At 37.3% G+C, this 133,940-nt stretch overlaps 3 protein-coding genes across 5 annotated transcripts; all 3 read right to left on the bottom strand.

The window, feature by feature from the left end:
- Positions 1-1,761: 1,761 nt before the first annotated feature.
- On the bottom strand, positions 1,762-14,099 carry d2hgdh (D-2-hydroxyglutarate dehydrogenase). Its single transcript, XM_048163505.1, has 10 exons — positions 13,958-14,099; positions 13,109-13,447; positions 6,108-6,165; positions 5,882-6,021; positions 5,611-5,804; positions 5,324-5,492; positions 4,208-4,351; positions 2,455-2,597; positions 2,200-2,365; positions 1,762-2,120 (listed from the first exon to the last, which is right to left on the bottom strand). The coding sequence occupies exons 2-10, from the start codon at positions 13,443-13,445 to the stop codon at positions 1,858-1,860; spliced, it is 1,614 nt and encodes a 537-aa protein (XP_048019462.1). The 5' UTR covers positions 13,446-13,447; positions 13,958-14,099; the 3' UTR covers positions 1,762-1,857.
- A 123-nt stretch (positions 14,100-14,222) lies between these two features.
- On the bottom strand, positions 14,223-21,587 carry znf622 (zinc finger protein 622). Of its 2 annotated transcripts, none has more exons than XM_048163507.1 (7): positions 21,433-21,587; positions 20,155-20,709; positions 17,448-17,699; positions 17,211-17,373; positions 15,130-15,245; positions 14,746-14,889; positions 14,223-14,656 (listed from the first exon to the last, which is right to left on the bottom strand). In XM_048163507.1, exons 2-7 carry the CDS (start codon positions 20,705-20,707, stop codon positions 14,523-14,525), a joined length of 1,362 nt encoding a protein of 453 aa, XP_048019464.1. In that variant the 5' UTR covers positions 20,708-20,709; positions 21,433-21,587; the 3' UTR covers positions 14,223-14,522. The 2 variants fall into 2 exon arrangements, with proteins under 2 accessions (XP_048019464.1, XP_048019463.1); XM_048163506.1 differs by having other exon boundaries at positions 17,448-17,702.
- A 7,301-nt stretch (positions 21,588-28,888) lies between these two features.
- Positions 28,889-106,313, bottom strand: zgc:110158 (uncharacterized protein LOC553590 homolog). 2 transcript variants are annotated; one of them, XM_048162650.1, is made up of 18 exons: positions 106,091-106,313; positions 94,682-94,754; positions 91,259-91,320; positions 84,011-84,095; positions 54,322-54,411; positions 45,451-45,534; positions 42,445-42,504; positions 40,624-40,690; positions 40,481-40,548; positions 39,189-39,253; positions 38,967-39,012; positions 38,735-38,770; positions 32,965-33,019; positions 32,420-32,490; positions 31,007-31,085; positions 30,428-30,456; positions 30,230-30,331; positions 28,889-29,477 (listed from the first exon to the last, which is right to left on the bottom strand). In XM_048162650.1, the coding sequence occupies exons 1-18, from the start codon at positions 106,144-106,146 to the stop codon at positions 29,448-29,450; spliced, it is 1,158 nt and encodes a 385-aa protein (XP_048018607.1). In that variant the 5' UTR covers positions 106,147-106,313; the 3' UTR covers positions 28,889-29,447. The 2 variants fall into 2 exon arrangements, with proteins under 2 accessions (XP_048018607.1, XP_048018608.1); XM_048162651.1 differs by lacking the exon at positions 45,451-45,534.
- Between the last annotated feature and the right edge of the window lie 27,627 nt (positions 106,314-133,940).

Here is a 133,940-nt window from a genome sequence, read left to right on the forward strand (position 1 = left end):
CAGAACACAAATTAAGATATTTTTGATGAAATCCGATGGCTCAGTGAGGCCTGCATAGCCAGCAATGATATTTCCTCTCTCAAGATCCATTAATGTACTAAAAACATATTTAAATCAGTTCATGTGAGTACAGTGCTTCATATTAATATTAGAAAAAAAAAACTTTTTAACAATATCTAGTGATGGCCAATTTCAAAACACTGCTTCATGAAGCTTCGGAGCTTTACGAATCGAATCAGTGGTTTGGAGCGACAAAGTCACGTGGTTTCAGCGGTCTGATACGCGATTCGAACCTCTGATTCAACACAAAAGATTTGTAACACTCCGAAGCAGTGTTTTGAAATCTCCCATCACTAGATATTGTTGAATAAAGACGTTATTTTGTTTTTTTGGCGCACAAAAATATTCTTCTCGCTTTATATTAAGGTAGAACCACTGTAGTCACATGATCCGATTTAAATATGTTTTTAGTTGGATCTTGAGAGAGGAAGTACCATTGCCTTCTATGCAGGATTTCATCAAAAATATCTTAATTTGTGTTCTGAAGATGAATGAAGGTCTTACGGGTGTGGAACGACATGAGGGAGAGTAATTAATGACAGAAATTTCATTTTTGGGTGAACTAACCCTTTAACCCTATGGTAAGCCTATAATATATGTTTTAGAGCTGTCTGGACGGATTTCCCAGGAAACTGCATACTTTAGTCATTCCCACAAAAGCAAGGGTAATGCTGCGTTCAATACAGATCGGATTTGGGATTTTTTTCCCACCTCCTTCTAGGAAATAATGTCTGGAACGCCACTCAAAGTCGGACATTTGACGTGTGAACTCGGTACATCGACCTCAGCGAGACACGACAAACTGGAAAAGCTTATTACAGTACCCGAAATAAAACATAGTCACAATAGTTGCATTACTTCTTCGGTCTATTTTGTTAAAAATAGCCTTGCCTAGTTATAGATTCCACCGTTATTTGATATGAATAACAATCGTTTTCAGATGTCAGCGTTGCCAAACTTTTGTAACGTTATTTTAAAACTAATTTCAACAGCTTACCTGACCATGAGACACTGTTGGGCAGTTTTGATGTTGTCAGCAGTAGCAGTGTCATGATTACCTGATGAGGAGATCACCTGTGGTCATCTTCAGATTCATCCGCAGAGTCGAAGCACACCTCGCGTCATTACCAAACCAATGTTCCTCCGCAAGTAACCTGTAGTTTTATGCTTCAACCGCTAGAGGGCCAAACGTTACATAGTGTAGTTTTAAAGGGGACCTAATATAAAAAATTCATTTTATATGGTGTTTGAACACAGATGTGTGTGCAAACCAGTAATGATAAAAATCCACCCACTCCTTTTTTTTATAATCCCAATAAAATCATAAACAGTCTCTCCAAATGATTGTAACTTCTTCCTGAGTCTCTCCATCAGTGTCGACTCCGATTTGAACAATGTAAGGCTGAACACTTTCGTCATTTTGGCTGCGTGAGATTCTCCAGCTTTGTTGTTGTTGAGCTGTTAAAGCTCCGCCCTCTTCTGGAAAGCGGAGCTCATTTGCATTTAAAGGGACACACACAAAAACGGTGTGTTTTTGCTCACATCCAAATAGAGGCAAATTTGACAAGCTATAATAAATGATCTGTGGGATATTTTGAGCTGAAACTTCACAGACACATTCTGGGGACACCAGAGACTTATATTACATCTTGTGAAAGGGGCGTTATTATATTTAAAGCATCACTTCTAAAAACACAACACTGAACAAAATAAACACTCTGATTTTAATCTCTTATGGTCCATTCAACACAAAACAGTACAATAAAAATGTGGTTTTGTAATTTTCATATGAAACTATTAGTGTATGTTGTCTGGCAGTGTTTTGTAAGGGTTGAGAATGCCTTTAGGATCCAGCATGGCTTTAATGCTGCCCATGAGGGCGACTGCCTCTGAGGGTTTACTGTAGTAAATGTAGTTTCTCTTCTTCAGACCCAAGCCATGCTCTGCACTGATGCTGCCTTTCCATCGGGCCGTCCACTCGTACACGTACGGCTCAATGGCAGCCAGTAGAGCGGGGTCCTTAGAGGGGGATGTGATGTTTAGATGAAGATTTCCATCACCTGGAACAAAAAGATGCTCAAAAAAAGTCGAAGTGTATTCCAGCCACAGACTCATTGCAAGACAAAAAGATAACCATACCAACATGTCCATAACCAACAACATTCTTGGCCATGTCTCCAAGGTGCCCCCTCATGTCTTCAACTAAATCGTAGATCTTCTCCACAGGGAGGGAGATGTCATATTTGTAGGTGTAGCCTTCATGTGTCAGAGCTTCTGTGACTCGCTCCCTCAAAGACCACAATGCCTGTATAGACATAAGACCTTTAGCGCATCAAGTTCAAAAACACAGACAAATGTTGAAATCGATCCACACGAAACAAGTGAGCAGAGTGCCTTGATTTTTGTCGCCTCTGTCGCAACTGTCCCATCGGTCACCAGAGATGATGTCATGACCTCCTCAAGGAAGTTGTGTAGTTTTTCTTCATCGTGGGCTGAGCTGGATCCAGCGGTCTCGATGACAATGTAAAAGGGACATTCTGCAAGACATATCATTCTGCTTTAAAACACATTCAAGAGTGCAATAAAAACAGAAATGAAATATAGCTGCAAGCGGCAATTATCGGGTTCAAGCGCTTTAAGGTCTTTAAGCACATGGTTAAAAAGTTTAGCAAGCCTGTAACCATCTCGACCATAGATGGAAAAGACCATTTACAGCAAATACAGGCAATTTACTATAGGAAATATATGATTTTTAAAGCTTTTTAACAGTTATCGAGGTTGAGCCAAAAACATAGGACTAGTTCGCCAAAGTTGTTTTTTGAAATAATCTCCAATATTTAACGAAGGATTTGATGCACAGATGCGATCCTAGAGGCAAAGTTGCTCAGAATGAGGAGTATGAATGATGTGGGTGAGCGAAAAATTGTGTGATATACAATCCTTTTTACACACATGAAAAAGGGAAGATGCCCCCTGGTGGCCGATTTCTTTTGTATTTCTTAGAGGTCTCTAGGGTTGTGAGTCAAACAGGCCCAGCGAGTTTCGTTCTGATCGGCCTCCGTTAACCTTGTCTGATAGCTGCTCAAAATTCATTAGCCACCACTGGCCGCATTTTTCGAGATACGCGAATGTCCTCAAAGCCAGTCTTGAAACCTTGGACAAAGACACTACATGCCAATTTTCAAGTCAATCAGACTTAGGGTGGCATAGTTATAGCCATTTTTACATTTTTTCTATGTTATAGTGCCACCAAGTGGCCAGTCGCCACGTCCTTTATCACGCAACCACAGAATGAGCTCTTACATAGGTGTGCCAAGTTTGGTGAAAATGTCTCATTTCATTCATGAGTTATAGCCATTTTAGTAAAAAAAAGTATCGAAATTTATCTAAATTTTAACTTTTTTTTTTTTTTTTTATAATTATTGACAGTCAGACTCCAGAGAATCTTGCTGCACTGATCGGACCAAAAAACCTAGGATTAGTTCGCAAAATTAGTTTTTTTCAAAAAAAGTCCAAAATACCTGAAAAGGGTGGCGATTTAATACAGGAATCGAATTTTGTTGGGTTCAGGGGTTATGAGCAATTCTATACACGATTGGGGTGAGCTTTGGTGACGTTGTAGACGGTATGAGAACTACCAGTCCTCCAATTTTCAAGGCTCTATGACTCACGGTTTGGTCTGCCCGATCACTTGATGAATGATGATTCTTGGAAAATTTATCAATTACAAAAGAGTTTCAGAGCTACACTAAGTCAGCACGACGTAAAAATCCTCTCTGTTTGCTCTAAATGCATGTTATTGATGTTATTGTGAACGATTCATCCATCCATCTTCCGATGAAATAACAGACAACTTCTTTCTGGTGATGTATGGCAGACTTCTCCAATCATTTCAACCGCTTAAACCCCGCCCCCTTTTTTACAATCAGCCGCAAGCTCACATTCAAATCCTCCTCCATCCAATCAACAACTAATGTATAGAAACAGGTCCCCGCCCTACATTTTTTCCTTGTTCAATAACTTAACTCAGATGTATGTCACAATAAAACAGAATAAAAGATCTGTCACTACTTTGTGAAACAGACTGTTACGTCGTTACATCACGACTTTAAAAACAATGGTACCCAAAGCTTTAAATTGTGTTTACCTGTGATGGGGTTGGTGAGTTTCAGATGCTTCTCCAGAAGGTTCATACAGGAAGCATCTAAAAACTCAAAAGCAGACAGGATCTCTCCCAGCATCCCTCGACAACACTGAAATGTTTCCAGCAGTTGCTGAAAGCTGGAGCACCCTGCAGAACACACGAGGAACTGCAATAAGCTGAAGCGGCCAGTTTACACCAAGAATGATAACTATGAAGATAACTGAAACAATAACTACATTAGCGTTCACTCCAATGTATGATTTACTCATCTCACTTTAACAAAAACAGATTCAGTATTCCTCAAAATGATTAAAAGCAGTGAAATGTCGGGACCGATAGCCTAGTGGGCAGCATCGACATATAGCGAATTCGATTCCTAGCTCGTGGACCTTTCCCGATCCCATCCCCTTTTTTCTCTCCAACTTCACTTCCTGCCTACATACAGTCCTATTTTAATAAAAATGGCAAAAACGCCGTGAAATGCTGTGAAATGCAATCTCAGAATATTACGCAAACCTGCAATAATTAAATATGTTAAAATATACTTTATGCATTTAATCTCACTTTATTAACCAATGTCCTTGCTGCTGAACAATTCAATCATACTAATAAGCAAAAATGACTTTAGTTAAACATTACATTTGTTTCATTTTTGTTTTTACTGCTGCGCCCTCTACTGTACAGGAGTGATTTTGCATTTTCATCAGCCTGAGGCTTAATTATTTCACTTTTGCAGTGAAAGGGCCTTTAGTTTTACCAAAAGTAGAACTTTTATTTTTTGTTATTAAAAAAAAAACATGCAAGCCCAGCTCAGGTGACAAAAAGTAATCCAAAAGTAATGTAATCCATTACTTCCCATAAAAAGTAACTAAGTAACACAATTAGTTACTTTTTTAGGGAGTAACGCAATATTGTAACGCATTATTTTTAAAAGTAACTTTCCCCTGGTGTTTATTGTTCATCAGCTGTGTTGTTATCGTTACAGTTGTGGTGTGGACTTCCATATTCTCGTGGAATTACAATGATTATTAAAACTTTATAGTTATATTCATCATCCTTGTTGTGAATGGCCTGTAATATCTTTAGCATGTTTAAAATGTGCTTTTTTAGTAATTTTACCTAAAAACGCTACATTGACCGCTTTAGGCTTGCGAGGGCACAGGATGGAAACAGCAGTAATGACCCCTAATGTCCCTTCTGAGCCAATAAAAAGCTGCTTGAGGTCGTAACCAGTGTTGTCCTTGCGGAGTGTGGCCAGGCAGTTCAAAACCCGCCCATCTGCCAAAACCTGCACATGAAAGATGGGTAAGAACACAACTTAAAGCCATTTTGGGACTTTTGGATATCATATAAAAAGAGGTAGATTTCTAACTCTCTTTGATTTCTGTTAAGATGGAGGTGCTCACCACTTCCAGGCCCAGAACTGTCCCTCTAAGCGACCCGTAGCGCAGCAGTCTGAGCCCACCTGCATTAGTGGACACATTCCCTCCAATATGGCAGCTTCCCTTCGCCCCGAGATCCAGTGGCATGATGAAGTCTCTTTCCTCCAGATAGAGAGACAGGTTCTCTAACACACAGCCTGCCTGACAAGTGAGGATACCTGAAAGCCAAATGAATATATTTAACTTTTGTCACAGATGCTACAGGTAAAGTTATGATGGCATCTAGCAAGCACACCTGAGATGTTGTCAAACGTCATGACTTGGTTCATTAGAGAAGTGGAGAGGATGATCTCATCAAACACCGGGACACTTCCTCCCACCAGACCTGTGTTCCCTCCCTGTGGACACACTGCCAGATGACGCTCGTTACAGTACCTGTGGAAAAACAGTGGATGATTTAAGAAAACAAGCCTTGTAAACAAATACACACTACAAAATCAGTGTGATCATGGAAATCTGACCTGAGAATCTGAGAGACCTCCTCTGTTGTTTTGGGTCTCAGGAGTACTTCACTATTACCTACCAGGAAAAAACCAACAAGCATTAACTGATATTTAATATTACAATTCTCAAACATTATGCTTGAATAGGGCTGAGCAGTATATTGAGTTTGTATGACATATCGATATATTTTTTATAAACGATATAAAATAAGGCAATACCTACAGAAGCTTGTTTCTGCCACTAAATTACAAAATTAATTTAATTTTGACTTTTTTCACAATTCTGACTTTATAACACAATTCTGACTTTTTATCAAGCAATTCTGACTTTATATCAAGCAATTCTGACTTTATATCGAGCAATTCTGACTTTTTATCAAGCAATTCTGACTTTATATCAAGCAATTCTGACTTTATAACTCACAATTCTGACTTTTTATCAAGCAATTCTGACTTTATATCAAGCAATTCTGACTTTTTATCAAGCAATTCTGACTTATCAAGCAATTCTGACTTTATATCAAGCAATTCTGACTTTATATCACACAATTCTGACTTTTTATCAAGCAATTCTGACTTTATATCAAGCAATTCTGACTTTATATCAAGCAATTCTGACTTATCAAGCAATTCTGACTTTATATCAAGCAATTCTGACTTTATATCACGCAATTCTGACTTTTTATCAAGCAATTCTGACTTTTTATCAAGCAATTCTGACTTTATATCAAGCAATTCTGACTTTATATCAAGCAATTCTGACTTTTTATCAAGCAATTCTGACTTTATATCACGCAATTCTGACTTTATATCACGCAATTCTGACTTTATATCTTGCAATTCTGACTTTATATCAAGTAATTCTGACTTTATATCACGCAATTCTGACTTTATATCACACAATTTTGACTTTATATAAATTCTGAATTTATATCATGCAATTCTGACTTTATATCAATTCTGAATTTATATCATGCAATTCTGACTTTATATCAAGTAATTCTGACTTTATATCATGCAATTCTGACTATATAAATTCTGAATTTATATCATGCAATTCGGACTTTATATCTCGCAATTCTGACTTTATATCAAGTAATTCTGAATTTATATCATGCAATTCTGACTTTATATCAAGCGATTCTGACTTTATATCATGCAATTCTGACTTTATATCAAGCAATTCTGACTTTATATCAAGTAATTCTGACTTTATATCATGCAATTCTGACTTTATATCAAGCGATTCTGACTATATCAAGCGATTCTGACTTTATATCAAGTAATTCTGACTTTATATCACGCAATTCTGACTTTATATCAAGTAATTCTGACTTTATATCATGCAATTCTGACTTTATATCAAGCAATTCTGACTTTATATCAAGTAATTCTGACTTTATATCAAGCAATTCTGACTTTATATCAAGCAATTCTGACTTTATATCAAGTAATTCTGACTTTATATCATGCAATTCTGACTTTATATCAAGCGATTCTGACTATATCAAGCGATTCTGACTTTATATCAAGTAATTCTGACTTTATATCACGCAATTCTGACTTTATATCAAGTAATTCTGACTTTATATCACGCAATTCTGACTTTATATCACACAATTTTGACTTTATATAAATTCTGAATTTATATCATGCAATTCTGACTTTATATCAATTCTGAATTTATATCATGCAATTCTGACTTTATATCAAGTAATTCTGACTTTATATCATGCAATTCTGACTATATCAATTCTGAATTTATATCATGCAATTCGGACTTTATATCTCGCAATTCTGACTTTATATCAAGTAATTCTGAATTTATATCATGCAATTCTGACTTTATATCAAGCGATTCTGACTTTATATCATGCAATTCTGACTTTATATCAAGCAATTCTGACTTTATATCAAGCAATTCTGACTTTATATCAAGTAATTCTGACTTTATATCATGCAATTCTGACTTTATATCAAGCGATTCTGACTATATCAAGCGATTCTGACTTTATATCAAGTAATTCTGACTTTATATCACGCAATTCTGACTTTATATCAAGTAATTCTGACTTTATATCACGCAATTCTGACTTTATATCACACAATTTTGACTTTATATAAATTCTGAATTTATATCATGCAATTCTGACTTTATATCAAGTAATTCTGACTTTATATCATGCAATTCTGACTTTATATCAATTCTGAATTTATATCATGCAATTCTGACTTTATATCTCGCAATTCTGACTTTATATCAAGTAATTCTGAATTTATATCATGCAATTCTGACTTTACATCATGCAATTCTGACTTTATATCAAGTAATTCTGACTTTATATCTCGCAATTCTGACTTTATATCTCGCAATTCTGAATTTATATCAAGTAATTCTGACTTTATATCAAGTAATTCTGAATTTATATCATGCAATTCTGACTTTATATCATGCAATTCTGACTTTATATCAAGTAATTCTGACTTTATATCTCGCAATTCTGACTTTATATCTCGCAATTCTGAATTTATATCAAGTAATTCTGAATTTATATCATGCAATTCTGACTTTGTATCATGCAATTCTGACTTTATATCAAGTAATTCTGACTTTATATCACAAGATTCTGACTTTATAACTCGCAATTCTGACTTTATATCACAAGATTCTGACTTTATATCACGCAATTCTGACTTTATATCAAGTAATTCTGACTTTATATCATGCAATTCTGACTTTATATCAAGCAATTCTGACTATATCAAGCAATTCTGACTTTATATCAAGTAATTCTGACTTTATATCATGCAATTCGGACTTTATATCTCGCAATTCTGACTTTATATCAAGTAATTCTGAATTTATATCATGCAATTCTGACTTTATATCAAGCGATTCTGACTTTATATCATGCAATTCTGACTTTATATCAAGCAATTCTGACTTTATATCAAGCAATTCTGACTTTATATCAAGTAATTCTGACTTTATATCATGCAATTCTGACTTTATATCAAGCGATTCTGACTATATCAAGCGATTCTGACTTTATATCAAGTAATTCTGACTTTATATCACGCAATTCTGACTTTATATCAAGTAATTCTGACTTTATATCACGCAATTCTGACTTTATATCACACAATTTTGACTTTATATAAATTCTGAATTTATATCATGCAATTCTGACTTTATATCAATTCTGAATTTATATCATGCAATTCTGACTTTATATCAAGTAATTCTGACTTTATATCATGCAATTCTGACTTTATATCAAGCAATTCTGACTTTATATCAAGCAATTCTGACTTTATATCAAGTAATTCTGACTTTATATCATGCAATTCTGACTTTATATCAAGCGATTCTGACTATATCAAGCGATTCTGACTTTATATCAAGTAATTCTGACTTTATATCACGCAATTCTGACTTTATATCAAGTAATTCTGACTTTATATCACGCAATTCTGACTTTATATCACACAATTTTGACTTTATATAAATTCTGAATTTATATCATGCAATTCTGACTTTATATCAAGTAATTCTGACTTTATATCATGCAATTCTGACTTTATATCAATTCTGAATTTATATCATGCAATTCTGACTTTATATCTCGCAATTCTGACTTTATATCAAGTAATTCTGAATTTATATCATGCAATTCTGACTTTACATCATGCAATTCTGACTTTATATCAAGTAATTCTGACTTTATATCTCGCAATTCTGACTTTATATCTCGCAATTCTGAATTTATATCAAGTAATTCTGACTTTATATCAAGTAATTCTGAATTTATATCATGCAATTCTGACTTTATATCATGCAATTCTGACTTTATATCAAGTAATTCTGACTTTATATCTCGCAATTCTGACTTTATATCTCGCAATTCTGAATTTATATCAAGTAATTCTGAATTTATATCATGCAATTCTGACTTTGTATCATGCAATTCTGACTTTATATCAAGTAATTCTGACTTTATATCACAAGATTCTGACTTTATAACTCGCAATTCTGACTTTATATCACAAGATTCTGACTTTATATCACGCAATTCTGACTTTATATCAAGTAATTCTGACTTTATATCATGCAATTCTGACTTTATATCAAGCAATTCTGACTATATCAAGCATTTCTGACTTTATATCAAGTAATTCTGACTTTATATCATGCAATTCTGACTTTATATCAAGCGATTCTGACTATATCAAGCGATTCTGACTTTATATCAAGTAATTCTGACTTTATATCACGCAATTCTGACTTTATATCAAGTAATTCTGACTTTATATCACGCAATTCTGACTTTATATCACACAATTTTGACTTTATATAAATTCTGAATTTATATCATGCAATTCTGACTTTATATCAAGTAATTCTGACTTTATATCATGCAATTCTGACTTTATATCAATTCTGAATTTATATCATGCAATTCTGACTTTATATCTCGCAATTCTGACTTTATATCAAGTAATTCTGAATTTATATCATGCAATTCTGACTTTACATCATGCAATTCTGACTTTATATCAAGTAATTCTGACTTTATATCTCGCAATTCTGACTTTATATCTCGCAATTCTGAATTTATATCAAGTAATTCTGACTTTATATCAAGTAATTCTGAATTTATATCATGCAATTCTGACTTTATATCATGCAATTCTGACTTTATATCAAGTAATTCTGACTTTATATCTCGCAATTCTGACTTTATATCTCGCAATTCTGAATTTATATCAAGTAATTCTGAATTTATATCATGCAATTCTGACTTTGTATCATGCAATTCTGACTTTATATCAAGTAATTCTGACTTTATATCACAAGATTCTGACTTTATAACTCGCAATTCTGACTTTATATCACAAGATTCTGACTTTATATCACGCAATTCTGACTTTATATCAAGTAATTCTGACTTTATATCATGCAATTCTGACTTTATATCAAGCAATTCTGACTATATCAAGCAATTCTGACTTTATATCAAGTAATTCTGACTTTATATCATGCAATTCGGACTTTATATCTCGCAATTCTGACTTTATATCAAGTAATTCTGAATTTATATCATGCAATTCTGACTTTATATCAAGCGATTCTGACTTTATATCATGCAATTCTGACTTTATATCAAGCAATTCTGACTTTATATCAAGCAATTCTGACTTTATATCAAGTAATTCTGACTTTATATCATGCAATTCTGACTTTATATCAAGCGATTCTGACTATATCAAGCGATTCTGACTTTATATCAAGTAATTCTGACTTTATATCACGCAATTCTGACTTTATATCAAGTAATTCTGACTTTATATCACGCAATTCTGACTTTATATCACACAATTTTGACTTTATATAAATTCTGAATTTATATCATGCAATTCTGACTTTATATCAATTCTGAATTTATATCATGCAATTCTGACTTTATATCAAGTAATTCTGACTTTATATCATGCAATTCTGACTTTATATCAAGCAATTCTGACTTTATATCAAGCAATTCTGACTTTATATCAAGTAATTCTGACTTTATATCATGCAATTCTGACTTTATATCAAGCGATTCTGACTATATCAAGCGATTCTGACTTTATATCAAGTAATTCTGACTTTATATCACGCAATTCTGACTTTATATCAAGTAATTCTGACTTTATATCACGCAATTCTGACTTTATATCACACAATTTTGACTTTATATAAATTCTGAATTTATATCATGCAATTCTGACTTTATATCAAGTAATTCTGACTTTATATCATGCAATTCTGACTTTATATCAATTCTGAATTTATATCATGCAATTCTGACTTTATATCTCGCAATTCTGACTTTATATCAAGTAATTCTGAATTTATATCATGCAATTCTGACTTTACATCATGCAATTCTGACTTTATATCAAGTAATTCTGACTTTATATCTCGCAATTCTGACTTTATATCTCGCAATTCTGAATTTATATCAAGTAATTCTGACTTTATATCAAGTAATTCTGAATTTATATCATGCAATTCTGACTTTATATCATGCAATTCTGACTTTATATCAAGTAATTCTGACTTTATATCTCGCAATTCTGACTTTATATCTCGCAATTCTGAATTTATATCAAGTAATTCTGAATTTATATCATGCAATTCTGACTTTGTATCATGCAATTCTGACTTTATATCAAGTAATTCTGACTTTATATCACAAGATTCTGACTTTATAACTCGCAATTCTGACTTTATATCACAAGATTCTGACTTTATATCAAGCAATTCTGACTTTATATCAAGTAATTCTGACTTTATATCATGCAATTCTGACTTTATATCAAGCGATTCTGACTATATCAAGCGATTCTGACTTTATATCACAAGATTCTGACTTTATAACTCGCAATTCTGACTTTATATCTCGCAATTCTGACTTTATAACTCGCAATTCTGACTTTATATCTCGCAATTCTGACTTTATAACTTGCAATTCTGACTTTATAACTCGAGTTATAAAGTAAGAATTGCAAGATATAAAGTCAGAAACGTCCAGTTTCATTCTAAAAGTTGTAACTTCTTCCTGAGTCTCTCCATCAGTGTCGACTCCGGTTTGAACAATGTAAGGCTGAACACCGTTACTGACAATCCTCATTTTGGCTGCGTGAGATTCTCCAGCTTTGTTGTTGTTGAGCTGTTAAAGCTCCACCCTCTTCTGTAAAGGGGGCAGGGAGCAGCAGCTCATTTGCATTTAAAGGGACACACACAAAAACGGTGTGTTTTTGCTCACACCCAAATAGTGGCAAATTTGACAAGCTATAATAAATGATCTGTGGGGTATTTTTGGGGGGGTCTAGTTTTCTTTTACATCACGTGAACAAAAAATCGTAAAAAATCTTACTGGCCACAAACTTTTGAAGTAAAATGCGACTCGCTTATATTGATAGAACATGCCTAAAACTTTCAAACTACTCTTTAGGATATGCAAATAGTTCACCTTCCACTGTCTTAAGCCAGTCTACATTGCTGGACTTCAGCAGGTCTGGATCAGTGATGGTTCTTCCAGGCAGCAGCGTTCTGAAGAAGGCCAGGTCGTCCTGTGTGACCCTGGAGAAGGGTAACCGTGGAGGAGCAGCACCAGGGTTTGATGGGCTCGCTCCCAACCCTCCGCGGTGAACACAGCGATGCTGAGTCAGCTGACTCGAGGTCACTATCAGAGCTCTGTCAGAGGTCACTCGGCCCACCGCAGCGAGAGCAGAGCTGTGCCGTGACCAGAGTGACCAAATACACATGGACTTCAGAGGACGTCCTGCGAGCCTCTGAAAGATCCCCATATCTGTAGTGGAGGGAGGGGAATTACACAAATATTGCAAGTTTTGTACATAATTTACCATTCTTACATGGACAGATATTATTACAAGAATGAGATACAGATTAACAATTGCACAGGGATAAATGATTAACCAACACATTTATTACAGTGATCACAGTACACAATCATATTCCAAAACACAAAATCTGGAAATCTATTCTAAACTTAATACTATATCATAATATGAACATTATATATTATATTCTGTTACATTATGACTATATTTGTATATATACTAGATAGATATAAATTGCATACTTCTACATTTGTTACAAGCTCATAAAGACAAAATATATTATTCACCCAAACAACTACAAATTGCAAAGAAATGCATGTGTCACATCTGCTGTATTACATTAAATGGTAGCTTTAATACACTCGATTTAAATACATGCTATTGCTTTGATCGTTTAGTTCATTAACATTCGCTATATTTAAAATCTTGTTACAGAAAATATCGGGTAGGAAACCTACTGTGTCAGAGGAGAAGGGAGTTTCAGCAGATTTCACATTATATCACAAAAGTACTGAATCTTCCTACAAGGACTGTTATGATTAACTTCCTCTTGAGTGTTTACAGCAGGATTATAAGGTGAAACAGCGCCATCTGTTGGCCAGGAGAACTAGGACAAGCTTTTAGCTCCTGTATTATTTGTACCTTTTTATTATTTACATCATATAAGACGATTTCATACAATAATTATCTTTATTTTCTGAAAGAAATGCCAAACATCAAGACTGACATTGCTTATTTTATTGATAATTTATACAGTATTATAATTCAGAAGTTGCACATACAATGTGTTTTTGTCTATAAGCAGTAATAAGATTAATATAAACGATATTATGAATACTTCACAAAACCAAAAGAAGCAATCGTGCATTGATGCCGGATGATTTGGATCTCCAGATATCCTCATCCACTTTAATCATGTGTGACTTTCCACCTTTATTCATGTCATTCTGATTTAACATTAGCAGCAGTTCACATCTCAGCTGGATCTACACACAGTCTCATTTAGCCTGTTATTACTCTGATTTAGAACATGATTTGAGCTCTGAAATGGGTCTGTTTGTTGGTGTTATTGCCCATGCCAATCTTCAGCATCCACTTGGACTTCATCCTCCGTACGTACTGCATGTCCTTCTGCTGCTGGCTCACGAAGCCCTTCCCTGCAAGAGAAGCCACGTTTAAACAGTCAGTGCTGCAGAAATAAAGTTAACCGCCGGTAAAAACCTGCACACCATCCACAGTGACGTACCGAAGTCTCCCGCCCAGCCGAGAGCTCTGTACTGTTTAAGGACTCGACCTACGGCCTTCTGGTTGTGTGCTGGAACCAGCGCCCTCTGGACACCGAACCGCTGCTTATAGTACCTCATCAGGGAGCGATGGCCGATCTTAGCCCCTGTGACACACGGCAAAAACAGAGTTTGGTCCTATATGCATTTTACAGGATTCAGAAATAAATGTCAGGAGGAAACGGGTTTGTTTAAAACGGGTGATTCCCTGCAGGTTGCTCCATGTCAGCCTTTCTTATGATGGGTTGATTGATGAAGTATTGCCTCATTATTTAAATTAGTTCATTTTGATATCTTGATAATGCTTGCACACAAAAGGTGTTGTGAGTACAGCTGTCAATCAGTACCTGAGGGCAGAGTGAGCTCCAGAGTCTCGTCATCAAACTCCACAGTCTTTTCCTCAGGCAGTTCACCATCCTTCATCTCCACATCATCTCCGTCTTTAGCATCAGGATAACTGCTCCTGTGTATTCAGAAGGACAAGAATTATCACAATATTCTCTTTTAATAGTCTTTTTTTTATTACTCCAAATGGGTCTGATGATGTTTGTACTTAAACTCAGAAACTCAGTAATAATTTTGGGAACCAAGTTGGTACTGAAATTTAAACAAAAGTGACGATACCAGCATTATAAGTGCTGTTGAGCGGATTCTTAAACACCTCTGATTGGCCATTGGGTTCACACGCTCAACAGATATGTCTCTGATTGGCCATTGGGTTCACACGCTCAACAGATATGTCTCTGATTGGCCATTGGGTTCACACGCTCAACAGATATGTCTCTGATTGACCATTGGGTTCACACGCTCAATAGATACGTCTCTGATTGGCCATTGAGTTCACACGCTCAACAGATACGTCTCTGATTGGCCATTGGGTTCACACGCTCAACAGATACGTCTCTGATTGGCCATTGGGTTCACACGCTCAACAGATATGTCTGTGATTGGCCATTGAGTTCACACGCTCAACAGATATGTCTGTGATTGGCCATTGAGTTCACACGCTCAACAGATGTCTCTGATTGGCCATTGGGTTCACACGCTCAACAGATATGTCTCTGATTGACCATTGAGTTCACACGCTCAACAGATGTCTCTGATTGGCCATTGGGTTCACACGCTCAACAGATATGTCTCTGATTGGCCATTGAGTTCACACGCTCAACAGATATGTCTCTGATTGGCCACTGGGTTCACACGCTCAACAGATACGTCTCTGATTGGCCATTGAGTCCACATGTTCAACAGATATGTCTCTGATTGACCATTGAGTTCACACGCTCAACAGATGTCTCTGATTGGCCATTGGGTTCACACGCTCAACAGATATGTCTCTGATTGGCCATTGAGTTCACACGCTCAACAGATGTCTCTGATTGGCCACTGGGTTCACACGCTCAACAGATACGTCTCTGATTGGCCATTGAGTCCACATGTTCAACAGATACGTCTCTGATTGGCCATTGAGTCCACATGTTCAACAGATACGTCTCTGATTGGCCATTGAGTTCACACGCTCAACAGATATGTCTCTGATTGGCCATTGGGTTCACACGCTCAACAGATACGTCTCTGATTGGCCATTGAGTTCACATGCTCAACAGAGATGTCTCTGATTGGCCATTGGGTTCACACGCTCAACAGATACGTCTCTGATTGGCCATTGGGTTCACACGCTCAACAGATACGTCTCTGATTGGCCATTGGGTTCACACGCTCAACAGATACGTCTCTGATTGGCCTTTGAGTTCACATGCTCAACAGATACGTCTCTGATTGGCCATTGAGTTCACACGCTCAACAGATATGTCTCTGATTGGCCATTGGGTTCACACGCTCAACAGATACGTCTCTGATTGGCCTTTGAGTTCACATGCTCAACAGATACGTCTCTGATTGGCCTTTGAGTTCACACGCTCAACAGATATGTCTCTGATTGGCCATTGAGTTCACACGCTCAACAGATACGTCTCTGATTGACCATTGGGTTCACACGCTCAACAGATATGTCTCTGATTGGCCATTGGGTTCACACGCTCAACAGATACGTCTCTGATTGGCCATTGGGTTCACACGCTCAACAGATACGTCTCTGATTGGCCTTTGAGTTCACATGCTCAACAGATACGTCTCTGATTGGCCATTGGGTTCACACGCTCAACAGATATGTCTCTGATTGGCCATTGAGTTCACATGCTCAACAGATACGTCTCTGATTGGCCATTGGGTTCACACGCTCAACAGATATGCCTCTAGATCAGGAACTTCTATCCATTGGTCATTGATTAAAAACTATAAAAACTAAAATAACACTGGAACCCAAAGTAAATTTATACAACTTGAAATGTTGAAAACATCGTCTGACACTGATATGGTGGCCGATATATTGTGCATCTTCAGAGGATATTAACAAACGTCGGTGTACCTGAAGTCGTAGAAGTCAGCGAACTCGAGCGCCGCGTCTCCGTCTGTGAGGAGTTTGCAGTGGCTCTTGTCGGTCATGTGTGCCTGAACTGCTTCTGTAGAGTAGAAGGACTTGCCTTTCTCGTTACACCATAAGCACACCTTCCCGACGCCAACCTTCTCTCCTGCAGAACAACACACAGATTAATGGAAGAAGACCGACTCCACCTCCATAACTCCGGCTCTCTCTCTGGCTCACCCAGGTATGAAATGAGTCCTCTCAGGTCCACCAGAAACTCGATGTCTGGGAGGAAGAAGCTGTGCGTTTTGGTCATGTGTGCCATGTTTCGGGAGAGTGAGCGGGAATGATGTCCGCAGAACAGACAGTCGGTCACTGGGATTGTACCGGGGGCCAGAGCTGCTGCCGCAGATGCGGAGTCCTCCTCCATCTCCTCCTCTTCATCATCATCATCATCATCACCATCCATATCCTCATCAACGTCCTCCCATCCTTCAGAGAAAAACAAAGTTATATTATTATGTAGTCTATATGACAGACTTGCGCTGTACTGAACTGTATTTTCCTTTTTGAAGTGATTTCAATCATATTTCAAGCAATTCAAAATCATAATGGAGGACAGTGAGCATCTGAAGTGTCTCAGATATATCGGCAAAATGTTCTTATCGTGCCGATAATGATAACATTAACCCTTGTGCGGTCTTCGTTTGGGTCTTTGGGGTCTCCAGGCAACATAATGTAATTTTGTAACAAAATAACTTTTTTTTTTAACACAAATGTAATTTTACTCTGTTTATTAATGTTTTTACCCCACATTTGTGCAGTTTTTGGAGGATTTATCATATCTTTTACATTTATATGAATAAATAAATATTTTGTTGAATAGGTTTTTATACAAAAACAGCTTTTTATGTAAAATTCACTTTATAAAAACCCACATTTCTAACTTTCATTCATGGGGATAACATGGATAATTTGACATGGTTTAGTGTGAGATTTTTGCCCATCTTTTGGAAAATGCAGTTTTAAAAGTAAAAAATGATCAATTTTTCCAGCAGATGCTGCAGAGCTCCACTATTTGCTGTTTGACTGACTGAAAGACATCTTTACACAAGTATTTTCAGCTGATTCATATCTAAATATTATCAAATCACAATTAGAACATTAAAAATTACATTTAGTCAAAGTTTAGCATTTTTTTGTACTGAAAAAATATAAGTTTTTCAATAATGTTGATTTTAAGGATGAATTTTGTCCATTTTCTAAGCGGGGTCTCATCATAATGTAATAATATTGATTTCTTTCAGTACAAAAAAATGCTAAACTTTTACAAAAAGTAATTTTTATTGTTATAATTGTGATTTCATAATATTAGATATGAATCCAGCTGAAAATTAGTCTGGCTATCACCAGACCAAGCTCAATTTAAAATTGAACATTGGTCTGGGGAGTTTGCTATGTATTTCCTACTGCACAAGAGGCGTGATCAACGAGCATTAGTCACGCAATTGGATAGTCCTTCAACCAATCAGATCAACGATCCGGGTGACGTACTTTGCAGAGCGATGCGAAAACTCCAGACAGGTTTACCGTGTGTCTCAATCAGCTCCCTAGTTCAGTAGTCAGGGCACTGATCAGGGAATCAGCCACATTCACTTTCATGATATACTGATTCACGACCTAGGGAACTAGGGAGCTGATTGAGACGCAGGCTAACTAAAGAAGTCATTCAGCATCGTCGAGAGGTTAAAAGGCGACTCTGATACTGTTCTGGTTCAGTGTAAATGAACGCGGAATATAGCCGCCCTAAACTACGTCATTGTCATGACAACCAAAAAGAATCCCAGTCAGCTCAGGCGGCGCGAGATTCAAGAAGCAGGAGACGAAACATATAGAGCAAATAATAAAAATATTGTCTACCATCAAGGGGCATTGAAGTAAAAGAGTCCTGTACTCACATCGTGAAGCAAACCACCAAAATAACAGCAGAGAATCATCGTGTGTCATTAATCGCCGTTTGTAATCTTCCTATGAAGAGACTGTCGGATCAACGCTCTGCTACATTTCTCTCAGATAAGGTAAATGCTTAACACAATCAGCGTCACTGTGATTGTGCATTGTTATATTGAAGAGACGGGTAGATCAGATAGAGTTTGAAAGCTGCTTGCCGTCGCTTCTCTATCGTCATCGTGTTATACCCGCCAATAGCGATCAAGGTGGATAAGCCAGTCTGTGATTGGTTCCTGCAAAAGTGTAACAGCGCAGCAGAAATGAATGTACGGGTTTCCAGACTGAGTTGCCGAGCGAAATCAAATCGCCGGCAGATCAGGCTGCGTTTACCCAGACTAGCTGAAAACACTTGTGTAAAGATGTCTTTCAGTCAGTCAAACAGCAAATAGTGGAGCTCTGCAGCATCTGCTGGATAAAGTGATCATTTTTTACTTTTAAAACTGCATTTTCCAAAAGATGGGCAAAAATCTCACACTAAACCATGTCAAATTATCAATGTTATCCCCATGAATGAAAGTTAGAAATGTGGGTCTTTATAAAGTGAATTTGACAAAAAAAAGCTGTTTTTGTATAAAAACCTAATATTGTTTAATTTATTTATATAAATTTAAAAGATATGATAAATCCTCCAAAAACTGCACAAATATGAAAAAAAAAAAAAATTATTTTGTTACAAAATTACATTTTGTTTCCTGGAGTCCCCAAAGACCCTGAGTGTGACTTTATTTCTACACTAACAAAAACAAGATATCGCTCCAATTTTTTTAATTATTTGTAGATATAGAAAGTGTTAACACCTGTACAAAGTTTCATGTCATTTGGACAAAGATAACTTTTTTTTTTTATTTTAGCAAACGTCGTTTGGGGTCTAAAAGCCCCTATAAGGGTTAAAAATGATCATATGGTGTCCGATATCTCGTGCATCCCTAATTCTTACCCTCCTCCTCCTCTTCTTCACCCTCCTCATCTGTGATCTTCTTGGCCTGCTGCTCGAACCACTGCAGCCGAGGCGGTTTGTCCGGCCGCTGTCGGACCCGTTTCTCTGTGGGCGTGGCTTCAGAAGGGGCGTGTCTCTGCTGCTCCCTGAGAGCTTTCTGAAGCGCCTCATTCTGTGCATCTTTGTCTAGCTCCGCCCCTTTCTCCAGATTCTTCTCGTTCATTCGCTGGACAGTCTCCTGGGCGGCGGCCAGGGCTTTCCTCTCGGCCTGCTGGTGCTTGTTGGACTGAATATGATTGGTGTAGGCGTTGTCAGTGGAGAACTTCTTGTTGCAGGTGGCGCAGTAGGCCGAGCCGTGTCCGGCGACCTGGCTCTCCTGCTCGGCCGCTGCCCGCTGCGCCAGCACTCGCTCCTGGAAGTTTTCTGCGGTGACCGGAGGCATGTCTGCAACCTTCCTCTTCAGATTGTAGCGGTGCCAGTCTGTCTTATAATGCGCCCGCTGGACCTCGCCGTCAGAGAACTGCACACGGCAGCTGATGCACGTGTACGACATGCCTGCAGGAAACACAAACTCATTCTTTAATCCTGGAGGTCAAAACTGACTGAAGACAATAATGAAATTAATACACTGTATTTTAGTTAAATGATATTTTTGTGTTTGTGTGTGTGCATGAGTGTCTATTTATACATGGAAACATCTTTTTTTATTATGTGATTAATAAACTGTGTGGAATAAAAACACATGCAAAAAAGCATTGTTTACCCATCATCTACAGCAAAAATACTATGATATTGGAATTTGAGGATGCACCAGTAAGGATAAAATTAATATTTTAAACAATTATTATAATTCAGCACAGTAACTTCGTGTTTTCCATACCAAACCACTGCTACACCAAATATAAATAGATAAATAAATAAAAACATTTGAGGAATTGTACTTTTTGACATGTAGCTCTCGTATGTAACCAGTGTGACAACTAGCCCCGGTCTGTTCTTCAATACATAAACAAACGTAGATAGAACACTCACACGACACGTGACGTTTTAACATATAAAAGAATATAAAATTAATTAAAACTCAGTCCAGTAGTCATATAAGATCATAAGTCATATTATGCTCTAGTCTAGATCAACATAAGACTGTACCAAATCAATAAACCTCGTAAAATTCGAGTAATGTTATAATCATAACAATAACTAACGTTAGGCTATGGGGAAGATTTCCATTGAATGAAGTCATTATAGTCATAGATCTGAAAGAAAGTATGCTCTTACTTGGTTTATTTGATCCTCGCTAGTGGAAGTTCACAGCTCTGACAACACGAGGATGGAAACAAAACAACCTTTGAACTCGAGCAGCAGTGATCTTACAGACACAGCGCCACCCTGCGGTGTGGAGGACACACCCCTCGCCTGTGGCTTCTTCAGATAAACTCTTCAAATCGCCCTCATTAACTATTCCTTACAACTAATGTAGTGTACTTGAAGGAGTGAATTCAGACACTGAGAGACGCTTTTGCTGTTTAATATTCATTTAAAAACTGGCAGCTCCAGTAGTATCTATGAAAATATTTATCTTGAACTCGGTCTTGAAAACTAGCATTTATAAACCTTGTTAAAATGTTTAATAATCAATTAAAAAGGAATGTACACCTGTTAAAGTGTTAGTTCACCCAAAATAATGTCATTAATTACTCACCCTCATGTCGTTCCACACCTGTAAGACCTTCGTTCATCTTCAGAACACAAATTAAGATAATTTTGATGAAATCCGATGGCTCAGTGAGGCCTGCATAGCCAGCAATGACATTTCCTCTCTCAAGATCCATTAATGTACTAAACATATTTAAATCAGTTCATGTGAGTACAGTGGTTCAATATTAATATTAGAAAGCGACAGGAATATTTTTTGTGCGGGAAAAAAAACAACTTTTCAACAATATCTAGTGATGGGCGATTTCAAAACAGTGCTTCAGAGCTTTACGAATCAAATCAGTGATTCATAAGAACACATGATTTCAGCAGTTTAGCCATTTGATAGGAGATCTGAATCACTGATTCGTTTCGTTAAGCTCCAAAAAACGGCATGAGGATGAGTAATAATCAATTAAAAAGGAATGTATACATGTTAAAGAGTTAGTTCACCCAAAAATAAAAATAATGCCATTAATTACTCACCCCCATGTTGTTCTAAGACTTTCGTTCATCTTTAGAACAAAAATTAAGATATTTTTGATGAAATCAAAAATAGCCAGCAATGCCATTCAAACTCTCAAGATCCATTAATGTACTAAAAACATATTTAAATCAGTTCATGTGAGTACAGTGGTTCAATATTAATATTATAAAGTGAAGAGAATATTTTTTGTGCGCCAAAAAAAAATACAAAATAACGACTTTTCAACAATATCTAGTGATGGCTGATTTCAAAACAGTGCTTCGGAGCTTTACGAATCGAATCAGTGATTCTGCCAAAGTCACATGATTTCAGCAGTTTAGCCATTTGATAGGAGATCCGAATCACTGATTTGATTCGTAAAGCTCCGAAGAACAACATGAGGGTGAGTAATGAATGACATTATTTTCATTTTTGGGTGAACTAACCCTTTCAGCTGTAGCCACATGGACAAGGGGTTTGGAATAAAGATGGATGGATGATTCAGTTGCGGGCGCCATCTTCTGGCGAGACGTGGCTATTCATTCGACGCGACCCTCAGAGTCAGTGTTGCCAAGTCCAAGGGTTTCCCGCAAAATCGGGCTACACTGTTGCCGGGGGTTGTTTTTCATGTACGCTAGTTGAAGTGACCCCAAATAACATGATGTTTATCTCCTGGAACGCCAAAAAGCGGATTTTACCCCCGTAATGCGATTTTTACCGGGGGATCCCCCTTGAAACGTGATTGAGCTAGTTTTGTGTAGCAATTGGATGGGTTTTGTTGTGAACACCTAGCAACCCTGCTCACAGTGCATTATGGGTATTCTCTATTCGTTGGCTGCATTCGAAAACGTAGGAAGCTGACTTGTTGCCTCGCTGCCCTATCAGGCAATGACTCACGAAACTGATTTCAGGCAGACTTCTGAGGCAGCGTAAGTTTGATCTACCTCAAAATAATGTGAGCAAATATTATTAGATCGAGCGTGTTCATCGTTTGAGCACTTAAAGGGATAGTTCACCCAAAAATGACAATTCTGTCATCATTTTACTCTCCTTCAAGTTGTTCCAAACCTGTAGAGATTTCTTTGTTCTGCTGAACACAAAGGAAGATATTTTGAAGAATGTTTGTAACTGAGCAGATCTCGCCCTCCATTTACAATCATAGTATTTTTTTTCCTACTATGGTAGTCAATGGGGGGCGAGATCTGCTTGGTTACAAACATTCTTCCAAATATCTTCCTTCGTGTTCAGTAGAACAAAGAAATCTCTAAAGGGTTGGAACAACATGAGGATGAGTAAATGATGACTGAAGCAGTAGGTCATCTGGCAACTTTTTCTGTGAAAATTCCACCAAGGATGTGCAATAAAAAGATCAAAAACATGGTAGATAATATCAATGCTACTTGTATTTAATTAATGCAGGTGAACCGTAATAAGCTTTAGAATAGGCTTATAAGTATAATTTAAAAAGAAAATCCAAACACATTGATAATACTGATAATATAATGTTCTTTTTAAGTAACTGCGCAAAGTGTCACAGCCTCTTTCATGCTTCCTGAAGGCTGAAGCTTTTAGTAAAACGGTAATTTAGGAGATGATTATTCTTCATTTAAAATTGTTGTTAACAACTATTGTGACCTTGTGTAGCGCACTTTAACATGATTCAGAGCTCATGGACATCTGATGAATTAAGTCAAAGCACTTTTTTAATAAAGAATTGTAAGCCACTGCAGTGTCTCCCGTATTGTCTGACACTGGTAAATCTGCATGGAGGCGACGTTTCAATCAGCACGAGAATAAGCCGGCAGTTGAAATGTTTCTATACCTCAGGGACATCACAACCTTGGAGACTTCATAGCATTAATGCTGTTTGTATGACTTCTCGCTGTCACCGCTCAACTGAAATTAATTGTGGCCCAAGGGTCACTGTTCCACTGTATTAATTAATATTCACACGCTGCCCAAAGAGAAAACAGTGGCAATTTATTTATAATGGCTCAGAGAGGGGAGACTGACGTTGATGCCGTAGAGAGAGAGGATGAAACTACAAACCTGTGACAGAAGAGACCTCACCTCACATAACACACACCATGACAATGATTCTGTGTTATAACTTCTGCATACATTAACTGATTTTGATGAAACTTCAGCTTTGTGTTCGTTGTAGGAGGCCGATCACATGGTCATAGAAGTGTGTCACTTTCAAAATGCTTATTTTTTATTTTTACCTGATTTGCTTCAGTCTTCGTTAGAATAATGTCAAGACACCGCAGATGCACACCTGTGAAAGGATTCTTGATATCTTGAATACTGTTGTCATGGCAACACTTAAAACTTTTATAATATTCTTGGGTGTTTTTGAGGCTCTTAGCATGCTTCAAATTGCATGAAACGTAAAAGTTGTCGGCCAGTAGGCATGGGAAAATCCTTAGAAATGGGCGGGGAGGAGGGGCTCTATAGCGCCACCTTTTGACAAAAGTTGAGGGGTTAGTCTTACTTGCAGTCACCAAACTCTGTAAATTTATTGTTCACATCAAGCTGGACAACTTTATAATTTATAGTCATTAGCTCCAACCCACAGGAAGTCAGATATTTTGGTTTGAATGTGGATTTTTTTAATAATCAGGCTCTGAGTTAAGTACTCCTCATAGGAGATTCATGCAATCGCCACCAAACTCGGTCAACACGAATCAAAGACACTGAATGAAACAAAGACTGTAAATTGCGAACAATTATAGGATATCTGGAACAGTGTTGCCATGGTGAGGAATTAAAGTAATGAAAAACATGGAAACAGGAAGTGTCTCATATCGTGTAAAATTATTGTTTGCTTTAACTTAAATTAAGATTGTATGTTGCCCGCCATATACAGGTTTCCTTAAGCCACCGGGGTGGCTATGGCGCTAAGGTTTGGGCCCATCATCGCTGCTTGCAGCTATATTTTGAATTTAATTTTATTTTAATTTTACATTGAGACAATGCAAAAGTCTTTAGCGACAGAGATTAATTATATATGTATAAAATTGTATTGATCCCAAACTTTTGAATGGTAATATATATTGCTAGAAAAATACAAAAATGTCTCTAAGTATTTAATGTACACTACCAATATTTAATGTTTTACTACTTTTATTTAGCAAGAATGCATTAAATTGATCAAAATTGGCAGTAAATGAATTTATATTGTTATAGAAGAGTCCTGAAAAAACAAACATTTCCACAAAATCTGAAGCAGCACAACTGTTTTAAATATTGATTATTATAATCAGAAATGTTTCTTGAGAATCAAATCATCATATTAGAATGATTTCTGAAGGATCATGTGACACTGAAGGCTGGAGTAATGATGCTGAAAATTCAGCTTTGACCAATTTTTGAAATATATTCAATATTTACAATTTTTGATCACCTAAATTCAGCTTTTGTGAGACTTCTGAACGGAAGTGTGTATTGAAGCAGGTGCAGTGAACAGAACATAAAAACAACACACATTTCAAAATAAATAGTTTTAATAAATTAAGAGCTGGGAGAGCAGGAAGTCTTGGTAAAAGGGGTTATGTTATTTTATTAGTCTTAAATTTGTATCTACAACGAAGGGACAAGCAAAAAAATAAGCAACAACTCCATGAAAAAAAAGAAAAGAAAAGAAATCAAAGATAGAGAGAGAAAAAAAATACATTATTGAAGCACTTTTTCCATCCTTTTTTTTTCTTTTTAATAAGCAACTTTTAAATCTAAAAGTAACTTTACAATATAAAGAAACATACAAAGAACATCTTAATTTACTACACGAGACAGAAAGAGTCCAAACTACCCTAAACATGAAATACAAAGCAAACCCAGGAGACAGACTGCTTCATACTCAATACTGCTCTCGGCCCTCGTCTCCTCGCTAATGTTACAGTATCGTACAGCGTCACAAGAGAATCACAGAGACGTGAGTGGTTTACATACAGAGGACTGGCCGAGGAGAAGAGAGACTGCAACCTAGAAAACACTAGAGAACGGGAAGGACACTTCCCTCCATTTTAGTACTTTTTTTTTTTAAATCCTCACTCTTTTTTTGTTCGTTTTTTAAAATTTAAATAGATAAAAATCCTTCATAGTAAAGTTTGCAATGCGTGGTCCCTTTTGCACATAAAGAGACGACTTCCCGTGTTCGTGTATGTCCATATAGGCGATGTGTTAAAAGGTGGGCTGCTGTCTGGAAAGTGCAAAGTGAGGACACGTCCGAGAGAGAGCGCTCCACGAGCGTCTACGAGGAGCCAACGGTACTGTTCTCCTAAAACATGAGCGCTCGTTTACTAAGTAGAGGCTGACAAAATCTTTACATTTGCATGATTTAGTACATCTGTACAGAGTCAAGGACAGAGAATGGCGACTCTTTACATTTCTTTTTTTTCTACCCCCAAGATCTCGTAGTATTCATTGGTAGTGACTGAAATATCAAAAACATGTTGATGATATCAAAATGCACTTTACAGTATTTACAAACAAAGAAAGTAATAAAATAAGATAAACGCTGTATAAATGTGTGTTTCTTGTTGTCGTTGCGCTGTGGAGAACTTACAGGTGATTAATGTGTGTGTGGACATCGTCAGCAGGAGGATTTACCGCTTCCTTCTGACCCCTAATGACCATTTCACTGAGATTTCCAAAAACACATTTTGTTTAAAGGACACAAGACAAAACGAGACAAACAAACGGGCTGTCGGGCACACTGAGCTCAAATATCCCTCATTCAGTAGTCCCTAGACGACGTCATATTACTGACCCTTCATTTTAGCTCAGGAAAGGTCTGGATGTGGCTGACATCTCATGTTTTTGCAGGTTATATTAGGTGTAATCATAGACTGTAAAAAAAAAAAAAAAGTGTGTCCACTTCCTTCCACTGTAGAAAAAATGAAGCCAAAATAGCCCAGAAATGGCCGCTGACATCATGCTCCAATTATGTATTTTGGAGGTGGAGTCTGAGCAGCACAGCTGTCAATCATGACGTCACATCCCATTTCTACAGCATCAAATGACTAAAAACATACTCTTGAACAAACATCAGCGTGATGAGAACTACTTAAAATGACAGAAACCATCTTAGGGATGCACAATATATATCGGCCACCATATCGATATCGGTCAAAATATGTTAATTTTTAATGTTATTGTTATCGGCCTGATAAGAACATTTGGCCGATATATTAAAGCCGATAAATAATGGATTATTTTTCTAATCAGAATCTCAAAAATTAAATAATTTAGATTTAGATTTATCGGCCAATATATCGGTTATCGGCTTTCAAATATAAATAATTATCGGTTATCGGTATCTGCCAAAATTTGAGACTTTTGTTTTTGTAATCAGGCTCTAAAAACTTGCATAAAAATTTGGATTTAGATTTATCGGCCAATATATCGGTTATCGGCCTTCAAATATAAAATAATTATCGGTTATCGGTATCGGCCAAAATTTGAGACCTTTTTTTGTAATCAGGCTCTCAAAAATTATATAAAAATTTATATTTAGATTTATCGGCCAATATATTGGTTATCGGCTTTCAAATATAAATAATTATTGGTTATCGGTATCGGCCAAAATTTGAGACTTTTGTTTTTGTAATCAGGCTCTAAAAACTTGCATAAAAATTTGGATTTAGATTTATCGGCCAATATATCGGTTATCGGCTTTCAAAAATAAAGAATTATCGGTATCGGACAAATTTTCATATCGGTGTAGCCCTAAAAAAAAATACTTGAAGTGTAATTGGATATTTGAGTTTGGCTCGCGTCCCTTTTGATTACATTGAGAGGGCGGGGTTTATGACCTATACTGCAGCCAGCCACCAGGGGGCGGTGGAAATGCTTTTGCTTCACTTTTCAGGACACGAGTGAAATTAAGGAACACATAATTAACAAAATGTGTGTGAGGAGGAGGATTTCGTTCCACAGCTGACAAAGTATCCAGTATGATGAGCACCGAGCCAACAGGAACTTCATAATGTCACGTGACCTGTTCAGATTCATGCAAAAAAGAAAGCACGTGGGTCTCCGGCGAGGGACAGAACGATACAAATCTTCAGGAGGTATCTTAGACTGGCATATTTACATGTGTACAATATGTCCTGACGGGTCGCATGCGAGACGTGTGCGCCATAAATCAACAAAAACAACAAATAAATACGTTATGAATCACGGTGTCGTGTGTTTGAGTCACCGGTTACTAGTATAACTGCATGTGTTCGGCTCTGGTATGACATCACTTCCTCTCTACAGACGTGGCTGGTCTGAGAGGTTAAAGTCACTGCTGGTTCGGTCGTTCACTCAACAGGGACGATGAAACCTGTACACTAGAGACGTAGAAGAAAAGGTACGGCTACCCTTTCAATCTGCGGGAGGTAAGATTTCACAGCAAACACAAAACGTGGCGTGGACTTACTGAAAAAGTCGCGACACGTTGTTGTGCATTATGGATGTGTGCTTTTTCTGTCAAATTCATGGTTTACATACAATGTGCCCCTTTAAAAAACAAAACTAATCAATAACCATCATTACAATATTAATAAAAATAAAATCAACAATTGATAATAATACAATACATACACAGAATAATGAAAACGTCCATCGGCGAACCCGTCGTGACGAGATCCCTCTTGCATTTACACAATAAAACGGAGGAAAAAGGTGCAGATATTTTCCACTGTAAAAACGACTGCATCCATTCAAGATTTTAAAAAGAAAGAATCAAAAAAAAAGTGGAGTGAGTTCGTAAAGATCATAACGTGAGCAGCCCGTGAAGCTCCTCACACACACACACACACACACACACACACACCTGCCTTCAGCCTCGCTAGTGTCCTGAACCAGAGAGGAAGTCCGGGAGGCAGGGAGATTCAGTCAACAAGCTCTTCCTGTGGCTCTGGGGCTGCTTCCTGTTTCCGCTGGCCATTTTGCACAAGCTGGGATGGGCCACTTTCATGTGAGTCCTCTGCTCGTGGGGCATCCCAGAAGGCTGTGCAGAAAAAGCCAGGGTGCCGGGGGTCGGTCGACGTGACGAGGGGACGGGGTCGAGAAGGAACGGAGGGGGTTTGAAAACGAAAACAAAAGAAGAAAACCCCAAATAAAATGATAAAACACGAAGAAATCACACACTCATCGTCATGTTGGGTGAATACTGGAGAGAGAGAAAGGGGAAGGGGGGATATACAGCGGAGGTGAGATCATGAGAACTGAGCAAAATACAAGATGGTTATGACATCACCATCCCAAAATACAGCAAGAAAATGCATGATTTTGTCGACAAAGCAGGAACCAGAGGACAGAAGAAGCTGTCCAGGAAACTGCTGGTCTTTTATAACGAAAGCCTTTTCCAGCACTCACTCTGAATCAGAAACGCTTCAAATCATTCTGTATCTCTGTCTTCTTAAAATATTTGCCATTGATTTGATATTCTGTTCTGAGTCACATGGTCAGTGAGTGCCTGCTGGGCGGAGCTACACCAACGTTCAGAAGTTTGGGGTCGGTAAGATCACCAACACTGCATTTATTTGATCAAAAATACAGTAAAAATTGTGAAATATTTTTACAATGTAAAACAAAATGTTTCTATGTGAATATACAGTAAAATATAATTTATTCCTGTGATCAAAGCTGAATTTTCAGCATCATTACTCCAGTCTTCAGTGTCACATGATCCTTCAGAAATCATTCTGATATGATGATTTGATGCTCAAGAAACATGTATGATTATTGTCAATTTGTAACAATGTAACTGTCACTTTGGATCACTTTAATGTGTCTTTGCTAAACAAAAGCATTAATTTTTTTCGAAACATCTTACCGACCCCAAATGTTTGAACGGAAGTGCACATGACTGGCAGGTGAGGGGAGCGGCAGGTCTTTGGGTTTGGGTCTGAATCTACTCACACTTTCACTTTGGAATGGGTTGAGGAAGTTGCCTCCCATTTCTCCGTCATCCCGCGGTGTGCCCGGTGGGTTGTTCATGCCCGCCATGTTGTTGGGGGAGTTCTGCAGCAAAACCGGTGTTTGACAAAGACAGTCGAGAATGAGATGTGAAAACACTGGGGGGGGAAATACTGACTGGCAAACTAAAACATTCCTTACCTTTGGCAACCCATCCATGTCACCAGAGCCTGAAATAAACAAACACAATATATGCTTATATACTACACTTATTTATATACACTGTGGCTAGTGGTTTCCCAAAGTTAATATCGTCTCAGCATTTTCACTGGCAACAATTTTGACATGTATACCAAGGGGAAAAACTGCTGTGTAGATATTTATAATATAATCTAATAATTTGTCAGCAGGTTTATTAGGCTGCTGTCACTTTAAGAGCTGACGCACGGATCCAATATACTGTTACACATGTTTTCTTTCTCAACTGTTTACATTCACTTCAAACATAACTGACTGTGTACATGTGAATACTCTCCAAGACCGGCATTTTGACATTATTTTGTGTGTATTTAACTGTTTAAGAGCAATAAGCAGTGAAAAAGAACTCAATTCAGTGCTGAGAGGAGGATTTATGTGGCGCACTTTGGGTGTGAGAACAAAATCTGTGGGAATGAGTAAAATTATGCACAATACACACAATCCCACATCGAAATTCAAGCACTATAACACCAACAATATTCATCCGGAGCAAGTTTTGATGCATTAAATCTTAATGCTTACCTAACGACCCGTTCATATGATGCGGCTCCATGCCGCCCATGCCGCCCATTGGGCCATCTGGACCGGGACCCATGGGGAACTGAGAAACACAGAGAAACAATCACATTCAACCAACCATCCACATCCAGCGCCCCGAGTACAACAAGACTGCCTTATTGAATATGAGACATCAACATTCATTTGAAAAGGATGAACAGGTCCCCTTTGATTTCTCTGAAAGCATTTTTATGAAAACAATGATCATAATGTGACATTTAGGATTAATATAAGTCAGGAGCTCATGATTACAAATAAATCCAGACAGCTCTTAAATCACACTGACGGGATTTACGATGACCGACTGGCATTATGAAGCTTATTACATGACTGCATGAGTAAATAAATAAATAAATAACTGTACATTAAATATCAATTTGAGCTGAATTATAGTATAATGTAAGAAGAAAGAGACTGGAGTGTTATGAGCACTAGCACAACTACAGCTTCACAGTCATGATGACACAAGTATTTGACTGCTGATGAATGCTATAACGGACCAATCAGAATGTGTATTATAATTAGTATTATTAAAACTATTGTTGTTGTTACATTTAATTTATTGTCACACCTTAATATGTAAATCATATTATCAGAAAACTAAACACATTCAGCTTATTTATTTGTGCGTAATGGATAGAGCTGCACACTTGGGTTTATGGCTGCTATACATTTTACCTGCCACAAGATGGCACTGTTTTCAACTTATAATCTTTTCCCAAAACTATCAGAGAAAATCTTATCACACTTGCCTAATTTGCCAATAAACCAGTTTAATTGATTGCAATAAAATCGAAGCTAATGGGAACGTTTGAATAAGAAACGCGGTGTCTGTAATTAGACATTTCTCCAGCACTTCAAATGTTATTTTTAATGTGATGACCACAAATATTATTTGTTCATCCTTCTGAGACTGTAAAACCGAATGTTTCGAGATGTAGGAAATCCAACATTTGATAGAAAACACTTTTATTTAGAAATAAAAAAGACATTAATTATAACCAGCAGAGGACCATTTATTATTTATGCATATATCAGCCATTTCCTGTAATAGTTTTTCACTCAGTTTCGCTTTTGAATAAATATTAAACATTAAATAATCACTAGGTTTAAAATACATTTAGTCAAGGTGAAATTATGAAGTACTCACAAAATCTCATGAAAAACAATAACTTTTCTTGTGAATGAATGACACAGAAAGCGAGCGCCGCGCTCAAGATCAACGATTTTAGCTGTTTTAAATAGCGAACATTGCTGTTTTACTGCATTTTTTATCAATTAAATTCATCCTCGGTGAACATAAGAGACGAGACCTCTTTCAAAAACAATCTTAAAATTGCTCTGGAATAAACACATCTAAACTGGAGTGATACATACATTGGGTCGGTTTCCTCCTGGTCCGATAGGGTTCATCATTGTGTAGATATTTTCACTGGAGTTTGTGGAGTCTAGAAGAGAAAATCATTTGAGTTTGTTTCTAAGAGCAGCGCAACTTCTCCAAAGCAAGAGACCAGAGTCTATTCAGATTCACACTAGATCAATGCAGAACACGGCTGGACTGGATTAATCACCATAACAAACGTGTTGCTTTAATGATTTATGGCTTGTGTGCGAGAGAGAAAGAGGGAGGGACACACCGCTCACACCCTGATCTGTGGTTCAGCATCACAAACACAATCACATGGGGATGAGCTGATGTTGTCACATGTTTTTGTTTCCCTGCCAGAGGAAGTGCAGGTAACCTTGCAGTGATATTGGCTGCTGGGTAATGAGGGAGGGAGTGGGTGTTAAACAGGGTGTTTGTGAAGTGCTGAGCATCGCTCTTCCTGGAGAGACACGAAGCGTTTGCGGCTGTGCCGATTATAGACACGAGGTGAGAGCAAGTGTGTGAATGACATGCATAAGGAACAGATCTACTGTACCTCCTGGGCTTGGCATTATGGGAGTTCCTGGTGGACCGCCTCCTCCTGGAGGACCCTGAGGGAGGAAACACACACACAAACATGAGCGTGTAACGGTAGCAGAACTACCAGAGGAGCAGTTTTTAAACAAAGACACACTAGGCACGGGGGAGCCATTACGCCGCTTTGACTAATGCGCAGTTATTTTACTTTTAAGAGAGGCAATGCTAGAAGCAAAACTAAGCAGGATAGTAATTGCTCAAGTAAAATCAATACATTTAGAAATTTTAATATGTGCTTAATTATGCTTTTAGCTTCCAAAGGGAAGAGCTACATTTTGCAGTTTTCCTTTGAGCTGAAGACAGAGAGAGGAAACGAAGAGAATCTCGCTCTCTGAATGGTCAATATGGAAGTACATTTGCAACCAATTTTAGTTCTATAAGACTATTTTCCTCCTCAATCATTGCAGGCACACACTTTTGAGAGCATCTTGACATATATTGCGGCAACTAGAGGTTGACCGATAGTGGATTTTACTGATAACGATAACTAGGTTTGCCCGCGCTGGCCAATAACCGATTAATCAACCAACAGTTTTTAAAATGGATATTGGGTCCCACTTTATATTAAGTGGCCTTAACTACTATGTACTTACATCAAAAAATAAGTACAATGTACTTATTGGGTTCATATTGAATTGCAAAACACTTTTGCTGCTATTGACATGGGATACGGGTAAGGTTAGGGAAAGCTTTGGTGGTTTGGGTAGGTTTAAGGGTAGAGGTAAGGTGTAAGGGATGGGTCAACAGTGTAATTATAAATGTAATTACAGAAATTAATTACAGATGTAATTACATGCAGGTGTTTTTAAAATATAAGTACAATGTAAAAACATGTATGTACACAATAAGTGCATTGTATCAAATGAGTAATTTAAATGTAAGTACATAGTAGTTAAGGCCACTTAATATAAAGTGGGTCCAGATATTGAATGAAAACAAACATACATAAAAAAATGCTGAACTTTATTACAAAAATTAAAAATCGTACTGAACCATGAAAATGTATTTTACTTGTTAAAAATAAATACATATAATAATTACACCTTGATCATTCATATTAGTTCATTGTGCATTAACTAATGTTAAGTGAAACAACTTTAAAATGTATTAGTAAATGTTGAAATTAACAATGAACAATACTTTTAATAACCTTAGTTAATGTTCCAGATGGACTCTTACTGTAAAGAGTTAATGTTACAGATGGACTCTTACTGTAAAGAGTTAATGTTACAACTGGACTCTTACTGTAAAGAGTTAATGTTACAGATGGACTCTTACTGTAAGGAGTTAATGTTACAACTGGACTCTTACTGTAAAGAGTTAATGTTACAGATGGACTCTTACTGTAAAGAGTTAATGTTACAACTGGACTCTTACTGTAAAGAGTTAATGTTACAGATGGACTCTTACTGTAAAGAGTTAATGTTACAACTGGACTCTTACTGTAAAGAGTTAATGTTACAGATGGACTCTTACTGTAAGGAGTTAATGTTCCAGATGGACTCTTACTGTAAGGAGTTAATGTTACAACTGGACTCTTACTGTAAAGAGTTAATGTTACAGATGGACTCTTACTGTAAAGAGTTAATTTTACAGATGGACTCTTACTGTAAATAGTTAATGTTACAGATGGACTCTTACTGTAAAGAGTTAATGTTACAACTGGACTCTTACTGTAAAGAGTTAATGTTACATATGGACTCTTACTGTAAAGAGTTAAAGTTACAACTGGACTCTTACTGTAAAGAGTTAAAGTTCCAGATGGACTCTTACTGTAAGGAGTTAATGTTACAACTGGACTCTTACTGTAAAGAGTTAATGTTACAGATGGACTCTTACTGTAAAGAGTTAATGTTACAGATGGACTTACTGTAAAGAGTTAATGTTACAACTGGACTCTTACTGTAAAGAGTTAATGTTACAGATGGACTCTTACTGTAAAGAGTTAATGTTACAGATGGACTCTTACTGTAAAGAGTTAATGTTACAGATGGACTTACTGTAAAGAGTTAATGTTACAACTGGACTCTTACTGTAAAGAGTTAATGTTACAACTGGACTCTTACTGTAAAGAGTTAATGTTACAACTGGACTCTTACTGTAAAGAGTTAATGTTACAACTGGACTCTTACTGTAAAGAGTTAATGTTACAGATGGACTCTTACTGTAAAGAGTTAATGTTACAGATGGACTCTTACTGTAAGGAGTTAATGTTACAACTGGACTCTTACTGTAAAGAGTTAATGTTACAGATGGACTCTTACTGTAAAGAGTTAATGTTACAGATGGACTTACTGTAAAGAGTTAATGTTACAACTGGACTCTTACTGTAAAGAGTTAATGTTACAACTGGACTCTTACTGTAAAGAGTTAATGTTACAACTGGACTCTTACTGTAAAGAGTTAATGTTACAGATGGACTCTTACTGTAAAGAGTTAATGTTACAGATGGACTCTTACTGTAAGGAGTTAATGTTACAACTGGACTCTTACTGTAAAGAGTTAATGTTACAGATGGACTTACTGTAAAGAGTTAATGTTACAACTGGACTCTTACTGTAAAGAGTTAATGTTACAGATGGACTCTTACTGTAAAGAGTTAATGTTACAGATGGACTCTTACTGTAAAGAGTTAAAGTTACAACTGGACTCTTACTGTAAAGAGTTAAAGTTCCAGATGGACTAGTAAATAGTTAATGTTCCAGATGGACTAGTACATAGTTAATGTTACAACTGGACTCTTACTGTAAAGAGTTAATGTTACGGATGGACTCTTACCGTAAAGAGTTAATGTTACAGAAGGACTCTTACTGTAAAGAGTTAATGTTACGGATGGACTCTTACCATAAAGAGTTAATGTTACAACTGGACTCTTACTGTAAAGAGTTAAAGTTCCAGATGGACTAGTAAATAATTAATGTTACAACTGGACTCTTACTGTAAAGAGTTAATGTTACGGATGGATTCTTACCATAAAGAGTTAATGTTACAGAAGGACTCTTACTGTAAAGAGTTAATGTTACGGATGGACTCTTACCGTAAAGAGTTAATGTTACAGAAGGACTCTTACTGTAAAGAGTTAATGTTACGGATGGACTCTTACTGTAAAAAGTTAATGTTACAGAAGGACTCTTACTGTAAAGAGTTAATGTAACAGATAGACTCTTACTGTAAAGAGTTAAAGTTATAACTGGACTCTTACTGTAAAGAGTTAATGTTACAGATGAGCTCTTACTGTTAAGAGTTAATGTTACAGATGGACTCTTACTGTAAAGAGTTAATGTTACAACTGGACTCTTACTGTAAAGAGTTAATGTTACAACTGGACTCTTACTGTTAAGAGTTAATGTTACAGATGGACTCTTACTGTAAAGAGTTAATGTTACATATGGACTCTTACTGTAAAGAGTTAATGTTACAGATGAGCTCTTACTGTTAAGAGTTAATGTTACAGATGGACTCTTACTGTAAAGAGTTAATGTTATAACTGGACTCTTACTGTAAAGAGTTAATGTTACAGATGAGCTCTTACTGTTAAGAGTTAATGTTACAGATGGACTCTTACTGTAAAGAGTTAATGTTACAACTGGACTCTTACTGTAAAGAGTTAATGTTACAACTGGACTCTTACTGTTAAGAGTTAATGTTACAGATGGACTCTTACTGTAAAGAGTTAATGTTACATATGGACTCTTACTGTAAAGAGTTAATGTTACAGATGGACTCTTACTATAAAGAGTTAATGTTACAACTGGACTCTTACTGTAAAGAGTTAATGTTACAGATGGACTCTTACTGTTAAGAGTTAATGTTACAGATGGACTTACTGTAAAGAGTTAATGTTACAACTGGACTCTTACTGTAAAGAGTTAATGTTACAGATGGACTTACTGTAAAGAGTTAATGTTACAGATGGACTCTTACTGTTAAGAGTTAATGTTACAGATGGACTTACTGTAAAGAGTTAATGTTACAACTGGACTCTTACTGTAAAGAGTTAATGTTACAACTGGACTCTTACTGTAAAGAGTTAATGTTACAGATGGACTCTTACTGTTAAGAGTTAATGTTACAGATGGACTCTTACTGTAAAGAGTTAATGTTACATATGGACTCTTACTGTAAAGAGTTAATGTTACAGATGGACTCTTACTATAAAGAGTTAATGTTACAACTGGACTCTTACTGTAAAGAGTTAATGTTACAGATGGACTCTTACTGTAAAGAGTTAATGTTACAGATGGACTCTTACTGTAAAGAGTTAATGTTACAGATGGACTTACTGTAAAGAGTTAATGTTACAACTGGACTCTTACTGTAAAGAGTTAATGTTACAACTGGACTCTTACTGTTAAGAGTTAATGTTACAGATGGACTTACTGTAAAGAGTTAATGTTACAACTGGACTCTTACTGTAAAGAGTTAATGTTACAACTGGACTCTTACTGTTAAGAGTTAATGTTACAGATGGACTCTTACTGTAAAGAGTTAATGTTACATATGGACTCTTACTATAAAGAGTTAATGTTACAGATGGACTCTTACTATAAAGAGTTAATGTTACAACTGGACTCTTACTGTAAAGAGTTAATGTTACAGATGGACTCTTACTGTAAAGAGTTAATGTTACAGATGGACTCTTACTGTAAAGAGTTAATGTTACAGATGGACTCTTACTGTTAAGAGTTAATGTTACAGATGGACTTACTGTAAAGAGTTAATGTTACAACTGGACTTACTGTAAATAGTTAATGTTACATATGGACTCTTACTGTAAAGAGTTAATGTTACAGATGGACTCTTACTGTAAAGAGTTAATGTTACAGATGGACTTACTGTAAAGAGTTAATGTTACAACTGGACTCTTACTGTAAAGAGTTAATGTTACAGATGGACTCTTATTGTAAAAAGTTAATGTTACAGATGAACTAGTAAATAGTTAATGTTACAAATGACTCTTACTGTAAAGAGTTAATACTAAAACTGTACTCTAACTGTAAAGTGTCACCAGTTCATATAAATCCAAACATGCTAAAATATAGCCATTTTTAAACATCTACACAAAGGCCATAGCACTGAAATTACACACATATGTATACTGTATGTATACTCTCATGCTTTATTAGCTTCTATTTTAGAACACTTGATTATCTAATAAAAAAAAAAATGTATTACAGTGACGATAAAAAGTCTTGTTTTGTCTCAGATTTGTTTATATGTTTCTGTCGGCTGCATAAACTATATTAATTTGCGTTCTCACATCACAAGCTTTAAATATGCAACTTCGCTGTATAGCTAATGCATTCACATGACCAGCAACGGACACAACCAGGAAAAACTATCGGTACGGATTTTTGCCGATAACCAATTGTTCCAGCATTCAGTTATCGGTGCCAATTAATTGCCAAAACTGATCAATCGGTCGACCTCTAGCCGTTAACCCCTCATGCATTAACAAAACTACATTATTGTATTAACTATTGGCAATATTTTGGAAAGCCTGCATTAACTGCAAGAGCAGCCTAAAAATAATGCTTCAAAAGCTTCAATTAATAGTTCATTTGTTAAAATGAACTATTAATTGCATGGCCTAGGTCATGTTGTTTCAGAGCAAGATATTACATTTTAATTAAATATTACAAAGACAGCTTATAAGTTATTTCTTTTTTATGCAATAACACAATTTATATATACTACAAAAAGAGCATTTTGACTTCATGTTGACTCACCACGTAGTTCCCTGGAGACGAGGAGGAGTATGCTATCTGTCAACCCAAGCAAAAGAATATTAATACAGCTTGTTTTGATGAGAATAAAACATTAAACTACACCAGTTATTAGTCATACTATGATATATGAATATAATAATCTTTGGTATATAATAAGTACCATGAATAATGCATGTCATGTGTTTGTCTGCACCCACAAAGTTGCATGCAGACAGCACATGTATGAACTTACCGAGTTAGCGTTGGGGTTTGGCCAGGGGCCACGTCCTCCGGGTCCCCTGAGAAAAAGACAGAAAAACAGAAGCTTAACAAACGGGGTTTGAAATTAACACCCGCCAACCCGGCAAATGCAGGTGAAAATCCACCATGGCGGGGAACGCATAACACACTAGCCAATTTGGCGGGTTATGATTCATAAATTATATTCTGTCACTTTGCATGGCATCGAACTCACATGTTCATTCCGGGCATGCCTGGACCACCGAGAGAGTTGGGAGGAGGCCTCATACCACCATAGTTCTGCAGTGGGCAGAGGAAACAAACACACAAACATTTCAACAATCACTCAAAAAGAACACTTAAAATCTGGCTGGACTGGAATCCAGCATTAACCTTCACCAGTGACACTGCATTTAAAAATAAATCAATAAATACACTTTATATAATTCTAATTGTATGTGTATAAGAATAATTACATACAAATAAATGTATTAAAATAAGTAAATGTATTTATTCTTAAAATTAAATATATACACACAATTATAATATGTAATACTTAAATTATACTTAATTTAACTTTTACTACATTTTTACATGTAATTATGCTTATCTATACACAAATCATTATTATTTTGAATAATTATTTTAAAAAATTGTATTTAATTTTATTAAGTAAAATGTAAAAAACATTTATTTTAATACATCTGTATATAATTCTTATATATACACAATTATAATTATTTTTAAAATCATAAGAAATGTACAATTACAAATACATTTATTATAAATAATAAAATGTTTTTATTTTTTCATTAAATAAAAATTAAATCCTAATCAGAATAATTACATACAAATAAAAGTATTAAAATAGTGTATTTATTTTTAAGTATATACACAATTATAATACTTAATACTTAAATTATACCTCATTTTAAGTTTTAATACATCTATTTATTTGAATATATTTATTTGAATATATATATATATATATATATATATATATATATATATATATATATATATATATATATATATATATATAAAATAATTATAATTGCATATATAAGAATAATTACACACAAATAAATAAATAAATGCAAACTCAGTTGAAAAATCGGGAATTTCTGCCCTTCATCCACTGTCGTTCGGAGCGGTGGGGATCCAACCAAACAGGTTGGGATGCGACTGCCACTATGCTAACGAAGTTCTGCTCAGGCAGACGGCGGCCCACCTGTCTGCTGCCCGTGGGTGGAGGGCAAAGTGTGACAGAGCCTTTCAGGCCTGAGGCAGCTTCGCTCTAACCCGAGCCTTTGTTCGCCACTCTACCCAATTTGTCGAACAGATGCTGCACCAGCTGCCGATTTGTGCGGCACCTCGCTTGCCAAGAACGAGAAGGACAGAGAGAGAGGAGCAAGGAGAACTCTGCTTCCAGCACAGGTGAGTGACGGCGCTCAGACGGTCTCAGTCCTGTGGCGTTTGATTACCAGAGGAGAAACAAGGAGGAAATGAGCACAAATATGAGCCTACCTGAGGACCCATGCCACCCATCCCTCTGGGAGGATTCATTCTCATCGGACCGCCCATGTTAGGATGTCCTGGAACATATTAGATTGATTTAGATTTAGGGGTATTGCACAGGTGATCGTGTGAAGTGTTGGAGTGGATGATACCTTGTGGTCTGGTTGGGTCCAAACTGTTTGGCAGGAGTGGCTGTGATCCTGGAACTCCTACGGGAGGCTGAGGAGGACATACATGAACCAGTGGAATCCGTTAGGAAGAGTATTATACATTAGAACACCAGAAAACAGAAGTCAGAAAAAATGAACATAAACATTAACATAAACACCAATAATTATTCATTTTAAATTGAATTAAAATGTTATTTATTAAAATATAAAAACTTTTATTTTAATACATTAATTTGTATTATATATTTCTTATAATTAATTAATTATAAGACATATATACAAATACATTTATTATAAATAAATAATATATATCTTTATTTAAATTATAATTGTATGTATATATATATATATATATATATATATATATATATATATATAAGAATAATTACATATAAACAAACTTATTTTTAAAATTATATATATATATATATATACACACACACACACAATTATAGTACTTAATTCTAAATTATACCTAATTTAAATTTTTAAAATAAATACATTGAATACATGTACTTATTTTTAATATTAAATATATATACACAATTATAATACTTAAATTATACCTAATTTTAATTTTTAAAATAAATACATTTATTTATTTTAATGCATTCATTTGTATGTAGTTATTTCTACATATACAAATAAATATTAATTTTAATAATTATTTTAAAAAATGTATTTAATTGTATTAATTTAAAAATATAAAAACAGTTTTAATACATTTATTTGTATATAATTCTTATATACATATACACAATTGTGTATATGTATATAAGAATTATATACAAATAAATGTATTAAAACTGTTTTTATATTTTTAAATTAATACAATTAAATACATTTTTGATGTATTTAAGAAATATATACAAATACATTGAAATATATACAAATACATTGTAAATAAATCAAATATTTTTACATTAAATATTTAACATTTTAAAATAATTATAAATTGCATATATAAGAATAATTACATGCAAATAAATATATAAAAAAAAAAGAATCCCAAAAAATGTCATTTTAGTAGTTTTACACTTTTATAGTATTATTCATTTTAATTTGCTATTATATATATATATATATATATATATATATATATATATATATATATATATATATATATATATATATATAAATTATTTAATTATGTTTATTTAATTAATTATTAATTATATATTTTTAAAATTATTATTAAATATTAAGTACAATTTTAATTTAAGTTTTAGCAGTGGTGTTATGCGTTTTTGTTATTTTTTATATTACTATTTAGATTCATTTTATTTTAGTACTTACTAACCTTATTTTATTTCAGTTAGTTGTCAAGGTTTTACTTTTTCTTCTATTATTTATATTTTATTTTAATATACAATTATTCACTGAAAACTAAGTAATAGTTTTAGTTACTGGATAAAACAAACTTCTAGCCATGCAAAACAACAACAAAAAAATAGATTCAGAATAGAAATTCTCATGACTTTTGACTTTTAACTCTTTCCCCGCCAGCATTTTTATTGATTGATTGATTGATAAATAAATAATAAATAATTTTCAAATAAAAATTCACAGCCCCCAGAATATTTCGTTGATTAACTCTTTCCCCACCAGGAGATTCAGTGCTCTTTCAGAAGCTGCGTAACAGCGCCCCCTACAGTACAACAGCAAAAACACGGAAAGCAAGAAAATTCCGTCAGTGGCAGGGAAAGAGTTAAATGACCCTTAAAATATCCCGACTGATTGTGTTGACCCCGAACACGTGTAAAAACGGAAGAACGACAGACGGTGTGATGATGTTTTCCGTACCTGATTTGGCATGCGAAGAGACGGCCGTGGTCCACCGGGGTACCGTGGAGACATGAAAGGCTAGAAGAAGAAGAAGAGGAGAAAAAAGGCGGCATTAGCAACATGTTGCTCTATTTCAGAAGAAAGCGAGAGCATTATATAGACCAGAATGAATGAGTGCAGCAGGCCAGGCTATAGCAGATGGAATGGACAGACAGATGCACGGAGAGCAGAAGCCAACGCAAGATGACATCAAATATGTACATCTGACATCTCTCCTTCTGTCCGTCAACAGAGACTGCTCCCGTTCTGCACACACACACACACACACACACACACTCTCGTACAGGAGAGCATCGGGACAGGCCGCACTTCTCGAGTGAAAGTCTGGTCAGGAAGGAAAGTGACCACAACAACCCAAACGAGGGCAGTATCGTGCCTGCGTCCTGACATACAAACCATTAGAGCCGTGAGGCTGCGCGTCTGGAGACGAAACCCGACGCCACTTCTGCGGTCGAGGCCTGTGGGAAGATCCCGAGAGACTCGCGCCAACTTTCAGAGCTCTGTTGAAGCATGTACCGGCGCTGAACGGAGGAGGGAAGGGCTGTGTGTGTGTGTGTGTGTGTGTGTGTGTGTGTGCAGCTAATTAGAGTGATTTCACCATTGTAGGAAGATGTTGTACCACTGTACCGCTCTAATATGAGTGTTTTTCCAGGAGAAAGGAAACGGAAGTGCATGATAAGTGTAGGTTTCGCTGTGTTTTGTGGGTATGCGCATCGTTCAGTCAGTGTGTGTGTGTGTGTGTGTGTGTGTGTGTGTGTGTGTGTGTGTGAGGGAGGCTCTACAATATTAATGTGTTATCGATGGGGGTTGGGGTGAGGCCCGGGAGTGGAGGCCCATCTCCAAGAACAAGGAGGAGACTGAATTATTTATCCTGTTCGCAGGGAGTCGACTCTATGGAGGGGGTGGGAGGTATACAGGATACTTCACACTCCCAGTATAGAGAAACAGAACGAGGGGAAGATGAAAGAGAAGACAAAGGAGGAACAGACTTTAGTGGCGTCAATTCAACAAAAGCCAAGGTATGGCGAACCACGATGACGTCATCGAATATTACTCCCTCGACGTGACCACAAGTGTGTGTGTGTGTGTGTGTGTGTAGTTTTGATCATGACCCAGCAAATTAGACCACTGTTAAAGAATAAAGTACTTCACACAACTTTTTCCAGCACTTCAAAGCTTAAAATACAATTTAATGTTATTTTTAATGTGATGACCAAAAAACGTTTTTTATTCATCTTTCAACGATTGTCCCTGTTTGTAAAACTAAAAGTTTCACGATGTAGGAAAACTAACATGTGGTGAAAAACAAACACTTTTAGAATAAAAAAGACATGAAATTACTATTAGAACCAGTAGATGGCGGCAGAGGACCACTTGTTGTCTCATTTCCACTCCTTCATATATATTTTTTAGAGATTAATCAAATCCCTTTTATAACATCAAAATCTAATTTGTAAGTGTGAATATATATATATATATATATGTAGGAAAGGTCACAAATGTTCATGTCTTTATAATCACTGAAGCTGTCAGTCAGTACAGCACAAACTCCTGTTTTAATCAACGAATCTGACTGAACTTCACAATAAATCTTTTATTTAAACAGCGTCTTTTCTTGTTTGTTATAATTAGAGGATTTGTGCGCTTTTAAAGCTTAGTAAACTTGCACTAAACAAACTCATACTGTGTTTTGAGAGAAACTGAGCGGATTCTCGCTGCCGGTAACTTGAACCCCTCTGATTGGTCATTATTTTCAACAGAAATGGCCGTGATTGGCTATAATACTCAATGCTGCAAAAGCACGTTGTATATAGACACATTTGCAGTCCCGTTACATAAAACAACCAGATTTAATTTACTTGCTTTTCTCTTGTATTAAATAATTACAAATTATGTTACACGTAATAATATAACTCTGTTAATCCTGCAATAAAAATATATTTTATTACCGTCATACCCAACTGACGTACCAGATATTTTATATATTGTCCACCACAGTACAACCCACTGAACTGCACTCGTATTCCTCACAGCTTTGCTTTCAGTTGCAAAAAATCTAAATATTTAATCCATAAATAACAATTCTGTCATTATTCGCTCACTCTCACGTCGTTCCAAACCGACTTTATTTTTCTGTGTAACACAAAAGAAGATGTTCTGAATACTGTACTGGCTGATCATCTCCATACAATTTTAATGAACTGGGATTGAAGCTTTAAAGCTTCAAAAACGATATAAAGCACCATAAAACACACTACCATTCAAGATTTTTTTTTATATTCGTCAAGGAACTGATCAAAAGTACAAGTAAAGACATTTAGAATGTTACAAAAGATTCAAAAATTTCAAATAAGTCCAGATCATGAACGAATCATTCAGACCAGATCTGAATCAGATTCAAAAGATCCGTTTGTTCACAAATCAGACATCGGTGCTTCTCTAACGAACGACACTAGATCTCAAGAGCTTCAGTGAATAACTTAATTCTTAAAACAAATCTATCATACAACTTCAGAAGACTTAAAAGACAGCGCTAGAGTCACTTTTGTCATACTTTTATGGTGCTTGTTTGTTTGTATGATCTTTCTTTCTTAAAAGATTCAGTCTCTGTTCATTGTAGTTGTATGAAAATGTTTTCCAGCAAAGTCTTCAAAATGTCCACGTTTGTGAGACAGAAAGGAAGTCATACTGGTTTGGAACAACGAGTCGAGTGAACTATCCCTTTAAAAACAGCGTCAACCCTGACTAAAGTCACGGGACAGTTCAGTAATTCTGCAACTTTGGTTGGAAGCATGTGTTTCTGTGAATGTTTACAAGAAGAGGACTAGAATTATAAATAACCATGTAATTTACACCGTTCATCTTGCCCAAGTGAGTGGATGCCAGCGTCGCCAACAGTTCTCATGTGTGAGCGTGTGTGTATATCGAGGGTGTAAGCAAGGACACGGTGTGCGTGTGTCTTACCTGGCCGTGTGGTCCCATCATGGGGTTGCTGGTATTGTGTGGGGGAGGCTGTGCGTGTGGTGACGGCTGCGAGCCGGGAGGCCCCTTTAAGAGAGAAGAGGGAGATGAGAGATGCACAGACGGCCTTCCAGTGAGGCCTGCTGCTGCCGAAGCCCTTGCACAAACACACACGACACAAACTCACTAAATACTGCTGGGAGACCCAAAGCTAGTGTGTGGATTTCAATGAAAAATGGCAGTTTATGGGAATCAAACAACTAGCTGTTATTTCAAGAAGAAAGTTCTCGACAAATCATAGCAGGATTTTATAGACCCACTTCATCATCTTGAAGAAAAATGTGTTTGGGATGTATAAGTGATGAGCGAGTCTTCAAATTCATATTTCAACACCAACCATACAAGCTCAACAACAAGTCAAGGCATTGTGGGACATTCAGCTCATGTTGACTTAATGGATCAAAAGATCCAAATCACTACAAATATGGATGTATACTAATATCAAAACGCTGATACGTGGATAATTATTTTCATATGATAGCCGATATATTATATTTAAAATATTTTCACACAGATGTTAACATTTTATGTCAAAAATAAAATTAAAATAATGATAAAAATTAGGGATGCACAATATATCGGCCACCATATCGGTATCGGCTGATATATGTTCATTTTTAATGTTATCGTTATCGGCACAATTTGGACGATATATTAAAGCCGATAAATAATGGATTATTTCCTTCAGCTGAGAGACTTCAGATGCTCACTGTCCAGCATTAGGGTTTTGAATCGCTTGAAATATGATTGAAATCACTTAAAAAAGGAAAATACAGTTCAGTACAACGTACAGCACAAGTCTGTCATATAGACTACATAATATTATAATGAGAACATTATAATTGTGTGCTTGAAACATGACTTTTAATGGTGAGACTTTTGGTTTTGTAATCAGGCTCTCAAAAATTATAGAAAAATATCAATTTAGATTTATCGGCCAATATGTTATCAGCTTTCAAATATAAAGAATCAATATATCGGTTATCGGCTTTCAAATATAAAGAATTATCGGTTATCGGTATCGACCAAAATTTGAGACTTTTGTTTTTGTAATCAGGCTCTCAAAAATTAAATAAAAATATCAATTTAGATTTTTCGGCCAATATGTTATCAGCTTTCAAATATAAAGAATCAATATATCGGTTATCGGCTTTCAAATATAAAGAATTATCGGTTATCGGTATCGACCCAAATTTGAGACTTTTGTTTTTGTAATCAGGCTCTCAAAAAATTATAAAAAAATATCAATTTAGATTTATCGGCCAATATGTTATCAGCTTTCAAATATAAAGAATCAATATATCGGTTATCGGCTTTCAAATATAAAGAATTATCGGTTTTCAGTATCGGCCAAAATTTGAGACTTTTGTTTTTGTAATCAGGCTCTCAAAAAATTATACAAAAATATCAATTTAGATTTATCGGCCAATATGTTATCAGCTTTCAAATATAAAGAATCAATATATCGGTTATCGGCTTTCAAATATAAAGAATTATCGGTTTTCAGTATCGGCCAAAATTTGAGACTTTTGTTTTTGTAATCAGGCTCTCAAAAAATTATACAAAAATATCAATTTAGATTTATCGGCCAATACGTTATCAGCTTTCAAATATAAAGAATCAATATATCGGTTATCGGCTTTCAAATATAAAAAAATTTAGACTTTTGTTTTTGTAATCAGGCTCTCAAAAATTATAGAAAAATATTTTATACAAATAATTATAGAAAAATTTAGATGTATCGGCCAATATATCGGTTATTGGCTTTCAAATATAAAGAATTATCTGTTCGGTATCGGCAGAAATCTTTATAATATAAAAATAAAATTAGGCATGACAACAACATAATGTAAAATATATTAATTTTGAGATTTTCTAGAGGTCACATTCAGCAGTGATACTAAATTATTAGTAAAATATAAAATACGGGGAAATTAGCATGCACATTTGCATATACAATATTAACCAATACCAATAAATAAACACATAGCAACACCCTTGTACCATGATGCAGTTTTGCAAACACCACATACATATATTCATCAGAAAATGCAAAAATAGTTTATAGAGAAGCATCGTTTATGTACATTCAGAGGAAGTATTTCTGCTAAATGTGTCATATAAACCCCTCATTCTATATAACTACTGCAGAGAGCATCCATTAGTGTTCATTAATGATCAACAGGCCATTGAGCTCCAGTCCACAATGCTTCTGGAAGGAACATGAGACATCGTGACTAATAACTAACACAAAACAAAGGAGATTAGCTTTTATTCCTCTCTCCCTCTGAACAACAAGCCCGAATGAGAAGCATATGGCATTATGGGTCCTGTGCACCTACATTAGGAGCGTTCAGCCAATCGCAGTCGCTCTGCAGTTCTGCCTCGTTGGGGAAGGATCTCAAAACGGCGATATATAAAAATCACTTTCGACACCTTTGAGAAGATAATAACCTGCCACTTACTGGCAGAGATCAACAGAGAGCCCTTCAATCTCCATTCTCAGGCCCTAAAGGGGCAGTTAGTTTGACAGTATTCATACACTCTGAATGACGGCCGCAGGACAGCTGCAATAGCTCTCCTCCACCACTCGGGGGCAGTGTTAACAAAGCAAACCTCTCGGATCTATCTCACAGAAGCACAACAACATTTGTATGTCTGAGCACTGAACATCTCTATTCGATTTAAAAATTACAGCAATCACATGCATTCATTTCTATGCTAATCATTTCAAACAATACTGACGTCAACAGATCGGCTCTTAAATTTAGTGGCAAAATGAAGGAAGCAAAATACTTTGAGGGAGAGAGTGTGTGTATGTGGTTGTGACCCACACTGATTACTGCCTCTTGACCTCTGGCCAGTGCTCAGACCTCAGACAAGCCCTCCTGCTGGCTTCAGAGGGGCTGAGGAAACCATCCACACACGACCGAAAAATCTCCACGCTGATGCCCACCACAGCCGCAGAACAACATCTGCCCAGGGTACGACAGAAATAACACCACCACATTTAGAGTCGGAACTGTGGCTCGCCGGTTAGTACACATGTGATCATGTACTCTTAAAATTAAAGGTTATTTATTGGCATCAATGGTTCTACAAAGAACCTTTAACACCCATTCCACACAAGGTTCTTTTAATGGAAAAATGTTCTTCAGATCATTAAAACATTCTCTTAAATGTAAAGGTTCTTTATTGGCATCAATGGTTCCACAAAGAACCTTTAAAATCCATGGAATCTTTCCATTGCTCAAAAGGTTATTTTAATGGGAAAAAAGGTTCTTTATAGTGAAAAAAAGTTCTTCAGATCATTAAAATGCTCTTCACACTTATATTTTTAAAAAATAAAGTGGCATCAATAGGGGCTTTCGCACCGGAGGAGCCTTTTCATAGTTCCTAGAACTACTGGCTGAAGTACCTGGATTTTTCCGTGTTTGCACCGCAGGAACTAGCGATGATTTTAGTTCTAGGAACTCCTTTTGGGGGAACTAAATTAGCTCCTACTTCAGAGTAGGGTCTAATCCAGCACTATAGGAACGGTCAGTGACGTGAGTGTACGCTGATTGGTCAAACGCATGTCAAACACCAGCACCCAGCATTTTTAAAAAGCCGTGTAAACATATTTACTTCACGAACATGGGAAACAGCGATAACGGCATTTACCTGTTGTCTGCAGGGTTGTGTTCTTTTCTGCACCTCGATGATACGTAATACTGAAAGCTGTCATATGAGATTTCGTCTCAGCCCCACTTTTTGCTCTTTCAGTCGCGTAAAATATACGTTTACATTCCATCTCTGTTATCACGAAACCCACGACACACAACAAACACAGCTCTGATCATGGCATCTTCCATCCACCGGTTTTTAGCGTTTGTAAACGCCACGCTTAAAGACGCTGCTGTCGGCCGCTTCAGAGTTCCTATTCCCGGTGCAAATGCAACCAGGAACATGAGAAATGAGTTCTCGGGGAACTATCCTAGTGGCTAGTTCCTATAATCGAGTTCCTAGAACTATTCGGTGCGATACGGCATCTATGCAATCTATGCCTCTATTATACACAAATGCTGGTCACATTTTTCAATACATTTTCACAATCATTTCTTCATAATTTCTATCCTTCTCTACTGTAAAATGAAAGTGGCCAAAAGGCATTTCATTTCATTCGTGACCGATGAATTTAGTGATACAAGCACTCGTTTTAAAGAAGCATGCATGACTTATGTGCACGATAAACACATCAGGAGTTTTTGAGCTGGTTTTTGGGAGATTTAGTGTCTGATTCAGCCGTGACCCGTCTCTGACCTCCCTGTGAGAGTGGATCGCTGCCGGGTCTGGCATGAGAGCTGCTCTACTGACTGTCCCAGAAACCATGCGCTGATACAACAGGAACACATGAGCATGCGTGCGTTTTCCCTGGCCACCTGCCTGTGTCAGAGCGGGTCTGAGGGAGGATCCGAGGGTCTAGAGATGCTCAAGGCCTCTTTAACTCATGGCAGCGCTGAGGTCACGACTGTTCATCACACCTCATCACACACCGCTCTCTCCGCTGAACAATCTTTGTCTTCGAGTAACACTCGTTCACTTCTCTTCCTCTCCACCTGACTGCCTAAAGAATGAAAGCAGGGGTGTGCGGTGTATCTGTGATCACACTGCTAAATATGTGCGGTTTTTCTATTATCATAATCAGCGTGATTGGAAAGATATCGGAAGCAGACAATATCAAGGCTTGTTATGTTTCCAAATTTTCTATGCCAAGTCCTGAGAAATGGAGAATCTCAATTACTCCTGGAAACTAACAATTTCTAATTGATTTGAAATATTTAAGAATATTTATTATAATACGTAAGTTTAGTTAAATTGTTGTGCTAATGGCATAACCTACATTTTAAAGAAAAAAATCCATTCCTTACAATTCAAAAGTTTTGAGATTTTTTAATATTTTTGAAAGAAGTCTTAATGTGTTCACCAAAATTGTATTTATTTGATCAAAAATACGAGAAAAAAAAAAAAAAACGATGGAAGCTTGTTTCCGACACTAAATAAAAAAAATGTAAAAAATGTAATTGCGACTTTTTGTGTCACAATTCTGACTATTTTCTCAGAATTGCGAGATTTAAACTCGCAACTGCAAGATATAATGTCAAAACTGCGTTTTATAAAATCAGAATTGTGAGATATAGAGTCACAACTCTGACTTTTTTAAGTTATAAAGTCTTTTATAAAGAATTCCAAGTTTATATCATGTAATTCCAAGAACAAAAGTCAAAACTGAGAGATTAAAAAGTCGCAATTACCTTTTTTATTTTTTTATTTCATGGCAGAAACATCTTTCTACTCTCATTTAAGAAATTAAAAAGATATATTATATATATATATATATATATATAATCTTTTTAATTTCTTAAATGAGAGTAGAAAGATTTTTAAGGCTTTTTAGACTTTTAAGCTTCAATGTACACAAAGACATTGAATGATATTCCAATGTACTCCATGGTACATAACTAAGAAAAAACATGCCATTACTATGGTAAACGTCCAAATAATAATAATAATAATAATAATAATAATAATAATTACAGTAGTACCATGGTTCTTTTTGGTAAAAGTGATTTAAATTGTACATTATACTGTTTTGATGCCTAAATCCTAGAAACATAAAATCCTAGATTGTATCACTACTTTTTATTTACTCAACAGATACCATAGTATGAATACTAATCTCTGCTATTGTATCGTTATCTGCATTACAAAAAAATGTCTATATTGTTCATCCCTAGTAAACAGATGAATGAACCCAAACCCACAGTCCTGTTCTCTCACTGATGCTTTAGAAACAGATCTGAGAAGCACACACACACACACACACACACACCTCACACCTCTTCCCTCACTCCCTCAGCGCTGATCTGATATAAATAGCACTCCTCTGCTTCTCCAAAAATCTCCTCCGCACCTCTCCGCACCCTCCTGCTCCTCAAACCTTTCCCCTATATTGCTCTCCCAGCCCGTCCCTCTCCATACAGCACAGATTCCAGACAGCGGTAGAAAGCGTCTCCTCCCTCGACTCTGCCTTATCACTAGCTCTGCCAAATGCCAGGCCTGTCCATCACTGAGCAAACGCTCCAGCACCCCCGCTGCATCATGGGAAGGGCTGTGGATGTGTACAAGCATGTTTGATTATGAGGCTATGTGTGTCCGTGCATGTATGTGTTGTAAACAGATGAGAATAAACAGAAAAAAGCTCTGACAAAATGTATCCACATCTCCACCTCAGGACAAGTAGAGGAAAATTTGATGCAAATTAAGAGGATTTTGAGTATTTCATAACGAGCACCACCATTACTAGTGCTCATAACGAGGATCAGGGATCTGAACAAAGCACTAACTGTTCTGGATGAACTGATATTCAAATAAGTCACTATATGGCCGATAACTGACAAATGGCAATGACAATATTAAAATTCTATACAGATATAAAAAAATATTTTGTCTTTTGTCTTAAAAATTACAAATAAAAACACACACACACACATATATATATATATATATATATATATATATATATATACATATACACACACACACACACACACATATATTATATTATATATATATATATATATATATATATAAAGTAGAGCGTGAAAATGGATATTCATTTTGAGATTTGCTTAAGATTAATTTATTAGTGATTTTAAAGATGAATTAAAATTGTTTTCAATTACTTCAATTTAATACAATGTTTTATTAACATTTATTTGACAAAAAACAAACATCCAAAAATCAGCCAATCCGTTAAATATGAATAATAATATAAAACACTTTATTATTAGCCAATAACATGTACCAATATACTTAAACATAAAAGGTCTTTAACATTGTGTTTTGCACCATTGCTTTGGCAAAGTATCTGGTAAACGAACTAAAATCCAAAGCTCAATATGGCTTTATTTTCTTGCAATATAGAAATTAGTATTATACAATATATGACTGTTACTCTCATAGGTATAATAATAATAATAATAATAATAATAATAGTATTAAAATTATTATTATTTTTATTATTAGGGATGCATGATATATCGGCCACTATATCAGTATCGGCCGATATATGTTCATTTTTAATGTTATCGTTATCGGCCCGATAAGAAAATTTGGCCAATATATTAAAGCTATATTATAAATAATGTATTATTTCCTTCAGCTGAGACACTTCAGATGCTCACTGTCCTCCATTATGATTTTGAATTGCTTGAAATATGATTGAAATCACTTCAAAAAGGAAAATACAGTTCAGTACAATGTACAGCACAAGTCTGTCATATAGACTACATAATATTATAATTGTGTGCTTGGGACATGGCTTTTAATGTTGAGAATTTTGTTTTTCTAATCAGCTTCTTAACTTATATTAAACATTAACTTTAGATTTAAATTTGTCAGCCAATATATCGGTTACCGGCTTTCAAATATAAAGAGTTATCGGTATCTGCCAAAATGTTCATATTGGTGCATCCCTAATTATTATTATTATTATTATATTCTAATAGTTTGGCTTCCTAAAAAAGCAGTGTGAATGTAATGTGGACTGAGACACTATATCACAACTAAAAAGAGAGTTGAGTCCCCTTTAAAGTTCACGTACAAGTCAATTCACAGACTTTATTCTTTGTTAAATTTGTACACTGAACATGGGTTGGAGCTCTTAATTTTGAACTTTCAAAGTGCACCAGATTGATGAATTTAACTTTAAAATGTACAAAATATTCTTGCGGAGGGACCGAGTTACATCCATCACAGTCTCACAAAATCCTGTGGGAAACACGGCATCCCTACTAACAATTACAATTTTCTGCAGTTTGTACTACTGACATGAATCCTAACTCAAATTGAGTGGCTTTTCTTCTGGCGGATGATTAAAAAAAAAGGGAATGAAGGAGGGAATATATCAAGGGAACAGAATATCATAAAGACTTGTTTTTTTTTTACTTGTGCCTGCAAGTACCCACCTAGCAACTGTTAAAAACATTCTGAACTCCTTAGCAACTGCAAAGAAGCCCCAATAGCATCATGGCAGCAATGTTTCATAGACGAAAGAGCCGTTTTTCATAGATGAACACCAGTCACGTTTTCTTCAGAACAAGAACAATCCAGTTTAAACTCAAAGTTGTTGTATAGGCATTACTGATCTGTTTTCACTCAGTGGCTCAAAGTACTGATCAGAGAGAGAAAACTAACTGTCCACTACAGAAAAACACAGAGTATAACACCTGCATGAACACAACACAGCCTGCAGTATGAATGAATAAAGCTGCAAGCAGATGGATGGAGGGATGATGAAGAAAGAGAAGGGAAGATCTTAGCAGGGAAGAAGAAAGGAAAGGAAAAAACTCATTGAGAAGCGCATGAAGAGTGGGCATCCCATTCAGTCTCTCTCTCACACTCAGTTAAATATGTTTTGTAACACAGATAATGATCATCAGCAACTGTTTCCATTGACTCATTACCAGAAACATCCTAACTCCGGATCTTATCCATGGTGATCTCAAAAACTCCAGAAATGAAACTACAGCTAACATTTAACTCTCTAAACCTCCATCTTACCATTGAACGGTGGAGGACTTTTTTTCCAGTGTGGAAAAAAGCAAAGTTCGGAATGATCTGATAGCAGAGCTCCAGGCTGCTGTCAAGCCGCCCACATGCACAGACAGAGAGAGAATGAATGAATGAATGGATGAATGAATGAAGCGCAGGCGTGACAGGGTGATGAATGGAAAAGTAGGCGAGGAAGAGAATGAAACCAGCTGTGCTTACCTGAAAGAAACCAGGGGGCATGGGTCCGCCTGGCATGCCATCGTTGGGGGGCATGTTGCCCATTACAGGGCTGGGAGCTGCTGCTGCACTCTGGGAAGCAGAAAGAGGGAAGCAGTTAGTATAGAGATTTAGGGAAAAATCCAATCGGAAGTGAGCATCTCTATGCCCTACTCTCTCTGAAGGGCAGAGCCCTTGAAGTGGGCACTTTGGAGGGAGCAGGGCACTTGGGTGTCATAATGAAGCCAGAACGCACTCGGCAAAGGGAGCAATGAAAGAACACATCATTTCCTCATAAGCTTCACATGGAACGCTACCACAACAGAAGCTAGGCAGCGAAAACAGGAATATCTTATTATTGCCATTAACTTAAAGGTGCCCTAGATTATGTTTTTAAAAGATGTAATATAAGTCTAAGGTGTCCCCTGAATGTGTCTGTGAAGTTTCAGATCAAAACTGCCTATTTTGGGGCATCATTATAAACGCGCCGATTTTATGCTGCGGCCCCTTTAAATCCTGTGCTCTCCGCCCACAGAGCTCGCGCTTGCCTTTAACAGTGCCTAAACAAAGTTTACACAGCTAATATAACCCTCAAAATGATCTTTACAAAGTGTTCGTCATGCATGCGTCGGATTATGTGAGTATTGTATACTGTTATATTGTTTACTTCTGATTTTTAATGAGTTTGATAGTGCTCCGTGGCTAACGGCTAATGCTACACTGTTGGAGAGATTTATAAAGAATGAAGTTGTGTTTATGAATTATACAGACTGCAAGTGTTTAAAAATGAAAATAGCGACGGCTCTTGTCTCCGTGAATACAGTAAGAAACGATGGTAACTTTAACCACATTTAACAGTACATTAGCAACATGCTAACAAAACATTTAGAAAGACAATTTACAGATATCACTAAAAATATCATGTTATCATGGATCATGTCAGTTATTATTGCTCCATCTGCCATTTTTCGCTGTTGTTCTTGCTTGCTTACCTAGTCCGATGATTCAGCTGTGCACAGATCCAGACGTTAATACTGGCTGCCCTTGTCTAATGCCTTTTATAATGTTGGAAACGTGGGCTGGCATATGCAAATATTGGGGGCGTACATATTAATGATCCCGACTGTTACGTAACAGTCGGTGTTATGTTGAGATTCGCCTGTTCTTCGGAGGTCTTTTAAACAAATGAGATTTATATAAAAAGGAGGAAAAAATGGAGTTTGAGACTCACTGTATGTCATTTCCATGTACTGAACTCTTGTTATTTAACAATGCCAAGATAAATTAAATTTTTCATTCGAGGGCACCTTTAATATGAAATGCATGACGAAAATTTGTGTAATACATCATTAACAAAACAAAACGTTAACTCCAAGTCTCCCGCCATATCTAGATTTAAAATGAATCACGAGGACTTGTTAAATGATTAAATTACTTCCTGGAGTCAGCGTGCCGATAGCCTCGTGGGCAGCACCGATATATAGTGCAGTTGCCCTTCAGGCATCCTGAGTTCGAGTCCCGGCTCACTGACCTTTCCCCCCTCTCTCCCCCAACTTTGCTTCCTGTCAACCTACTGTCCTGTCCTAATAAAAGGCAAAAACACCCAAAATAAACCTTAAAGCAAACAATTTACTTCCTTGAAGTGACCATGGCATGTTCCCTTCGCTAATGAACTTGTCGAAGGGCCTTCATGAAGGGATTCAGTTGTTCACTTTCCGTTTGAAATGTGCCCATAGAATAAGTCAACCCTGATGCAACACTAATACTACTTTTCACAACAAAACCCACCCAATTGCTACTCAAAACCAGCCCAATCGCGTTTCCACCAGTAAAAATTGCTTCCCGTGGGGTAAAATCAATTTTTTGCCAGGGTTCCCTAGGTAAAATTAACATTCCAGGGGCTAAATATCATGTTATTTGGGGTCTCTTCAACCCGCGGGCATGAAAAACAACCCGCGGAAACACTGTTAAAGTAGCCCAATTCCGCGGGAAAACCGCAGACTTCGTAACACGGATTAGGTATCATTTGTTTCCCACCATTTTTCATTCAAAATGTTTTAAACAAAACAATCTTGATAGGGAATATTGTTTTAATTGGTAAATCACATTACAGAAATTATCTTGTTTTATAACTGTTAAAATTGATGATATAAAAATGTCCTTAATTCAATTAAATTTAAATAATATTTACAAAAAAATAAAATTTGATAATTATTTGTCATATTTCTTTAAATAAATTAATAGTTTCATTCAGCTAGGATCCAATAAATTAAATCAAGTGACCGTAAAGACATTTACAAAAGATTCTATTTCAAATAAATGCTGTTATTGTGAACTTTTAATTCTGGAAAAAAAAAATGTGACTCTTTTCGACATTGATAATAATAATCATAAATGTTTCTTAAGCATCAAATCATCATATTAGAATGATTTCTGAAGGATCATGTGACACTGAAGACTGGAGTAATGATGCTGAAAATCATAGGAATAAATGACACTTTACTATACATTTATTAAATATTAATTCTAAAATAGTTGATTTAAATTGTAATAATATTATTATATTATATGTTTATATCAAATGCATTATTCACCGATGCCAAACATGATAGGAGAAGAAATGAAATATTTATATAAGTGTGTTAGAGTTTGTCTAATTACGGCAAACAAAGCTTTTGTCTGTACAGCCTCACTAAAACACAGAATAATGCAAGAATCAGTGTGTAGTTAATACACAAGTAAGATCACTCTCGGTAAACCCTCACTTGAAAACATGACGCTTATTTGCATCAGAAAAAACGGCTGCACTACAGCACGGCTCTTGTGTATCTGTGTACATACTTCCCCTCGTAAAAGAGGCATAAAACAAGCAAACGGAGCGAGAGGAGCCTGGAGTGGAATCTCCTGAGCCAGAGGAACACTCAGAGACTGGGGCCCCTTTCCTCCGCTGGCCCCGTTCCCTCTCAAACCTCTTTAACAGTCTGCTGTGCTGGGGGCTTGTGTGTTTGCCCTGTTCCACCACAGACAGAGAGAAGACATTGTGTATGTGTGAGTGAAAACGAGAGAAAAGGAGACTAAACAAGGAGTGAAAGAGGGGAAGATAAAGGAGAAAGTAGGAGAAGAGAAAGAGAGGGAGGATTACAGAGCAGGAGCTGGCAGTCGGCTCACACACTCCCTTCCCCCTGCTGTAACTCGAACCGCTCTACAGTCGTCGTACAAACAGCCACGCCACCCTTGACCTCACACACACACACACACACACACACACTCGCAGAACCCGTAGGGTCGGTGGACGAAGCATGACTCCTCCCATATACTCCACAATCACACTCTAGCGCTGGCTGATGTATTGAATACTCACTGGTGATGACTTTAATGTGTTTTTATTTGTCAATGAAGTTTCCTTACAAATATGGCAGCTCCAGGACTGTGATGATCTCATAGACCATAAACTTCAGCAGCAAAAACACGTTTAAAGTCGGCGAGTTCGATTCATTTCTATGAAGCATTTAGACTCATTTTAACAGTCGATTTAAATGAATCAAGTCAAAATTATGATTCAATAATTTGAGTGCCTGCAATATATTCAGTATTCAGAATCATTATGCTGCTGGTGATATAAAATAAAAGTTACATTTAAATTATGATGATTTTAATGTGCGTTTATTAGGCCATTAAGTTTTATAAAGACTGTGTCATTAGTTTCACACATTCATTTAAACTTCAGTAGAGAAAGAGTCATTAGATTTGGCGAGACTGATTCATTTAGTTCAAACTGTCCTTTTCAATGAATTAATTCAAAACTGAATGAAATAATTCGCTGATTTTTTGAAGTCGGCATGAAATGAAAATTCACTTATTTTCTAAATGAAGGTTATTGATCTTATTCTGAACAATTCATGCATGCATAAGTTTAATTTCATACAATATTTGTTGTTGACCTCGTGATTTTTAATCAAATGTCATAGCTTGATCTGCTGGTGAAAATGCCAAGCTTCTCTCAGGTGACACATGCCAAGATTTTCCAACCATTTAGTCCGCTTAAACCCGTCCGCTGCTTACAATCAACTGCGAGTTCACATTCAGATCCTGCTTTCAGTCAACGTCACAGCACAGAAGAAAAGATCTGATGATACTTTATAACATCATGACTTTAAACTTCAGTTCATTTCTTTGAATTTGTTAAAACTGGCCTTTTCAATAAATTCTAAACTGTGACTCGCTGATTCGTTCACATCATCACTCAAATTTCAACACATGAGTTGACTGTTAACAGAAAGTGTCACTTTGCATGCAATAAAATGTTGTTGGTTATTGTAGCTATATGTGGGCGCTCAGTTTTTCCTATCGTTTAATTGATTTGGCCAAAAGCTTGTGTTATAGAAGATGAAGCGTTACGCACAGGCTGTGACTCAACGGCAAAGACACTCTTCACGACTCCTCAAATACATAAAACATTAGCCTTTACACAAGTTTTGAATAAAGAAAATGCCGTACTTATTTAAAGAACCATAATTTACCCTTGTACTACGGGGCTGATTGGTTGACGAACGCTCTGAAGTGTGCAATTATTTTCAGGGAAGTAGTTCCAGGCAGGTTTTGACCGCATTACAGTTCCGTATCACTTCTCCAAATGATTTCAGGTCTTACAACTAAAGAACCAAAACCCACAACGACACTGACCAAGCTAATAAATATAGTAAAAAATAGGATAAAAATGACCAACGTTTTTGCCACCAAATCATGTTTTATTATGTACGAAAAGCACACTATCTACTCTCTTTCTCCCGATTCATCAGTAAAATAGTTTAACAACTTAAAAGCTACATGACATTTGTCACTAGCGAGGAAATAATGCCGCTGTTTTTGAAGCAGATAAACTTACAGTTTCGCTGTTAGTAGAACACAGTTGAGAGACGCACAGACTCACACACACTCAATCTCTCTAATAACTGCATTATTCAAGGCTCAAGCCTCCATTACTACATTACAACAGAGATGTGGGATGAGATGTGTAAGAAATGAGTCCCACACACAAGTGTTTTAACGACAAAAACCTGACAAATGTCTTGAAATAAAACATCTGAACAATGTTTTGAGGTGTGGTGACCGTAGTATAAGCAGAATAATTGACTTCAAATATTGAAAAATAACGCAGGTGTGCATTATTCTTCTCATAATTCAACGGCCCGTCATCAATTATTCCTTAATTGCACTGCAAACAAGCAAAGACGTGCAAGATTTCTATGTGAGGTTTACCGACAGTTTGAGGAGATATGAGGTTTATTCAAGCTCTTGTATGAAGTATAGGCAAAAGGTAGTTATTAATTATTCATTTTTTCTAGTCTAACTGTTTTTAAAACAGTAACGTTACAGAAGGAACACATGAACAGAAACATTCTGCTCGGAGTGAACCGATTGATTTTTTTACCCGTTTTTAAGCTATGACGCAAACACACTCATGAGGCAGGAAGAAGGACTGAGATTGAGTTTGCTCAACCCTGTAAACACACACACACACTCACACACTCACACACACACATTGTGATACTGGCGGCTGGTACCGATCCAATACTCAAGGGAGGCGAGTGTCTGAACAGGGTCTGGTTCCCTGATCCGCCTGAGATCTGTGGCTCTTATAGAGCTGTTATACAGCATCACCCCGAGCCACACACACACACACGCACACACACGCCAACCCAACCAATCCCAGCTAACGCAGCAGTGCAGGGGGCGTGTGGTGAACCGTAACCCGGGGCGACCAGAGAGTATTAGCGCTCGGGCTCCAGCTCTTTTACGAGGAGAGAGAGAGAGAGACTGCGGTGGCTAGATATGGCTTCACACACACGCTTAAACACACACAAAGCACTGTGTATACTGCGGACAGCGGGGAGGGACACCAGAACTGCAGTGTGTGTGTGTGTGAGTCAAGTCCTGCGAGTAAGATGCGGCTCTGTTCAGGTGCATAAAGAGAGAGTGAGGAAGAGGGGGAGAAAGAGGCCTCCTTCGTCTTGTTGCCATGACAACTCCGACCTCAGCTCTCCCTCTACAGTGCCATTAAAACCCTCAGGCCGTCAATCATCCGCCAGTAGGGAGAGCGTGTGCATGTGTGTGTGTGTGTGTATGCATGCGAGAAGGGAGGGACCAAGCTTTTCAGCGCTCGTCTCGTTGCTCGCTGATTACTGCCATCATCTCATCAACCCATTAAACAGCAGCTCATTTCGGTATACACACCTCTACACCAGCCGCTAAATAACAGTACTCATGTAAACATAAACATACACACACACACACGCTCTCTCGGGTATTACGCTTCAGCACGGTACTCAATACCCGCTGCACAAGTAAACAAACACTCGAGCATGCTCGCATAAACACTTGGGGTTTACGTCTCAACACCAGTTGCAAAACTAATATTCGACACCCAGTTCACAGAGCTAATAGACACGTGTGGCTCTTACTGAAAGTGCTGTGAGTTTACCACGGTATACAACTGTGTGACTACCATATTCATATACCTGACCTTAACAGGGTGCGAAAGAATAAAAATAATTACTAGGCATTTGTTTAAAGGGGACCTAAAATGCTCCTTTCACAAGATGTAATATCAGTCTCTGGTGTCTCCAGAATGTGTCTGTGAAGTTTCAGCTCAAAATACCCCACAGATCATTTATTATAGCTTGTCAAATTTGCCCCTATTTGAGCAAAAACACGCCGCTTTTGTGTGTGTCCCTTTAAATGCAAATGAGCTGCTACTCCCGCCCCCTTTCCAGAAAAGGGCGGAGCTTTAACAGCTCAACAACAACAAAGCTGGAGAATCTCACGCAGCCAAAATGACGAAAGTTTTCAGCCTTACATTGTTCAAACCGGAGTCGACACTGATGGAGAGACTCAGGAAGAAGTTACAACTTTTAGACGTTTCTGAATGGTTAGTGGATAAATTGATGTAGTTGCTGTGGAGTTGATTCAACTCATCCACTAGCATGTGCCGTCATGTTCATCTTTTGTGTTGAATTGACCCTCGTTTGGTGTAAAATGACGGCATGACAACAACACTCTACTACAACAACTCTTCCTCTTCTCTAAAGCAGCCCAACATGGCCCCGCCCCCTTTGTTGTGTGTTCTCAGGGGCGGGGTTTATGTAAATTTTAGGGTTTGTGATGTCACAAACCCAGGAAGAAGCTCGTTGTAGTCCATAAACAGTGATTTCTGTAAAAGAAAATATCTCTCTTTGCATTGAACTTTGAGTGTCATAACTTTGCAGATGTTGTTTATGATCAAACAGCAACATTACACACTAACTAAAGTTAAAAAAGTGAACCACCCCTTTAAATAAAAATAAAAACAGATATATTTTATTTATTTATTTGATCTATCTATCCATCCATTTATCTTTTTCACATTCTTGCTTGGATTGGTGGTCCATCGCTTCTTTTTCCCAAAAATGTTCATATGAGAATTTTAAAATTTTCATTTTGGACAATACGGCAAAATCCAACAATATAATTAATAATAGGGAAGGGGCATATCTATATTTCAAAGAATTATCATCATGGTACTGTCCAGAAATGATGGAGCTGCCGTATCTTTCCACAAAAAAGAAAGAATGAAAGGTAATTATACCTTTACGGTTTATGATTTTTGTTCTCATTTTTTGGTATTATATCTTTGAAAGCAGTTCCTACACACTCCCACTCACAAACACACAGCTCTTCAGAATCTATGCTTGATAAAAAACACCATCAAGGCTGTTTCTCTCATTCATTTACATTTCAATCTGAAATTCAGTCAATTAAAACTTTAACGTTATCGGACCGAGTAGCGAGACCTGTGGCATCCCTGAATGCCTGGCTCCTGTAAATACACTCTTCTTTGACGAACGGACCTCCAAGCAGCTGTGCAGGTTATTGAAAATGATTCAGCAGGCAAAGAGCAAAGTGGGAAGCGAGGATCAGACCCTTCAGCTCGGTCCAGCATCCTTAACCTCTGCACATCTCCTCCTCTCCAACTCCCTCCTGACGGCATTCTCTCCGGTGGCTTCCATATCCTTGCTTTTCTCTCATTCACGCTCCCATCTCTCTCGTACTCTCCAGTGCAGCTGGAGTTGAGTCTATAAAGATTAGCAGGAGAGACCTGCATGCATAATCAAGCTGAGGACAGATGTGTCGTTAACCGAATGGGAGATGTGCGTGTGTAAGAAGCTGTGAAGGAAAGTGAAGTGAAAGTCGGTCGTGAGGTCAGGCTGCTCCGAGCACAGAGGAACCAGAACCTCAAAACCTCCTAAATTCCCAGAGCTTGTGGACATCCTTCAAGAGAGACACCATTCTCATCCACTTCCGTCAATACAAATGCAATCGGATGGAAGCACATTAATCCCATACTGACGATCTTCTCTAAAACAGTTGCTAACATGATAATTGGACTAGTGTCAGCAGGTTAACCAAAGCTGAAGCCAAAGCACGTTCATCTGGGAATCATGTTCAGTTCAGACCTGCGGCCTGGAAACGGTTTGAACGCAAACACACTAATGTCCCCGAGCATGTCCGTTCGTTCACACGAGCCTCACATGGCAGAGAGCGCTGACCCACTCGCTATCACCTTCCACAGATAAGACAGGGAGACAAACACCTGTATGGGAAAACACACAGCAGATTCCGTCTCGGCAAACTTAACTCCGGCGCCGTGAACTACTGCTAATGAGGCTAACGTGCTGAAGTGCTCTAACAGAACAAGAGAGAGAGAGAGAGAGGTGAAAGCCAGGCCTTGTAGCCTTTCATTAGGCCGGTGACAGCCCCACAGGGAGAATACTATGTCACAGACCTCTGTGAAACAAAAGAAATGAGGGGACAGAAACGGCTGCCAAGACCACACTGCTAATTGGAGATAATTAATGCCATTAATTAGGCACTGAGAGGGAGGGAGGGGTGGGGAGGGAAGCAGTTATGCAGAAGAGAAACAGGAGAGGGATGGAGAACGGCACCGAGGAGTTTCTGGTTTGCGCTCACAGTGTCTGATTCCTCTGTGACCCGGGTAAGAGGGGGTCGATGGCACCTCGGAGCGCACCTTTTGGCCCGCGGAAAATCCGCAATGCAAAATAAGGCAGTGCACTTTTAAACTCGTAGATGAGGGGAGAGTTACAGGCAATGGCCCAGCTAAAAGATACAAGGAAGGAGTGAAATAAGGCATGTTATGTACAGTAACACTGGTGGCTCCACATACATTCCAGTGAGTTTATGTAAGGGATAATCCTTCGCTTCGCTTCGAGTGGTTCTTTACAACTAAATCATTTAATGCACAGCTAGCCATTATCCCACTTATATCATGGTCATTTGCCAGCATTGACAACTTAAAGAGGACATATCATGAAAATCTGACTTTTTCCATGTTTAAGTGCTCTTACCGGTGCATCTACCAACACAGAAAATGTGAAAAAGAACAACCCAGTAACCTTGATTTGGTAAGCCTTTCTCTGCTTACAAGCCGCTCAGATTTCGCTCCCCTAGTGACGTAGGAAGGGGATCTTATTATAATATTATTATTAGGGCTGCACGATTAATCGGACGATTAGAAAAAAAACATTGAAATCGCACTTAAACGATTTGGCTTAGCGCGATTATGAAATCGCAACGCGGCAAAAAAATTTTATACGCGGCTTATCAATGAACTATGGCTCCAAATGCTAATCCATCTGAAAGCACTGAGAGTTTGAATCACTTATAATGTGTTTGAAAAAACAACAAGTGTCAAAACATCTTTCCAGACATGAGAAGCATTTATTAACATCTTGTCCAACAAAAGACGACATTTAATAACATGTTTTTACTCCAAACTCACTTCATAACGACAGTTGAGCGTCCTTCTGTGAGATGATGTGGCTTCTTACACCGAATCAGGCAGTCGTGTGTTCATTATCAAAACGTTTCAGTCATGTGTAATCCATCAAAACGTTTCAATCTTCTGTTTATTCAGCTACAGCGATATTATGGGATTTCCTGGAATGATGCGTGTTCTACTTCGGCAGCAGGGCATATTTGCAGTTTCTGCACAAGAGCGCCCTCTGGCTTTCAGATAAACAAACATTTACTACTGATCACAGCACCGTACAGCTCTGACAAGCTGCGCATAAAATAATCGCAGCTTTTGCCAAATCACGTGCGATAAAATTGTGATAAATCGTGCAGCCCTAATTACTATCAACTCCACAGCAACTACATAAATTTATCCACTAACCATTCAGAAACGTCTAAAAGTTGTAACTTCTTCCTGAGTCTCTCCATCAGTGTCGACTCCGGTTTGAACAATGTAAGGCTGAACACTTTCGTCATTTTGGCTGCGTGAGATTCTCCAGCTTTGTTGTTGTTGAGCTGTTAAAGCTCCGCCCTCTTCTGGAAAGGGGGCGGGAACAGCGGCTCATTTGCATTTAAAGGGACACACACAAAAATGGCGTGTTTTTGCTCACACCCAAATAGGGGCAAATTTGACAAGCTATAATAAATGATCTGTGGGGGATTTTGAGCTGAAACTTCACGGACACATTCTGGAGACACCAGAGACTGATATTACATCTTGTGAAAGGAGCATTATAGGTCCACTTTAATAACTTATTTATAAATAAGAGCCATGCAGTGTACAAATTTACCATAGCGATTTTAAAAGTGTTGATGCTTCATTACCAAGTAGATAGAATTTAGTTTAAATTAAAAACAATTAAAAAGGGAACAAACAGCACAAAATGTACATAAAAATATGATTTATCTTTTTTATTGGATTTGTGCATTTTGTTATGTAATAGATCTGCTCATGCAATTTATCTTGATAAACAACAGTGGCAAAAAAACTACTCGACTGCTCATAATATCTTCACTTGACTAACTGAAAATCGTGAAGAAATATCTAATTAACTGAGGAACACTTGAAGGCTACATGTCACTGTTTTGACTGAATCTTTTAATGTGTATAACTTCCATAATGAAATAAATGAGTGTTTTCAATCGTATCATTTCATTTCACAGGCGTTTGAACTGACTGCTGAATGTTGGTATGGTGACACCCTATGCCATACTAAACCAAGATATGACTATCACTGTGAGAGGGACAGAAAAAGAACAAAACATGACGCTTATAAAACTGACACTTTAGGATGAGACTGCTAAACTCGGTTTTGTCACCTCATCTTGCTTGAACTTCATTGACCTCTCTATGACTCAAATAATTTGGACAAGCACACATTTCGAGCGACTGGTTTTGGTGTGGATCCTCCCGTGTGCTCCGAGCAAACTCTCCACTGAAGTCCTCAGCAGGGTGCGAGCACAGGTCAGATAAACAACCGGTCACAACATCTCTTAATCCAGTGGAAAGCCAGAGGATGGGCTGACAGGGCAGCGGACACAAACATCTCAAGCCTTACTGATCACACTGGTGGTCTATTAAAACACCTGCATGTAATACAGCACTTAAAGCAACAGGGGGCGCTCTGTGTGTGCAGCAAATACACTTCCCTGCCTTATGGAGATTTTAATTTCATGTTGCATCTGTAAATAAATGAAATCACGTAATATAATCAATTATATTGCTAAATAAACTGAATTAATCACCAGTTCATCCAACAACAAATCCTGTCATCATTCACTCACACTCACGTTGATCCAAACCTGTACGGCTTTCTTTCTTCTGTGGAACCTGAAAGAATATATTATGAATTGTTTGTTCATACAGTTGTTTTGGACCCCATTGACTTTCACTTTCTCATCTTTTGTAGGGCTGCTCGATTATGGCAAAAATCATAATCACGGTCAATATTGATATCATGATTATTTAACATGATTACTCATATTAATAATTATAAATATCAGTGAAATTTCACAATTATCAATACTTCAGCAAACACTAATACTAGGTTAATTAATGTAATGGTCCTCAAAATAATTACATAAGACAAATAAACAGTCGTCAATACAACAACAACAAACAATTACAAACAAAACAGACAAATAAATACAACAGAATGAAAATAAATAACTTAAATGAACAGTGTTTTAAGTTTTTCAGGAAGACGTATGGTTAATTCAGGGTGATTGGGACACTTTTTGCCATTGAAATGATTTGGAAAAAGTGTCCCAATCAACCTGAATTCACCCTACCAATAGTGGTATTCAGATTAGTAACAGCCTACAACAAGAAAAAATAAATAATTAAATGTAAAATAACACTGCATAGTCTTACTGTACACATTAAATATAGATGAAACCCTTTATTAAAGCTACTTAAGTTATTCAGTCAAGATCAGCGAGTGATTTAAGCAGGTTTATTAGGCTGCTGTCACTTTAAGCGATGCACGGATCCAATATACTGTTACACGTGTTTTCTTTCTCAACTGTTTATGTTTATTTAAGACATAACCCAAGTGAATACTCTCCAAAAAGGCATTTTGGCAGTTTTGTGTGTACGCGTTTAGGCGCATATCCGAAGCCCGACTCTGGAGCGCACACAGAGTCTTTTTCGCTATTAATAACACCGTTTAATTTTAAACATTCCCGCAGTTTAGCAACAGTAGACTGCATTTTACAACACTCACTTATTCAGCTGATTTGGATGTTTAGTTTGGGCTTTTAGGAAGGAATGAAAGGGCACCGCTGTGAAGAAAAGGAAGCTGCGCTGGAGGGAATGCGGCACAATAATCGTTTTACCTCAATTATATTGTTTTCATAATCGTTGGAAGCCAAAATCAAAATAAAAAATCAATTACGATTAATCACACAGCCCTTATCTTTTGTGCTTCACAGAAGAAGAAAACCCCAGACAGGTTTGGAGCTACATGAGGGTGAGCAATCCCATAAATTCTTCAACAAAAATTGAGCACTAATACTTTAAGAAGAACCGCCTGGCATTAAAATGTTCTTTGGCCCTGATGCGAGACTGCAGATGAAGTTGTCAGGGTTCCTCTCGGCAGCTGGCAGCCTGCGAACAGGCACTTGCATGTCATTGGGGCAACCTGCACCAGCGTCTCCATGAATAAATAACAACACACCTCAAAATATCCCTGCAGGCCATGCCACACAGCACAGCACATACAGCTTTATCACTCCCTCAATGTCATGGAATTTCATCCCTCTCTCTCTCTCTCTCTCTCTCTCTCCTCTGTGCTGGTGTGTGTGAGACAGCGTTACGCAACGAGAGGCAAAAGTGTGTTGTAGGGTGTGTTAGGCATTAACTATACATTTACAGTGATCTTTGTTTTCCTTTAGATGTTTAACCCCTCCCCTCCCATCAGCGCTCCTTTTCCCATCCAACTTCTGGATCTGATTTGGTGAAGCTCATGCACGCACACATGGGGAACGTTTAGAAGAACTTCCATGTCATCTGTAATCATGTCTGCGCTGATGTCTGCTGTTATGGAGTATGGTTGCTAAATCCCCAAAGCTACAAATCATTTTAACTGCATATTTTCTATACAACATACAAAAAAAAAAAATTGTGAAACATCTAAATGCCATTATAAAAGCATGTTCTTGAGAATCAGCATGGAAAACCAGTGTTCAGACAAATCAGTTTCCACAAAAATCACAAAAAGCAGCACTATATTCAACATCGATAATAAGAAATGTGTCTTTAAATAAATATTTATATATATTATTATATATATTATATATATAAATATTTATTTAAAGACACACACACACACATATATATATATATATATATATATATAAAATAAATATTTTATGAAATATCATAAATAATTTTTCCCGGCCATAAAACTATTTTTGTAAAAATTAAAAATGTTAGATACCAGTAAAAATTCACTTTTCAGATACAGAAACGTAATAAAGTAAGTAAAGTTGTTGTTTGATTAACATTAAAAACACAGACGGCAGCAGGATTATTATGCTGCTGTCACTTTAAGACCCAATATAATGATACATGTTATCTTTCTCAACTACTTAATGCTTACGTTCCCGTAACTGACTATATTTAGTAGAAAAGACAATTTTTTGACATAATTTTGTATGAATTTGTCCGTTTAAGTGCAAGAAGACATTAAACGAAGCTTAATCCAGTTTTAACACGCTGTCTGAAATGCGGCTTTTCTAGAACCACGCTTGAACGTTTAAATTGGCAAAACTTCAAGTTTTGTGACGATGCAACTGTCTCAGAACACTGTATTGTCAGAATTTATAAAAATGTTACCAGACAACTGGTGATTGACAGTTTCATATACTCGCCAACGGCAATTTTTTCAAATTATATTATATTATATTATATTATATTATATTATATTATATTATAGATTAATAATCTGTCTCTCCTAAGTTTAAATCATAAAAACAATAAAATTTGGCAGAAACGATGCTTACCATGGTATATTTTTAAAACGGTCATGGTGACTTAAAAATAATAAACACAATATAATACGAACAATGACAGTGCAAACCTCCAGGCAACAGACTGACCTAGAATCAGAGACTTTAAGACCCTGGGGAGAGTCATACACCCTAACACACACACACACACACACTCTCTCACACACACACACACACCTCAGAAAATTCCAAGCTCCCCCTCCCCCCTCCTCCTCCATGCTAATTCTGTGAGTGAACGCACAGGCCGCCGAGTCCCAAGAGAAGGAACAGTGTTGCTCGCTCCTACCCTTCCCTCTACGGTTTCTCCCTCCCCCCTTTTGAACACCCCCCCCCTGCCAATAGGGGATGGGTGTCAGCAGCTTGCAGAAGCTGTTGCCATGGAGACGGGTCCTGTCTGCTCTCCGTCCCCCAGGCAAGAAGGCAGAGGGGGGAAATAGAGGGATAAAAGAGTGAGAAAAAATAGAAAGAGTGTGTGGAAAAAAGAGAAAGAGTGAGAGGGACAGAAGAAGAAACAGTGCAGGAGAGAGAACTCAAAACGATTATGGCTGATATTTGGCTAAACTGAGCTTATGGACTTCGGCTGAAAATAGTGTCCGCTTGGCCAATTAAGTGTTACTCCCGACTGTTGATATTTTAGTAACCTGGAGTAAATATTGAGTAAAGTAAGTCTTAATTAAATAAGTGTTGTAAGTAAAATTATAGAACTAAAATAATTGTTTTATATATATTATATATATATATATATATATATATATATATATATATATATATATATATATATATATATATATATTATAACAATAATATGCATAGTAACATTTATGATAAATGAGTAAATATTATATATATATATATTATATTATATATATGCACCATTATGTAAATTCTGGCCAATACCGATAACCGATAATTCTTTATATTTGAATGCCGATAACCGATATATTGGCCGATAAATTGAAATAAAAATGTTTCTATAATTTTTTAGAGCCTGATTACAAAAACAAGTCCCAATGTCCCAATCACACAGTGATAATGTTCTCATTATAATATTATGTAGTCTATATGTCAGACTTGTGCTGTATGTTGTACTGAACTGTATTTTCCTTTTTGAAGTGATTTCAATCATATTTCAAGCAATTCAAAATCATAAATGGAGGACAGTGAGCATCTGAAGTGTCTCAGCTGAAGGAAATAATCCATTATTTATCGGCTTTAATATAATCGGCCAAATTTTCTTATCGGGCCGATAACGATAACATTAAAAATGAACATATATCGGCCGATACTGTTATGGTATATCGTGCATCCCTAATATTTTTTTCACTTAATTTATATAAGTTCAAACTGTGTTAATGCAATGATAACACTGATTATTTTCACAAAATAAACTCAGTAGGATGATCACCACCCTTAACGTGTTTATTTTAAGAAAATGATCTGCTGACTGAACATTATGCTGCTTATATCACACCTACTTATCAAATAAATAAATAATAGGACATTAAATATTAATATTGAGCTTTTATTGTCTAAGAATAAAAAGACTGTAGAGTGATACAAGAGACTAGCACAGCAATTTAGTAAATCGGCTGGTCAATTAGCGTCGACCATTAGTGAGAAAATCCTTTGCTATGGATGACGGATGAGAAATGAGACAGCAAAACATGCTAGAGAAGGAAGAAGGAAGTATCGTCGGCGCTCCGATCCAGCCAGATCACATATCAAATGCTGTCATGCTGTCAAACGGCACGGTTTAATTGGCTTGAACCCCCATTACGCCTGTAAACTTGTGCAGAAGTTCAATGCGTCCGTTTCCAGTAGCTAACAAAAGTCAGTCGCGAGAACAAAAGGGGGTTTCCTGCTCTGGCTTAAGGGGGCGATATGTCATAACAGGACATGAGAGATGTCACTTTAAACTCTGAAACGCACGGAACGAGAACAGAGGAGGAGGAGGAGGAGGCGGTCTGGCCTGAGGTAAAATAACAGATGTCTTTGTCCGCCGACTCCAGACTATCATTTAGACTTCCATTACATAAACTGTGATACCTCAAACAGTCATTTGCGCCCCTCAGGTGTTCAGCGCTGAGGTAAAGCAGCTCTGCCAACTCACTCCATTCGCCTTTCGCAAGTCCGAAGCAATAACTCCCGCGTGAATATGAAGTGAGCGCATTAATGCAGGGGCTGGGAGGTCTTGTGCGAGATAATGGATGACTTTTGCTTGTGTATGGCCGGCTCATCTGTGCCGTAATTGAGCCTATCAGAGCCTCTGCTCCTCAGTCACCTTTTCTGTCACCATCAGAGGAGAAAGAGGGAGAGATAGAAGGGGGAACAGCGAAAGAGAGAGAAAACTCCCTCTGTGCCTTAGCCAGATTAAACTGGCTTTGTAATCCGCTTGGTTTTAACCCCCTCGTCCTCAGATCCGTGTGCGAGCGCGCACGGAAAAGATAGAGAAAGCACTGCATAAGTCGAAGCGGGAGAGGGGGAGTGAGATTTCCGTTATAAACAAACCACACGTGTTCCAGACTACAACATACATATAAATGAGGGAAAAGATAAAAAAGGAGGCGAGAGAGATTATTTGTGTGTGTGAGAGAGAGAGTGAGTGAGTGTGTGAGAGAGTGTTTCCTGTGATGGGTAGGTTTAAGGGTATGTTAGAGAATAAACACTTTCTACAGTGTAAAAATCATTACGTCTATGGGAAGTCCTCATAAAACATGGAAATCCAACACGTGTGTATGTGCGAGAGTGTGTGTGTGTAAGAGAAAAGTCTGGATAGGGAGCATGGGAAGCAGTGAAAAAAACAGTGTGAGCGTGTGGGCTCCTATCGTAACAGGAACGAGGCGGGAACGCTGTTTGCACACACACTCTTGCTGTCAGTCTGATGGTGTTGATGACAGGAGGTGACTGCTTCACACTGCTGCCAGATAAAGAGGGAAGAACACGTCACATCACACAGCTAGAGGGTGTGTGTGTGTGTGTGTGTGGGATCAGCCCACACTCGCTGGTGGGGAAGACCAAACATGCAAACGTCCGAAAGCGACGTATGTCACGACTGGCCACTGATGTATTCTTTTGAGTTTGATCTTCACCGCTTCTTTGGGAAGACACGAATGAAGCGTCAAACAATCAGGAACTACACTGAAATGGAGAACTCAAAATATTTCAAGGACTAGCTCTCTTCTTCTTCTTCTCTATTTGAATTCCAGCAGTGTAGACACTGTTAAGTGTATTACTGCCCTCCACAGGTCAAAGTTTGAACTAATTTGTCATATACAATATGCTAGTGCAAGTATATAACAATTAGTTCAAACTTTGACCTGTGGAGGGCAGTAATACACTTAGTAGTGTCTACACTGCTGGAATTCAAATAGAGAAGAAGAAGAAGAAGAAGAAGAAGAGAGCTAGTTCAAGATGAGCATTTATGGTTTAAACTTAAATTTAACTCAAATTTAAAAATTTTAAATTTGTGTGATGGTTTCCCTAGATAAGACTCTTATTCCTCGTCTGGGATCATGTAGAGCTCTTTGAAGCTGCACTGAAACTGACATTTGGACCTTCAACCCGTTGAACCCCAGTGAAGTCCACTATATGGAGAAAAATCCTGGAATGTTTTCCTCAAAAACCTTCATTTCTTTTCATCTGAAGAAAGAAAGACATGGACATCTTGGATGACATGGAGGAGAGTAAATTATCAGGAAATTTTAATTTGAAAGTGAACTAATCATTTAAATAAGAAACTGGCCTCCTGAACTTAAAACTAAAGAGAAATGGTTTACAATTTTTATGAATGAAACTCATTTTCACTCAGTGCAGGCGTGTTTGTGTCAGGTACAGTGTGTGTTCATCATGTTAGAGATGACGCTGTGCTCTTCCTGTGATCTCTCTGACACACACCTGAACCTTGAGTAATTAACCATACTATGAAGACAAATGGACTCTGAGTATTCAACTCCACTGATCAGCACTGCGACCACAGTAGAGATTATTAAACCTGTGTGTGCGCGAGGAAAAGAATTCCAGGCAAAAATGCCCTCGGATGACAGAGGACGACGAAGAGCCAAGGACGGTCTAGAGCACTAAAAACAGCAGTATTTTTCACATTAACGTTGCCATGGACACCATGTCAAACGTGTGCATGCTGTACGTGCGGACATGGTTAATTTGAGCCTGTCTTGATGTGCTGGATCTGTTTATACCAACACAAGAAAAGGCCACATTAAAAACAACTCCAGAGGTCACATCAATGACTAAGAATATATCTAAAAACAGCAGATTCCTTCCTTTCCGTCTTCACAGTGAAGAAGACCCTCATTAATTCAGGGCGGTAAAGCTCACGGATATCAGCGAGCGGAGCAGAAACGCATTCCTCCATAAAAGTAATGACTTGGATTTAAAAAAAAATAGGGATTTATTTAAATAAAATGTTAATCTTGCAGCTTTTACAAAATAAAATCCTCGGTCTAGAGTCATTACTGCATTATTGAGCCAAGTATCAATGCTGATGAAGTCATGAAGAACTAGACCAATTGTCTTAAAGGAGTCATGACATGAAAAATCAAATTTGACATATAAGAGGTATCTGTACCATTAAAACATCCTCATCGTTATAAACAAAGCATTTATTCAAAGGTGCAGTATGTAATATTGACAGCTAGTGGTTGAAATGTGTACTGCACTCCAAATTCAAAATTTTGGAGAGAGTCGTTTGCCCTGCCCCCTCCTCCTCAGACTCAACGCTCACGCGGGTTGCCAGATTGAGGACACGCAACAGGAATTTTAATAATGTTTTAATATGCTTCATTGAGATTTTTAGATGGATGCCGAGGCTTTTTATGTTGGGTAGAATCTGTGATCACTGACCCAGTTCATTTGCTTGCGTCCATGGGTGCAGTTCGCTGTGTTTTCCACCAACTGGCAACCCGGGTATTGAAATTCTATTGAGTAACACCTTATTTACACCGTACACGTCTGCGGCGTGTTACGGCTCCAACGCGGCCACCGGAGTCGATCGCAGCCACTCTAGTCAATGCTTGTGTTTACACCAGCCCCGCCATGGCACGTTTCAGAAGCGGCTCGCAGCGCAGCTATGCTAAAAATAGCCAGACACCATGTCCAAGCCGCGCAGTTCAAATACAAAATAAAGTCAAAATAATCACCCTGTGTAGACTCCCACTCATATTTCACATCACTAGGAGGCCAGAAAATGACGACAAGAGCTTTGAAGTTGAAAAACTTGAAAATCTTTTATCCTTGTCGTCCATAATTGGACTTTTAAGTGTATTAACTTCGTCTGTAGGCTACAGCAAAACAAAATATGGCATAGCAATAAACACAATTAAACTGGTCAAAATATAACCATTTAGCCAATAAAAACACGAAAAATCAAGGAAAACAACATCAGACAGGCAAATCTCGTGGTCTCGCGAATCCAGAAATGCTCCTGGGTGTGAGTTGACACCGCGTACAGGACAGAACAAAACCTCGCCGGAGCCGTAACGCGCTGTAGACGTGCGCAGGGGTAAATTGGCAGTGGGCGACCACACAGACCAAAACAAAACCAGACATTTGGACACGGAAGTAGAATAACTGTCTGTAGAATTGTTTTTGGCGGACAAGTATGTGAACTTAGCATGTTTACTAAATTTCTGCAAATATATAAAAGGTATTTTTTTGCTTTAGAACAGTCAAAAAATGTCATTCAGCACCGTCAACCAAGCTCCAAAAATGGCTCGTTTGGAATTTGTGAGATTTGTGATGTCACATGGGCAAATACATTTGCATATGACTGCCTCCAGAGCAAGACATCGACGAACAGTTATACATCATTGCACCATAGGCCCCGCCCACTAGTACCATAGGCCCCACCCACTGATGTTCAGTCTCTTAAGAGTCTCAAAACAGTCTCAAAACATTTGCCTACACTTGATGTGAGCGTCGCGTCAAAAGCAAACAGAAGCCATTATAAATCACTGACGCTGTCTACACTGATACAGTATACAGATGTGTTCAGTTTCTGACATACTCCACACGCTTGAGTCTGTCGACAAATGGAAGAGCGAAAGAACATTCGCAGTTTAAACAGCTGGTTTGAGTCTCTGTACAGACTTCAGAAGGATCCCAGCTTCAGAAACAAGTGGATGGTTTATAATGGCATCCTCCGGTTCAATTTGGAGGATTTTATGTTTGTTCGGAGCATTTGACTGCAAATTGTTTTGTAAACGAGGCCGAGTGTGATGGAGACTTCGCTAAGAAACTTTTGTTGACCGATTGAGCAGTCGACTGTATTGGATCTGACAGCAGCTGCATCAAACAGTAAGTAAATGATTTCATAATGCTTTGTCTGTAAATGATGGTTTCATATGGATGTTTTCAAAACACTTACTCGCATGCAATAGCGAGTGGCATTGGTACTGTTTCCAATTCCAAGTTATTACGTTTACTGACAAGCCTTAAAGGAGGTTTCAGACAGAGGGGAAGAATGAGGTTTGAAAATAATCATTTTTCCACATTTTTTTTTTTTGTGCACAAAAACTTAATTAACATTATAAGTGAACCTCAAGGGACATATTAAAAAAGTAAAAAAAAATCCAAATCATGACCCCTTCAAAGGCTTTTCATGGTCTTTTTGTGAGAAAAAAAAGGGTCAGGGAACATTGTGTCGAACTTGTGTCGCCCACATGAGCATCGCAGCTTAAAGAAAGAAAAGCTGGTCCAACTGAACTCCGGAAAACTCAAAATCATTAACGCACTACTGATCAACTCCAAAATAATACGCGTGCACAAACAGGCAGTGACAGATGCCCTGACTGGTTGTTTCATACAGCAGTGACAGATGTGTGGCACATTCTGTGTCAGGTCACTGACCTGATCACTGTAACTGTCTCCGGCCTTCATTAACATGACTCGAGCCCTCCGACGACTGAAATTACAATCAAACACTTCATTTGCTCTAATGCGAAATCTATAAGAATTTTGACATGAGCTTTAACTAATTAATGGGTCAACACCGTGAGCGTGTGTGCAGCAGTCACGCAACCGAGCTTCCTGGAACGTGTGGAAGCAGAGCTGCTCCGAGCGTCACATGCTTCTAATTGTCGGCAGCGTTCTGCTCTACATTACAGCAGATTCACTTTATCGATTTAAAACTGGCAGAGAGCTCCGCCGGACTGGACTGGAGAGGAAGTGGGAGCCGATTGGCTGTGATAAACCAAGCTGTGAAATTAAATACTTATAATAAATAAATAAATATATGCAATACATAAATACATTTTTAAAAAATGCTGCTCTTTTGAAAGTTCTATTCATCAAAGAATATCGGAAAAAAAATGATACGTTTCTACAAAAATATGAACTGAATATGAATTTTTTGGGTGAACTAACCCTTTAAGTAGGGTGGGATTTTGGACCAATCAGATTGTGCAGGGGGCGGGGCTACCCAGTGCCACACCACAAAGATAGAACACAAGCGACCGGCATAAACGTTTAGCTGCTCATTTTGGCAAGAATACAAAAAAGGATTGAAATCTGTGTTTTTCCTTCATTCTTTCCTTCCCTTTCTCCTATATTTCTTTCCATTTCTCACACTGCAGAAGGACAGTAGGTCAAGGAAAGAGCGAGCGATGTGCTGGGGTTTCAGTGCGGTACAGAATGTAAATGAGGTGTGTAGTGAGAATTACTGCGGTCTCGCCGTACTTCAGCATTATTTCAGCCCTGTATCAATGAATGGTGCAGCAGTATTACTGTAAACTAAGCCTAGCGTGATTTAAAATATTTCAAGCATAATAGAGTCTACATTTTTGATTGATAAATGAGAAATTTAAGTCACGAAGAGGGGAGGCAGCTCCACAGGCTTATTAAAAACATTAAATCATTGTCTGCATGCTAAATTGCTCCGGGCAGGTACTGATAAAGCTCTTTTTTCATTCGGCAGGACTCAAAAAGTTCAAATGTTGGTTCAGAGCGAGACTGAAGGCTTTGCTCTGGCTCACACACACACACACACACACACACAGGTAACGGTGCAGGTGTATTCATCAGGGAGCCGCGAGACGCTGCTGGAATGACAACAGTAATCGAAGAGCATTACCGTCACCGGCTGCAAATATATTGAAGACCCTATATATGATACACCTCTAGATCAGCATCATCCTGCACCTCACACCATGCACAAGATTTCAGCGAGGATAGTCATTACAATGAGAAATATCTTATAAAGCAGTCTCTGCCATGAAACAATCACTCTTGATTTCCTACTAAGTGACAATAACAAAGTGCCTTGTCAACGTACTATAATAATAATTTATAAAAATAAATGGTATTAAATAAAGGCCTCACATAGTTTGAACAAGAGAACTCAACACATTTTAAAACTATAATAAAATTTACCAACCTGCAACAGGCTTTAAAAAACTAACCTGCAATTAACAAAGGAACGAGAGATTTGTCTTGGACTCCACAAGAACAACACAGCCAATCAGAACATGATCTGATGTTTGAAGTGCAGTGATATGGAGGGGCGTTGAGAATGGAAAGAAACAGTCAGAACACAATGCTGTGTGCAAAAGTAAATGTTAGTTGACTAATACATCTGTAACACATGCTTTCTCTTATGCATCATGTGATCAGAGCTAGGAGAATAAATCGATTCATCTCGATTCTGAGATTTTCAGAAGGCATCGCGATTCTCTCTCGAATCGATTCTGAGGTTAGTTTTTAACAGAAGAAGGCGCTCTCGGCTATTTTTAACCGCACGCTCAAATGCTCATGAAGAAGAGCGCTCGTGCGTTCGGCTGAGTCTGAGAATGTACTCGCACCTCAGATTAATGTAAACAGACCACTGCAAACACACTTCAACCTTATCGAACTTTATGAATGAGTATTTTATAGACGATGGTTAAAGCCATTGTATCTCTTCAGATTATTATGATCATGCCTTTATGACATTTTTTGGATCTTTTAACTTTTAGAAGAATGGACTTTAAATGGAGGGACCGAAATCTCTCAGGTTTCATAAAATATCTTCTTTGGAAGTTGAACGAAAATCATATAAGTTTGAAAGGACATGATGAGGGCGAGTACATGATGACAGAATTTACATTTTTGGGTAAATTATACCTTATAAATACAGTAAGCTGAGTCCTGGATAAAACTAACTCTATGATACATATTGTCACATTTTTATATCACGATATCTCAATATAACGAGGTATCGTTACACCCCTATTATTACTGTATTATTCCGAAAGACATTTTTTCTTAGAAATATTTCTAATTCAGGGTCTAGACTTTTACATGTCAATAATACATCCGTAACTATAGGTGGCGCCAAAATGTGTGTAAAACGAGTGCGCCAAGAAATACTGTGTGTCAGAGTGTAATGTTAGAAGATCGCAAGTGCAAAAAGACAGTCTTAAAACACGCTAAGAGTCAAAGGAAAGCTTACGCGTGACTGTCATGTTTGCGTACGGAACCGAAAATCCCCCGTACACGATTTTAAAACATAAGATGGTGCCCAGATTTCCAAACTACAATAAGATTTCACTTTTATTGTTAATGAAATTTTGGCAGGCGCATGGTTCACACTATAAGATGGACAGTCTAATTGTTATATAATTCAGAATAGGCTACAGGTTATTTTTATGGTATGCCAAAAAAAAAAAGTGGGAAAAAAATACAAGATTTGAAAAAAAAAAGCCTTTTTTCCAAAAGGTACATCATGAAAAAGGGGGCCGTTTTATATTCGGAACAATACGTTAATATTATAAATAATACTTTAGCAATATCTTTGTTGTCATCATTGAGTAGAATGATTAAAATATCAGCATTATACTGGACATTCTGATAACTTCATCAGTAATATATTATTGACGAATATCAGGTGAGCACTAATCTGAACCCTGGTGTTTTGATTGCAGTCATGTGACTGGATTAAAGACAACACCAGAAACAGCAGCTGAGCTCCTCATTCTCAATCATGAACATTTCCTCTCACTGTGTGTCCCATTAATTAGTGCCTCGTTGAGCGCTAACGAACGCAACTTGTGTCAACAGCTATAAAGTAACAGCGTAACTGGAAAGAGAGTTGATTCTCCCGTCAGCAGAGGCGGCGCAGCGGTTCTCCAAGGAAACGTGTGTCCGTCTGGATAAGCATCGAGTGTGTTGCACACAGATGTAGAGAAAACCGTGTGTTCAAACGCACACAAACACACGGCATGTGCAAACATGTACAGGCGCTCGTACACACACAAACACACACAAAGGAAAGACGAGCGATCCAAGGAAGCCTCTTCTGGTGGAGGGATGGGTTTGATGCCCAGCTGGTACTTGAGTCTGGTGTTCTGGCGCCACCCCTCACAAGCTGCTAGCAGCCAACGCTACAACAGCACCAGACGCGCGCCGCGCCAAGACTGACTGCCAGAGCGGCCTGCCAACCCCGCCGGAGAGAGAGAACACTTGTGACGAGTGGAGAGGAGCGATGGGGAGAAGGGCAGATCTGGGCTGCTGACTGAAGGGTTTAGGGTTGAACCCTCATCAGCTATGATGAATGTTTAAAACCGTCATAAAACAATAATATCTTAAAGCCTAAACCTGAAAAATCATGAAATATTGGTAGAAACCTCATGCCAGGAGTTCAATAGTTAACATTCATTCAATTCTTTGAGAAAAAAGGTCTGAAAATGTTTTAAATATAAAGAAAAAATGCAAGATTCTGTAACACGCATCCGTGTTCGTTCCGCATGCGTTTATTAGAGGTCGAATTCAAATCAAATACTGACAAACTAAACATATTACTTCTGAATAGGATGTCTACTTCATAAATAGTATGAAAATGATGTAAGTATATGGTTCAGATCACTCAAACCATGTATGGAAATCCTTATATAGTCACCAGTCCTGTTGTCATCTAGTGGAAGCGTGTGGAACTGCGCCCAAACAAAATATTACTGAAAGCTCATTTTTTGAGATATCAACCTCAAATTTGGAATATAACTTGTTCAGATTTATGGCTTTGATTTTCTTGCAAAATTTTGTAAAATATAAATTTTATTTAAAATATAAAGAATTTTTACCTTACATTTTTGTAACTTTTTCACCAAATATCTGCCAAATATCTCATTTAAAAGGAGACCAAATTAAGTCTGAGCTCCAAAGTATTAAGTGGAAATGTCATTTTGGCCAAAAATGGGATTAACAGAAATATGCTTTTAACATCTTTGTGCAATCTTTGTCTTCTAGGAAAACAGAACAAAAATTGATTGATGGTTTTTATCCAATTAAATTCACTTTAAAATAAGAGCCCCTGACTCTAATACCACCTGCAATGAAAAATGAGAAGGAAAAAAACTAAATAAATTATTTGTTAAATGAAATAAAAGTGTAGACTGAAACGTAACTGGAAAATAAAATAAAATAAAATAAAAAAAATTTATAAAGCACATTTAAAATCAACCTAAGTTGGCCAAAGTGCTGTACATAAAGTAAAAAAAAAAAAAGAAAAGAAAAGAAAGGAAGAAAATAAATGCAAGAACCACATACAATTTAAAAAGAATTAAAACAAAAGAAAAAAAAGATGTGTTTTAATGGATTTAAATTCGGCTAACACAGAAGCAGTTCTACGTAAAATAAAATAAAATAAAATAAAATAAAATAAAATAAAATAAAATAAAATAAAATAAAATAAAATAAAAATGCAAAAACACTAGACTGTGCTGAGAAATGTTAAATTCAGTTACAATAATTTAACTAAAATTAAATTATTGAAAACTAAACTAAACTTAAAAATTGAAAAAATTCAAAACTGCATTAACCTTGAACCGACTAGCAAGTGCCAAATAATGGGTTATGACTGTGATTTATGAAAAAAGGGGACCAGGTGACAGATACTTATAACTGTCTCTAACTATCTCTGCATATCAAGCCGAGATCAGATTCAAACACTTCACCTTTAAGTCTCCAGCATCAGATTGTGATCAACACAGTCAGGCAGAACTTGTAAACTGTGTGAGGGTCATTCTCAGCGTTGTTTGGACATGACACACACACAGCATTAATAATCTGATGTGTGTGTGGTGAAGAAATCTGTGCCGTCTCGTCCAATCAGAACTGACCTGTAGCCTGCTGGAACCGTGGCTCATTTTTGAGCTCCGCCCACAGTCGAAGCCGATTGGTCCAAAAATCCGGCTCCATCCAGTTCTATAAAATTGGAAACTGGCAAGTCTGCAAGAAAAGCCAGTCCTCCTCCAGTGAGTCTGGATCAAATATTAACTCGAACTGGGCATGCTCACCGGACAGCGATCATAAACAGCCAGCGGCTTTCACTCCTCACTCACAGCAGCGCAATATCCATACAATAATAAAAGACAGGTGAGAGAAAATCATTACAGTACGTGCCTGTGTGCTCTTCTCAGGACAGATTCTTTAACTAGGAGCCTCACTTCTCCTTCATTTCCCTCTGTGTGTGTGTGTGTGTGTGCGCATGTTCCTTCATTATCATTATTCCTGTGTGTCGTCATTCTGCCCGCACGGCCAGCCAGCGAACGGCATCATGGGGAAAGAAACAGCAAGATTACCCAATCAATCTTCCCCAGAGAGGGAATGAGGGGGATGGGAAGGAGAGAAAGGCACACACACACAGTATCTATATACAGTACGCAATTTCCATATTTTACTACACTAATCTTCCTGATGACATCATACCAGCCGGCAACCATCAGAATGATTAATTGGAAACCTAATGCTCCAGACTATATCCGGGAGAAAGACGGGATGTGTTGGAGGCAGGACTGGAACCTCAGTATGTTTAGTACACTAAATATGTGGCACTAGAACGTGCAAAAGTGGTCTGAACTACAAGTGTAATACGCTCCTGATCCCAAGATTCAAAGCGGGGTTTGGAACGATGATGACCCAGGGTTAATCGACGGATCATTTGTTTAAAGAGGACCTAAAATGCCTCTTTCACTTGATGTAATATAAGTCTCTGGTGTCTCCAGAAAGTGTCTGTGAAGTTTCAGCTCAAAATCCCCCACAGATCATTTATTATAGCTTGTCAAATTTAGTTGTGAGCAAAAACACGCCGTTTCTGTGTGTGTCCCTTTAAATGCAAATGAGCTGCTGCTCCCGCCCCCTTTCCAGAAGAGGGCGGAGCTTTAACAGCAGATAATCTGCCAAAAGCATCTGTTTGGTTTTGATTATCATCTCTATTGCAGTTCTTCATCATCATGAAAGTTTATTAAAACCATTTCAGTCTGAACCTCTGATAAACGGCTGAGCGAACAGAAACATCAAACTAACTTCTCTTTCATGTCCTACTGCATTACAGATGGTCTGTGAACGTAAACAGCAGGGACAGAAATTTGTTCAAACACCATGTAAAAGTGAATTTTACATAACAGCGGCCCTTTAAATCGAAACACTTTTGGATTCTGATTTAAAAGCAGAAGGATCTGAGGTGTACACATGTCGGGAGTTGTTTTAATGCTCATTACGAAGCTTTACGACTTAAGTGAAGAGCACACAGACGACTCTGGCATTCAGAGGTGTTGCGTCCCACAATTCCATCCCCATTGCCAAGACACCAATCCCACAAGATCCCTGGATTAGCCCTTAACCATTCCCAGGATTAGAGGATTAGATCGTTATATTCCATTATCTTACACCAAGAGGATTCCTGACTGTTTTGATTTCAGCGCAGACGCAGATAGAAGGTGTGAGCAATGCAGACCTGAAGACAAACACACACACACACACACACACACACACACACACACACACAGGCCTCTACAGAGCTGTGACCCAACAAGGGAGCAAAGGGATCAGAATAAGAACATGATAAATCACTGAACTCAAGGACACCCTAGTAGCAGAAAAGACCTTGCCAAGACCGGCACACATGATACTGCAGCTCTACAACACACATGGGCTCGTTTACACACACACACACACACACAAGTTGAACTATTGCTTTAAGCGCATGAAGGGAATGTTCAGAATTTAATTGTAAAAAAATTAAAAAAAATTAGGACATTTTCTGTCAGTTTGGAAAAACTGGAATATTTCCACAACAAATGAAAAGGATGTGCATATTTAATAATTCATTTATTTATTTAATCAGGGACAATGCACATTAATAATACATACAATATGTCAAATGCACCAGATTTAGCCAACACTGGCTAATTTTAAAAAGTAATACATTTCAGATCAACGTGCGCCGACATGCGTGAGGCGTTTGAGATTAGCATCTCCTCTAGAAACATTTTACTCAAATATTTGGTTTGGTTTCTACACAAGCCAGTGCGATGTTGGTGAGGGGAACGAAATCTGCTTCCTTCCAGATGTTGGCGTAACTCTTTCTGCTGTGTCTGAGCTGTCGTCTCCATAAACGCAGATAGACTAGAGGTCAGGAACTCTGAACTAACCCTGATTCCACTAAATCACATTCACTTCTCATCTCTCTCGCTCGGTCTCAGCTCATGCACATGATGTCAGAACTGACCACTGCAAGCACGAACAACGCAACAAAAGTTGGTATATTTATAACTAATTGCTCAATATTAGCGATAGGCTCAAAGCTCAATGGATGGTATATGATTTTGAACAAATATTGTGTAACATAAGCATTAGTTTGCACCATTAAACTGCATTATTATCAACTGAATAAGCGCCATAAGCTGCATTTAACCCAATAAATTCCTATCATTTAGTTTGTTTAAGACAACTGTCATTAAAAACTGCATTGCAACACAGTCTTTTTTAACAAACACATGCATAAACCAAACGTTTACAGTCAACCTGTTCTGAGGCGTTTCGCTCTCTGACTCACGCCCGCGGCGACAACAACAACTGACATTTCATTATGCCTTTCACCGTTACTGAAATATTACATCTGTGAATGCAGAGCATTCAGTATGTTAATCAGATTACATGACTGTCTGTGCAAATTAAAGAAGGCACACAATTCTGTGTTTATGAAGGCCGCTGCCGGAAAAATAAACATCCCATACTTGTCTTCCTAACAAACACAATTACATACCGTGAGCATTTTTAAAAAGGACAAGCAGGAAGAAACATGATCACTCATGTACACACACAACGCATCCAACACACACTAATTCACGCAAAAACCCTCTATTCAGCTCGCTGAACCTTTATGCGCCGGCATCATGTGACGCTTTGGTAAGCAGATCAGCCATGTGTCGTTCACTAAACACCATCACATCAATAAACACGGACAGCAGATTGAGGACGCAACGCACATCGCCATTGGACGAGGGGTTGAGGCTCGGCTCCGCCCACAGCACCTTTAGAAGACTAAAAGATTGTGACTCACATAGTCGTGGAAGGCCTTGGCCTCGCTGGAGTGCTCACAGGTCTCACGGCGGTCGGGAGCGGCACAGTACAAATCCCAGAATACACTGCAACAGGAAACGGGAGAGAATGAGACAGTTAAATACAACACATGTGAAGTCAAACCGGTTGAAATACACATACTATAAGCATCCTATCACAAACAAAACTTGTAAAAGCAGCCAATCAGAGCTGCAGATGGTGGCGCCAGCACCTGATTTTTAATCATAAAGTTAATTTAATCATAAGATTACTATTGTTTTGCATTAATAAATGCAGTTACTAATAACAGAACATGTTTGTTTACTGGACATTTGACAGTAAAGCACTGAGCTTGAACTGAGATGCAGATAAAATTAACTTTTATTAACAACAGTAACATGCAAAAACCTCATTTTTAAAGGGAAAATGTAAATATTCTCCTCTTATTAAATGTACCATTGCTGTTCTATATACTGAACTGACCGACAGCTTCAGCAATTATGAAAGGAGCGCTCTTTGCTTGCTTTCTGTGTAATTCGGTGGAAATTTGAAGAAAAGTTTTTGTTTTTCATGAGACTTTTCCGCACGTTCATGCACATTCCCAAATTTCTATATATCCTAATTATTGTTAATGTTAATATTAATATGTTAATACAGTGCATCCCACACATAGACTTTACTTGGGTGGGCCGCCCACGTATAATAACGGCCGCCCAAGTATATGGAGACACATTTTTGCTTTTATTATTTTTATCCTCTTATACTTTTATATCCGCCCAATATAATAAAACCATCCGCGATCGATTAACTAGTCGTTTCGTACCTGCTCATTATGTGTGCGTCAGAACTGTTTACTCCCGCTAACATTCAAACGGGCGCTGCATTTTGCAAAGTCACAAGGAGGCGCTGTTGCGCGTTCTACAAGCTCGCGCAACAGCGCTTCAGACTGCTTCAAAGTGATTCTCAATCAATGAAAAGCGCAGATTTATGCCAAGCGATTGCTAATGAACTCAAGTTGATGAATTATTACAAAGTCTACTTTATGGCCTTTATATAAAATGTTTTATACGATTGTAATAATCTGAAGGATCAGCCTGCAATAGTACAGACATTTCAAAATAAGAGTCCTGGTGTATTTCGGGCTTGTTTATAATTAAAAGTCACACGCTAAGTTTTTTCTTTTTCTTTTGGGCATTATTGGTATTTTGGTTACACGATAAATTGTATTTAATTTGATTTCTGTTTAATTGATAGTAAATTATTATAGTCTCCCCCACAGGAATAAAAGACTAAGAACATTATTTGACATATTCATTTTATAAATTTTACTAGTAAAATCTGTGTCCCATTCACTGAGAGAGACACTATATGACAGCAAGGAGAACATAGGAAAAGATGAACCATTTAAATGCTGTAATTTTGCATTATTTACAATGCATAATAATGCATAATATTAGTATGTAATTAAATGTAATATGCTATGTAATTAAAATTAATTTCGATAAATAAAATTACTGTTAAAAATCACCCGGCTACCACCGCAAGTATATTTCAAACCTGTGGGAAGCACTGTAATATGTAATTCATTTTTCCAGGAGATCATTGCTTCTACCTTCAGTTAAACTGCTAACAGTGATTGTAAATTAATTGCCTAAATTATTACATTATTATAAATGCATTCTTTAAATTGTAATGTTGACATGCATTCCCTGTAAAGCTTCTTTGAAACGATATGCATTGTGAAAAGTGCTATACAAATAAATGTGAATTGAATTGAAATTGAATTGAAATTTTCCTACTTAGGGAATGGAACTGGCTCATAGGTCAATAAATGCTCCTCTGCCGCCATCTACAGGTTATAGTGGTCATTTCATGTCTTTTTTTTTTCTTAAATAAAAGTGTTTGTTTGCCACAAAGTCTGATTTTTCCTACATCTTTAAACTTTTAGATTTACAAATCATCACATTAAAAATGACATTTAAACTGGATGATATTTAGAGCTTTGAAGTTCTGGAGAAAGTGTGAAGCACATGAAAGCCCTTGAGTTTCACTCTCAGAAGGTTGTATGAACCCTGAAATGAATGTTGTAAAAACATTTGAAAATTTCTGCCACAATACCATGATTACAGTTAGCGTTACTACATTAAATCCATGGTGAATGTTGGTGATTTGTGGATTGAAAAGCTTTCTATAACTTGTTCGTTCATGGCACAGTGTTTCTGGATTCCACGTCAGCACTGTTTGATCTGATACGGTTTATAACAGAACTCTGCGCTGAATTTGAACACTTCTCGCAGTGATGTTATTAATACTGCTGAGAATTCAAACGCTTTCTCACTGGTGTAGTAACGGTGTCACGTGATCGAGTAAACCTCTTCTGGGCTCTGTTATTGCTGTGAGCTGATGAACGGTCTGCACTGCCCCTGGAAATAAATTGCTTTGACTTCATCTGATTAGGAAAGCCTGGTAAAAATAAAGCGCAGTCAAACTTGAGCTGCATTCGTGAGATTCGAACACTCTTTCACCGCTCCCACCCGCTTGGCAAAAGCAGCAGGTTACAGATCAATTAAGCCAGGGATTTCCTCAATTAAGAGCGTTTGGGTCCTGCAGGGCTGTTTGGAGGGGGAACAAGGTTTGTGTCCAAATGGTATTTTAATTACTGCACTGAAACTAAGTACCTGTTTAACTGGCCCAAATTAGATCACTCCAGGTCTTCAGATATCGATTTAATGGATAAACTATAAAATCTCCTGGAAGAAAAGGCCAGCGGCGGTAAAGCTAAAGACTAACCACCGCCGCACGACACGCGCCTGCTGGAGCTCTCACCGACAAACGGTAAATAAACTTTGTTTATCATGTATATCATACATGTCCAACAAAACTACTTTGTGATATTATACGAATTGGGAAACCTGTTGATACGACTGCCTTTGTGTGAGTGTGCAGGAAACTATCCGCTTTTTTCCTGCAAATATTTACCAGGATAAAGAACATTCCTGAACACTTGTAGAGCAAGAGAAAGAGTTACACAGGAAAAGGAGAGAGAGAGAGGATAGAAACGAGGGACCCGTTGTATGTGGGGGTGGGGAACATTAATGGGAAGAGGAAACTAGAAACAGACATGGAAAGAGAGAGGGGGAAAATGGAGGGAGAAAAAGAGAGGGATAGGAAGTGAGAGAGAAACCTCTCGAGTTCAAGATAAATGACAACATATTTACTACGTGAAAAGATCTGCATCATTACTCCAGTCTTCAGTCACATGACCCTTCAGAAATCATTCTGATATGATGATTTGCTGCTCAAGAAACATTTATAATCGTTATTGAATGTCGAAAATGGTTGTGCTGCTTTAATATTTGAGTGAAAACAACAAAATAGATGTTTTTGCTGTGATTGATCAATTTAATGCATCTTGGCTGAATAAAACACCTAACTGAGCTCAAACTTTTATCATTTCCATTGGGAAGATGGTGGACCCTTCTAAAACCAGATAACCTGTGTGGTAAAGATGAACGGTTGACTCGTATACATGGTCTAAACACACATGCAGCTCTCCTGAATGACGTCACGCCACTTCCCTGCGAGCCGAACAATGCAATCACAATGAGTCGGCTTTACGCGTGCCTCTGATGCTAATTGGAGGGAACTACTTTCTCATGTTAATAGATTATAGCTCTTCTCTGGGGGCAATTAAGCAAATCCTAATGGTGAAAACAATGTGAGACAAAAGCAGGGGTAATACAGCCACATCCATACGTATACGGACTTTACAGTAAGGAGCTCTTTCGCATGTGTATGACTAAGAGTACAGTGGTGTGTCATTTGCATTTGAGAAACAAGATATCCCGACCCTCGGGCCGGCGGCTGACCTCAGGTACCGGAACATCCGCACGGCTGACAGCTAATAACAGACGAGCACGAGCAATATGAGAGATGCAATTATGGGAAAGTTGGCGAGCCGTCACAGTGGAGTTACAATGCGTTAACACACAGGAGGTGAGGTTTAACAACTCGACTCAAATCTGCACTTATCTCTCTTGATTGTATTCGACTACTACTGACCGGTGAGCTGTTCTGACCCCCCGCCGGCCCTCAGTTTGTCCCTGGGCCACCCCCAATGGAGGAGAATATATCCAAATTGGGCCAGCGGGGGATTCAGACACTTCCCCACAAAGGGAAACGGTATGCAAAGAGTTAATCTGTGTTTGGGGTCTTTAACAGGAACAAAGGACAGCAGCAGAGACAAAGGTTGATGGAAGGGCTTTAGAGGAGGGACGGGACACGTCTTTGCCCCACCATCTGGGCCTTTTGTCTGAAGGAGCGGGGTGGGAGAGCCGGGCCGGGGCAGACGTGCCCTCCATAAAGACTGCCTGACCCAATAATACACCCACTGCCACGGGTCAAACCGCAGCAGGTTAAACATACAGTCTGACGGCTGGTGTCACAGCCAACCTCAGGCCTAGATTAGTATAAATCGATACAGAGAAAGTGAACGCAAACAATCCTGAGATTGCTCTTGTAAGAGATATACGTCCTCTCGATTGATTTGAGTTAACACTGAGGATATTAACTGTATCTTACACTTTGTTGGTTAACCAGGTCAGGGTTCAAGAATACGGATTATTTCAGCTTGGGCCAATAGTTCAAGGGTTAGTTCTCCTAAAAATGTCGTAATCATCTTGGTAACACATATGAAGATATTTTTAATGAAATCTGAGAGCTTTCTGTCCCTCCACTGACCTTCACAAAGGTAGTAAAAACATCATTAAAGTACTCCATGTGAATCCAGAGGTTTAACCTCAAGTTTATGACGCGAGTGCTTTGTTTGAGCAAAAAAACATAATTTACCACTTTAGTTACAAAATAATATTATCCAAAGCATGTTCACGAAACAATGTCAGCTCTCGCATGAATCAATATTTTCGTAAATAAAGTGGTAAACTGTATTTTTCTGGATCTTGAATGTGGTAGTTGTGTTGGATCTCGACGGAAGGACAGAAAACTCTCAGATTTCAAATATCTTCATTTGTGTTCTGAAGATGAACGAAGGTAATGACAGAAGATTCATTTAACCCTTTCAGATTTCAACTTGCCCAGTCCATATTATTTTGGCCACAAAACATGCTTTAAAAAATATGATTTAAAAACTTCTATTAATTGTAAATGTATATTTTTTACAATTATTATTTAATATTTATTTTTAAATTATTTTTAAGAATATTATTTCTTATTTTTAAAAAAATTATTATCATACGTGATTCTTTCACAAAATTAAAGTTTTTTGTTGTTTGTTTGTTTGTTTTTTTAAAGAAAATGTGCAATATTAGTTGTGAAAACAGTTCTTATAATCACACAGGAATCTCCAAGACTGCAATAAGTTCATGAACACTTTTGCTGAAAAACAATAACATACTTTGCAAAACATTAACGGTTTGATTTGTAATTTTTAACATCACAACACTACCGAAATTAAAGGGTTAGTTCACCCAAAAATTAACATTCTGGCATCATTTACTCACAAGTTGTTCCAAACCTAGTTTCTTTCTTCTGCACTCAAAAAAATGATTTTTGATGCTGTTCACTTTATTTAAACAATTTATTTTGATTCAACACCATTGTATCAGGTTTCTGGCTTAAATGTGATTGATTCATGTTAAACTGACTTGAAACGGTTACTCTTTGACTTAACTTGATGTTTTTATATTAAAATAACATGTTTCAATCAAGTAAACCCAACCAGGACTCAATCAAACAGGATTTTCACTTCCCATCATGCTTTGCAAAGGGGCTGAACTAGGAGTGTAAATGTTGAAATAAAGTGTTATTTTAAGCAGTTGATGAGAAAATGGAAAGACTTTTTAATGTTTACTATTCTATTATGTTGGTATTTAAAAGTTTCTGTTAATTAATAGTTTTAGGGTTACCATTGTGGTGAAGTGTTGCACTTGTGCTTGGGTTGAGGACCTGCTAACAAACTTTCAAATTACTTTAATAAGAAATTAATCACTGTGGTAGTGCTCTGGGTTGCATTTCCCAAAAGTATTGTAAGCCTATGTTGATTGTACAACCATTGCCACCAATGGACTTATGATCGATTTAGGCTTTACAATGTTTTTGATTAAGGCAATTTAGGATGAATCCAGTATCACATCTAGATTTCTAACACAGAACATCACAAAAGTTATACAAGTCACAAAATTAAAGAAGAATTAATTGTAAAAATCAATGTATATGAAAACAATTTATTTTTTATTTATTTATTGCTTTTTATTCATTTTATTTTAAATGAACACAATTGATTCTAGTTCATTTAACATGGTTGATTCTATTGGATTTTACTCAATCATGTGGAACCTGTCCATGATTGAATTGAGTAAGTTGCACATAACTATTTTACACAGATTCTTCCTTAGTCAGTTGTTTTGTCACAACTCAAGGATTTTGCATAAAGTAAAAATAAACCTTTAATGTTAATAAAAACTAAGTTGGTTGTGTTGACCCAACGTAAGTACATTAAATTGGAATAACAGAATTGCATAATTCTGAAATAAAGCAACTTAATCATGTGGAAATCCTTTCCATGATTTTTTTATGTTCGTTCAAAGAGTTATTTTTTTGAGTGCTGAACACAAAAGAAGATATTTTGAAGAATGTTGATACAGTTGAAGGTAGCCATTGACTTCCATTGTAGAGAAAAAAGTCAATGGGGCCATCAACTGTTTGGATACCAACGTTCTTCATAATATCACATAACAACTTGGAACAGTTGTGGAACTGTGAAAATGACAGAATTTTCATTTTCGGGTGAACTATCCCTTTAACACAAATCATTCTTGCAGTTTCAACAAAATCTCATCTGTCAACCAGCTAGATAATTGTACCTATCTGACAAGTTAAAAACGTTAACAGACAGAATCCTCCATCCGCGACACAGTGACAAACAATGAATCCCAGCTCTGAGTTTCTGCTTTAACCAGCCATAACGAGCAGCACATTTGAGGTTTGGTGAAACTAACTCGGAGTAATAGTGATGCTTGTCTTAGTAAGCACTATTAAATATGTTCGGATGAGCTGTGATTTTCTCTCAACAGTTTCAGCAAGTTCTGAGAAAAACGAAAACTTGCATACAATGTGCCTGATAAAAACAACATATAAGAGCATTGATAATAAAAAAAGATCTGTCTGTATTGAAATATTCACTTATTAGTACTAGCTTGCACACAAAATAAAGAAACCGTATGGGACTTACCACCACCATGAATGGAGGAATCCAGGGGGCTCCCCTAGCGTAATGTTCTTCTCCCATCGGATCTACAACAGGCAGTGAGAGGAAAGAAAGGAGAAAAAGAAAGAGAGGGATGTGAGATTGTAGATAACATGCGAAACATTTTTCTGTCAGACGGTCAACAGATCGGCCCCTGACCCAATCCAGATCCCATATATCATCCCGTTTTTTTCCACCACAGCATCACACTTGTTTTCTTCACTCATCCTTCTACAACACCGGAGCTCCACATAGGCGGAGAGGAGAAAGTCCTGCTGGGAAGCCCCAACGTAAGAGTCATAATTCTGATGGGATTTTGGTCTGAATAAGAAGATTCAGTGCGCAGTTTCATTCTTTTTTCGGACTAAATACATCAGAACTGCAGGACGTGTTCAATAATAAAGAGTTATTTAAACTGCATTAAGCCGTGAAAGTGATACTGTTCCTCAAGTGTCTTTATGATGGAGACGGAGTCAAACACGGACAAGTGAATTTTGAGCTTCGGGTTCACACCTAAATGGTTAAAAACACACCGAAATATGTCAAAATGTCCAGCTTGGTGCGTATTCACTTGAACATCGTCGGTTATTTCTTAAGTGAACATAAACAGTTGAGAAATAGTTTGCATTTGTATCAGTATATTGGATCCGTGCATTCGGTCTTAAAGTGACAGCAGCCTAATAAACCTGCTGACGTCTGTGTCATCAATGTGAATCAAACAACAAAAGACAAAGAGAAAATCTAGGGATGAACCGATATGAACATTTTGGCCGATACCGATAACTCTTTATATTTGAAAGCCGATAACCGAAATATTGGCCGATAAATATAAACAAAATTTTTATATAATTTTTGAGAGCCTGATTACAAAAACAAAAGTCTTAAACTTTGGCCGATACCGAAAACCGATAATACTTTATATTTGAAAACCGATAACCGATATATTGGCCGATTAATCTAAATCAAAATTGTGATTTCAATGATATTTCAAGCAATTCAAAACCATAATGTTGGACAGTGAGCATCTGAAGAGTCTCAGCTGAAGGAAATAATCCATTATTTATCAGCTTTAATATATCGGACAAATGTTCTTATCGGGCCGATAACGATGACATTAAAAATGAACATATATCGGCCGATACCGATACTGATAAATATCGTGCATCCCTAAGATAATCTCACTGCTCTTTAGTAGATTTATTAGAATTAATCTATATTTAATTTACACAGTGAACACTATGCAGTGTTGTTTTACATTAGATTACTTTGTCTTTTTATTTGTATTTATTTCACCCGTATTTTGTATTATTTCTGTATTTGTTAATCTGTTCCTAATCTCCTCCAAGAGAATAGATTGCATGTTGCTTGCCAATAAATAAAGAGTTGTCAATTCATGATTTTTTCACATCTCTTAGTTTTTATTTATACTTACAATAAATTATTGTTAAGAATAGTTGGCTTATTATTTATTTCAGTAATCAGTATCGGACAATAATGCTTCCAGTGATCGGTAATCGGTCCCAAAAATCCTGCTCAAAGCACCCTTAACTCAGAAAATCAGAGCTCAAAGAAAATCCAGAGATTCCCAACTGGTAGTTACAAAGTTGATGCCTTCCCACATCTCATAAACACGAGGACTGCTACATGAAGCCAACATCATTACTCCACTTTATCCTGGTAAATCTAGCATTGTGGAGACCTACAGCAGGCGTTAGCGTTCTTAGAGCCATGACCCTAAAAATGAATCATGGCTTCTGTTTTTCCTACACTTCATTCAGTCCTCGGGGCTCACTTTCACTCGCCGTCCCTTCTGCTTGTGTGGAAATGACCAGGGCGACTCTCATTAAGGCCATAATCTCAGTGTATTTAAGAAACGTTCCCCTTTGTAATAGGTGAGTAGAGGGACCTGAACTGACCGTGGAAAGTGTGAGGAAAGAATTAGCCTATTATAACAATTATATATGGATGATTACACAGGAAAATGTGATGAGGAGAAAAAAAAAGAAAATCTAAGAGGATAGAGAGGATAGGTTTGTTCACTGCAGCTGAAAGTGGATTACCGAAGCAGGTCTGAAGGTTAAGAACACATTATCAGTCAATTTCACCTCGTCGGGCTGCCAAACGGCACGATAAACATCTGACCAACTTGCGGTGCTTTTGAGAAGTGCAGCAGAAAGTCAGGGAAACAACGCTGCAGAGATGCCGGCAAGTCAACGGGGCGGAAAAAAAACAGCCTGGGGTAACAGAGCAACGAGCGGAAGTGACCGTTCACAAACACACGGCAGCTAAAATCCAACATAAACATAATTAATGAAGAGTAATTAATAATTCTGCACATGGTTGGTGCACACATAGACTCTGAGACATAGAAATACGTGGAAAAGCAAACAATTCAGTATATTTTGGATCAATAAATGCATTGATGAGTCAATGTTCTTATTAATGTGAATATTTTAAGATATTTAGCACACAATTAAATGATTCTAAAGTAAATGTGGATGAAGAAAATTCCTGAAAAAAAATGTTACAGTGCGGACTCACAACATCCTGACCAGTTCAAACCCAACAAGTGGATTCAATTTGGATTTTATAGCATTACAGAAAAGAACAAGCTTGATAGAAAACATGCTTGTGTAAGTGATGCCAAATCACCACATTAGAAGAAAACATTTAATTGCAATGCTTGACAGATGAAAAGTACAAATATATATTGCAAATTTTAAGCCTTTCCATATTATATGCCTTTCCGCCTGTCATAATAAAGAGAAAACACAAATATTTTAGGAATCTGTCAAAAACTTCATAAATCTGAAACACTTAATTAGTCTATATTCACACAATAACCAAAAAAAACATATATTTTATCTGTATTTTGTATGGCGTCCTTTGGCATTGATAACAGCTTGTATTCCTGCAATGTTTTTATGTACTTTTCCACAGTCTCTGTTCTTATTGACTTCCAAATAGCTTCTAGTTGTTCCCAAAGACTTGCTTTTGAAAATTACTGCTCAGGAAATCAGCAAAATTTAAGCAAATGCACTGCTTAAAAAACCATTGCTGTCTCAGAAAAACATCAAAGACGGAATGAAGTTTTTGGCAGAATTTGGGAAGTTGTGTGTGGAATGAAGTCATGGTGATGCTCCAGAGAAAATCTGCTGAGATATAGTAATAAATGCATCTGTACCACAGTAAAGCATGAAGGAAAGGTGCATTCGATCATGCTTGTACTTAAATCTAGTGTTTCTGCAAGTGTCGTGTTTGGGGATGGGGTCAGGCTAGATGATAGCAATTATCATTGACCTGTGTGTGTGTGTGTGTGTGTGTGTGTGTGTGTGTGTGTGTGTGTGTGTGTGTGTGTGTGTGTGTGTGTGTGTGTGTGTGTGTGTGTGTGTGAGATTAGAGTCTTACCTCGGAAAGGAAGGTCTGTGCTGATTTCTGGGCCCCAACATGCAACAAGTACTCGTACACGTATAAAGCTAATCTAGAAGAAAACAAGAAAGAAACGGGTGTTACATTCATGCTATGATGTTGAACAGACTTCATTTCATTCAATAATTAACAATATCAATACAAATATAGTGCATAGTCTATTTTACATAAAACTTGCTAACATCAAACTTTATGAAATCAAACTACAGGTCAAGTTCTCAGTGCAGATCGCAGTTTGTGTTGCTGCCTAAGTAGAGCGTCCCATACAGGTCAGCATGCTCAGGTTAAAATCACCCGCAGTAAAGCACATTCTGTGTGTACGGCCCCTCAGAAGGTAGCTGCTCATGTAGGGAGCTCACTAGGCTTTAGAACAGAGCTCCAGACTTCTACAGACTCTAGTTTGGAAGTTGTTCAGAAAGAAAATCAGTGGCTGCAGAAAACTCGCTAGAGACCGCTGATTACACAAGTACACACAAAACACCCATCAACCACAGCGGCCGCGAATCCGATCTCCACAGCCCGTTTACTCCGTGAAAAGAACCGAAAGATCGGCCAAAGCAAGCATGGCTGGAGTTGTCACGGCAATCAGACGGCACCATCGCGGCTCTTGTGTTTTTGTCATTTTCTGTATCCATTATGTCTGTTGTTTAGCCGCTTGGGCTAGCAATTACCCAGCTCCCAGTGTACCGCAGGGGCGAAACATACCATCCTTCCTCTCCTCTTCCATCAGCCATGAGAGAAAATAGCTCTCCTGGCAAAATTACATCGAGAGATGGGCACAATTTGGTAGAAGCACGGTTTTCGCCTGGATGCGGCACATTTGGGGCAAAAACATTTATTTCCACCATTGATAAGGTGATGATGGCATTCACAACAGAGCTATTCCATGTGGACGTGTGTTGATGAACAAATCTGACTCTTCAACACAGAGATATCATATTTGCTTATTTTATGTAAAATTAAGCACTACTTAAACAGAAAAGATAACTTAAAGGGAAAGTTCACGCAAAATACAATAAAAGTCAAGGGGTCCGGTGTGTTTCGGACCACATTGGCTTTCATTGTACGAATATAAACGGCCGAAACATTCTTTTATGTTCTACAGAAGAAAAAAAAGGCACACAGGTTTGGGAACGAGTAAAACGATGACAGAATTTTAATTTTTGACAATGTTTTTGTCCCTTTTCCACTTTAACGAACAGATACAGTAAGACTGAGAACAGGAAATGGGAAAAAGAAAATGTTGCAAACAAAATCCAAATTAGTGTCACCCACACAAGCGCCACGGCTCAATATTTTGCAGCATGTATGCTGACTGTTAACCTATATTTAAGAAAATCAGCAATCTTGTTATCTATCTAATGCAGGGTTATTATTTTTAATTAAAACTATTAAGGCACGGCAAGATTATTTAAATAGCGCATTTAGCGGTAATTCAAAGTGATTTACATAGAAAAGGAATTAAAATAATAAGATAACAAAAGAGAATAAAAATGATTAAATATAAGTTATAAAAAGAATAAAAATTAAAAAAATAAAAATGTTACATAGCTTGGGGTACATCTGGAACGGAACAGATTTTAAATTTTATTAAAAATATTTAAATATTAAAAATATTTTAAGTGAAATAGGGAAGAAATTAAATCTAAATATTATATGGAAAACATTACCTTACCAGCTAATAGGGATGCACGATATATCGGCCACCATATCGGTATTGGCCGATAAATGTTCATTTTTAATGATAAGAAAATTTGGCGATATATTAAAGCTGATAAATAATGTATTAGCTGAGACACTTCAGATGCTCACTGTCCACCATTATGGTTTTGAATTGCTTGAAATATGATTGAAATCACTTCAAAAAGGAAAATACAGTTCAGTACAGCGTACAGCACAAGTCTGTCATATAGACTACATAATATTATAATGAGATCATTATCATTGTGTGCTTGAGACATGACTTTTAATGGTGAGACTTGTTTTTGTAATCAGGCTCTCAAAAATTATATAAAAATTGTGATTTAGATTTATCGGCCAATATATCGGTTGTCGGCTTTCAAATATAAAGAATTATCGGTTATCGGTATCGGCCAAAATTTGAGACTTTTGTTTTTGTAATCAGTATCTCAAATTATATAAAAATATTGATTTAGATTTATCGGTCAATATATCGGTTATCGGCATTCAAATTATAGAGAATTATCGGTATCCACCAAAATTTTCATATTGGTGCATCCCTACCTACTAGTTGAAGCAGAAAAACTGGAAATGAATAAAAACTAAAACTGAAATAAAAATAAATTAAACTGAAATAGCAATATTAAATGATAATAATAATAATAATAATAATAATAATAAACTGACAAAAGCCCATTATAAAATTACTAAAAATTGAAAACGAAAACTGAAAATACAAAAATAAAAACAAATTCAATAGTATTAATAAAAACTATAATAGTATATAGATAATGGTAAAATAACACTGATCTGTTATTCTCTCACACAGAGGCAGAAGCGTGTGTTTGTGTGGAGCAGGAAGCGTGAGGAGGTGGAAGGAGGCATCCAGGGTGGCAGGCTCATAAATAGCTGAGGAGAGCTCCTCTGATCAGCCAGTCAATGACTGTGATAAAGCTGGATATGAAAGACAGGGAGGAGATCCAGCGCTCCATCACTGGCGCGGGAGAGTGAGCAGAATGACAATGCCTCCCACCGAGAGACAGTCAACGACGACCATAAAACTGTGGATGAGAGGTTCAAACAAAGTCCATCTAACGCTTTATTGCCACAAAGGATCTACTGAATTAGCAAGTCAGCTATATCCACTCATGAGGCTTTAAAATTAAGCAAGATTTTCAGTTCATGAGATAGGCAAAACAAACAGAAGTATGTGTGGGTGATATGGCAAAAATATCATATCACAGCTTTCACAATGCCCGGTCTTATCAAGATTCTTCATGTTGGTTTTTAAGACTATTTTGCAAGTTACTGAGCAGCACAGCCAAAATAAATTCCCTGAAAACTAAAATATAGTGTATAAAATATAGTATAAACTAAAGTGACAGCTAGGGATGCAACGACATGAACATTTTGGCAGATACCGATAACCGATAATTCTTTATATTTGAAAGCCGATAACCGGACATATTGGCCGATAAAGTCAACATTTGAATATTATATATCATTTTTGAGAGCCTTATTACAAAAACAAAAGTCTCAAATTTTGGCTTATACCGATAATTCCTTATATTTGAAAGCCGATAACCAATATATTGGCCGATAAATCTAAATACAAATTTTTATATAATATTTGAGAGCCTGATTACAAAAACAAAAGTCTCAGCATTAAAAGCCATGTCTCAAGCACACAATGATAATGTTCTCATTATAATATTATGTAGTCTATATGACAGACTTGTGCTGTACGTTGTACTGAACTGAATTTTCCTTTTGAAGTAATTTCAATCATATTTCAAGCAATTCAAAACCATAATCGTGGACAGTGAGCATCTGAAGTGTCTCAGCTGAGGGAAATAATACATTATTTATCAGCTTTAATATATCGGCTGATATATATAATGATATGAAACATATATCGGCCAATACCGATATCGTGGCCAATATATCATGTATCACTAATAATAACTGTGATAAGATCATGGATCGTGATTCTGCCTGAAAAAAAATCGCGATATGATGTTTTTGTCATATCGCACACCCCATGACAGACTATGTACAGGCACTAAAATCCAGAAATGCCAGTCAGTAAAGTCTAGGTTATGCAACAGAAACTAGGAAAAAAGCCAACATAAAACAGCTTAAAAAACAAACAAACCGAAAAATTTAGAGCCAGTTTTCGAATCGTGGCATAATTGCCATACTTATTTAGCTAATGAATATCACTATACATTTCAAAGCCTTGTCAGAATTTGAATGGCACCCATGACACTCATTCAAGCTCTGCTAAAGACCTTAGTCAGGGAAAATGCCATATTTAATTTTATATGAATGTAAACAAGGCTGTTAAAGACAGTCCGTTCAGATGAACCGTCTATACAATAACATCACATATCACAACCTTTCAGCCTCGTCCACTGGAAATTTTCAGAAAATTATATGTTTGCAATGTAAACGAAGTACACAACAGTATGAACAACTGAACATACAGTGCGTCTGTCCCTCATAGACATTGCCATTTGTATAAAATTAAACATGGTATCTTAGCTTAAGGTACTAGAGATGATTTTTCATGTCCGATTCTGATTCTTTTACAAGCTAATTGGCTGATATCAATATTCCGGTTGCCGATTTTTGCCGAACAGGCAAACTGACCATAAACAAAAAAAATATCTGTAGCCATTTGAAATTGGAATCAACCACTGCAACAAAGAATCTACACACATGTAGCATGAACTTGTGTTTTTGTTTTTGATTTAAATTAAATTGTATAATTTCAAAATTTAAAAGCGAAAACACAATTCTCTGACTTTAGATTTGTAAAATTGTGCTACGTCAAACAAAAAAAGCAGACTGAATGAAAATGCCATTTCATTCTCTGACAGTAGGTGGCGCTTATGAAACAGCCACGGTTTCTCTGGGTACCAATTAACACAAAGCAGCGCTGTGCTTATAAACACTACTTTATACTTTATACAATGCAGTTTGTGAGCAAGTCCAGAATAGAGATTGGCCAAAATAAAACTAAAAGCCGACCGTGTGTCTGAAACAAAAAACATCCGGTACCGATTTATGGCCGGTCGACCGCTGCATCTCTACTACGTACCCACTACATAAATAAACAAAAAACATGTCGGATATAATTCTACCATGGCATTTTCTCTGTAGAAGTGCATTAAATCAAAACTCAAATGAACTTAAAGTGCAAGAAAGCATACAAGCCTCTGAAAACAGCCATGCATCATAATATCCAGATATTTATTGGTTATGAAATAAGCTACAAGAGTCTCGTCATTTGGGGCAAAACACTGGAATTACTGAACGCAGTTACAATTCTCCGACTGACCAATTTAGTCAAGAAAACTGTTCCACTTTGCAGTTTGCTAGTCATTTAGCTCCCTGCCTCTCTCACCATTAGCAAGAGTTCAGGAACGCCAAAGAGGTTCGACCTCTGGGCTTGAAGAAAACATCTAGCGGCCGCCATCTGCTCAAGTATGAGGCAGCGCGAGACGATCTGGATCAAAATGTGGATTCCCAGGAGTGGGCTGATAAAAATTTCATGGCAGGGAGGCCCATGTGATCTGGGTGAAGAGGGGTACTGTGAGCTTTGGTACAGGGTACCAGCACCTGGCCCTGATGCATTATTAAACACCATTCATTCAATTGTGCCTTCAAGGAGCACCTTGTGTAGAGCTGTCAGGAACATGGAGTGTGAGAGCCAAGAACAGGACCTCTGGATTCCCAAGGTCCCGTCTGAGGGATGGGAATTCCAGCTGATGGGACGCAACCCTGAGGCGCGGGCAAGAAGAAGCGTCTGGCCTGACTGAGAGAGCAGACACTACAAGCAACGCTGGGATACGGCCAAAATAAATTACATCAAGTTCATTAGATAAGTTAATCACAGCAATTTCAGACGCTAACAAGTACATTCTTCACAACAAACTCAAACAGATCTACCTTTTATGTTGGAGCAAGTCGACTGGCGCAGCATGCATACGGTCGTCCGCCGGAAGCTACGCTCTAAAAAATGCTGGGTTAAAAACAACCCAAGTCGGGTTGAAAATGGACAAACCCAGTGATTGGGTTAAATGTTTGTATTATAAATATTATTAATACATGTTCATTTATTAAACTTATTCCAACATATTTTGGGTTCATTTTAAGCAATACAGTCATTTTTAAACAATAGTTGAGTTAAATAAAACTACCCAGCAGGTTGGGCAAACATTTAACCTAACCGCTGGGTTAAAACAACCCAATCGTTGGGTTTGTTTATTTTCAAGCCAGCTTGGGTTGTTTTTAACCCAGCATTTTTTAGAGTGTAGTTGTGTACATTTATAAAATTATAAAATATGGATAATTTTCTCACAAAAACGCATCACTTCACTTCAGAAGGTCTTTATTAACCTCCTGGAGTCGTATGGATTATTTTTATGATGGAAGGATGCACTTTTTTGGTTTCAAAATCTCAACCCCCATTTACTCCCATTATAAAGCTTGGAGGACTAAGGTTATTTTTTAATATATCTCTGATTGTGTTCGTCTGAGAGAAGATAGTCATGTACATCTAGGATGGCTTGAGGGTGAGTAAATCATGGGATCATTTTCATTTTTGGGTGCACTATCCCTTTAAGGTGTTGTGGTTGTTTTTAGCACATTTCAATGTGGATGCTAAGATGGTTTGAATGTTTTTCCAAAAAATAAAGTATGTATCTATGCTGCTGCTCGGGTGGTATGGGTGGATACCATTTCTATGTGGTTAAGTTAAAAGGATAGTTCACCCAAAAATGACAATTCTTTCATCATTGACTCTTTCTTTCAGGCTGTGTTCACACTTGGCAGGTTTGGTGCGATTGCTCTGTTAGTGCGGTTCATTTGAAGAAGTGTGAACGCCCCAACAATGGGACAGAGACCACTGAAAAAAATGGGTCTTGGTCGTGTTTTAAACTAACTCTAGTGCGGTTTGAGTAAAATATGAAAACAACATGGACCAAAGACACGTAAACAAACCAAAAACAGGACATGATGTCACGAGATGCGATCCTAAAGGACAGAACGCTCAAGCATACCTGTTTATACAAGTGTGAACACACCCCTAACTTTCTTCTGAAGAATGCAAAAGAAGATATTATGAAGAAAGTTTCAACTACTTTTGTAAATACTTGTCAAAATTTCACATTATTGATTTTCATTGTATGGAGAGAAAAGAAACATCCATCTTGATGAATGACGCAGATGAATCTCTGACCAATAACAGGACAGATTTACTCACATGTGACTTGCATAAACACATTTTGGTATGCTTGGAAATGCTGCTCAGTGAAAGTGAACCAAACTGAAAATGTAACACTGTAACAAAGTAATTCCCTGTTTCAGAACAAAGCAAACGATCTACAGGTCTGAAAACACTTTAAGTCACTTTAAACAAGCCGCATAATTTGAGGTTCATGTTTGAAGCACAAATGGTGTGAGAAACGTTGTGTGTTTCGTACTTTTTGAGCATGAAATCTCTGTTTGAAAGGTACAAGCAGTAGTAATAGTAATACTTGCTTTAGTTAGCAGGTACCTCTAAAACAAAAGAGAAATATATTCTATTTAATACTCAATCGGGATGCGTCGATATGAAAATTTTGGCCGATACCGATAACCGATAATTCTTTATATTTAGTAGCCGATAACCGATATATTGGCCAATAAATCTAAATTTTTATATAATTTTTGAGAGCCTGATTACAAAAACAAAAGTCTCACCATTAAAAGCACACAGTTATAATGTTCTCATTATAATATTATGTAGTCTGACTGTACGTTGTACTGAACTGTATTTTCCTTTTTGAAGTGATTTCAATCATATTTCAAGCAATTCAAAACCATAATGGAGGACAGTGAGCATCTGAAGTGTCTCAGCTGAAGGAAATAATCCATTATTTATCAGCTTTAATATATTTAATTTACAAATTTACTTATCAGGCCGATAACGATAACATTAAAAATGAACAAATATCGGCCGATACCGATATGGTGGCTGATATATGTTCATCCCTATATAATTAAACCATTCCAATGCATCTGTCTTCTCTCTCATATTCAAATGACTGGGAGCAGGTGTTAATGTATGCAAACCTGATCAGCAGAATCTCTCCAGAGGAGCATGGGACATATAAAGAAGCACATTATGGAGATGGGGAGGGGTGGCGGAGACCTCGTCACAGGAGCCTGCGGCACACCGTCTTAAAGCTCAGCCGCCCTGTTCAAAAGCCTGAAAAGAGGTCTGCTGGAGGGAATGCCCAGAGGGACAACCCACGAGTCTCTCAGCCCCTTCCCCTTGTTTTCCAGATCTACAGTCTCCCTCTGGGACAAAGCCTTGACAATCGAGGTGCTCAGAAGAGCTAACTCCAGTGATGTTGAAGTATAGGTGTGTTTGAGGTAAAACGAGCTGATGTTACTGTACTGCTACATCTGCAAAACAGCCTCGCCGTGACTCCCTGCAGCGCCGTGTGGAGTCTGGAGCGCGCTGGGAACATTAAACACAGGTCAGATTGCTTGGCCTACAATATAAAGCCAGGTGCGAAATACTACTTTCATAGTCCTTTCCCCTTCCTCTAAGATAAGGAAAAAGAGCCATTAAAGAATAGTTCACCGCAGGTTGGATGTCAATAACTTCAAGCGTCATGGGTCATGTGATCGGATGTCATGAAAACTGTGGCATATGATTTGAGAGTTTAATGAATTATATGATTTGAAAAAGTTTACTGTTGTTTTGACCAAAAACATTAAAACTGACCCCAAACTTTTCAAAGATTTTCAAACCCAACTGCAATACACCTAAAAATGCCACTAAATAGACTGAATTTAACTAGGGATGCACCGATATGAACATTTTGGCAGATACCGATAACCGATAATTCTTTATATTTAAAAGCCGATAACCGATATATTGGCCAATAAATCCAAATCTTTATATAATTTTTGAGAGCCTGATTTCAAAACAAAAGTCTCAAATTTTGGCCGATACCGATAACCGATAATTCTTTATATTTAGAAGCCGATAACCGATATATTTGCCGATAAATCTAAATCACAATTTTTATATAATTTTTGAGAGCCTGATTACAAAAACAAAAGTCTCACCATTAAAAGCACACAATGATAATGTTCTCATTATAATATTATGTAGTCTATATGACAGACTTGCGTTGTACTGAACTGTATTTTCCTTTTTTAAGTGATTTCAATCATATTTCAAGCAATTCAAAATCATAATGGAGGACAGTGAGCATCTGAAGTGTCTCAGCTGAAGGAAATAATTAATTATTTATCAGCTTTAATATATCGGCCAAATTTGTTATCAGGCTGATAATGATAACATTAAAAATGAACATATATCGATCGATACCGATACGGAGGCCAATATATCATGCATCCCTACATTTAACACAGTTAAGCATTTTAATTGATACTAGTAGTACATTAACTTTGGCAACCCTAAAATACTAAAACTAATATAAAAACTAAATTCAACTTAAAACAGAATAGACAAACATACTACAAAGATAATTAAAACTAACTCATATGGACTAGTTTCATGGTGCATTTTGGATCTTAACAGACTATAGTCACTGTGCCACAGTATGGGAAACAGGTATTGGAAATTATTCTAAATGTCCGCATAAAAATGACCAGCATAACAGTTTGGAATGACACAAGGACACATAAATAAGTTTGGTGTAAATCATTCCTTTAAAAGGCTTTGCTCAGGGACGTGACATTTTTCGTTAGACATGAACCAAGGAGAGGACAAATCAGCTCATGACAGCTCCAAAGTAAAATTTCTGCGATGAATCGCCAGAGATAAACGGGTCCCACAATCTGCTCTCAACACATCAAAGAAATCTGCCAAATGTATGCCTTGAGCACACCTGACATCTCGCCTGAGGCTCTCTGATAAAACCATCTTTAAACATGAACGAATCACACATAACCGTCCTACAAAGGCACTGTTAGAACATCATGTTTTCAACCCTCCCATCAATTATTCAGAAGCACGAGACAAGAGAAAAGAGAGAAAATGACAAGTTCCTAAAAAGTTTTCTGACGAAAAACCAAAGCGCCGCATCCTCGCGTCAACGTGCCAAACTCGGGAATCCATCTGCTCTTTTGGCCAGAGACGACGCACTTTCAATGGATCTGTTTTTCATAGTGTTTTAATGCTCTGCCACACTTTACACCGAGGATAGAAACTCTCAGTGCTGAGAACACAAACAGCTCCGCTGGAATCATGTTTGATAAGGTGAAGCATTCATTCAAGACAGTTCTGGACATGCAAAAGCCATGAAACATCTCAGAATTTTGAGTGGTCGCTATCAGCACAACCTGACTTCAACTGAAGTGCAGAGCCAAAAAACTAGTGTTAGTACGAGAACAACATCGCCATATGGGGGTCAAAGATGAAAAAGGGTTTTCAAGCATCAAAACAGTAAGTGTAATACAGCTTTGAATTGTTGCTGTTGTTGTTTTTCAGTACATCAGAATGAGTCCTGATTCATTTATTTGTTTGTTTGTTTTCTGAGGAAAAATATCTTACATTTGTACCATGATTACAGAAGACACACACTAAAATGTCATTCAGTGCAACAATCTTGTAACAAATGCTAATTACTTGTAATTTCACATTTTTAAACTTCGCCACTATCCGAGGTTTTGCCCAAGAATTTTTACTCATTTAAAATGCAATAAAATCTAGTATGCTCACTTATTCTTTTACATATTTTAATACATACAGGTCAGAATTTCAATTTGTACATAAATATAAGTGCTACACTGAATGACAATGTATCATTTTCACCCACATTTTGACATTTTATTCTCCCGAAACTTTTTGAAACCTTAAAAGTAGACGTTTTACTTGCACTTAATGTGCTTTTGCACATTTCTATTGATGCGGACATCTAAATGTCTTCACCCCTGGACACTTATCAGCCATCACTGAATTATAACACACGCTGAACCAGGAAAGGTTTGATTGTTCCGTCATCTCTGGAATTAGATAATGCCGAGATATAAGACTGTTTAAATAGGGTTCCATGACTTTTCCATGACCTTTCCAGCCATTCATAATTACCAGATGAGGATTTCTAAAAGTCATTTCACAGAGAGAGAGCTTTTGAATGCATCACGTAGACAATTAAACACATTAGTCTCCAATAAGACCAGAAAGCCTGTACTATAAACAAGCTTTTCAATGATTTTGGGAAGCATGTTTAAACAACATAATATGCACAAAGCATCATAACTTGGATGTCTTGGCCCTTGCTTATATATTTAAGACAAAAAGTTTAAGAAAATAGAGAATTTTTCAAACTTAAAGTGGAAACTATGATCATTTAATAACAGCAACTCTGTGCGTTTTAAACTAACTTCTATAAAGCATCTCTGTTTCATTACACTCGATTGCACAGTCAAGAGATGTTGGGACTTCTGAGTGTCTCGTGCACAAGAAGCATCTGAGCATCTACATCATGCATTCATTTAAACTCTGCATCTGCATGCTACATGTAACACTGCCTGAATGCATTGCAAAGTTACTTTAAATCAAGCTCGAGCAGCATGCATCAACACACACACATGAACAATGCACGGGATCTGCAACAAACTACATCAGAGCGCGTGCATGTTTCACTCTATATGTAACACAAGCACAAATCCACTTACTTCTCTCTGGCTTGACTATCGGATGGAACGACAGCTCCTTTCCCTTTGGCGTACATGGTGGACTCTGTTTGAAGACTTTTAACCTACTCAACACCTGTCAAAGGAAGCGGCCAGGAAAACGGTCTATCTCCATAGCTACCCGCTTAGTGTTTTCCTCCCTTTTCGTACATCTCCAGCATTGGCCACAAATCAGGCACAGTTTCTACTGGGGGAACTTGAAACAGTCTACTGGTGGATTTTTTTTTTTTCAATCGCTGTTCCAGGATCATTCTCTTCCTCCCGCTGCTGTGGAGGAGAGGAGGGGCTCCTTAAAGGGGAAGGAGCGGATTGTTGTGCTGTCTAGACCTGTGGAAATCAAACTTCACTGGAAACTAAAACATGTCACATGCAAGGCACTAATACTAGATACTGATGTTGGGATTCTTAATAGTAATGCTTCAGAAATAAATATATTTATCTGACAAAAGATGAGGCCATTATTTGTAATGTTCACTCGTGATTTTTTTTGTATTTTTTGTTGCTCTGATATTCATTTTGACTTAATTTTAAAGATATTATAATTTTATCAATGAATTATAATATCAAAATATTATAATTCATCATCTTGCACTATTAAGATTACTGTCTAATCAAATGCTTTCTGGAATTAAAGGAGTGGTTCATGATGATTTGACTTTTTTTAACTTTAGTTAGTGTGTAATGTTGCTGTTTGATCATAAACAACATCTGCAAAGTTACGAAGCTAAACGTTCAATGCAAAGGGAGATATTTTCTTTTACAGAAATTGCTTTTTAATGGCTTGTAGGAAGTACAACGAGCTTCTTCCTGGGTTAGTGACATCACAAACCAGAATTTACATAAACCCCGCCCCCGAGAACACACAACAAAGGGGGCGGGGCCATGTTGGGCTGCTTTAGAGAAGAGGAAGAGTTGTTGTAGTAGAGTGTTGTTGACATGCCGTCATTTTACGCCGGACTGCTTCACAAACGAGGGTCAATTCAACACAAAAGATGAACATGACGGCACATGCTAGTGGATGAGTTGAATCAACTCCACAGCAACTACATCAATTTATCCACTAACCATTCAGAAACGTCTAAAAGTTGTAACTTCTTCCTGAGTCTCTCCATCAGTGTTGACTCCGGTTTGAACAATGTAAGGCTGAACACCGTTACTGACAATCCTCATTTTGTCTGCGTGAGATTCTCCAGCTTTGTTGTTGTTGAGCTGTTAAAGCTCCGCCCTCTTCTGGAAAGGGGGCGGGAGCAGCAGCTCATTTGCATTTAAAGGGACACACACAAAAACGGCGTGTTCTTGGGGCAAATTTGACAAGCTATAATAAATGATCTGTGGGGTATTTTGAGCTGAAACTTCACAGACACATTCTGGAGACACCAGAGACTTATATTACATCTTGTTAAAGGTACATTTAAAATTTCCCTCTCCAAAATCATCTGCAGATATCTAGAAAGCAGCAAATCGTGGTTCATTGCTGTGATGAAACTAAAGCCTATTGGCCCTTTAAAGGGTTAGTTCACCCAAAAATGAAATTTTTGCTGTTAATTTACTCACCCTCAGGCCATTTCCAAATGTAGGTGTTTTTTTTTTTTTTCCGGCTGAACAGTAAAGAATTTTTTTTTTTTTGCAGAAACCATTGTCCTTGGTGATTTGTCAAATGCAAGTCAATGGCTACCGTCACTTTAAGAGTCAAAAAACAACATTTGTCATTATGCGACTGTCGTGAATGTCTGACTGTTTGCCAAGGCTGTGGATTACAGGTAATAATGTTGTAAATAATGTTAATTTTCTTCACTTCATAAGACCTCAAAGTATCTCCAGGTGACGCGGGTATTAATTTTGTTTTGCCTGTATATGTTTTTGTTTTTTTATCTCGAAGTGACGGCACCCACTGACTTCCATTATATGAACCACAGAGGACATTTTCATTTTTGGTTAAACTATCCCTTTAAATTTCCTCTGATCTACACACATCTCATTTGAACTTCCAAAAAGTGACTTGTATTTTGAAATGCATTCGTCAGATTCTGATTTACAGCATGTATAGGGCGCATAATGACACTAGGTCAACAAGGACACCAGTGTAGGACAACTAACCACATCGTCTCCATTACACAAGTGATGTTTATCCAGAATGTTCTTCCACGCTCTCCGGCCTCCTCCTGTGGTTCGTGAGGCACGGCTGAGTCATGTTCAGCTCTGGCAACTTCTTCTTTAAATACCAGTACGTCTGCTGGCCGACATGTTGGATAATACATATCTACCTGTTAGAAATGAATGACTTGCTTCAGTGTCCCTTTAAGACTCTGAAGGGTGGAATGCCAGAGCTGAGGTGATGTTTTCATGCTGTTTTTTTTATTGTGGGAAAGACAGAGCCACTGCACAGCTGACTGCATGTTTGTAGGGTTCGGCTTTTCCAGAGAGCGGAAAAAAATTCATGTTGATGACTATATTCCACAGGCGTCTCCCGATGAGAGAGAGAGAGACAGAGGGCAAGGGAGAGAGACGGAGGGCGAAAGACGAGAGAGAGAGAGATGGAGGGTAAGGTGGAGATAGAGAGAACGCAAAAGATGGAGGGAGATGGAGAGAGCCGAGACACTCTGAGAATAGCAAATACCTGCATCATTCTCCACCTCTGCAGCAGAAGCACAACAATCTGTACTAACAGAGCCCAAACCAATGCCAAACCTACCCCTGAATGTTTTATACTAAAAAAGGTCTTTAAATTCAAATAAGTGTCTGAAATGGCATTTAAAAATGTCTTCTGTTTCTAATCATGAAATGTAATGAGATGTATAAACAGACACGCCCAGTTAAATGGCGACCAGGGGTGCAGTTGTGTTCTCTGTTGACCGCTGAGAGTGTCATTGGCTGTGGGTGAAGCAGATCGAGCAGAAGTGCTTGTGGAAAAACGCTGCGCTGTGAACAAGTGTGGTGAATGGCATCATTGCGTGGAAGCGCAGCAGACCTCAGAAGCTCAGTGTTTCAGTGGCGATGGGAATGAGTCTTAAAAACATACTCCCTGATCCCCATTCTCTCACATTCTTCCTCTCCTGCATTCCTTGTATGTTCCAAAGGGTTAAAGCATGGGAAGGTAAGCCCCTGCTGGTGGATGCTGGAACACACAGAACATAGTTTTATAATGTTTGTAAGATTTCTTTCTGTTTTTAAAAGAAGTCTTATTCTCACCAAGGATGCATTTATTTGATTAAAAATACAGTAAAAACATGACTGAATGCTAACAGATAGTTTATTATAGATCTTCACATTCTCAATATTGTCATACTCATATAAGTATAATACTTCATAAACAAGCAGAACTCATGTCTGTCCACGCTTCTGACGCTTCAAAAAGTTCATAAAGAGATCGTAAAACGAATTCACATGAAGTAAGTTGGTTTAGTCCAAATGTTCTGAAGAGACTCGATCACTTTAGATGATGAACAGAAAGCTGAAGCTCAAACTTGCTGCATAACACATGAGAATGATCATACAATCTCTTTATGAACTTTTTGAATGGTAGTTGCACAGCTGTCAATGGAGGATACAGAACTGTCTCAGACTGTATTAAATATATCTGCTTTTGTGTTCTGAAGATGAAGTGTGGAATGACATGAGGGTGAGTAATTAATGACAGAATTTTCATTTACCAGTAAATACCAGTTAACCTATGTTGTTTTTCTTGAAATTTTGTGACTTTTTCTCATTTAGGGTCATGAACATGCATGCAAAGTTTCAACACGCTGATGTGTTGTGAAATGTGCATACAGAGATTTTATACGTTCGTACCGTTCGCGGGTCAATTTGACCCATTTTGACAGCTGTTCAAAACCAACTAAATACAACGTCAGAACTCTTCAGTGTCTTACTGAGTTTAACAACTTTTTATTTTCAAAGTTTGTGAAAATATAAAGTTGTTTTACCTGTTAACTGTCTGTCCGACTTTTTGAGCAGAGATATGAAAATGACTTTTTCAACTTAAATTGTTAAAAATCTTAAATACTTCAGAGCACAGACTTAACTTTGCTATCTTTTTAAAGGGAACACTTTACAGATTATTGTAGAAGTAAAAAAGCTGTAAAAGTAAAGGTTAAGAAAAGTTATAGAAGTTTACATTTATGAAAATTTAAAATACATAAAATATATATTTTATTGAAAATATATATTTTATAAAACATGTTCAACTCCAAAACTTCAAGAAAATCAAAGTGAAATATCGGAACAAGTTCTGTGCCAAATTTTAGGTTGATATCTCAAAAAAACAACTTTCAGTAAGATTTTTTTGTACGCAGTACCAAACTTTTCCACTAGATGACATCCAGACTCCACCGGTGACTCTTCGATTTCCATATACAGTTTGAGTGATCTGAACCATATTTTCCCACACTTTTCAAAATATTTATGAAGTAGACATCCTATTCAGAAGCAGTTTGTGCAGTAATGTTAATATTTGATTTGAATTGTGTTATAGTGAATCTATCACTATTTATCTATTGCTCTGTTATTTCTTTTGAAAATCAGTCACCAAATACGAAGCTTGCAAATGATATAGTACTTTAAGATATTATTGTTATAAATGTATAGTGCACAGTAAAATCCCCAGAGTTAAATCAACTCTGCTCAGAGTAAATGTTTTCCCTCTCTAAATAGTGTTAAAATAACACTAGTTAATGAGATAATTAAGCAATTAATAAGGCTGTGACTGAAGTCAGTTGTAGTTCTTGTGTTTCTCTTTTCTTCAGTGATTCTGCTTGTTGACAGCAGGTGTTCATCACTAACACACAATCATCACTTAACTAATTGCTTAATTATCTCATTAACTTTAACTCTGCTTCAGTGTTATTTTAACACTATTTAGAGAGGGACCATATGTACTCTGAGCAGAGTTGATTTAACTCTGGGGATTTTGCTGTGTGGTAAATGTCCCATTCAGTAAAAATAGTGGTTAAAAACATTTTTATAAATCATGAATTCAGATATTTATTCTTTGTAATGTGTGAAAGGTATTGATATTATTTTGCTAGTGATTTTTGGGGAATTGTATTGAATCCAGTTAGGGTCAGTTTGACCCGCACCACACGGGCAGTCGCCAGAAATCGAACAGTGCTCAAGTGAGATGCTCAATGAATGCGTCATTCGCTGACCGTCTCCTCCTCAGATGAAGTTACAGTACGAGTGTGTAAACATGACTGTAAACATCCCTGCTCGAGACACATGCAGTGAGGCACACAAACTTCACCAACATAAGCAGCAGCTGAACCCTGTATTGAGCTAAACACTCAAACTCCAGAGAGTGGCTTATGTAAATATTATTTTGGTCAGACTGTCTTCAACCCCGATGTGTAAAGCAACTAATGACTCTGACGTAAATGCTATAGTTTCCACTCAAATTATTATAATGATCATTCCCCCATAAATCATATGATAGTATTGTTCTGAAGGAAGACTTTTTTTTTTTCTTTTTTTCTGTGGAACATGATGAACAATCCCTTTAAGACTGGAATTATGAATTAAGTTCACTCAGGGTTAAAGATTTAGAATAACCCCCAACCAGAAAGTGTGAGAATTATAAATACGCTGCCTTGGAAGCACTGTGATGAAGAAAACGAAGAATTAAAACAAAATGTGATGCACAAAACAGCTTCAGTGCTCTGTGAAATGTGCCTGATTTTTGACATCCGCAGTGTGGGCACTGCACCAGATTCTCGTCACGACAGTTGTGCATAATGTGTTTGTGGTTTCCATATTGAATGGAGTTGGTAGGGGTAGCCTTCGAGAAAAGGATCTCATTATTAGTGCCAGCGAGAACTCTTCCTTGCTCTCGGTTGCGTGTTGTGGGTGTTGGAGGAGTGGGGGATGAATGTGTGTGTGAGTGTGTGGTTGAGAAAGAAAAAGTGGGAGAAAGTGAGCTAGACGAAGCGAAGTAAGCTAATGTGAAGCGTACAGTATGTTGATTGTTTTGTGGTAGATGAAGCCAGATATAGAGGCTCTGTTCCTCTATAATCAGTGCATTTTCGAGCCTCATAACTGAATGATTTGGACTCTACGAAGCAACTCACAACAACATATGGTGTACACAGAACACACAAACACTGGCATAACATCATGACCACCTTCATAATATTGACCCGTCGAGGCATGGACTCCTCTAGACCCCTGAAGGTGTGCATCTGTAGATGTTAGCAGCAGATCCTTTAAGTCCTGTAAGTTGTGAGGTGGAGCCTCCATGGATCGGACTTGTTTGTTCAGCACATCCCACAGATGCTCCATTGGATTGAGATCTGGGGAATTTGGAGGCTCAAACTCGTTGATGTGCTCCTCAAACCATTCCTGAACCATTTTTGCTTTGTGGCAGGAGCATTATCCTGCTGAAAGAGGGAATACCGTTTCCATGAAAGGGTGTACAAACCCGATTCCAAAAAAGTTGGGACACTGTACAAATTGTGACAAATTATAACAAATTATAACAAATTATAACAAAATTATATTGTTACAAATTATAACAAATTTCAATATTTTATTTCAATATTTTATTCAGAATGCAACATAGATGACATATCAAATGTTTAAACTGAGAAAATGTATCATTTTAAGGGAAAAATAAGTTGATTTTAAATTTCATGGCATCAACACATCTCAAAAAAGTTGGGACAATGCCATGTTTACCACTGTGTGGCATCGCCTCTTCTTTTTATAACAGTCTGCAAACGTCTGGTGACTGAGGAGACAAGTTGCTCAAGTTTAGGAATAGGAATGTTGTCCCATTCTTGTGTAATACAAGCTTCTGGTTGCTCAACTGTCTTAGGTCTTCTTTGTCGCATCTTCCTCTTTATGATGCGCCAAATGTTTTCTATGGGTGAAAGATCTGGACTGCAGGCTGGCCATTTCAGTACCCGGATCCTTCTTCTACGCAGCCATGATGTTGTAATTGATGCAGTTTGTGGTCTGGCATTGTCATGTTGGAAAATGCAAGGTCTTCCCTGAAAGAGACGACGTCTGGATGGGAGCATATGTTGTTCTAGAACTTGGATATACCTTTCAGCATTGATGGTGCCTTTCCAGATGTGTAAGCTGCCCATGACCCTTACGCACAGAGATTGTTCCAGATTCTCTGAATCTTTGGATGATATTATGCACTGTAGATGATGATAACTTCAAACTCTTTGCAATTTTTCTCTGAGAAACTCCTTTCTGATATTGCTCCACTATTTTTCACCGCTGCATTGGGGGAATTGGTGATCCTCTGCCCATCTTGACTTCTGAGAGACACTGCCACTCTGAGAGGCTCTTTTTATACCCAATCAGTTGCCAGTTGACCTAATAAGTTGCAAATTGGTCCTCCAGCTGTTCCTTATATGTACATTTAACTTTTCCGGCCTCTTATTGCTACCTGTCCCAACTTTTTTGGAATGTGTAGCTCTCATGAAATCCAAAATAAGCCAATATTTGGCATGACATTTCAAAATGTCTCACTTTCAACATTTGATATGTTATCTATATTCTATTGTGAATAAAATATAAGTTTATGAGATTTGTAAATTATTGCATTCCTTTTTTATTCACAATTTGTACAGTGTCCCAACTTTTTTGGAATCAGGTTTGTACATGCAACAATGCTTAGGTAGGTGGTACGTGTCAAAGTAACATCCACATGGATGGCAGGACCCAAGGTTTCCCAGCAGAACATTGCCCAAAGCATCACACTGCCTCCACCGGCTTGCCTTCTTCCCATAGTGCATCCTGGTGCCATGTGTTCCCCAGGTAAGAGACGTACACGCACCCGGCCATCCATGTGATTCATCAGACCAGGCCACCTTCTTCCATTGCTCCATGGTCCAGTTCTGATGCTCACTGTTGGCTCTTTATGCAGCTCCATAAGCAACAAACTGTGATGCACTGTGTATTCTGACACCTTTCTATCAGAACCAGCATTAACTTCTGGAGCAGTTTGAGCTACAGGAGCTTCATCTGTTGGGTGGGACCACACAGGTCATATATATATATAGCTAGACGAGTATATTGTGAACTGGAGGTGTTGTTTTGCAGCATATAAAGATTTTGATAAATGACGCCAGAAATAGTTTAAGCACATGCATGTGTGTATGCAAATGTGTGCTTATTTGCATGTGTGTGTGCATGTGTGCCATCATCCAATCAGGATCATGTGTGTGTGTGTGTGTGTGTGTGTGTGTGTGTGTGTGTGTGTGTGTGTGGTTAGGCCGATCCGGATCATAACAAGCCCAGCTGAGGGTGTAGAGGTGGGGGTCTAACAGAGAAACGTGACCTACATCCCCCTACACACACACACACACACACACTCAGCATCTCATTAACATAACGCACATATGTGTGTACAACACACAAGCGACAGTGACTTGAGACGGGTGAGGATGGAGAGCTATTTACGTCACTCTCTTTGTTTATTTTAATCTGCCGCGCTCATCCCGTACTGCCTATTCAGCAAGCCTGTTTTCATTTGCCTATCAGCAGATGCCCTTTTCTTGATTTATAATGCTCTCGGCATCACCTCGCCGACTCAGGAGGGAAATATTTAATTAAACTGGAGATGGGTGGGCCTCTTGTGCCGCTCGCAGGGTGATTCTCAGGTATAACCGAACCTGAGGAACTAGTGTAACGTGACGGAGACCGATGGTTAAGGATCTCTGAGGATGTATAATGCTGTCTAAACTACATCTCTCTGCTTTTTACTTTTCACTGTCTGGAAAACCCGATTAAAATATGCAGAATCTCATGGTTCGAATGAATTATTACTGTTCCGAAAAGTCTACAAGAAAGTGAGTTCCCAGAATGTGGTCTCAAAGAGAACTGTGTGTGTGTGTGTGTGTGTGTGTGTGTGTGTGTGTCGTGCAGCTGGTGGTATTTCTCTCCGTCATTTCCCTCTCAGTGCATTTGTGTTAGTAGCAGCCGGGCTCAGGACAGCCATTAATCACAGGATAAAATGATAGATGTTCTTCACAGAATAAGTGGATGCAGTGCGCATGCTGAAATAACCTGCTGTGCTGCTCAAGACACACACACACACACACACAAACACACACACACTACAATACACTGTTTCTGCACAAAACATCTCCAGAACGCACACATGTGTGGTTTCCATGTTTTATGGGGACTTTCTGTAGACATGATGTTTATACTGTACCTACTGTTTATTCTGAGCTCTAATCATAACTCTGTCCATCACTGAACACTTTCTGCATTTTTACATTTTCAAAAACACATAATTTAGTGTGATTTATAAGCTGTTTTCCTCATGGAGACCAAAACATTTTGTCTCCACAACAGTGGGAATATCTGAACCACACACACACACACACACACACACACACACACACACACACACACACATGAATACACACAATAATAAGCACCTGAATCAGTGACTCAGTGAGTCGAGTCAGAAATTGATCAGTTCAGTTTGTGAATCAATGAATCATTTATACCAGTATTATAACCTGGATTAACTGATTCACTAAAAACAATTGACTCAAAAAAAAACCAAAAAAAAAAAGATTCATTAAAATGTATGCAAATATGTCAAACAAAAGGACAGTACTAAATGAAAAGAAAGACTAAAACTGCATCTTTTTAATTTAGTCCTGCTCTGATGCTGCGTTTTGACATTCTGTAAGAGTCCGATTCTGATTCTGAACTGTATATATGCAGAACTGATCAAGATGTGTGTCTATATTAATAATAAATAAATAACAAAAAATGAACAACAAACAATATACCAACTCTAATACTTCTAGACTTGTTCTTTCTGAGACTCAAGTGTGCTGTACACTCATATAGAGTCAGTCATGAACTTCACTACAGTTTTTCAAAACAGAAACTATTGAAAATCAGCTTCATATTCTGAAAGTGTGTGACTTTCAGCGCTCAGCAATCAGAGCGTCATCCAGCCCTGATCACACACTGAGAAACTCTGAGAAATGAGGATGAATGGATTTCATCACAATCAGCTGTTTGTTTTTCCATTTCAAAGGACGTGTGAAGGAGTCTCTCAGTTTAACTTCAGATGTTCAGACCCAGAACTGACGCTCTGTATCTTCTGTTGAGCTCCAGCAGGATCATTTGAACTGAATATGGTCTGTGTCACCTATAGAATAATGCCTCTCTGAGACAGACTGTTACATACATTATATATATATATATATATATATATTTACACTGCCCTCCAAAAGTTTGAAAACACCCTGGCAAAGTGTGGTTTTGGATGATATCATAATTTTTTGGTGCAAATACATTAAAGTAACTTGACATTATCATTGAAGACCAGCAATAATAATTTTGATTTTGATTGCATAATAATGGCAATATATACATGTCAAAGTCAGTCACGCCCCTTTGCCAGCTGTGATGCTGGTTACTGGTTTAAACTTGGCCCAGATTTGTAATCTGGCCCAGATTTGATCTTTGGGTCAGCACACCTTAATATCTTCAACTATTGATTGCCAATTAAGTTTAGAATATAATGAACCAATCAGAACCCAGTTTAGGTCAGATAGCTTCTAATGCTGGATATTTTGATGAATGGAAAATTTAAGATTTTCCTATGTATAAACTGTTTATGTAATAAAATATGTTTTTGTAGTTTGTGTTGTCCCTTATCAGTGCTAAATTATCACAAATTAAAAAGGATTCATGCCAATATTGTCCAAAACCCCACTTTTCTAGGGCGTTTCCAAACTTTTGGAGGGTAGTGTATATATATATATATTATATATATTTATCTGACATTATTTAGGCAAAAAAAAAGGCAAACTACAGCTACAGGTTTTATTTTATGCAAAAAGATGCATTAAAAAACAAAAAGCTCAGAGGAAAAATCATTCACTGAATATACAACATAATTAGTTATTAATATTTCATTGGTTCTCACTTGTTTTTGCATGTCTTCATAATTTCTTTGTATGATAACCTGGACCAAAATGATGTTTGCACAATTTGTCACGTTTCATCAGGTTCATCACAAATAAAACAATCGACTCCAAGCACAGCTACACAATATGCATTATTAATTTTTGAATAATATTAGAATAAAGGGTAAAGATGTCAATTTCCATCACTTCTGGACACTATTGTATATAAATGTATAAAATATATAAATTACATTTATTATTTTTTCAAACGATATTCCTCAGACAGTATCTGTCAGTATAATTGTGTGATAAGAGCAGCAGCCGGCTGATTTGCATAGCTGACTGTATTCTGGAGGAGGAGTCTGAGTAATTAAGCACTAAACGGAGGTTGATCTGTTGATCTCTTTAGATTGATTTATTTAAATGGCACAGCTGTAATTGCTCCTGACCAGAAGCGAGAAAACAGCATCAGGGCAAGACCCTCTTCAGCTCTTCCTGAGGTCACGCTCCATCACAGACCTGCGTCTCTCATCAGCAGAGAGGGCTTTTATTCAGATTTCATGCTAATTGAATAGACTTGTTTGCATGTCAATCAGCTTATTTGTGAGTTCTGTGTATTTGCATTAATGAATTTCCAGAAGATCACAGTTACTGAGAGAATCAGTGCTGACCTTCAGAGCTGGGAAGAACGAGATACTTTATGATAAAATAAATGATTTCATGAGAAAATAAATCACACTCCCTGAGTTTTTGAGTCGTTTATAAACATTCTGTCCTTCTAAACTAAAATTACCATATTACCATAAACTGTGACCGCGGGATAAGTTTTTTTTTTTTTTTTTTTTTTTTTTTCAAAAATGTCATGGCGGGGCAAGTTGTCACATGTGTTTTGTATTTTTTTCAATTTAGTAATACAAATTCTGTTGCTTTTTTTCTGTTTAAATTTAGCTGAAAAACATGGCATCGCAAAATACTGTCACAAAAAAAAAATCTAATTAATTGCATCTTTTATCAGGGACGCTAATCTTTTTTATTTCATTGCCATATAATATAGATTTTTTAAATGACCAAAATATAAATTATATAAATAAAACAGCATTTATATAAATTAAAAATAACTGAAAATAATTCACTATACACTGTAGAACCTGATAAGTTATGGTAACTCAAATCTTTTGAGGAAAGTGACTGCCTTAACCATTTAATAAGTAGGGATACATGATATATCAGCAATCATATCGGGATCGGCCGATATATATGTTTGTTTTTAATGTTATGAGAACATTATAATTGTGCGCTTGAGACATGGCTTTTAATGGTGAGACTTTTGTTTTTGTAATCAGGCTCTCAAAAATTAAATAAAATTTGGATTTAGAATTATCGGCCAATATATCGGTTATCGGCTTCCACATATAAAGAATTATTAGTTATCGGTATCAGCAAAAATGTGAGACTTTTGTTTTTATATTTAGGCTTTAAAAAATTATATAAAAATTTAGATTTAGAATTATTAGCCATTATTATTAGCTTTCAAATATAAAAAATTATCGGTTATTGATATCGTCCAAACTTTTCCTACCGGTGCATCCCTACCAGTAAGAGTGAGTATTGTAAACTCATATACATTAAGTTAAATTCACTTATATTTTCGTGTTGGATTAGTCAATCATTAGAGTAAACACAACTTAAAGATTTTAAGTTAATTCCACTCAGTTTGAATTCAGGGTTAAAAATCTAACTAAGTCTTAACAATGATATACACACTTAAATGGTTTGAAGAAACCGATTGCCTTAACTCTCAGGGTTTTTTTCTTATCAGTGTGAAAGAGACTCAAAATACTCTGTCGAATTTGGTCATACATACCAGTGTTATACATCATTTGAAACTGTTAAGTTTTATGTGTGTACGTTCACAAAAAAACACAAAATGTTGTGCTTTTTGCGAAATAAAGAAAACAAACATGATACGTGATCTGATGTCTCTCTCTCAGTGAAGTCCATTCTGAAATACATCTGAAAATGTACTGAAACTGGTTTAAGTTCATCAAACTCAAAGTAATAAAGCTACATAAAAATAGACAAAAACTAACATTGGTACACAGCAACTACAGGTGCTGGTCATATAATTAGAATATCATCAAAAAGTTGATTTATTTCACTAATTCCATTCAAAAAGTGAAACTTGTATATTATATTCATTCATTACACACAGACTGATATATTTCAAATGTTTATTTCTTTTAATTTTGATGATTATAACTGACAACTAAGGAAAATCCCAAATTCAGTATCTCAGAAAATTAGAATATTACTTAAGATCAATACAAAGAAAGGATTTTTAGAAATCTTGGCCAACTGAAAAGTATGAACATGAAAAGTATGAGCATGTACAGCACTCAATACTTAGTTGGGGCTCCTTTTGCCTGAATTACTGCAGCAATGCGGCGTGGCATGGAGTCGATCAGTCTGTGGCACTGCTCAGGTGTTATGAGAGCCCAGGTTGCTCTGATAGTGGCCTTCAGCTCTTCTGCATTGCTGGGTCTGGCATATCGCATCTTCCTCTTCACAATACCCCATAGATTTTCTATGGGGTTAAGGTCAGGCGAGTTTGCTGGCCAATTAAGAACAGGGATACCATGGTCCTTAAACCAGATACTGGTAGCTTTGGCACTGTGTGCAGGTGCCAAGTCCTGTTGGAAAATGAAATCTGCATCTCCATAAAGTTGGTCAGCAGCAGGAAGCATGAAGTGCTCTAAAACCTCCTGGTATACGGCTGCGTTGACCTTGGACCTCAGAAAACACAGTGGACCAACACCAGCAGATGACATGGCACCCCAAACCATCACTGACTGTGGAAACTTTACACTGGACCTCAAGCAACGTGGATTATGTGCCTCTCCTCTCTTCCTCCAGACTCTGGGACCCTGATTTCCAAAGGAAATGCAAAATTTACTTTCATCAGAGAACATAACTTTGGACCACTCAGCAGCAGTCCAGTCCTTTTTGTCTTTAGCCGCTTCTGACGCTGTCTGTTGTTCAAGAGTGGCTTGACACAAGGAATGCGACAGCTGAAACCCATGTCTTGCATACGTCTGTGCGTAGTGGTTCTTGAAGCACTGACTCCAGCTGCAGTCCACTCTTTGTGAATCTCCGACACATTTTTGAACGGGTTTTGTTTCACAATCCTCTCCAGGGTGCGGTTATCCCTATTGCTTGTACACTGTTTTCTACCACATCTTTTCCTTCCCTTCGCCTCTCTATTAATGTGCTTGGACACAGAGCTCTGTGAACAGCCAGCCTCTTTTGCAATGACCTTTTGTGTCTTGCCCTCCTTGTGCAAGGTGTCAATGGTCGTCTTTTGGACAACTGTCAAGTCAGCAGTCTTCCCCATGATTGTGTAGCCTACAGAACTAGACTGAGAGACCATTTAAAGGCCTTTGCAGGTGTTTTGAGTTAATTAGCTGATTAGAGTGTGGCACTAGGTGTCTTCAATATTGAACCTTTTCACAATATTCTAATTTTCTGAGATACTGAATTTGGGATTTTCCTTAGTTGTCAGTTATAATCATCAAAATTAAAAGAAATAAACATTTGAAATATATCAGTCTGTGTGTAATGAATGAATATAATATACAAGTTTCACTTTTTGAATGGAATTAGTGAAATAAATCAACTTTTTGATGATATTCTAATTATATGACCAGCACCTGTAAATGACAGAACAGGTAAAAGTAGAAGAACAGTAAAGGCAAAAGAATAGAAGTCAATGGAAATCCCCACAAATATACGAAAACAAACATGCATATGTAATATATGTATGTTTCTCCTGAACATGTTTGCTCTACCTGTCGGCTCGTCTTGACTTCCACACTTGCCTCATAAAAACTGTAGGCCTGCAACAGACAGAATTTGGATGCTGACATCAATAAAATGCCTCTTGTCGGAATAGACCCATAAAAAAACAAATATAAATTTTTCCAGAGGTTACAGGCTGTGCATCAATGGACAATCCAACTCACAATTTCATGCATCTACTATACTAACTCTCCATGAGATCAGTGAATCTGTATGGCATCTTAGTTATCAGTGACCGGAGCCGTCGGTGGAGGACCTGAAGAAAACACAGGCCTGCTTTTGTGCGTTTACTATGAAAAACACAATTTGTTTTGCACACAAACTCATCTAAAACAGCCTTTTAGAGGCGGTGGAGAGAGCCGAGAGGGGGAGATGCTGGACGAGGAGAAGAGAATTAGAGGAAAGAGAGAGTTGGGGGTTGGAAGGAGAGATTGAGAGAGAGAGAGAGAGTACTGAGTAAAGAGGTCAGTGTGAGATTATAAAACAAAGCCCGACCTAACCTGGCCTATTTCTGACTGCAGCTTTCTCTCCACTCAGACCTAGAAATGACAGATTTAAAAGAGTCATGCTTTTCAAAGGAGATGACATGTTTACCTATGATTCAGCTCTGCAAATGCAAGAAATATAGCTTTAATTTGATTATTTCAATTATGGAGTTTTTATGCTGTATTTTGAAGCATGTTGTAATATTATTAAACTTTTTCTTGCATGAAATTGCAATGACTTACATTTAAAACCAATTAAATCCAGCCTATTATGCAAAATTCACTTTTACATGGTGTTTGAACATAAATGTGTCTGCAGTGTGTGAACACCAACACCCTATAATGATCAAAATCCACACGCTCCTCATAAATCATAAGCAGTGTCTCAGAACAAGCAATGAGAAATCACAAATTCTTAGGCCCCGCCCGCAACTGCTGACAGACTCCGCCCTATTAGCATAGACCCGCCCTCAGTGATCTGTACATAGTCCTCTATGTTTATCATTTAACAGCAGCATTCAAGTAAGAAATGTATTCTTATTAAAGCTACTAAAGTTATTCAGTCAATTACTGTATATAATACGCTGCTGTCACTTTAATCTAATACACATGTGATTTCTGTCCCTGCTGTTTACGTTCACAGACATAACCCACTGTGTTTATGTGAACTTTGTGTGTTTCTGACATAACCTTGTGTGTATTAGACAGTTTAAACACAATAAGACACGAAAGAGAAGTTAGTTTGATACTCACACGACGCTCTGTCTGACAGACAGCTTTCTGTGCGCTCAGAAAACCATATTTCAGAAATTCATTGTTTTAATAAACTTTCATGATGATGAATAACTGCAATGTCCATGAGCGTGATCACAATATAGATGATAATCAAAACCAAAAAGATGTTTTGAAGTTTTTGGCAGAGAATCAGAGGCACAAGCTGTAGGCTCCGCCCTCTTCTGGAAAAGGGGGCGTGGAGAGGCAGCTCATTTGCATTTAAAGACACATGCATGAAAACGGCGTGTTTTTCCTTCCACTCAAAAATGGTTTATAATGTTATGTTATAATAAATGATCTGTGTTGTATTTTGAGCTGAAACTTCACACACATATTCTGTTTACTTAAATTACATCTTGAAAAAGGGGGCATAATAGGTCACCTAAAAAAGAAAAACACAATAATATAATAAATTTGAACCAACTTTCCTTATTTTATACATTACATTATTTCCCAGCTCTTCTGAGGAATTTCTTGGTATGACATTTTCACACACTGACAAACATTACGAGCCGATGTGTCTGCAGTGATCTCAATGAAGTTCCTGCTGTAGGAATGTGTGTTTCGTCTCAATGGGGTGAAATACACATTGTTGACAGTCTTGCCCTGAGCCAGTGCTGTAGAGTTTCTTATCCACCCTTTTCAGGGCCTCCATGGTCCTCCGCCCCCATTCCCTCACACACAGCCTGTGTACAAACTACAGACAGACAGACCTACAAAGGGCCAGGTCTCGTCTCTTCGGCCAACAGCACTGGAGTATTGCTGACAGCACTTCACAGAAACACAACATGCTCTGTCCTCGCGCACGAGAGTCTTCGTCGTTCACACATGAAGACCTGTGTTAAATATTGAGAAATAATCTGTGTGCCTGAGTGGTGCCTTTTTCATACAGAAACCCATAGGAATTAAAAATAAAAATGAGATCTCTTTATTTTCTCAATCGCTTCCCCTAGATCGCAATGAGATTAAAGAGGGATTAAATCTTGCTTATATTTTTTCGCCGGAGCAAAAGACCCAAGAGATCTCTATGGAAGCATGTTTCAGCCTCAGAGTAAAAAATAAAACAAGTATTTGTAAGATAACTTGGAAAAAAAAGTCACATTATGAGAAATAAAGTTGCATTTACAAGAAATTAAGTTCAAATTGGGAGAATGTGAGACGTTAAGCCACGGTTAAACAGCTGTGAGATAAAAAAGTTGCAAATGTGAGACATAAAATCACAATTAAGAAGTCAAAACACCAAAGTTTTGTCAATCAATCAACATTTCTTTCAATTCATTCACTCAAAACCAAATTATCTGGACTATGTTATCCACATTAATTTTACAGCTCTATATTTGTAGCAAATGTCAAAAAAGTCTAATTTGTGTCTATAATATTTTTCTTTAAATCGAGAAGTCACATTATGAGATATAAAGTGACATTTATGAGAAATAAAGTTGCAATTGGGAGAAAGTTACACTGAAAAATGCTGTTTTGTTTCAACCCATGTTTGGGTCATGTATGTGTACAAACCCAACCGTTGGGTTATTTGACACAAACAAAGTCAAAGATACCAAACACCAAAGTCAAAAGTCACAGATTTAAATAAAACCTTAAACATTTCTCTCAATTCATTCATTCAAAACCAAATTATCTGGACTATGTTATCCATATTAATTTTACAGCTCATCTAAAGAATCTTTAAATAATAAGTGATATGATAAGATACGTAACCCCTTAACTGTCTCCAACCTGTGGGACGTTTGCCAATATATTTTTAAAACAATAATATAGTAAAAACCTAAAGTAATATGGAACTAGAACAAACTATATATCATTTAAAATCTTACAATCTCTAGTTTTCATATTTGGTGATTTTCAAAACAAATTACAGAGAAGCAATAATTTATCAATTTACAACAAGAACATTTTCATACTAATAAGGCGTGTTCAGACCTTTATTTTGGAATAGCGATGAACATGAAAAATCATGAAAGATTGGTAGAAACACTGGTTTGTTTTCATGCCAAGAGTTCAAAAGATAACATCCATTCTATTCTTTGAGAAAAAAAGGTCTGAAAATGTATGATAGATTCACCATTTGTGATGCGGCGGCGAGCTGTAACACACATACGTGTTCTTTTTATGTTTATTAGAGGTTGAAATCTGCCAAACTGCCTATACTACTTCTGAATAGGATTTCATAAATTGTATGAAAATTATGTAAATATATGGTTCAGATCACATATGGAAATGGAGGCGCCCTTATATGGTCAGTAATGGAGTCTGGATGTCATCTAGTGGAAGCGTTTGGTACTGCACCCAAACAAAATTTGACTAAAAGCTCATTTTTTGAGATATCAACCTCAAATTTGGAACACAACTTGTTTGCTTTGATTTTCTAGCCATTTTATAGTAAAACATGTTTTGTAAAATATATTTTTACATTTCACATTTTCATAAACTAAACCTTCTATAACTTTTTTTCTCTTTAACATTCATAATTTATTTCACTTCTACAATAATCTTTCTTTAAAACAAGACCAATCTTAGGTCTATATTCCAACACATTCTTGAATTACAGCCATTTAAGTTTGGATAGTGCATTTTCATGTCTATGCAAAAGACGTGAAAATGAAAATATGTTCTTATTTAACTTAAGGGGTTAAATAAGAACAGATCTTGAGCGAAAAAGTTAGAAATTTAAAAAAAAATGACAACTACTTTTAAAAATAAAGCTCCCAAACCGGGGTTTTCGCAGTGATGCTATAGAGGAACCATTTTTGGTTCCCCAAAGAGCCTTTCAGTGATTGGTTTTTGTAAGAACCACATTTATTCTTAATTTGAAGTACATTTTAATAATCTAAAGCACCTTTTTCCACTATAAAGAACCTTTTTTGGAATGGAAAGGTTCTTCATGGAACCATCAAAGCCAATAAAGAACATGGTAAAAGCAAATGGGTTTTGCTCCACAAAAACATCTGAAAATCTCAAGCAGACCTTAAGCTCCCTGCACTACAGCAGTCAGTTTTGGGACTTCTTATGTGCTGCAGCTGTGGATCTCGTCCGCTCCAGCAGAGTGCCAAAACTTAACACAGAACTACCCAAACAAACTCAACATGTGAGCATCCCAAAGGCTCTCGTTTGGCATTTCATTCACAGATTTCTCTGGAAAACAGTCGCATTTTTAGAGTGTTTCTAGCGTGTGTTCAGACACATTCTCGACGGAATGTTGAGGGGAGAAGGAAGCACTCTCAGCGGAGTAACCAATCCCTCTCTTCTTTCAGAGCGCTAACCACAGCGGCAAGTAAGGCTGTTCAGTTTTGAGACATGCGGACGCATGCGGTGTCAGCCCCAAAGCCGGGCGTGAATAATGAGATTTAACTCAATTAGAAATGTCATGAGGTGCCGAGAGAGCAGAGGAGAGATACAGAGGGATAGAGAGACGGTAATCCACACATGTCCTACTCTTTCGACACTAGATTATAGCCTCAGCCACTGTTTATCCTTTCTGTAAACATTCTGCCCTGGTACAGACACCCATCATCTCAATGGCATCCATCGGGGAAGATTTGATAAACAACAGGTCTTATTAAAGTCGACGTGAAATGGAGGTTGAGATAGTCTTTTCGTCCCTATTGTGACATATTTCTGATTGAAACTGCTTCGCAAACAAGAACAAATGTAGGGCCGGAGTTGATTTTGTCTGTCGGGAATCAATAGGATGGCTGTGGTTTGCTACTCAAAGTTTTCAGTCATGTGACTCTTAAAAGCACTTAAAGTCCCCTAAAGGGTTAGTTCACATAAAAATGAAATTACTTGTCATTAATTACATTGTTAAAACAGTCGACGTGACTGCAGTGGTTCAACCTTAATGTTATGAAGCGACGAGAATACTTTCCGTGCGCAAAAACAAAAAATATATAGTGTTCATCTCATGTGATGATTGTAAATGATTTTAAACATATTTTTAAAATAAAAATGAGTTTTCATTTGTTTATATACCAAACTTTTTGCTTTAACAAGAGCAGCCAATCAAAAGCATGAAAGAAAGTTAGCAAGTAAAGCAGTTTTAAAACAATACATGTGTTTGTCTCTAAGCAAGGAGCCTGAACACCTAATGTGGACATCCAAAACCAATTCTGTCTCTTCTTAGTAGCCTCCTCGTCCGAGCAGCTCACCATTACCGTATCTCACTGGCCGTTACACAGAGAAACCAAAGACTGCGGATGAATCCACTGGGATGATTTGGTGAGAAGCAATAATTATATTAGATTAGGACCCTGCAGCAGACGGCTCATCTTCGACCACCTCGGCACCACAGGTTAGACAACAGAGGAGAAAAAAAGATTAAGTGCAAAGAGGAGGTAGAGGTGCAAAGTCATCAAATCAAATCTCAGCCTTTTAGCCGTTTGGCTGGCCGGGATCCGCTGCTGACAGGGTTTTTCTGAGCGGCCAGAGGTCTTGGATTCTGTCTACACGCTGACTCCACATATGATCCCTATTAGGGCCTCGCGGGACCCCGCGCCCTCACCGTCTAACAGAGGTCCGCACTGAGCAATGTAAGTGTTAACAGGGAGCATTCTGACCACATCTGACATATCTGGGAAATGACCAACACTCCTTAAAAAATGCTGGGTTATTTCAACGCAAATTTGGGTCAAATACGGACAAACCTAATTAGCACTCTTGGTTGAGTTTGTCCATATAAATTTGGGTTGAAAGAACCATAGACTGTAAAAAAAAGCATTTTTTAGAGTTAAGGTGGGTATAAATTAGACAAGGTCATTTCTGATGTGCTTGTTGATATGCAGTAATTATTGTTGATGATCAAAAAATGCTGGGTTAAAAACAACCCATGTTGGGTTGAAAATGGACAAACTCAGTGATTGGGTTGTTTTAATCCTGCGACTGGGTTGTTTTAAACCTGCAAATTGGTTGTTTTAACCCAGCGAATGGGCTGTTTTAACCCAGCGACTGGGTTGTTTTAAACCTGCAAATTGGTTGTTTTAACCCAGCGAATGGGCTGTTTTAACCCAGCGACTGGGTTGTTTTAAACCTGCAAATGGGTTGTTTTAACCCAGCGAATGGGCTGTTTTAACCCAGCGATTGGGTTGTTTTAAACCTGCAAATGGGTTGTTTTAACCCAGCGATTGGGATGTTTTAACTCAGCGATTGGGTTGTTTAAACTCAGCAAATGGATTGTTTTAAACCTGCAAATGGGTTGTTTTAACCCAGCGATTGGGATGTTTTAACCCAGTGATTGGGTTGTTTTAACCCAGCGATTGGGATGTTTTAACACAGCGATTGGGTTGTTTTAACCCAGCAATTGGGGTGTTTTAACCCAGCGATTGGGTTGTTTTAATCCTGCGATTGGGTTGTTTTAACCCAGAGAATGGGTTGTTTTAACCCAGTGAATGGGCTGTTTTAACCCAGCGAATGGGTTGTTTTAACCCAGAGAATGGGTTGTTTTAACCCAGCGAATGGGTTGTTTTAAACCTGCAAATGGGTTGTTTTAACCCAGCGAATGGGCTGTTTTAACCCAGCGAATGGGCTGTTTTAACTCAGCGATTGGGTTGTTTAAACTCAGCAAATGGATTGTTTTAAACCTGCAAATGGGTTGTTTTAACCCAGAGAATGGGCTGTTTTAACCCAGCGACTGGGTTGTTTTAAACCTGCAAATGGGTTGTTTTAACCCAGCGAATGGGCTGTTTTAACCCAGCGAATGGGCTATTTTAACCCAGCGATTGGGTTGTTTTAAACCTGCAAATGGGTTGTTTTAACCCAGCGAATGGGCTGTTTTAACCCAGCGAATGGGCTGTTTTAACTCAGCGATTGGGTTGTTTAAACTCAGCAAATGGATTGTTTTAAACCTGCAAATGGGTTGTTTTAACCCAGCGATTGGGATGTTTTAACCCAGTGATTGGGTTGTTTTAACCCAGCGATTGGGATGTTTTAACACAGCGATTGGGTTGTTTTAACCCAGCAATTGGGGTGTTTTAACCCAGCGATTGGGTTGTTTTAATCCTGCGATTGGGTTGTTTTAACCCAGAGAATGGGTTGTTTTAACCCAGTGAATGGGCTGTTTTAACCCAGCGAATGGGTTGTTTTAACCCAGAGAATGGGTTGTTTTAACCCAGCGAATGGGTTGTTTTAAACCTGCAAATGGGTTGTTTTAACCCAGCGAATGGGCTGTTTTAACCCAGCGATTGGGTTGTTTAAACTCAGCAAATGGATTGTTTTAAACCTGCAAATGGGTTGTTTTAACCCAGCGAATGGGCTGTTTTAACCCAGCGATTGGGTTGTTTTAAACCTGCAAATGGGTTGTTTTAACCCAGCGAATGGGCTGTTTTAACCCAGCGAATGGGCTATTTTAACCCAGTGATTGGGTTGTTTTAAACCTGCAAATGGGTTGTTTTAACCCAGCGAATGGGCTGTTTTAACCCAGCGAATGGGCTGTTTTAACTCAGCGATTGGGTTGTTTAAACTCAGCAAATGGATTGTTTTAAACCTGCAAATGGGTTGTTTTAACCCAGCGATTGGGATGTTTTAACACAGCGATTGGGTTGTTTTAACCCAGCAATTGGGGTGTTTTAACCCAGCGATTGGGTTGTTTTAATCCTGCGATTGGGTTGTTTTAACCCAGAGAATGGGTTATTTTAACCCAGCGAATAGGCTGTTTTAACCCAGCGATTGGGTTGTTTTAATCCTGCGATTGGGTTGTTTTAACCCAGAGAATGGGTTATTTTAACCCAGCGAATAGGCTGTTTTAACCCAGCGATTGGGTTGTTTAAAACCTGCGATTGGGTTGTTTTAACCCAGAGAATGGGTTGTTTTAACCCAGTGAATGGGCTGTTTTAACCCAGCGAATGGGTTGTTTTAACCCAGAGTTAACAAACAAATGACTGTATTGCTTAAAATGAACCCAAAATAGGTTGGAAATTAAAAATCAGACACATAATTAGGCAACAATAATAATCAAAAGGTGAACATTTATTAATATATTAATATAAATGTTTATTGTTTAAATATTATTCATTACACTTTTTAATAAATGTTCATTTTATAACAAATTTGGGGTTCAGTCATTTTTAAACAATAGTTTATTTAAATAAAACTACCCAGCAGGTTGGGCAAACATTTAACCCAATCGCTGGGTTTGTCCATTTTCAACCCAACTTGGGTTGTTTTTAACCCAGCATTTTTAGAGTGTATGGTCTGTAAAAAACAAAAGCTTATGATTCTTTCACGTTTTGTTTATCATGATAATCTTCACAAATGAACACAACTTTTATGAGTTATGAATCGTGAGCACAACCAACAGAAGTCAAAAGCTAAATGGTCACATGACTTCAATGTCAATTGTTTAAAAATTAAATTTTCATTTTCATTGAAAGTTCAAGTTATAATAGTTTGCAGCAGGGCCGTAACCACCACTGAGAGGGACAATCCCAATCTCAAGAGGGTATTACTGATGTATTTTATATCGTAGGACAAAGCGTGAAAATATCTTGTGAGCTTGTGTTCACCGCAGGCCTTATTTCAACCAATTAACCCACTGACGATGGAACCAGAAGTGCTTCCAGGTTTTGGCCTCCAACCCCAATTAAACACACCTGAACCACCGAATCAAGCTCTTACAAGCCAGATTAGAAACTTCCAGACAGGTGTGGTGAGGCAAGATGGAGCTAACCTCTTCAGGACTGAGTTTAGATGATGTCACACAGCAAACCTGGGTGAAATTAAAACGCATCTGCCTTCTGATATTTCCAACTGAATCGAACAGCAAAGAGAGAGAGACATGAACAGGACAGCAGCAGCGATTAGCGATCCAGGTTAAATCTTTATCTAAACTAACTCCAATTGACCAATGTCCTCATGTCTCTAGAGATTGCATTATAGTTTTTATCCACTTACGCAGAGTGGGCATCTGCAGCTGTTCTCATGCAGCGAGCGAGAGAGAATTCAGCAGGAGTCCTAATTTATTTATCATTTGTTTCAATGTGACTCATAATGTTGCTGTATTATGCATACCTATATCATCAAATAAATGTCTTTGTGTTTCATATGCATCTTTATCTCTCATCCTTGTCGATTTTCATATGCACCATTCATTCATTCTCATACACAGTATCAGTATGCAACAGTGCCTTACAATTCTCACCGCCAAGAACTAACTGCACAGATACTCTAATATGCATAAAAATATGCCATCATCTTGACTGAAATATGCATATCTTGTGGTTGGTACTCGCTGCAAGTCCCAGCGGCAAAAGAACTGTAATCTTGCAAGCGGAAGTCATTCCTGTCTGAATAATTGATGAGAAATGATTGGCATAAGAGGTGGCATGTGCCCATGGTCATTTCAGCTGAGACAGTCCGCATCATAAATGACAAAACGGCTTTGGTCAAAACAGACCCCCTTTGTAATTTATTTGAAAGACATAACATTTATAAACTACGGCTTTAAAAAATGTATATTTTTCTGTAATGTTAACCTACAAATATTGACCAAAAAGGTTAAAATGGTCAGTATTGTTCATTTGCATCATAAATGACAAAAACGGCTTTGGTCAAAACAGTCCCCCCTTTATAAGTTTTATATTTTTCAAATAAATTACAAACTATGGCTTTATATAATATTTTTGTATTAATATCCATTTACAAATATTGACCAAACAGGTTAAAATTGTCAATATTGTTCATTTGCATCATAAATGACAAAAACGGCTTTGGTCAAAACAGACCCCCCTTTATAAGTTTTATATTTTTCAAATAAATTACAAACTATGGCTTTATATAATATTTTTGTATTAATATCCATTTACAAATATTGACCAAACAGGTTAAAATTGTCAATATTGTTCATTTGCATCATAAATGACAAAAACGGCTTTGGTCAAAACAGACCCCCCTTTATAAGTTTTATATTTTTCAAATAAATTACAAACTATGGCTTTAAAAAATATTTCTTTGTTAATGTTAACTTACAAATATTGACCAAAAATGTTCAATATTGTTCATTTGCATCATAAATGACAAAAACAGCTTTGGTCAAAACAGTCCCCCCTTTATAAGTTTTATATTTTTCAAATAAATTACAAACTATGGCTTTAAAAAATATTTCTTTGTTAATGTTAACTTACAAATATTGACCAAAAATGTTCAATATTGTTCATTTGCATCATAAATGACAAAAACAGCTTTGGTCAAAACAGTCCCCCCTTTATAAGTTTTATATTTTTCAAATAAATTACAAACTATGGCTTTATATAATATTTTTGTATTAATATCCATTTACAAATATTGACCAAACAGGTTAAAATTGTCAATATTGTTCATTTGCATCATAAATGACAAAAACGGCTTTGGTCAAAACAGACCCCCCTTTATAAGTTTTATATTTTTCAAATAAATTACAAACTATGGCTTTAAAAAATATTTCTTTGTTAATGTTAACTTACAAATATTGACCAAAAATGTTCAATATTGTTCATTTGCATCATAAATGACAAAAACAGCTTTGGTCAAAACAGTCCCCCCTTTATAAGTTTTATATTTTTCAAATAAATTACAAACTATGGCTTTAAAAAATATTTCTTTGTTAATGTTAACTTACAAATATTGACCAAAAATGTTCAATATTGTTCATTTGCATCATAAATGACAAAAACAGCTTTGGTCAAAACAGTCCCCCCTTTATAAGTTTTATATTTTTCAAATAAATTACAAACTATGGCTTTATATAATATTTTTGTATTAATATCCATTTACAAATATTGACCAAACAGGTTAAAATTGTCAATATTGTTCATTTGCATCATAAATGACAAAAACGGCTTTGGTCAAAACAGTCCCCCCTTTATAAGTTTTATGTTTTTCAAATAAATTACAAACTATGGCTTTAAAAAATATTTCTTTGTTAATGTTAACTTACAAATATTGACCAAAAATGTTCAATATTGTTCATTTGCATCATAAATGACAAAAATAGCTTAGGCAAAAAACAGACCCCCCTTTATAAGTTTTATGTTTTTCAAATAAATTACAAACTATGGCTTTATATAATATTTTTGTATTAATATCCATTTACAAATATTGACCAAACAGGTTAAAATTGTCAATATTGTTCATTTGCAAAATCATAAAATATAATTAAACATCGCTTTACACATATATGCAAAATAACCCTTGTTATAATAATTAATATTACTACTAGTATTATTGTCTTATTGTATGTTGTATTTACTTTCGCTCCGTAAGTTTAAATCTTGGTTATCTAATTTGAAATGTACTAATTTCTTATTCCGCGGCGGGAGGGCGCGACGCTGACTCGAACAGCTGCTTCATGACCCAAAAAACTGTCAGTCTTTCCCTGGAATAAATTGTGGAATGTTCCATTTTTTCATGCAGGGACGCTTAAGGCTCTGTATGCCACTAATAAGAACATAAAGTTCTGAATTTCTCTATGATTGAACACTAAACCTTATTAAAACACCTATTTAGTGATCAAACCAAGTATTTATCGATATATGTTGAATATTTGAATGTTTCAGCAGGAATGATGTGTAGATGTCCCCCGGCTCCGGAAGCCCTGTTTCAGGCAGACCCATAGTAGAATCAATTCACACAGTGGGGAGCTTGAAACCGTCCACTCGTGCTTCTCTCAGCTTAGTTTTGGAAAAATAAGACTTGAACACAGTTTGGATTTTAAAGTTGCACGATGTGGTTTGGGAGAGAAGGTTGCGACGTTCTTGCAGTCATTCGCTTTTTCACACGACATCCACATTAAACCCGTTAAGAGATGATATCGTGCCTCCTGACGCTGTTCCTGAATCACGTACCGCACGTTGGACGCAAGATATCCATCTTCACACGCGCTTATGCAGCTGCTATAAGTTATTGACGCTGTGTGACATCGGCCATGCATTCAAATGAGTAAAATATACATAGAACATTTTATTGTCTGGGATAACAGCTAATTGATATGCTAAAGAAAAAAGGTGGAGCATTTATACATAAAACCTCATCCAAGAACACACTAAAATCCTATAGATTTAATCCCAAAGTCAGGGGTCTTCTTGCATTTTAACACTAAAATGCCGATCTGCGAGTTATTCCTTGACTTTCAAAGTAATAACTTTTTAAAGTAATGTCTTAATTTTCCCAACTATCTGCAAAATGTGTATATTTATGATATATTTGTGATTGTTAAAATAATTACAGTATTTTTGTCAGCGATTGAGCAGTAGTTGCTATGGTTACCTCCTCAAAGCGATTTCAGTTTGATAGCGTTTACATTTAGTGGCGCGTGTAAAAGTCAGGGCGATAACCACATTTCCATCCAAAGTTGCGAATTTAAAAAATGAAAATTATCTTGAAGCAAAAAAATAATGCATCCATCCATAAAAAAAGGAATCCATACAACTCCAGGGGGTTAATAAATGCCTTCTGAAGTGAAGTGATGGGTTTTTGTAAGAAAAATATCCATATTTATAACTTTATGAATTCAAATAACTAGCTTCCGGCGGGTGACCGTACTTCTGAATAACCAAAACAGCATTTTAGATGCTTTGCAACAAGATTTTTCCGCTAGTTACGCCGTCCCATCATGCAAAGTCACGATTTTTTTGATGCGCATCGAGGAATTTATTCGGTAAATGTGTTTCCATTGTAGTTTATGCACGTTTTCTTATCGGATAGAAAATGTATCAAATAGCACATACGTTTTTTTATGCGCATTTTTAGAATTTATGCGCATCTTGGCGTTACTGTTCACAGAAGACTAGTGCGAATTTCAGCGCGACGCTTTAGTTTTAACAGTGAAAGAGTGTGTGGCTATAGTAAACT

Source organism: Megalobrama amblycephala, linkage group LG17 (assembly GCF_018812025.1).
Source record: "Megalobrama amblycephala isolate DHTTF-2021 linkage group LG17, ASM1881202v1, whole genome shotgun sequence".
NCBI classification, from domain to species: Eukaryota; Metazoa; Chordata; class Actinopteri; order Cypriniformes; family Xenocyprididae; genus Megalobrama; species Megalobrama amblycephala.

Bases quoted from the DNA above. Each gene is read 5' to 3' on its own strand.
- d2hgdh (XM_048163505.1), bottom strand. From the start codon at position 13,445: ATGGGGATCTTTCAGAGGCTCGCAGGACGTCCTCTGAAGTCCATGTGT. The intron at 6,022-6,107 runs GTCAGATTTCCA...GTTTTTCCACAG, and splicing joins GAGGTCTCTCAGATTCTCAG to GTACTGTAACGAGCGTCATC. The intron at 2,366-2,454 runs GCACTCTGCTCA...ATGTCTATACAG, and splicing joins CAGAGGCGACAAAAATCAAG to GCATTGTGGTCTTTGAGGGA.
- znf622 (XM_048163506.1), bottom strand. From the start codon at position 20,707: ATGTCGTACACGTGCATCAGCTGCCGTGTGCAGTTCTCTGACGGCGAG. The intron at 17,374-17,447 runs GTGAGCCAGAGA...GTTGTTCTGCAG, and splicing joins AGGACTCATTTCATACCTGG to GAGAGAAGGTTGGCGTCGGG. The intron at 15,246-17,210 runs GTACACCGACGT...CTGAATACACAG, and splicing joins GCTGACTTCTACGACTTCAG to GAGCAGTTATCCTGATGCTA.
- zgc:110158 (XM_048162650.1), bottom strand. From the start codon at position 106,146: ATGTACGCCAAAGGGAAAGGAGCTGTCGTTCCATCCGATAGTCAAGCC. The intron at 84,096-91,258 runs GTAAGTCCCATA...TTCCTGTTGCAG, and splicing joins TTCCTCCATTCATGGTGGTG to TGTATTCTGGGATTTGTACT. The intron at 39,254-40,480 runs GTAGGCTCATAT...TGCCCACTGCAG, and splicing joins TGGGTGGCATGGGTCCTCAG to AACTATGGTGGTATGAGGCC.